This window comes from Lontra canadensis, unplaced genomic scaffold (assembly GCF_010015895.1).
Source record: "Lontra canadensis isolate GAN:19392208 unplaced genomic scaffold, GSC_riverotter_1.0 scaffold75, whole genome shotgun sequence".
NCBI lineage: Eukaryota > Metazoa > Chordata > Mammalia > Carnivora > Mustelidae > Lontra > Lontra canadensis.
The window spans coordinates 1,327,231-1,441,096 of record NW_022631069.1 but is presented as its reverse complement, the minus strand read 5'-3'; the positions used below and the strand labels follow the sequence as shown (position 1 = coordinate 1,441,096).

The 113,866-nt window shown below is 41.0% G+C and overlaps 1 protein-coding gene across 2 annotated transcripts; it reads right to left on the bottom strand.

The window, feature by feature from the left end:
• Window positions 1-17,166: 17,166 nt before the first annotated feature.
• Window positions 17,167-111,571, bottom strand: WARS2 (tryptophanyl tRNA synthetase 2, mitochondrial). Of its 2 annotated transcripts, none has more exons than XM_032881313.1 (6): window positions 111,422-111,570; window positions 60,443-60,700; window positions 36,367-36,447; window positions 33,125-33,210; window positions 20,417-20,535; window positions 17,167-17,846 (listed from the first exon to the last, which is right to left on the bottom strand). In XM_032881313.1, exons 1-6 carry the CDS (start codon window positions 111,509-111,511, stop codon window positions 17,398-17,400), a joined length of 1,083 nt encoding a protein of 360 aa, XP_032737204.1. In that variant the 5' UTR covers window positions 111,512-111,570; the 3' UTR covers window positions 17,167-17,397. The 2 variants fall into 2 exon arrangements, with proteins under 2 accessions (XP_032737204.1, XP_032737205.1); XM_032881314.1 differs by lacking the exon at window positions 17,167-17,846 and adding an exon at window positions 18,719-19,663 and having other exon boundaries at window positions 111,422-111,571.
• Between the last annotated feature and the right edge of the window lie 2,295 nt (window positions 111,572-113,866).

Genomic DNA, 113,866 nt, shown 5'->3' with positions numbered 1-113,866 from the left:
TGCCTCAGGCAGGGATTTGGGGGGAGGGGGCTGCTCGGGGAAAACTGGAAAGCAAAAAGGGACAGACACAAAAATTCCCCTATATTCTGGGCACACAATTCTTTGTTACATATATGTTACATATGCATATACAAGCTTATTTAGTTTAAAAATTGCCTTGGAAAGAATAAATATACATGAGTTCATTCATTCACTCAACAAATAATCATTGAATGTCTACCACGTGTAGGGCATTTTACTAAGCTCTCCTTTGTAAAAATGTGTGTGTGTGTGTGTGTGTGTCTGAGTACAAATTCATCCATGATTTGACTTCATGGAAGGTTTGTGGGACTTTCAGCTCTGAACAATCAGAGCAATGGAGCTCGGACTTCAAGATACACTCACACTTTGGGTCATTGCCAGAGGTGGTAACGAGTCTGCTGGCGCCCTAGGAGTTCACACTTTTCCTCCTGTGCCTCTGTGGAAGTGGGGGAGGGACAGCCTTGAGCTCCAACTTCCAGTCCGACTACCTTTGGGGGAAATGCTGAGAAGCAGAGTGTGCTAAATCCCTTTTAAATAATGCTTTCCATTCCTAAAGCCTGTTCCCCTTCCAGGAGCAGTCTAAGGAGGTTGGGAATCATAAAGTTTGCAATGAAAGAATTTCTTTTCACTGCATATGCCGGGGGAGGGGGGGAGAAGAGACTGGTTTAGGGCAATTTCCATAGGTGCACACTTCAATATCACCCTCTCACACACAAACACATGTGCACACAAATACACACATTGTAACAGTACTACACAATGTCATTTGCACAGTGTAATCCACCAACAGAAAAAGCAGAAGGGAAGAAGAGTTTTTCCTACTTTCCAAATTCAGAAATTCTACAAATAAGTTCAAAATATCACTTAGTGTTTGTTTGTTTGTTTGTTTATTGCAACCATTTTCATGCATCTTTACTAACTTATCTGCTTTATCAGTGTGTGACTTTTTCTGGATGTGAAGCAACAAATGAGACAGTGGCCTGTGGCTTCCTGCCATAGTTGGTTAAAATCCGATCTGAACTCTCTAGTATTGAATGCTCAGACCCTCTGAGACTTATCAGAGCTAGTAGAATAAGGCTCAGCAGGCTTGCCCTAGGTATTTGCATGTACAAGCATATTCCTGGGTAGTGACTTCGAATTCTACAATCTAGGCCAAGCAAAGAGGTACTAATATGGGCATTCCGTCTGGAAGTGACACCCTCCTTTGTTTTTGGTCAACTAAGGTAGGGTGTGACAAAAGAGTAGGGAGGAAGGTAAAACGTCCCCAAAGATAGAAAAGCCAACCACAAAATGCCAATGAATATATTGCCGCTGGAGGGACGGGGGCAAAGGCGGGGGAGTGGGGCGGGTTGAAAGTCACCCGAACTCGTCCAGATGTGGCTGCATTCAAGCACATCCTACGCCAACGGCCGAGGCGGGTACAATTCTCTCAACGCGAAGGCAGTGACGAGAGGGCACTGCGAACGGGAGCCTTTCCTTTTACAGATTCAGAGGAAGTGTAAACTGCACGCGACCTCCCTAATTGTCCATTCGCCTTAGCTGTATCTAGTGAAGCAGACAACAGAGAAAAATCATTCAGCTATAACAAGCTGCAAACATTTTCACTTTCACCTTAAACAAGTGAAGCAAACGGCTTTTCCTTTTCTGAACATCGCTCTTATTTCTGCAACTAGTTTTTGGAAATAGAGCCTCGGACTTAAACGCGCCCGATCACTTTCACTGCACCTGTGCAGGTGAGAGACGCTCACACCCCTGTGGCGTTGGATCGCTAAATTACAAGGCCAGGCGGCCACCACCCAGGGGTGGGCGCGCGCTTCCCTTCCCGGCCAGGATTCAGTAGCAGCGCCCAAAGTGTTGCGGGCCAGTGGGAGAGGCAGCGAGACTGCTTGAGGACCCCAACCGCCCACCGGTGCTGGAAAAGGGAGTCCGGCCGCCGACCGTTCTAGCGCAGGAAGCGGGCGGTGCCAAACGCATCCTTCGCAGCTCTGCGCTTTCCAGTCGTCGCAGACAGAGTAGAGGCTTCTAGGTCAGGCTCTGGGTCCACGCCCTGCGAAGCGCAGGAGCTCCTTGGGCGACTCCGGCACGTCCGCAATATTCAGACGGAGACCGGGCTGCTACGCCTGCCTTTGTCCCAGGCGGGAAGCGCGGTGCGGAACTCGGGTGGGGCCTCAAGAGGCAAAAAAGGAAAAAGCTGGGGGAGCCGGGAGCAGCGCGGCCGAACGCCTGGCCAGGCTCTAGAAAGCCAGCTCTGCCTCCAAATACGCCTCTCGGACCCGGGTTCCGCGGATTTCACACCCACAGGGACACCGAAGAGCCTTCGACCCGGGCTCCCCCGTGTCCCTTACCCCCTCGCAAGGTTTCCGAGCGGGGCTCATTCCCACGCAACCCACCGCGGCAATTCCCCCACGTGGGCGGGCCGCAAGGGCGGCTGCGGCAGCCAGCGAGGGGGCACAAAGGCCCCCTCGCCTTATTTCTAAGGGCTCGAGATGAAGAAGGACTGAGGCGCCTTGTTCACCCTAACCCAGATATGCCTCTTCCAGGTCTTCTGGAGGCACGGGGTTGGGGGCAGTGTGTGTGGGGGGAGAGTTGTCTTGAAATTTTTTTTTCTTTTCTTTTTTCTTTTCTTTTCTTTTCTTTTCTTTTCTTTTGTTTCTCTTTCTTTCTTTCTTTCTTTCTTTCTTTCTTTCTTTCTTTCTTTCTTTCAGATTTTGCAAAAGCTAAGGCCTCGCCCTCCTTTCCACTAAGGGCTTGCCCCTCTGGGCATAACTTCCGGAGAAATGGGTCCGCGCGGCGAGTTCCGTGGAGACTGCGGGCGGTGCCCGAGGCTCGGATCGCCCACCTCGCGCAGCGCAAACCGGCGTGTGGTCCTGGGCCCGAGGAGGCCTCCAGCTCCAGGTTAAAGCCGAGGCCAAGTCCTCCAGGAAGCTTCCGCTCTTCCTGACTTTTGCGGGTGCCCCCTTCCTCTGCGTGCTCGCCGGGCCTGTGCGGGAAGGTAAAGCCTTGAGGAAGCCCTCCCTCGTAAACCCAGGCTCCCCGCCGCTGTTTTGTGGAGCGTGGCTCTGGCTTTGTTTCGGACGTGGGGCTCTTAGGTTTGTCTCTACACTCTCATGGCTCGCACGCCCGACTGCGCTGGCGCTCAGCCGCTTCCCGGGCTGCACCAGCACATGCATGCCGAGGGCCAGAACCGTCTAGGCCCCGCGCCCCCGCCGGCCGCCCGGCGGAGACTGCAACCCACTTCCCTTGCCCCGACTTTAGCCTCTAGCGCAGGAAGGTCTTAGGAGCTCTTGATTCTAAGACACCATCCCCGTCAAAACAGCACGCGGGACTCGGACCTTCTGGAGGCCCGACTGCCAAGGATGCAGCTAGTGAGCGTGTCCCCGGCTGGCCATGGGGGGAGGCGGGCGGCCCCAGCCAGCCCCGCGCCCGCTGTGGATGCTCAGGCTCAGGCCGGCAAGTTCCTCCGGAGCCGACTAGGGACGGCCCTAGCTTGTGAGCGAGGGCTTGAGGCGGCAGCTAGATAGGGGCAGGCCTGGCTGCTGCCGCCGCCGGAGTGTTCACGTTGGTCAGGCAGCGCCCGGCGGGGTCTATACCCACCTCCGCCCTTTGCCAACTAGTCCCCGCGCGGTCGTGGGCGGCAGCCAGGGCGTCTCGGAACCCGCGGGGTAGGGTAGGGAGGCGGGGACGTGTGTGTGTGGGTGTGTGGGTGTGTGTGTGCGCGCGCCCCCCCGGGTCGGGGGTCTCCGTAAAGTCCCGGAATCTCGGGAATCCCGGGCCTCTGGCTCTTGCCATACGCGCCGAGGTCGTTAGTATCCCAGGACCCGCTGTCTGCGGCCCCCACCCTGCTGCCTCCTCAGCTTCCAAGGCTTTTCATTTCAAAGACCCAAAGGAAACTGACTGTTCCCAACCGTCTGGTGCTATCGCCTCCCTCCTGATCGAGAAGGGCGTGAGGCTTAGTTCCTGAGGTCCTTCCCCTTTGCCCCCCCCCCTTTTTTTTTTCACTCCTCAACCTCCGATAAAGAAACTGAGCCCATCGAGAGAGAGAGAAAAAAAAAAAAGGTAGTGCAGTCCTGGCGAGAATGAGGCGGTAGAAACTTAACAGTCACAAGACTGCCCCCAGGTGATAGTTTACAGCAATAACTTTTCTGGGTAACTTCAGGTCGCTTTATCCCTCTTTTGAGCTAATGTCATCTGTGGTAGAAAAGTTATTGAATCCAAACGTTTACGTTAATCCCCCAAGAAAAGGAGAAATGGCCTTGAGAAACCTCCTTTCCACAGACGCTGAGAAATTGTTCAATTTGTCTTTCTAGCCTCACTACCTGAACATTTGATAACTTCACCTTCAAAATCAAACACTCTCCTCCCCAAGGGGCAGACCTGCTCCCACCCATCCCCTTTTCTTCTTCCCCTTCTTCGTTGCTTCCTCCTTCTGAAACAATAGCGCGGGCTGCTGGAGTCAGTCTGATGATATAATCCTTAAGGCATTCACGGGCAGACCAAGGGCCAAGCTATCAAAGGGTTCAGCTTCTTCTTTTTTTTAGGCTGTTTACTATTCAGGAAATTTGGTAATTATTTTTTTTTCTCCATGTAGTGGTATTACCGTCTTCCTTTTGATATTAGATCCTCTATGGGCCCCTAGCTTCATGCTGTAGAGAAAGGAGAAAGATGAAGGGGCTGAATTCTGCAGCAGAATGTAATTTTCCTTTATGTCATCATTGCTGCTAAAGAACAGCTGAGGGCTTCCAAAAGAACAGGAACCCCCAGAGCAGGCAAAGTCCTCATGTTTCTAAGAGCAGAAGGGGATTGCCAATTTCATTGTTTCTTTTACACCGCAAACTGGGTTTTTTTGTACTTCGCTCCACCAAAGTATTTTCAGTACTTCTATAGTAGGATTGAAAGGGCTCATCAGGAGGAGCAAGGGAAGATAATAACCAAATCGTATTTATGATTTTTAAATTTATTTATGAGAGAGAGAGAACACGCACGCTAGAGACAGCATAAGCAGAGGGAGCTGCAGAGGTAGAGGGAGAAGCAGGCTTTCTGCAGGGCAGAGAGCCAGGAAGCAGGGGCTCAATCCCAGCCCCACCCCCATCACAACCTGAGCCAAAGGCAGACACTCAACCAATTGAGTCACCCAAGCACCCCAATAACCACATTTTTAAAAATCATTTGATTAGAATACTTCACAGTGAATCATTTTTAGAGGGTTTTATTGATCAGTATTAATATCCTGGATACGTTATCATGTTTACCTAAGTTTTCTCTGTGCCCAGCATAGTACCTTGCTAATAATAGAAGGCATTCAATAAATATTTGTTGAGTGAGTGGACAGACTGAGAAGTATAAAACAAAGGTGCACAAAACGGATTAGATATTTAACTACGTTCAGTTAAAAACTCCTCCAAGACACATTTCATGAGTAAGTTTGTCATCTGAACCAAAACTAGTTTTGCCAGATTGTGAAGGACTGACCATGTTTAACGGGTTTACTTTTTTTTTTTGGTCTGCCAGACTGTTACATACTGGGATGGGAGACTCAAAGTTACTACTTTGATTATATAAAACATCTTACATCTTGCTGGCAAATTGATCAGTTATCTTAGAATAAGGTGAAGGAGGAAGACCCAATTATTTAAGGTGTTAAAAGCTAAGAGAAATGTAGTGTTCAGACATCCCTTTGGACAGTGCCAGGTATCCTGAGGGACAGTATCTCAGTATACAGTAGTCCAGGGGTATGGAAGTTTCTCTTTGGATTTCTCCATTAATCAGGTCAGATCTCCTCCTGCCCAAATTCTCTCCAGAACCATTATCTCCTCCCTTATCTTCCCACATTAGGTTATGAAACATACAAAAGGGGATAAGTTAAGCTGAAGATGACTCTTTCGTGTTATTTCCTCCACTCCCCCAGCCACAGGTTTGTTTTTTGTTTTTGTTTGTTTGTTTGTTTTTGAGCTGCTCCATTATAAGCTGTGAGGACTGGCTAACTCAGTGGGTTTGTGTGGGTACTGATGAGGTCATCCCAAAGGTTCCATCCACTGGGGCATTAGTTGATTTGGTCCTATTTCAAGTATGTCCTTGATAACCTTTTCTGTAAGTGTGTGTTATTTGGCAAAAGGGAACTGGGAAAGAGCCATGCTTAATATATCCTCAAGGAAGGTTCTATTTTTGGAAAAGGTGTGCCAATCAATTGGATTTTCCCAAGGAAGCCAACTTACCACATAGGCTTATGTGCTGTGTCAGACTATGTAATATAAAAAGACATAAAGCTCACTTTCAAGGAGCTTTCTGTTTTCCACTTCTTTGTATTTTTCATTTAAAGTTTCCCCATGGTGGGATGTCTGGATGCCTCAGTTGGTTAAGCATCTGTCTTCAGCTCAGGTTGTAATCCCAGCATCCTGGGATCAAGTCCAGGACTCCTTGCTCAGCCAGGAGCCTGCTTCTCCCTCTGCCTGCCACTCTCCCTGTTCGTGCTCTCTCTCTTTCTGTCAAATAAGTAAATAAAATCTTAAAAAAAAAAAAAAATTTCCCCATGACAAACATAAACACTCAAGGTCAAGTTGTTGGTCGTTCTTTGTGACTTTCCAAACAGAAAGGCTTTCTGCTTTCTTAATGAGCCTTTCTTTAATACCCTGTACCTAGATGAAGAGCATAAGGCACAGACATTTGAATACTGGCCTTCCTGATAAGGAATAGCTCCTCCCTTGACTCCTCACTGTGTTTCTGCCTTGGCATGTTCAAAAGTCTCAAATATCTGAATTGGATGTCGACTAAATTTGAAAGTGAACAGTGTTGAGTTTGATCCTAACTCCACCAAATCAGAAGATTTTCTATCTCAGCCACACATCCTGCCTGTTACAATGGTGAATAGCAACTGTCACTAAGGCAGGGCTCTTTCCTTTGATCAGTTCCATTTTTTTTTTTTTAAAGGGATTAAAGGATGGAAAGATGACTAGAAAGCAATGGGGCTGATATATACACATTTTTAAACACCGGAATTTATTTATTCAAATTGGAGTTGTCCTTCAAAGAAGATATCCTGGGATTCTCTATCTTATTCAAATGACTGTTCAAAACATTTTTGGAATGCCTCTTCTGGAAACGTCCCTGTGATGGAACCAACGCAGTGCCCCAGAGCAACCGTGGGTCCGTCCCACCTACACCCAGGGGCTCCAGAACAAAGCAGCCCTGGAAAATGAGAGTAGAGTCCTAGGGAGGGTGTCCCTGGCTGGAGAGTCCCAGATATTTAGCTGCCAGGCCTCTCTCCTTCCCAACCCCTCTAAACAAAATAAACGCAACAATAAAACCTAGTGCTTTGGACTAAGAATCAGACTACAGGGCCGAACAGTGAAATCATAAAAGTCTGCCAATGCTTTAACTGATGAGGAATCATCTATAGGTTAAGAAATAGCAACCCAATGGCCAGACGCATGTTTCTCAAGCCCTCCGCACCCTGTCGTCTTCCAAAGGGCAGACCAGGAGAAAACTACCTTGCTGATTACCCGTGGTCACTACCCAGCCCAAGCCTGCTACCAGGGGGTGCTGGAAATGTGGGGGACCTCGTGCTCCAGCCTATACATAGTACTGGCAACTGGAGGTGGAGGACGTGTCCCCTTTATTCCTCATTGTTACTTCCAGATCCCTCATTCCTCCCTAAATCCCCTGGCTTGGGAACCTGGGCCATCAGCCTACAGCCTCCCAAGACCACTCCCCTTCATTTATTTTAGTTTTTCTTCCTGGCCCTTTCTCACTGTCTCCAGTACCTTTCTGGGCAACGTTTTTGTGGTTGCACATTGAAGTAAATGATCTTTACAATACCCTTAGCTTCTCTGATCTTCTCTTCTCCTGAGATCATCCTTTCCACCCTATATATAGAATCCTTCCTCAGGCCATCCCTCACACTTTATTATCAGTACCAAGAATTACCTGCTCATGAGCTGGGATTCTCAGACTGACATCTCCTTCAATTCTTGGACACCCCTGGGGTCTTCAATCAACTGATCTTGCTATCTTTTTACTGTTTGCACACCCCTCACAGCCTCACCTCCCCCCTCACCTGGTTTGGATGCCATGGCCCATTGTTAAACCCACTTAGAGCCTTTGCCACTTTGACCTTTTGTTGCAGTTACCTAGCAAAGCCCAGGTCTAGGTTAAATCTGACTCTTAACTATAGGGAACAAACTGAGGGTTGCTGGAAGGGAGTGGTGGGGGAATAGGGGGACGGACATTAAGGAGGGCACTTGAAGTGATGAACACTGAGTGTTTTATGCAACTCATGAATCACTGAATTCTACCTGTGAAACTAATAATACAGTATATTAATTAAATTGCATTTAAATACAAATTTTTAAAAGAAAATCCAACTTTTCCTGCACATTGCCTACACTCATACAGTACAATGCAGCCAGAACAAAATCGGCTGCCTTGACTGCCCTCATAAAGTCATGTTCCCTAGCCTCAATGCCGTCTGCTGCTTCCATTTAATTTCCCTGGTACTTTCCTTTTCCTCTTCCCCATGACCGTCCCTTTCTCCTCAAACATCCAAGGTGTCCTTCCTTGTCTTAATTCTCTGCCGTGGACCTTGATCTCTATTTCACTAGGAAAATTAAGACAATGAAGAGATTTTTGACCACTTGCTTTTCTACCACGCATAAAAATGCACCTGCATCTCTGTCCATCAATTCTTCCTCCTCTCCTGTGCTCTCCCACCTAACTCCAGCCTGTTCACAGGTGCGTGGATCCCATCCCTTCAGCAATTGTTCCCTCTCTCTCCTGCATCACCACATTTTCTTTCTCTGCAAGATCATTCTCATGTGCATACAAACATGCAATTATTTGTCCCCCCCGCCCCCCATTCCATATCACTATCCTCCTGTCCCATTTCACTGCTTCTCTTTCCAGCATTATTCCTGCAAGGGTTGTCAAGGTCACTGTCTCTCATTTCCCTTTTCCCATTTCTTCTTAAACATATTCAACTTTTGACCCCTCCATCCACCCAAACTGCTTTGATCAGGGTCACCCCCACGTTGCTAAACCCAGTGGTCCTTTTCAGCCTGCACTTCACTTGACACAGATTAGCCCTTTTCTGGAAAACAGCTTTTTCATTTGTCTTCCAGGGTAACGGTCTCTTCTGGTTTTTCTTCTGTCTTATTGGCCTTTCTTTCTTAGGCTCCTTGCTGCATATTTTCTCATTTCCTTCTACCTTGAAATAGGATCAGTCCTTGGACCTCCTCTTTTCTCTGTCCACACTCATACATGCAGATTTCTTCAAGACTCCTGGCTTTAAATGCTGTCTCTATCTTGATGACTTTCAAATTAATATCTCTAGCCTGGACCTCTCCCTGACCTCTAATTTTAAATATCCAATTGCCCGCTAAACATCTCCACATGTCAAAACCAAACTCATGATCTTTCCAAATTTACTTCCCCTACAGTCTTTCCCATTTCAGTAAACAGCTACTCCATGCTTCTAACTTCTTAGGTCAGAAACCTTGAAAATATTCTTGACTCCTTTTTTTTCTCTCAGATATCACAACCAATCTATCAGCAAACCCTGTTAGCTCTCCTTTCACAAATATATCCCAAATTTGACATCTTACCACTTCCAACACTATGATCCTACTCCAAGGCTTCCCTCTTATATGGATGATTAAAATAATCCCCTAACTAGTCTTCCCATATCCACATCTGACCCTTATAATCTATTTCCCAATACAATGGCCAGCATGAAACTTTTCTTTTTTTTTTTTTAAGATTTTATTTATTTATTTGACACAGAGAGACAGAGGGATCACAAGTAGGCAGAGAGGCAGGCAGAGAGAGAGAGAGGAGGAAGCAGGCTTCCTGCTAAGCAGAAAGCCCGATGCAGGGCTCGATCCCAGGACCCTGGGAACATGACCTGAGCCGAAGGCAGAGGCTTTAACCCACTGAGCCACTCAGGCACCCCCAGCATGAACCTTTTCTAACTTGAGCCTACAATGGCCTTCCAGTTCCATTGCTCTAAATTAAAAGCCAATATCCTACAATAGCCTGGAAGGCCTTGGTTGTACTAGAGTTCCATCTTCATCTCCTACTCCCCTTTTCCTTCACCCGTCTCTACCTACAATGGTTTCCTTGTTACAAGTCAAGCACATTCCTGCTTTTGCCTTTGATAGCCTCTCTGGACTGTGGTCTCTTCCCAGATTTTACCTTGCCATCTTCCTCACCTCATTCAGTTTTCTGCTTAAATTTAACCTCAGCAACACCATCCTTTATAAGCCTATTGAAAGCAAGCACTCTGTACGAGTTGGGAAGGGCTGGCATAACAAGAAGTCACTGACTGTTGAATAAGTCCTAGAGCAAGATGTCAGTCTGTTTGGTTTCTTCTGAGGCCTCTCTCCTTGGCCTGTGGATGGCCACCTTCTCGTTATGTCCTCACACGGTCCTTTCTCTGTGCAGGAGCACCTCTGATGTCTTTCTAGGTGTCTTAATCTGTTTTTATCAAGACACCAGTCAGATCACACTAGGGCCCACTCTAGCAACCTCATTTTAACTTAATTACACTTTTAATGGCCTGGTCTCCCAATAGAGGCATGTTCCCAGGGTGCTGGGGGTTAGAGCATCAATATATGCATTTTTGGGAGTAGGGAGGTCACAAGTCAGTTCCATAGCACACTCTAATCCCATTTTCTTTTTATTTCTACATCACTCATCACCTTATGCCTAACCATTTACTTTCCTTGCTCATTTATTGTCTGTCTCTCTCCACTACAATATCAATTCAAAAAGGGTAGGGTTTTTTGTCTGTTTTGTTCACCAATGTTTCCTTGGTGTCTAGAGCAGTGCCTGGCACATAAATAAGTGCTGAATAAATATTTGTGAGGTTATTTAATGAATTTACACAATTATCTGTCCTGTGAAGCCATTTGAATCTTCGGCGCCCTCAAAGGCACTTACAAACAAGTACACATACAATAAATGCATAGTAATTTATGGTGCAAATTTCAAGTGCAATAAATAGGTTAATTAGTGCCAAAGTACACAGGGAATACTTAAGTGTAAAATGGGGCAACTATTCCTATGCTCTGTATGTGTTCATGAAGATATAACATGGTTATATTTTGCCAAATATCTCTCCATGTGTTAAATTAGGAAAAGATTCGAAAGTCATAAGAAAGACAGAGATTTCTGGGGCCCCATGAGCTCTCTCATGGAAGGTTCTTGAAGATTGACAGGAGTTAACCTGCCTGCAACACCCAGGGGCCTGTTAGGCCTGGTCAGCCAACATAAGCAGATCACAATGATGTAATTCTTGTAACATGAATCCTTGCTGGGGTACAGTGGTGGGGCCGGCTGGAGTCTCACAGAGGGGTCCCTCTCTAGCCTGCCCACAGAGTTCAATTTGCTCCCGATAAAAATGCAATAAAAAGCTCACTTGCCTCTAGACTGTTGAATGCTTTTGATTCCGAATTATTTGGAATAGGAATCCTGACTGACAGTATTTTGGGGAAGAAGATGGATGAAACATCCTTAAAGGGAAAAAGAGGGAAAGAAGGAAATAAACTGGTTGTATCTTATCAAGCTGGATGGTAGTTTCAAGACCCTGAAAGATTTTAGAAACACAGAAGCCAGGGCTAAAGTGATTTCTAGCAGCAAATGACTTTGCTCCTAACAGTGGGTGGGGAAATTAAACCCTTTCTTCAAAAGTTGTCCAGAGCTTTCAGCAACACTAAGTGCTACCTCTTCATTATCACAGAGTCTAGAATCCTAAGTATGGCAGTTTGGGGATATACTAGTATTTATTTATTTTTTTAAAGATTTTATTTATTTGCTATAGAAAGAGCACAAGTGAAAGGCAGAGAAAAAGGGAGAAGCAGACTCTAAGCTGGGAGTCTGGGAGCCCGATGCGGGGCTCAATCCCAGGACCCCAGGATCATGACCTGAGCTGGAGGCAGACACTTAACCCCGACTGAGCCACCCAGGCGCCCCTAACACTTATTTTATATGTTACTACTCTCTAAAGTGTTTAGCATTAGAACAGTTTGCTATATTTTGTAATAATATTTTGTGTAGCTTTTGGATTTTCTACTGATTTCAGTGATCTTAACCATCTCTTGTTAAGAAGAATAATGGCAAACTGATTTTAATCTGAAATAAATTTTTTTTGCATCCATTGTTTCCTTTGTTTCCTCTACCTTTATTGGCCATTAATCTGAAGGGTGTACAGGTTTTATACAAAACACACTGAGTCCAGGACTCTTTATTCTTGGGCATTCTCTTTTCTAGCCCATCACTGATGCCACATTGGTCTAGTCCTGTCCAGCCTAGAATTCCGAACACTGAAGATCATGATGAAAAGGGTAGCAACAGCAAAGACGGCACTTACCTTTTATGATGCCAACATCAGATACTTTCAGAATAATTGGAACATTCCTAACTTGTGCTTAATGTAATTTTATGACTTTCTCACTCTTTCTCACGCTCAACTGTTTTTATTTCTAGACAATATAATCCTTTACAGGGTAATAAGTACTGTACTTTTACTACCCATGGTATAAAATAACTCTTTCTGCTTATTTGTCTTTCTTGGCTTCAGAAGATCTCATCAATTCTAATCCTCATGATTCAATCTCTGCTTACCCTATTACAAATGTAGCTTTAGTTATTTTCCCACTTTCGGATTTGCGTCGACCTGCATGACATAAACTTTTAGGCTGTTTATAAACAATCACATTTGTAAACATCTAAGCTAAATTATTTTGAGTTAATCTGATGAAGAAAGAGGAGCAGACAGGAAAATAGCAGACCGTCAAGGCAATAATTATGTTTTTATGACTGATCATCTATTTGTACCTTTTTATCTCAAATGTCAATTCCTTGACAGAGGCCAGTTTTTATTCTTTTTTGGTCCTCCAGTACAGTGGTTCTCAAGCGTTAACAGGCATCCAGGTCACCGGAAGGGCTTGTTAAAACCAACTGCTGAGCCCCACCCGGAGCTTCTCATTCAGTAGGTACTCTAACAAAGAGATCCCCGGAAAAAGTGGCTTAAATACAATAAAAGTTTATTTTTCACATAACAGTCCAGAGTTAGGGAGGATAATCCAGGGCAATAAGACAGCCTGCTTATTGAGTTCAGGGATGCAGGCTGAGGAGCTGATTCCCCCCATCTTTCTCTTGTGGCTTCTATCCATGGGCCCAATGGGCTGTTCCAGTAAAGGTGTGCGCATGTGGGAGCAACTTCCTTTAAAAGAGATGTGTCTTGGAAATTGTGCACGTCACTTTTGCCCATATCCCATTGGCTAGAACAAATCCACAGAACCATTGCTTGCTGAAGGGCAGGCTGCAACTGTGGTCCTTACCTGGCACTCCATTCTCTGCTAAAACTAAAGGAGAGGATTCCATCCCTAAGAAGGAAGGAGAGACGAGATACTGGGGCATGGTGAGGAGTCTCTGCCACAAAACCTGATGGAAAATCCCCATATCAGGTGATGAAAATCTGAACCACACTAGACTGTGCTGTGTGAGCAAATGAAGAACTTTTGGGGAATAATTGCAGGAGCATTGAAGGAAGAAGCACAGGTAGGAAGAAGGGAGGCAGGGAGGGCGAAATGAGGGCTGAGGTCACGGGACACACAGGAGAGGCTCACAATCTAGACTGGTCAAGAAGGGGCAGGCCGTTCCCTTGGGCACACTGGTTAAGTGGTATCAATGGGTTCCTAACTCGGAGATAATAGAGAGTAACGACCAATGTATGACCTTACAAAAGTGGCTGAATCTTTACTTTACTTACTTTACTTTACTTACTTAAAAGAGCAGCACTAATCATTCCTATCTTATAGCCTGATAGAAATATGAAGTGAGATATTGCATATAAATACACAGAATGCCACGGCTAGAGCAAGTGCAGACTAGTACATGCTAGCTCTTATTACTCCAGTATGGTTTGGGGAACTCTATGGTCTGTCGTTCTCAACTATTCCTTTCACTATCCTCATGAACTCTCCAGCTGAGAGTTCTCTCTCTGGAGAGTTCTGACCTGTATGTGTTTGACCTACTATAAGCAAAATCAGCAAGCTGAATGCCTTCACATGGCAGTGTCCAACGGACATTTCTGTGATGATGGAAATATTCTCTAGTCACGCTGTCCAACATGTTGGTCATTAGTCCCTGAGGCTAGTGAGCACGTACAGACCACTCCCATGCCTCGGTCTCCTTCTTAGTAATACGAGACTGGTACCAGGAGTGGGTTCTGAGAATTAAACAAGAGAATACATATAAAGCAGTGGCTCTCAAAGTTCATTCTGATTAGAATCACCTGGAAGGTTGTTGAAACACAGATTGCTGGGTTGATCCCCACATTTCTGATTCAGTAGGTCTGGGGGGAGAGCCAGGGAATTTGCCCGGTCATGGTAATACCACAGGGCAGGGAACCACATGTGGAAAACAGCGTTCTAACATTCTAAGACATTTGGTAGGGTGCCTGATTCATGTGACAACTGAACAGTGTTATTTTGTGTGTGGAGATCAGCATCTTTAAGATTTCTGAAAAACAAGCAACCCACACTTTAACAGAAACCTCTAGCCCATTTTCAGACACTATTTCGAGACATGTTTATGAGGTTCCTACATAGCACAAGATACTCCCACGTGTTCCAAGTGATGGTCTGTCAGAGTGGGTTTGAAATAGGGTTTGTCAGCCTGTAGAGCTAAAGAACACCGAGTAACCTGGCCATGGTTACTGCCATGTGAAATATCTTTCACCGTTTCAACTCTCCACAAAACATATGGAAAATGACAATAAAAATCACCTTTTGAGGTGGGCCACAAGTTCGATGTCTCTCTGATTCTTCCTCTCAATGAAAAGATTGTGCTGAGGCCTGTAGGTAAGTGGCACAGAGGGAAAAGACATCTAGGTTCTCATCTTGGCTCATTTACCAACTTCCTGAGGTCACTGGCAAGTCTCTCAGTCATGACTGTGGATTTTGGACCTGAGGAGCCCTCAGGTCACTTGCAAAGAAAACCAGAGCAGGATGGTCACAAGCCCACCTTCACTGTGAGGGCTTTGCTCCTTGAAAGTCATCTTAATCCCCTAGTTTTTCTCCTCAGAGATTCTTTCCATGGTACCTTTAGTTCTGTGGATGAAAGGTGTGACAAGCAGATTAAAAAAAAAATACACAAACAATTGGTTTGATAGGTCCATCTTTAATTTTGTCATTTTCCAGTATTCACACTTTGGTTCCTTTTAGAGGCAGGGGAGGAAAGAGCCCTGGAGGAACTATGCCCAAAGAGGCTCTAGGACTATAAATATCACATTCCAAGGAAAGATCCCGAAAAGGATTTTGGACCTGGGGTGGGTTCTGGGATGCAGTGTTTTGTGTACTTATATCAGTTCTGATTAAAGGACTACTCTACTTCCTTTCCTTAAGGAACGTGAACAAAAATTCTTTGTGGGGCACCTGGGTGGCTCAGTCGGTTAAGCTTCAGATTCTTGATTTTTAGCTCAGGTCATAATCTCAGGGTCATGGGATCGAGCCCTGTGTCAGGTTCTGCACTCAGAAGGGAGCCTGCTTGAGATTCTCTCCTTCTTCCTCTCCTTCTGACCCTCCCCCTGTGCTTTCTCTCTCCCCTCCCCCAAATAAATAAATAAATAAATAAACCTTTGAACAAATTCTTTGCCCAACATTCTAGTCCCTTATGATCGTGGTACCCACTGACAAAAAAACTTACAGGCAATTTCCTCTACAAAATCAAGCTTGCTAACAGGTCCTGCTGTGGTAAGTCAGGATTGTTATTTCCATATTCAGAAAGTGCAGAGAAGCTAGGTTCTAGAGTGACTCATTATTACTCAAAGAGGCTGAGGTAGAGGGGAGGTGAGAAGCTTCCACTCATCGGGAAAATCTGAAATGTCAGGCCTCATTATTATGGTGGTCTGGTGGTCTGGCAGTATACTTCGAAGTGTCTCTGCCTTGAGAAGATTAGGAGACAGAACTTGGGATCTGCTTTGGGGATTCCGAGAAGCAAATGCGACCAAGGTTGGCTGAATCCAGATTTAAAGCAGGTGGCTATTGGTTGAATTACCGATATGAACCGTGTCTATAGTTCAGGTCTTATATGTCAAGTATTCACGTTCAAAATAAGAATGTTTGGAGTCCCATAGATTTTGCTCTTTATGGTTCTGTGCTAATGGGAAAAACAGCAGTCTTTAAGGAGTGAAGGTTTTAATCTCGGACTTGCTTCTTACTGAGTGATAGATACTGCACAAGGTAATGTATTCTCTGGGCCTCGATTTCCTGGGGGTAAAATGCCAATCCCCCAGTACATTTCCCAGGGGGCTGGTGATGTTGAACTGGGAGCGAAGGCAAAGAAGTACTTAACTACGAACAGGATCCTGGAACCTGGGTTCTTGTAAATCAATCAAGCTGAAATCATGGAACCTTCTCAGAAGGTAGTATCATGGGGCTCCTGGGTGGCTCAGTGGGTTAAAGCCTCTGCCTTTGGCTCAGGTCATGATCCCAGGGTCTTGGGATCAAGCCCCGCATGGGGCTCTCTGCTCAGCAGGGGGCCTGCTTCCTCCTCTCTCTCCTCTTGCCTCTCTGCCTACTTGTGCTCTCTCTGTCAAATAAATAAATAAATAAAATCTTAAAAAAAAAAAAAAAGAAGATAGTATCATGTATTTCTGAATTAAACAAAACAAAACTATACTTACTGGGACAGTCATTGTGGTTTCATCAGGGACAAGTTAAGCAACTGAAATACATTTAGACAGGTACTACCTCAGTGACAAATGAACTATAATAATCAATTTATTTTTATAAGGTCTCAACACAAATGGGTCCAAATGACATCCCGAGGATTATAAGTCTAAGAATCTAAGTACTACTTTTTAAAAGGGTCGGGACAGAGGGGCACCTGGTCGGCTCAGTCAGTGGAGCGTGAGACTCTTGATCTCCAGGTGGTGAGTTTGAGCCCCACGTTGGGTGTAGAGATTACTTCAAAACAAAACAAAATGAAAACGTTTGAAAGGGCTGGGACACATAAAGTAAGCAACCCTAATAGTAGGTACTCCAGAGAGAGAGACAAATGATATCTTTATTTGCCAAATTACACCTCAATCACATTCGTGTACCTAAACTCAGGGTAAGGCGTGTGCCTCAAATAATTCAGGATTCAGAGTCAGGCCTTCTTTCTTTCTTTCTTGGCCACAGCATTTGCTGACGGGATTTAGAATGCCGCTCTATTGGAAAGTTACAAATTCTTATTGATCATATGAAGCCAATAATCCTGTGTACCAGAACTGAATGTCTCCAAGCCATCATTTTTCATTTGGGAGGAAAGCTGCCTTTATTAATTAGGAGTGCACAGGCCACAAGACATAACAGCCTTTCTGCCATGTGGGGAAGCTTCCTATAGAAACCCCACCAATTTCTTCACCTTTTGGCACACGGGGTGGGCTAGTTCTTTGGCTTTGGCAGACCCCATCTGTAAAACCTTCTCTAAGTGGCCCCGGTCTGTCTTCAGTTTCTCAATCTCCGTCTTGATGGGAGCAAACCGCTGAATCACGGCGTCGGCTACCAGCAGCTTGTAGCGAGCCGTGTCCAGGCCTGCACCCTGCTGGACCGCTTCCTCTATGGGGAGGCCGGCCACCGCTGCGTGAATGGCCACCAGGTTGGAGACCCCGGCTCGGCGGGTTGGCTCGTAGGTCACCTCCGACGTGAAGTCTGTCATAGCCTTGCGGAATTTCTGCACGATCTCCTCGGGGCTGTCTGTTATCCTGACCGTGGCCAGTTTATCAGGGTCTGATTTGGACATTTTGACAGAAGGATCACGGAGGGATTTTACCTTCTTCATGGATGCTAGAGAACAACGCACAGACATACACCGACACCAAAGCCAGAAGACAAGAACAGGATCAGAAAAACATCACACCAGGAATGTCAGTGTCTAGATCTTAGAAAGTGCCAAGGGGACGAAAGGGCTTTATGGTATTATTATTTTTATTATAAACGAGTACGGCTGACACACCATGTTACTCCAATCTCCGTGTGCAACACTGATTTGACAAATTTATACATTATGCTATGTTCACCATACATGTAGCTGCTGTCCATCACCTACAATGCTACCACCCTGACTGTATTCCTTATGCTGTGGCTTGTATGTGCCTTTTATTCCCATAACTTACTCATTCGTAACTGGAAGCCTGTACTTTCCTCTCCCCTTCACCCATTTTGTCTTAGCCCCTCTCTTCCCCTCTGGCAACTATCAGTTTGCTCTCTATATTTACAGGTCTGATTCTGCTTTTTATGTTTATTTATTCTCTCTCTTTTCTTTTAAGATTCCACTCATGAATGAGATATGATATTTGTCTTTCTCAGTCTGACTCACCTCACTTAGCATGATACCCTCTAGGTCCACCCGTGTTGCCTCAGATGGCACAACCTCATCTTTTTTTATGGTTGAGCATATATGATTGAGCATGTGTCTAAATACCACAGCTCCCTTATCCATCACCTGATGATGGATATTTACGTTGCTTCTGTATCTTGGCTATTGTAAATCATGCTGCAATAAACACAGGGATGTACATATCTTTTCGAGTTAGTGTTTTCACAGCCAGTAGTGGAATTACCCGATCATAGGGTATTTCTATTTCTAATTTTTTGAAGACTCTCCATGCTGTTTTCCACAGTGGCTGCACCAGTCTGCATTCCCACCAACAGTGCACGAGGGTTCCTCTTTCTCCACATCCCCCCCAACACTTATGATTTCTTGTCATATGACCTTATTATTTTTATCTGATTATAAAAATAGCAAATACCCATGTGAAAAATTCAAGCCATTTATATAAGCATGAAAATAAAGATCACCTGAAACATGTAATAAAACTGTTAACATTTGGTTGATCATATTTTCATGCATCTTTTAATGCATCCATACACATACAATGTTTAATCTTAGACAAATGAAATCATTCTGCGTGTTAGCCGTGCATACCTTTCTAAAAAGTCTGGTCTATGTCTTTCCTCTCCTTCTCTCTTTTCCCTCTCTGCTCATCCCTGTTAGCTAATTACCCTCTGCCTAGAACACTGCCCTTCCTGCCCCCAACAAATTTTAACAATCTATGGAAATCCTTTCATTTCTTTACCACAGTTATATAAGTGTATACCAACACACACACACACACACACACACACACACACGTGAGTTGGTTATTCCTCTGATAGAATCAAGATGTTAAGCTGTGCTTTACAAACCAGTGTTATTAATAATTGCCTGTTTTGTGGCTATTGCAGAAACATCCAAGTTGAAATAGGTAAAATAATAATAGGCAAGAACATTAAACTACTACTTATTGCTAAAAGAAGCTTGATTTCAATGCATGGTAGGCCCATTTTTTGTTTGTGTGAATTACTGGAATAGCTTAGAAATTTATACCTGCCTTATGCTTCTGAACTCATATACTAGGCCCATGTTATACTCCTATAAAATGTTGTCAGTTTAATAAAGATGGACAGCGCTTAGGCTCAATGATCTCTGCCCCTGCCACAAATCTACATCCCCACCAAAATGTTGATAGAGAAGCACAGCTTCTTTCCTCCAGAACCTTCCACACTTGTGTAGTCTCCCAGCTGCTGGTGAGGCTTCAGATCCCATGGGGGGATTATACCTCCTATCAGTGTTGGGCATTTAAGAAAAGAGGGTGTGAGAATGATCAACTCCTTCTTGTTTTATCAAGCTGGCGATTCAGCAGTTCTCCTTCTTATGGCTTTGTTTTCTTGTGACTAGGGAAGGCAAGGTCCAATGGCTTTGGAATCAGATCTTTGCCATTAACTTGATATGTGACTTGGATGCAAAATTAGCCTTGCCAAGCCTTAGTTTCTCCATCCATAAAATAGGGAAGAATATATGTATATATTATATATAATTCATTATAAAGTATCGCATAGGTTACTATATTAATATTTAATATAATATTAATACATTAATTTATTAATATATATTCAATATAACATAATTTACTAAAGAAATATAATTGGTAAATTATATAATGCTTTACAATGAAAATGATTATTTTTCATTTTTAGTCTTTCCCATATATACTTTTCAATATAAAGTATTATATAATTTACCAATATACACACATATACATACATGTGTGTGTTACATAATTTAATGAATTTGATTATTTTTTATTTTTAGTCTTTCCCATACTTTTCAAACTCTTTTGGCTATTTTATTCAATAATGTAATGAGGTCTGCCTGTCCCACAGGACAGAGAAAGATGGGGATCCTTGTTCCAAATCCTGAAGCCAGTCCACAAGAAAGCCAAGTTTAGTCCCAAGGAAATTCCAAGCCCCAGTCCATTATCCAATCCCGTCTTGGAAACCCAGCCTTATTTAACAGTGCTGTGTTTGTTACTTACTCAGAATGGACCTGGGCACCGGGAAGAACTCGCCATACTTCTTGTTAAACTCTCGTGCTAGACCCTGCACAAGCTCCATGTGCTGGACTTGATCCTCCCCGACAGGAACGTGTGTGGACCTTTAATAAAAGACAGACAGAAAAGCTCAGCAAGGCTCCTGCTTATACTGAAGTGATCTTGCAAGCAGCTGCATTTCCTGTGCCTATTTCGCTGTTGGTGTTCAACAAATGTTCACCAACTACAGAGGGAATGTTGAGACCCAAGTCTTTATCTATGTATCGGACAAATGCCAAAGAGACATTTGTCTACTCTAGTTCTTTTTCTTCCATAGCAGAAGAATACAGCCATCAACACCGTGTGACAGGATCTTGCTGGGAGGGAGGAATGGTATCTCAAAGGGCATATGCTCGAAGCATAATTGTATTTTAAAACCACTCCTCATTCCCTCACCCAGTCAGCACACATTATCTGAGCTTCGACCAGATGCTTTTTACTTCAGCGCTTGTGCTCACACTTGAAAGCCACTCCGCCCCACCCTGCAAATCAAAGATGGCAGAAAGCTCTTCAGGCAAGAGTTTTTCCTCCCTGTCATATGGGGAGTAACAAGATCTTTCTGGAAGAGCCTCCTTCGTTTTCTAGTAAATTGCAATCACAGTACAATTAATATGCCACAGGGAGCTTAAATGAACATATTTATCAGTACAGTATAGAGAGATCTCAAAAACAACGTTGAACGAAAAAAAATATCAAGTTGTAGGAGACATGTAGAGTACACTGACACATAAATCTTAAAAGTACATAGGAAAACACATTGTTTACAGCTGCATGTGTAAGTATAATAACATTCTGGAAGCTCCTCCCCAAATCCATGATTGTAGCCACCTCCAGAGAAGGAGGGAGGAAAATGATTCTGGGAAAAAGAACAAAGGAGACCTGAATTTTATCCCATAATATTTTATTAAAAAATAAAGATGCGAGCCAAAAATATTAGAATATAGGAGTTCGTTTACCATTATTTTAATCTCATATATAAAATTTGTAGTGTTGGATCTTGATGAGGTACATCACACAAGGGAAGAATTAACTATTTCAGAGAAGTCTTGATGTGGAAAACTTTCTCCTGAAGTATTACTAGGGAGAGACAGGAGATTTTAAGTCTTTTATTTAAGACTTAAGATTTAAGTCTTTAATGCTTGGCTGTGGAGTTTACACTTGATTATAAGTTTATACTTGCTAATAAAAAGAGAATAAGTTGCTATCACTTCTTGATCAAAAGAGTTTAATGTTCCTCCTGTGAAAACAGCTGCCTGAAAGTCAACTTGAATATTTACATGATAATGGTACATTTTGAGTGGAAAATAACAGCTTTTCAAAACAGCTTCAGAAAAGGAAAATTATTCTCCATTGTTATGGAGAGGAAAACCTCTTATACCTGGTTAAGGAGTGGCTCTCAAAAAACTGGCAGAGATCTTCTTATTTCCCTTGTGAATTATTGTCCACAGGCTACTGGTCCGCTTAATAAAGCTGTCTAGCATCCAAACTAGCTTCTTTAATATAGTAAAACACTGGAGAGCATTTTGAAAAATTTGAAACATCCCTCATTATTTTGCAATTATTTTTCTTTTTGCAAATTACTTTCCAGTCTTTTTCTTGTCTATGTGGATGTATAATTTTACATAACTGCAGTATAATATGCATACTATCTTTTATGTTAACGTAATAGATATTTCCCATGTTTCTAGGTGGTCTTCATTAACAGAATTTTTTAATAGCTGCATAAGAACATTCTTGTACTATAGTTACAGAACCATAAGGAATTTATATGATTTCATAGCAGGTTCTTTTGAATATTCACATGGGGGAAATTTTGATTCAAGTTTATATATTTACCTTAATATTATTTGTATTCAATTTGATTCAAAATTATCTTTTATAATAATCCAGAAGTCCTGGGGAGACAAATCTGGTGAATATATATTCAGTACTTTCTGGTCAAAAGCAAGTTATGATTGTTAGTTAATGAAACTAATATTTGTTTGTGTCATAAAATAGTTCTGTGTATATTTCCTAAGAAATGCTGATAAATGTTCTGAAGTTTAGAATAAGCAATAGGTTTGAAAGCAACTCCTTGACACTTCTCTTGTATGGAAGTAACACATTTTACTTATTAAAGAAAACCTCTGAACATTAGTTATGTTTTCATATAGCCCCTCAAATACTCATGTAGTTGGGCTGTATGTGTGCATGTGTGTGTGTGAGAGAGAGAGAGAGTGCGAGAGATTCAGTATAGCACTCATTTAAGAGCACAGGCTTTGGGGATAGGCCAGTTTCAAATCCTGACTCTGACACTCATTTTGTGTTACTCTGGATAAATCATACAATTTCTATCATAGTCAACTTTCTTACTGTAAAATGGGAATAATAATATTTACCCCATACTGTTGTTGTGGAGATAAACTGAGACAAGGCATGTATGGTGCTTAGCACAGTGTCTAAAATCTCATAACCCTTCAAATCACAGTAGCTAGGTAGGGAACAGAATTCTAAAATGGTATATTGTATTTCAGAAAGGTGTTCAAGGGGCACCTGAGTAGCTCAGTTGATTAAGCGCCCCCCCACCCCGCCTTTTTTAAAGATTTATTTGAGAGAGAGAGAAGGTGTGCGCATGGGGGTGGGGCAGAAGGTGAGAATCTTTCAGCACACTCTGAGCACAGAGCCCAAGGCAGGGCTTGATCTCACAACCCAACCCCTGAGATTACAACCTGAGCTAAAACCAAGAGTGGAGGCCTAACTGACAGCCACCTAGGTGCCCCAAGCACCCGACACTTGATCTCAGCTTGGGTCTTGATCTCAGGTTCCTGAGTTCAGGCCCCACACTGGGCTCCGTGCTGGGCATGGAGCCTACTTTAAAAAAAAAAAAAAAAAGGTGCTCAAGATGCATCGTCTGTACAGCTAGAGGTTCATTCATTACGTGACACTGATTTCAACTCCTCTGGCCTGGAATGGTCTAGACTCCGTTAATGAGTGCCAACTCCCTGACTCTGTCTTCGCTTCCTCCAACTCAGGCCCAACCAGGGAAAGTCAAATATACTCCCCAAACTAATCACATAAGAGTCTCCCTTCTAGTTGGCCAGCCTCCAGCCTCCCTGTGGAGGCTCAATTAAAGCATACCCGAATCTTCCTTTTTGCCACCACAAAGCCTCTCCGCTCCCCTGCTTGCCTTCAAGTCTCATGAAATCCAAGGGATGGTGGAGGTTTCCCCTGCTGTAGCAAGCTCTGAATAAATAGCCTCTATTTGTTCTCAGTGGGTGGTCTTTGTTTAAAGATGATCACTACTGGATTTAAACACAGAAAGCACACCTTTGGAATCATTGGAATAGGTAAAAGGAAAGAACGCTCAGTCTGTATAGCAGGAGACAGACAACAAGGAATTAAAAAAAAAATCAATATTTAATGATGTGGAAAAATAGAAGACAAAACAGCAGGATATAAATTTGGGGGAAAATACATATAACCTGCACTCACGCCAAGGAGAAGCCACGGTGGTTAGAGTGGGGACTTGTCGGGCAGTTCTGGGGTCAGATTCCATCCTGACCTGCTGCATGTGCCCGGACAGGTTACTTGACCTCTTGACTCTTGTGTTTTTACTTTAAAACAACTCCCTACTCCTGGAGTTGTGTGAAGAGAGAATATAATGATGCACGCAAAACTTGTAGCCTAGAGCCTTGTACATGGAAGGCAAAGAAGAGATATTAGCTTAAAAAATTGATTTGAAGGAAATGCACTAAGATGTTCACAAGATCAGAAATAGTAGCAGTGATTTTTAATTATTTTCTTGTTGAACATACGTAAGAACATTTAAACTACATTAGAACATTGAAATAAACTGTTGACTCTCTCTCTCTCTGCAAGACTATAAAGACAGCGAAATCATGTATCCTGGATAGCTTACAGGTCAAACATCTGAGGCAGGGAGTTAGGTCTGTTGGAGACACTTCCTCTGGTCTACTAGAATGTTCCTCCCATAGCTCCAACACCTTGGTTCCTTTATTTCGGGTCTAAGCTTAAATATCACCTCCTCAGAGAAGTGTTCCCTAAGCATACTCTCCACAGTTGATTTCTCCCTCTAATTCTTTCCTTTTTCCCCCCACCAAGAAATCTCTACCCCCAATGCGGGGCTTGAACTCATAACCCCAAGATCAAGAGTCACATGCTCTTCTGAATGAGCCAGCCAGGCACCCCCTCCTTTTATTCTTTTCCACATATCCCATTTCTTTTCTTTCTAGTATTATTCCTAATTGAATTATTTTATTTCATGTTTATTTAATTGTATGTTGTTTTCTCACCTGCTAAAAAAATAAGTTTTTTTGAGAGCTTGTCTGTTTTGTTCTTAATTTCTAATCCCCACTTGAGCTGCCCAGAGCTCAAGAAATATTTATTGAATAAGTAATCATTTCTTGACCTTTAGGCTAAAATCAAGTATAAATATTTATTGAATAAGGGAATGATCTCAAGAAGAGGGCACTATGACCGAGATAGTTTTATAGCAATAGAAAAATGACAGTGAAATCAGTTCATCATCAGTTTAGAGGATCAGAGCCTGGACCCAGGAGTCAGACTACATGAGTTTATACCACAGCCCCACCAGCTACGGGATAAGCCATCATAGCCCCACCTTCCTACTTTTCTTAGCCTCTGTCTGGAGTTGGGGGTCATGATGATGCTTACTTCAAAGGACTGTTTCAAGGTTTAAATGAGATAACTAAGCACAGTACTTGACAGTAGAGCTCAATAAACACTAGCTATTGATTAGAATATATATTCATTAATATCTGACCTGATGAAGGACAAAACAGTGAAAGACTGATCCTATTAGGGCCCTCACTGTGAGGTCCATTGTGACTTTTTTCAAACCAGGATCATTTGGATTTCTTGATTGGTGATTTATACCACAAACATAAATACTAACGTATAATCTCAGGGATAGTCACAGATCTCAGCAGCAATCCTGACACAGATAGAAAACATATTTGACCTATCTGATTAGGCAATCCCCAAATATGAACGGCATGTTATAGGGAATCTGAGAACCCCTTTAATTTAAAGAAAACAGAGACAGATAATGAATGGAAAGGAAAAAGCATAGGGGCACCTGGATGGCTCAGTCGGCTAAGTGTCTGACTGTGGCTTCGGTTATGATCTCAGGGTCCTGGGATCGAGCCCGGCCATCAGGCTCCCTGTTTAGTGGGGAGTCTGTTTGTTCCTCTCCCTCTCCCTCTTCCCCTCCCCCTGCTTGCACTCATTCTCCCTCTCTCTCTCTCAAATAAATAAATATAATCTAAAAAAAGGAAGGAAGGAAGGAAGGAAGGAGAAAGCAAGAAAGAAAGCAAGCAAGCAAGAAAGAAAGAAAGAAAGAAAGAAAGAAAGAAAGAAAAAGAAAGAAAGAAAGGAAGAGGAAAGCAAGCAAGCAAGCACGCAAGGAAGAAAGAAGGAAGGAAGGCAAAGCATAGGGACCATGACAATAGATCAGGAAGTGGTTTCTCTCCTTCTGAGGACATATATGAATTTAGGAATTTCAACATAACGATCTTTAGGGCATTGTCCGTTGCTCTCTTCCACACAGCCTGGATCAGAAGAAGGTCCCTGGCTTCATCAGTGGTAAAACCAACAATGTTCCTTTTTATGTTTCCCTCAGTGCCCACAAGCCCACATGCGCTCCTCTCTGAGGTACAGGCACACAACCCCATCTTTCTAAGCCTCCCTACTTTGACTGGACTCTGCTAGTCCCGCCTTGTGATTCTAGTGAGGCTGACGTGCAGAGGTCACTTTGACTCCCCCAAACCAAATTAGCCAACAGGGCAGGTTAAAAAGCAATTACAGTAGCCCATAGGAAATCACAATGGACTGCAGCTAACACAGAAAAAACAATTACCATAATCAATACACTTTAGGCACATCAAAATGAATATTTCCACATGTCAAAATGGTTCCAGATCCACAAAGCAACCAAACTAAACAGAAAACACATTTAGTTTTCATAATGACTCTACATGCATCTTTGCTTTCTGTGAGATCCTTGCCTCTTTTCTTACAATTCTGTGAGGTTTTGCCTTTTTTTAAAAAAAAAAGGAGATTAAAAAATTTTAATCTTTTTCACCTGGTCCTATTGCTCGCCTTGGCTTCTTCATCTGATTTTAGTTTGTTTGTTTCTAGCCTTTCTTCCCTCTGCTCCTGCTGCTCTTTTCACCTCCTAAAATTTATCTTGGCCCCTACTTCTCATCCACTGAGTTTACACTTTACATGAATTCAGCCTGTCTTTGATTCCACTCACTTATGGGGCTTATTCTCTTCACATTTTCAACCTCTCTCCTCCTCGTCTTCCTTTCACTTCAAATAATTTAGAACTGCTCTTTTAAAATTTATACCCTACATAATGATATCCATAGTAATGCCTTCTCTTTCCCCCAGTTTTTCTTTTCTTCCCTTTTCCTTTCTTCCTCTTTCTTTTCTTTCTTTTTCTTTTTCGTTTCTTACCTTTTTTTCTTTTCTTTTCATTCTTTTTTTTTCTTATCCTGACTGTGCTTCTTTCTTAGACCCAACAGAAAACAAAAGCCTTTCATAATTTTGATTGTTATAACTTCTGTCACATAATAACACATGTGGTCTTCTTCCTTGGTGACTAACTCCTTTTTTTCTTCTGCTTATTTCCTTGTTGTATTCATGTTGACTTGGGATCTACCTCACCCTCCCATAGAATTGGTGTCCAGATGAATAATCATTGCCTACATATATCTGCTCACAGAGAGTGGGTCTCTTATTCATTCATTCATTCTTTCATTCATTCCTATTTTGGCTGTGTTTGTGAGTTTTCAGTGCTGCTGCCTTTAACCGGCCTGGGTTGGGTGGAGTTTGGTGCTATTTTTCCTTTTGTGAAGGATGAACTCACCATCACGGGCTGCTTATTGAATATGCCTAATGACTCTCTAATTTAGGAATTATTTCCTGAACACCTGTGATGTGCATGGCCTGTGCTAGGTCCTGTGAGAGATATAGTGAAGGTTTGTACCCTCTAGGGAGTTACAGACTCCAGGAGTAGAGAAAACACCACACGAAGCTATAAATTCTTCTGGCTAGTCCTCTTTCGGTGTGATCTCCATGAATGGCAACAGCATCAATCCAACTACACAAGTCAGAATGGTGGGGTCACCTGAGATCTCCTTCTCATACCCATCCAATCCATTATGAAACTCTACCCATTTTACCTCCTGCATTAGCTTACTGGCTTCATCTTCACTGACACCATCATGACCCAAACAGACTAGTGAAAGAGCCTCTAGACGGCCCCAGGTGCTCTTGTCCTGCTGCAAGTCATTCTCTGTATTTCAATCAGTTCCGTGTTAAACATATAAATCAGATCATCTCACTCCGTCCCGAAAATCACAAAGCACTTCCCATTGCTTCCAGGATTGGGTCATCCGTGGACATCTCAGCACCACCCTCTTCCCTCTATGCTATTTGTCGATTTCCAGGGGCTCGCAGCCTGGAAACTTCTGGTTTCTGGTTTATCGTAGGTTCTCACCCTAGAGCTGGAAAGTGACGGAGAAAAAGGCTCGCAGCCTGGAAACTTCTGGCTTCTGGTTTACCGTAGGTTCTCACTCTAGAGCTTGAAAGTGATGGAGAAAGAGAAGACAGTCCTGCTTGGCATTTGCGGGTGAGTATGTGGACGGTGGCAGACAGCTACAATGAGGTTTGGACAGCAGCTTTCAGGATCTCACAAAAATTTGGGACAGACCAGCCTCACAGAGAAAGGGTATAATTCAAGAACCAGAAGTCCCTCAAGCAGTTTTAGAAACAGATTATCTCGATTGTCCTCGATGGCATTCTCAGACATTATGGTCAATTCATCTCTTCTCTGGAATTAGCAAGTGTGAAGCTTGCCAACCAGCCGTCATCCTCTCTACGCTCTGATTTTGGTTGGCTTTGGTTCTGTTTACTCACAGCTCCTGAGGCCTCTGTTTGCTCATTTTCCTACGTCATGTCAGCTTTTGCTTTCACTCTCTTCTTACCCCCTTCCCATGGTTCTCCGATTGTGTTCTCGGAGAAGAGACACTGGTTAGCCCAGGCGATCGATCTCATGTCTGTTTGAGCAGACTTAGTAGCACTTCTCTCAAACTTCATTTCTTTATCTATAAAATGGGGATGATATCACTTACCTGTCTTGCAGAGCCGCTCTGAGAATCTGAATAGTTAGCGTGTGTGTAGCGCCTGACCACTATGCCCACCTCTGTTAATTCCTTCCTTCCCTTCGCTCAAGTCCATGCAGAGAGCTTTTCTCTGGATAAGCAGCACTGCGGGTACTTAACATGTATTTACTACATGTCAATAAAAACTGTGTGTGTGTGTAGAGAGAGAGAGGAAGGGAGACAGAAGCATTTTCTTAATATATACCCAGTTACTTGAAATTGGATATTCAGAAAAAGAATGCAGATGCAAAATAAAAACTTGGAGCAAATGCCATTGTTCGGTATCTTGCCCCTCTTCAAATATCTGCTATTTTATTATATTCTCAAGCCTAAGACGGTCTCAGCTTTCCATTCCTGGGTCTCATACCAAGTTCTACCAAAACAATGGAATAAATCTCTCATATGCTTATCTGGAAGGCTCTCCTTTCATTCCCTTCCCTTGTGTTTATTCTCTGGCCCACCATGTCCCACTTACTCCAGTGCTGTTATTGACAAAAGCAAACACAAAATCTACACACGCTTTGCATCAGCATTTGGTAAAGAGGCTACAATAGAGGTTGACTGGAGGGAGAAAATACAAATGTTTTTTGAATCCGTCTAACTTGCTTGTTCGTTATACTTACAATGTAAATATTCATAGACATTCTGGTTATGACCTGTTTCCAAATCCAGAACTATCTGAAACAAAAACCAAACAAAAAATACCCCAAGTGCTTGAGCTGTGCTGTAGGGAAAACAATGGCACAGGTTAAAAATCGGACCTGGGTTTGAGTCCTGTCTCTGCTACTTAATACAAAGCAGTTAGGCATTTCTAAGCCTGGGAGGCGAAGCATAATGAAACAGATAAGAAATGTACGTTAGCAGCATTAATGCTGCAGAAACCAGAACTGATTTTATGGTACTTGTCTGCATACTTTGGAGGGGTCCAAGGGACACACATGCCCAAGAAATGTGGGACACGTGTGTGTAGCAACGGTCCCCATGGGGACAGTCTGAAGGAGGAAGGCAGGAGAAAGGAGCCCAAAGGACCAGAGCCTACAAGCAGAGAATGTGCAGACAGAGGCTGGAGGTCCGGCCAGAGACCAGATAGGAGGCAAATGTAGGGCTGTTTCTCTTAAGAAAAGGATCATGCCGTTGTCTATTCCACGCCCAGGATCTAATTATGGCATTGCAGGTAGATGGTTGCTAAGCTAAGGTAGGAGGCAGTCGTCTTGAACGTAGGTAATTACCTGGTTTTAATACTTTAAATAAATTTCTCTGCTTAATGAATTATATATAAAACATCAGAAACCTGATGGGGATACATAACAATCTGCTACCATAGCTTCCTTTTAGAAAAGAGGAAAAAGAAAGGTATTACATGGCATTCTTAGTGTATATGCTAACTACCAAACGGATCAGTAAGAGTTAAAGAAAGAATATGTATAGTATAGGAATTTCTTTGCTTCCCAGGAGTTGGCGGGGGGGGGGGGGGAGGGGGTCGGGGGGGGGGGGGGTGAAGGAGGGGGGAAGTTACCTGGGGGCAACTTATCCTTGGAAGCATTAACTAACTATGAGAAATAATTATCCAAAATTTCTTTCTGTAAAAGAAGACCCTCACAACCTCAGGCCTGGCTTGAAAACAGTGATCAGGAGCTACTCTTGCCAGGTGTCAGCCTCTTACAATATTGCTTGTACTCTTGAAACATTTGTACTGAGCATATGGTAGGTGATACCAATTCATACATCCTTTGCTCAATAACCCCTTAAGCTATGTCTCATTGGCTCCTAACTTTAAAGATGAAAGCAATGGTAGGATGTTATCATTCTGCTAATTGTAGTTTGGGCAATGAGCAAAAAATCAACTCATCATCACTTTAGTATATATGACCTTGTATCGTCCTTGTTGCTTATGTGATGATCTTGCCCCAGATTATAACTACTGGTTCCTTAAGGAAGGTCAGCATAGGCCTCAGGAGACCATAACCAGGCCCAGATGCTCCACTGCCCATTGACTGGCTGTGCAGCTTTGTGTAAAGTGCTTACCCTCCCTGGGCTGTGTTTGTAAAGCTAGGGAATTGCAGGACAGGACCGGTAAAAGTCCCCCTGACTCTGTGCTCCATGGTATCACAAAGGGGACAATCACTCTTGCTCAAGTTTACTCTCTTTCACAGCCCTGAGCTTAGAGGACTCTCACAGGACAGCTCTTGAACTGTTAAGGAAATCACCTGTGCTCATGGGCTTCCGTCTTCTGGTGCTGACAAACCTCAGCCTTTGCTTCTATAAAGAAGTCCCCCAAGGGTGCCTGGGTGGCTCAGTTGGTTAAGCAACTGCCTTTGGCTCAGGTCATGATCCTGGAGTCCTGGGATCGAGTCCCACATTGGACTCCCAGCTCCGCAGAGAGTCTGCTTCTCCCTCTGACCTTCTCCCTTTTCATGCTCTCTCTCATGATCTCTCTCTTTCTCAAATAAGTAAATTAAAAAAAAAAAAATTCTGCAGGACACCTGGGTGGTTCAGTCAGTTAGGCCTCCCACTCTTGATTTTGGCTCAGGTCATGATCTCAGGGTTAGGAGATTGAGCCCAGCTTCAGGTTCCACACTGGGTGTGGAGCCTGCTTAAGATTCTCTCTCTTCCGGGGCACCTGGGTGGCTCAGTGGGTTAAGCCTCTGCTTTTGGCTCAGGTCGTGGTCTCAGGGTCCTGGGATTGAGCCCCATATTGGGCTCTCTGCTCAGCAGGAAGCCTGCTTCCCCCTCTCTCTGCCCGCCTCTCTGCCTACTTGTGATCTCTCTCTCTGTCAAATAAATAAATAAAATCTTAAAAAAAAAAAAAAAGATTCTCTCTCTTCCTCTCCCTCTGCCCCTGCCTCCACCCACTCTTTCTTAAAAAAAAAAAAAAAAAAAAAAAAAAAAGTCTCTCCTGAAAGTGAAATTTGACATAAGACTATGATCGTTAGAGACAATCATCACCAGGCATGACCAAGTGACAGCTCCCAGTCACAGCACTGCCTGGCCCATATTTCATTTTAATCTTTGACTAATTCTGTGCAACTATAATTAATATTCCCATTTACAGGTGAGAAAACACACTATTTTGCTGGGAAATGTATTAGACCTTTATTAGACTTCCATTTGCTACTCCTGGAGAAAAAGATTTCCCTAGATTTATCCTAGTAAATCCTAGATTTCCCAGGATAAGTCAAAAGTTACTTACTAAAAGTAATAAATGCCGCTAGGAATCCAACATTCAAATTAATACAACAACACACAATCCTCATGTATGTTTTGAGCAGAATTAAAGATAGCCTGCATGTATTAAAGGACGTTCCTGATTTGTGAAGCTAAGCAGTTGTTCTTCTGGTTGCTTCCATCATACTGGCACAAGGGATCTGGGGTCGTACTATGAGGTATAGATACTGTCATCTCCATGCTATTGTCGTATTTACATGCAAAGAATTCTAGTTTTCCTAGGGAAGAATCACTTTCGCAGGGTTAAGGCTTCAGGGAAAAACAGATTGACAGAGTTTCTCCTTTTCCTCATAAGTGAGGCTTGACTATGTGTGCATGCCTACTGGGAAGCTTTATCTCTAGAAGGCTAACTGGGGGGCAAGGGAGGTGATGTGGGGATGGCAGGAAAGGACTGGGAAAGGGATAGGGTCAGAAGTACAGATAGGGCAGGCTTCAGCATCCTCTGGTTGTAGGGTCTGAGACCTGTAGAGGGACAGCATTGGCTGACTAGAGGGATTATGGGTCCAGGAAAAGTAGGGCACCCTAGCGTGTTGAAAAAATTGCTCTCAACAGCTGATCAAATACAGTAGCCATCAGATCCAGGTGGCTATTTCCATTTAAATTATTAAAATTAAGTAAAACTTAAAATTCTGTTCTTCTGCCAACATGTCCTGTGGCTAGCAGCTAAGGCCTTGGAAAGCACAGATCATTTCCATAATTGCAGGCAAGTTCTATTACACAGCATTGCTTTAGAATCTAGATTGTTTGAGAGAGCAATGCTTAAAACTCTTGAAGCTTTATTATTACCAGGGAAGTCTATACTGCAGAGTAGTTACGAGCACCGCAACCCTCTACCCAAACTTTCTACACTCAGATCCTGGGCCCAAGCTCTGCTAGCTCCATGACTTTGGGCGAGTGACTAACCACTTCGTACCTTCATTTCCTCATCTGTAAAATGGGGATGATTGTTGTGCAACTTTCCCAAGGTGGTTGTGAAGATTAACAGGGTGAATGTCTGCTAGGCACTTGTAATAGTTTCCAACACATAGTAAGTGCTGTGTAAGTGTGAGCCCTTCATGTTACTAGTTTCACAGTAAAACAGCCTTCTGTCATTTTGTACCTTTTACTGGGTAATAGACACAAACTGATTCACACAATCCTTTGTATAGCTCCATTCCCTGTGAGCCAAATCTTTTGGGGATGGGCTTGAACACTCTCTCGTCAGTATGCATAAGACCCAGGGGTACACTCTGCTCCTTACTTGTACAACAGGATGTCAGCAGCCTGGAGCACTGGGTATGTGAGCAGGCCTACGGTCCCGCCATGCTTCTGTGTGGCAACCTTCGCCTAGGTGGTGAAAAGAGAGGAAGGAAAGAAATCAGCTGTGAATCTAATGATACCGCTATGTTAAGCAATCTTTAAAGCTACTGTACTACCATTATATCTCAGTTCCTTCTAGCAACACAGAAAGCCATGTGACTGCAGGGTTCCTGCTGCAGGCTGAGGCAGGAATAAGGGAAATCCGCTTCACCACTGCCCCCGGAAGGGGTCCCACAGTGCCCCTATTTCTGGTGCATTTAATTAAAGCCCGGGGAGAAGAGTCTCTAGGTTCCAAATCATAGAAACTCCATTATTAATTAATTTGACAAGTTAACATCGAAAGCCATATTGTTATATCCGTGGAAACCTCCTGGGAAGTCCCCCACTGTGCTACTGACAAAAATGTCATGGCACCCCAAAATCACACTTAAAAAAACACCAAAATACCAACAGTCATGGGATTTAAAAAATGAAATGAAGAGAAATTTTAATTGAAACAATTCTGAATCGGTCTTGATATTCCCTCACTCAGGTACAAACTTAACTCTTCTGGTTACTTCTAGTATTTTCCAGCTTACAGCAACGAATGCTATAGGTCACTCAAAGGAAATTTGAAAGTTTGAACCCAGAATTCCTTCAGTACATCTTTTTATTGCAATGTCCATGATAAAGCCCAGTTTGCAATCTTGAGATAAAGATAATAAAAGTTTAGTTTGGCCATGAGCAAATGGGAAAAGAACCCAATTTTTAAAAAGTGCTACTGCATTAAATTTATAGTCTTTTTAAATTAGAATACTTTTATATTAGAATACTTGAAATTACAAAGGAAGGGGGTTGATGTGGAGAGCATTAATATTTATTGAGTGCCTATTATGTGCCCCAGATGCCTCCCATATCTGTGTTACCCCCTGTGGAATCCTGCAAATAACCATGACCTTGGTAGCCCAGATCCTACCTTTCTAGTCTACTATTTCCCTCCAATCAAAACCAAGCTCTTAGATCCTCTTACAGTATCGAGACCCCTCCTTCTGTTCACTTTTCACACTTCCTGATTGCTTGTGCAATTGTCTCTGCCCAAAGAGACCACAAGCCTCATGAAAGTGGCTACTTCTGTCTGTCCTGTTGACTGCTATACCTCCAGCCCTAGTGTGGTATGAGACTTGCAGAAGGCATCGCCAATATTTGCTAATGAAGGGATGATCAGAGAAGGCAGTTACATGCTCTAGGATAAGATTGGCATTTGAAATCCATTTTTTAAATTAATTTATTTTTTTAAATAAACATATAATGTATTTTTATCCCCAGGGGTACAAGTCTGTGAATCGCCAGGTTTACACACATCACAGCACTCACCATAGCACATACCCTCCCCAATGTCCATAACCCCACCCCCCTCTCCCAAGCCCCCTCCCCCCGGCAACCCTCAGTTTGTTTTGTGAGATTAAGAGTCACTTATTGAAATCCATGTTTTTACCCACAAATAAAATATCACAGTGGGCACCTAGGTGGCTCAGTCAGTTGAGGGACCCACTCCTGGTTCTGGCTCAGGTCATGATCTCAGGATATGAGATGGAGCCTTACTTTGCCTCTGGGCTCAGCAGGGAGTCTGCTTCTCTCTCTCTCTCTCTCTCTCTTCTCCCCCTTTCTCTCTGCCCCTCCCCCTGTTCATGCTCTGTCTCTCTAAAAAAATAATAAATAATTTGAAAAAAAAAAAAAAAAAGAAATCACAGGCTGGTGGAAAGGCTTCCTGAGAATATAGGTTTCCCCTGCTACCTAAAACTTCTCATTACACCACTTTGCTTTTCCAAAAGACTGACATTAGTGCCTGCTTTCAGTAACTGAAAGAAAACGGAAGAGGATTTTGGCCTTTATGAAATGGTACTTGCTTCATGGCTCTATTCCATTTCGGCTTATGAAAGGTTTCCTAGAGATGCTCAAGTTTTGGACAGTGGGGGGAAACCTGAGTTCGTGCATTCTCTAGTCACGTGTTATCAGCAGGTCCTCAGACATGATTTTAAAGTGGGAGCAATTCCCATTGAACTAGTATTCAGTTCTTCTGAAAAGGATTTGGGTATTCAACTTAGAGTATTTTGAGAAAATGAGAATGTCTTGGCTGAAACCAAAATACGGTATAGAGCATGACAGCATTTTGTTTGTAATCCCTGGCAGGTAATGACTCTGCAGCTTTACCCCTTAACCTCTTATTTCGGCACAGTCACTTTAAAACTCTGTTTCTCTCTGCGATGGATCTGGAAGCTTCTGAACCAGCTTTTGAAGAAACCAACGGCCCTGAAAATATGCTGGAGAGAAGTTTGAAACAAATTCAGTGTTGACGCACTTGGGGGCTACCTACCCTCAGGTTATCCAATTGCAAAAATAAATGGAAATGAAGTACTATGAATTATCCAATTTATCTTTCTCAGTTGAACTTCCTAGAAAAAGTACAGCCTGAATTTTTCTGTGGTTTTGAACTGTTGCCTGGACTCAACTTGTTTAAATGTTAAATAAAATAGGCTGCTCCTTCTCCCCACAGTGAAAACATTTAAGCCTTACTGCCCCCTAATTGCATGGCGATGGCAGGCAGCTTCAGGGTGCAGTAATCCAGAAATTGCGACTGTTTGTTAATTACAATGTGGTAGGTCCAAGGTCATTAGCAAATCTATTCAAAGGTCACTCTGATTTGACCTACACAGATAAAATCAAACAGTTAAAAATGTGGATATTTTTATCCTGTTTTTAAATTGGAATCCTGGGGGCGCCTGGGTGGCTCAGTGGTTAAAGCCTCTGCCTTCGGCTCAGGTCATGATCTCAGGGTCCTGGGATCAAGTCCCACATCGGGCTCTCTGCTCAGCAGGGAGCCTGCCTCCTCCTGTCTCTCTCTGCCTGCCTCTCTGCCTACTTGTGATCTGTCAAATAATAAATAAATAAATAAATAAATAAATAAATTGGAATCCTGGTGAACCCTCTTACTTTGCATTGACTACCCTGAGGCAGAGAAATTAAGATGCTGTTCAGGCTACTGGTGAGTGACAGATCAGGGAGGCCAGTAAACTCAGGATTCCCAGAGCAGAACACAAAAATAAATAGGAGAAGGGAAAACAAAAACAAAAACAAAAACAAAAACCAGTCACAATGGGGACTTTGAATTTCTTTTTGTTTATTAATCAGATCGCTGGCATTTACCTTCCACTGGTGTAAATGCTGTAACCGGGGTAATCTGACCATGCAGGTAAGGATCCAACTTAATTGTGTGTGTTCAGACACCTAAAGAAATAAAACAGGATATTAGCGAAGGCAGTCAATGGTTTCTTACATATAAGGCAAGACTCAACCAACAACAGCTATTGCCTCAAGTGGCTGATATCTCCCCAAATCAAGGTGATTTTAAAAAAATGACAGGCAAAGGGGACTGATTCTATAAGGCATGGGATTTTGGATGCAGAAGAAAATTTTAAAACTAACCAATACAATTACTATTCTAGTACTTAAATCTTCTTCCCAACATCCCTAGCAAGTGGCTGACCAGACTCTGCTTCCATCTCCTCAGGGAAGGGGTCTCATTTTGTCCTGAAGCATCTATTCCAGCTTTAAAAAGCCAAGGTAGGGGTGCCTGGGTGGCTCAGTCAGTTAAGTGTCTGCCTTCATCTCAGGTCGCGATACCAGGGTCCTGGGATGGAGCCCCACATAGGGCTCCCTGCTCAGTGGGAAGTCTGTCTCTCCCTCTCCCACTCCTCCTGTTTGTATTCCCTCTCTTGCTGTGTCTCTCTCTGTCAAATAAATAAAATATTTTTTTAAAGTGTAAAAAAAAAAAAAGCCAAGGTTATTAACACACGCACACGTGCGCACATACACACACACATTCAAGTCCTCTCTAAATAATTTCTAAATATATGAAAGCCACTCTAATAGCTCACATGTAAATAGTAGAGAAAGGTACTGGCCTTAAAATTAATGACTAAATCTTCTAGACCTGCAGTAATTTCCAATTTAGGTTTCACTTTATCATCCTATAGAGTGTTTTGTTTTGTTTTGTTTTTCAGTTCCTATTTCTTCTCTCCCTTCTTTTTTCTTTTCTTTCTTTCTTCCCCATCCCCCCTTCTCTTCTTCCTCTGCTTCCTCCTCCTCCTCTTTCTTCCTCTTCTTTTTAAAAGGAGATCTAGTCAACAAGGAAATACAACCTTTTCTCAATCTGTTTTAACCAAATTTAATCAAGCAACCAAATCTGGCAACAGAGAGGATGATTCTTGGGTCCAGGCCAGGTTCGAACTGATGACCTAGAACTTAAGGCCTATGTATCTCATTTCTGGACTCTGGGGATCCCGAGCCCATCATCCATCGTGGCGTTTTTGTGTGTGTGTCCATATGATTTCCTTAAAACGCAGAGACTGTTGCCAACTCTGAAAAGTGGCCCCAAATGTGTTCTTTGTGGGTTTTGCAAAGGGAACATAAAGGAACGGAGGCGAGTCAGCCCAGGCCTATTTTACTAGCAAGGAATCACCATCTGGTGTAGGATAGTTTCTCATTTTTGGACTCGAGTTGCGGAGAGGGAAGAGTTGTTTTTCACATGTTTGACAAGGAATTGCTTTTAAAGTTTTGCAAGTTGCTGGACTGACTCTGTCATCTTTCTTCCAAGAGGCATTTGGGTTTCATTGAGAGCAGCATTGTCCATACAAATTGCTAACTGCTGCTGTAAACAAACAGCTATCAGACCAAAACAGTTACCCTGGATGGAAGCAAGAGGATTATAGTTGCTTCCAATCATCAAGCAAAACACATTTCCACTAGAACTAATAAAACAAGAGTTGTTTTTTTGGCATGAAAAAAGCAGGAGAAAAATTTTTCTCTTCTTTACTGAATTAGGAAAAGGAATGAAAATATAGAAAATAACCACGCATACGCAGAAAGAGACAAAATGGCTCCTTCCCTTCAACTCCGGCTTACATGCTCAGTTTCGGTGAAATGCAAGAAACTACCGTCATGTCTTCATGAAATCAAGTATCTTCCTTGGAGTAGCTTTTTATTTGAACATAGAGAACGATACTTATTTAATATTCTGCAGAGATCTTCTTGGTATTTCCAAATAAGGGGGCATAAAACTAATCCAAATTATTCTTATGCAGAGAAAGATAGGTAAAAAGGCAAAGATAACTTTCATAATTTATTGTTAATAATTATAAAAGAAGGGATAGTATACTTCAGGATTTGGCTCTCGTAATTTATCCATATTCATGACAACTGTTTGGAAAGGTTCAGATTTCTATCTGGGGAAAAGTGAAAATGGTATCTAAATATAGTTAAACTGACTAAATGTTGCAAAACAAACGAAATAACCATAGGATCTGTTTTAGCCACAGGGGGGACAAAAAAAGCATGGAACATAGAAGGTGGCTTGTTGACCACCCACAAACAAGTCAGCAGTGACTGAAGATTCTGACTCCCTAACTATACCAAGTAAAGACATACACAACCTTCAGCTGTAGGCAGCTTTGCCTGGTCAGTTCACTGCAGTAAAGCAGTCTGGAACCGTGCTCAATAAATATTTGCTGAATGTATGGACAATGTCAATGGCAGCAGGAAGAAAGGTAAGGACCAAAAAGAATCCATTTGATTTAGCAACAGACATAAAAAAAAAAAAAGGTTTTATTTATTTATTAGAGAGAGAGGGAGCTTGAATGGGGTGGAGGGTGGTGGGGCGGGGAGGGGCAGAGAGAGAGGGAGAAGCAGTCTCCCAGCTGAGCAGGGAGCATGACTCAGGACTTGATTCCAAGACCCCAGGATCACAACCTGAGATGAAGGCAGATGCTTAACCGACTTGAGCCACCCAGGTGCTCTTAGAACAGACTTGTTGGTGATCCAGGCAAAGCGGTTTCAGGGGAGTGACTGGGAGAGAAGCTAAATTATAGGGGGTGGACTGAAGTGTGACAGGATGTGAAGACTGATACACAAGAAGTACAGCAGAGCATTTCAGAGCTCTGCCTTTGGAATGAGGCTGTCTGGATCTGAATACTAATTTTGCCATCTATGAGCTGGGTGACTCTGTGTAAGTGACTGCGTTGTGCCTCAGTTTTCTCACTTATAAAATGAGGTTAACAATAGTATCCACCTGGCAGTGCTTAGAATGGTACCTAGCCCACAGCAAGCAATCAATAAATGGTGGTTATTATTATAGATAACTTTTAGAAAACTTCTGTTTTAACTTTCTATTTTGAGATAATTGTAGATTCATGTATAGCTGTAAGAAATAATACAGTGCAACCCAATATACCTTCACCCAATTTCCCCCAATGGCAAGATCTTGCATAAAAACTATACTATAATATCACAACTAGGAAATTGAATTGGATACAATCCATCTGCCCCAGTTAGATTTCACCAGTGTTACATGCACTCATTGTGTGGGTGTTCCATGCGATTTTATCACATACGTAAGGTATTTTTTTTTTTTCCAGGAAGGAGAGAGATGGGAATAACTAGTAGGGGTTAGAGAATAAAAAAATCTTATTTTGCTTTTTAAGGTGGGATAGACCTACTTTCTATAAGATGTCTTCCACTGAAGCAGGGGGAGGGGAAATAAATACAAACAAGGATTTATCTTATGAGACAGGAGTGGAGAGCAGAAGTTAGAGAACTTCATATCTAATAGGCTCTGCTATCTCTGAAAATAGAGCAGATGGGTGAATAGAAACAAATAGGATGAGAAATATACTCAATGGAATTGATGGGTTTGATAGGACAGAAGAAAAAATCTTCTGGAATTGAGTTATGTAAGGCTTGATGTTTGGTGGATGCTTTTGTGAATGAAAGAGGACAGTTGAGTAATATTCCATTGTATATACGGTGACTAACACAACATAATAAAAAAAATAGAGTTTAAGACTTAAAAAAAAAAGAAAGAGGACAGTTGTTCAAAATATACACTCTTGGGAAAGCACTGCTGTTCTTTAAGGGAGACGAAAATGTTCTGCATAAATCATAGGTTTTTAAAAAAAAATTTGCAGGAAAAAAATTAATTCAGTTGGTTGCATTTGATTTCCTTGAGTAAATCAAATGGGATCCAAAAAGTACTAACATAAAGCAAAAAATATTGATATATTAAATTACCACAAATTTAATAACTTCTCTTTATCAAACACCATCATTAAAGAGGAAAAAGGCAAGTCACAGAGTGGAAGGAGATATCTGTAAACCCATACAGAATATATTGGTACACAGAATACATAAAGAATTCCTACAAACTGGGGCACCTGGGTGGCTCAGTCGGTTAAGGGTCTGATTCAGCTCAGGTCATCATCTCAGGGTCCTGAGATTGAGCCCGGCATTTAGCCCCACATAGAGCTGCTCATCAGGCTCCGTGCTCAGTGGGGAGTCTGCTTGTCCTTCTCCTTCTCCCCTCAGCTCATGCTCTCTCTCTCTCTCTCTCACAAATAAAATCTTTTTTTTTTTTAATTTTATTTATTTATTTAACAGAGAGAGAAAGATCACAAGTTGGCAGAGAGGGAGGAAGAGAGAGAGGGGGAAGCAGGCTCCCTGCTGAGCAGAGAGCCCCATGCGGGGCTTGATCCAATGACCCTGAGATCACAACCTGAGCCGAAAGCAGAGGCTTAACCCACTGAGCCACCCAGGTGCCCATCTCATAAATAAAATCTTTAAGGAAAAAAAAAAGAATTCTTACAAATTTATTAGAAAAAAAAGCAGATAACACTATGAAAATGGGCCAAATGCATTAAATTCAAATTAAAGTCATAATGTGATACCATAAATACTTGGTAGAATGATTAAAATGAAAAATAATACCAAGGGTGGCAAGGATATTGAGTAAACGTAATACTTATACACTACTGCGAGATGTAAATTGGTATACCAACGTTGAAAACTGACTGTATCCACAAACATTTAACATTCATTTAACAAATGTCCCAGGTGTTTCATTTCTAGGTATATATCTAACAAAAACATGCACATATACACAAAGATATATGTGCAAGAATTCATTGTAACAACTCCAAATTGTAAGCAATCCAAATGTCCACCCAAGTAGAAGAGCTAAATTGTGGCCTATTCAATCAATGGAAAACTAGAGCAATGAGGATAAATTTCATAAACATAATGTTGAGTGAAAGAAGCCAGACACAAAAAAAGTATATACTAAATAATTAAAATTAGACTAAGTTTAAAAACAGGTTATCTTGGGGGAAGGGGTAGTTAGTGACTGGAAGGGGGCATGAAGAACATTCTGGGTACAAGTTCACAGTGTGTTCAATTTGCGAAAATAGAATAAAAGGCTAGTAAATCTAACTACATTTGGTCTCAAATTAAAAAAAAAATTTTTTTTTTTTTTGGTGTTTAAAACAACTGGAGGGCCCTCTGGAATGGCAGAGTAACAAGCTCTGAAAATCGACTCCTCCATAAGAGCAACGAGAAAAATAGCAAAAATTGTCAAAGGCAGTTTTTACAGAACTCTGGGAAATTAACGAAAGGCCTGCCATAATGTGAAAAGTACTTCTTTAAGAAAAATATTGGAATCTCAGAAGCAACAGCCTTTTGTGGCATTTTAACTCACCGTCTTCCCAGCATCCTTGCTCATGCCTGGGGTAGCTGTGTAAAGCAGCCTAGCAGTCCACTGGAAAGGGAAGGCTGGGTTTGGAGCTTCTCAAAAAGACCGTTCTCATCCGCAGAGAACTGTCACTACTCGAGCTGACAGCTCAGTAGAAAAAACCCATTTGCGGAGTGTGTTGTTAACGGACCTCACTTAGAGCACACTCGGTGGAAAAAACCCTATCCACAGGACATTTTCCAGAAGTAATCAGCAGCAGTGATTTTATATTGCAGCTGCCTGAGGTGTTGATACCAGGAGGAGAAGGTCAGGGGCTAGTCAAAAACTTAAAGGAAAAAACTGGGAAATGATATGCCCATTGGGTGCTTTGGAAAAACCGGACATATTCATGGGCCATCGAAGAGGACACATACATGTCTGGGGCTATGCATGTGGCCAGGAGAGACCTGAGAAGACCCTAATCTTTCACCTCTGGTTCACCTTGAGGCCCTGTATAAACGTCTCAGCAAAGGGTCAAAAATATAGGATTGAGGGGCACATGATGGCTCAGAGGGGTTAAGTGTCTGCCTTCGGCTCAAGTCATGATCTCAGGGTCCTGGAATCGAGCCCCACATTGGGCTCTCTGCTCAGCAGGGAGTCTGCTTCTTCCTCTCCCTCTGCCCCTCCTCCCTGCTTGTAATCTCTCTTTCTCAAATAAATAAATAAAATGTAACAAAAATTTTTTTAAAAAGTATAGGATCAAGGCATTTAGAAAAGTCTGAACACTAAGCTAACCCAACAGACTGCAGCAGCCAGACACGACAAGCGAAGACACTTTATATAATTTCTGCAGGAAAGTCACTAACCAATCAGCAATGACAAAAAAGAACCCTAAGTGTGTGTGGGGTTTCACTAGTGAATTCCAACAAACATTTAAAAAATAGATACCAATTTCTCATAATCTCTTCCAGAAAATTAAAAAAAAAAAAAAAAAGGATGGTATGCTTCCCTACTTAACCCAAGAGGCCAGTATTACCTTGATAACAAAGCCAGGCAAAGGCATGTCAACAAAAGACAGCTACAGACCAATAAATCCTTAACAAAATACTAATAAACCAAATGCATCAACATATATAAAGAATTATATTCAGCATGATCAAATGGGATTTATTCCAGAAATGCAAGCTTGGTTTAACAGCCAAGAATCAGTCAGTGTAATAGTACAGTAGTCTAACAATGCATTATTGATATAAGGATAGAATATGTAGATCAACAGAATGGAACTGAGAGTCCAGAAATAAATCCATCCATCTACAGTCAATCCATTTTCTTTCTCTTTTTTTGAAGATTTTATTTACTTATTTGAGAGAGAGAGAGAGAGACAGAGATAGCGACAGAGAGCACAAGCAGGGAGAGGGAGAAGCAAACTCCCCGCTGAGCAGGGAGCCAGATGTGGGACTCGATCTCAGGATCCTGGTATCATGAGCCAAGCCGAAGGCAGATGCATAACTGACTGAGCCATCCAGGTGCCCCCAGTCAATCCATTTTCAGCAAGGGTGCCAAGACAGTTCAATGGGGGAAGGGTCAATCTTTCAACAAATGGTGGTGAGATAAGTGAAAATCTACATGCACATATTTACATGTAGAAGGATGATGTTGGACCAGATCCCAACCTCTCACCATTTATAAAAAGTAACTCAAAATGGGTCACAGACATAAATGTATAAACTATATTATAGTATATTATAGTATAGTATAAACTATAAAATGCTTAGAAAAAAACATAGGAGTAAATCTCCATGACCTTGGGTTAAGCAACAGTTTGTTAAATATGGCACCAAAAGTACAAGCAACAAAAGAAAAAAAAATTAACAGATTGGACCATCAAAATGAAAAAATTTTTTTATGTTTCAAAGGGCATCATCAAGAAAGTGAAAGTCATTTCACAAAATGGAGAAGATACTTGCAAATTGTACAGCTCATGAAGGAACTGTATCCTGAATATTAAAAAACCCTTTTTTAAAAAAAAAATTTCATTTATTTATCAGATAGAGAGAGAGCATGAACAGGGGAAGTGGCAGGCAGAAGGAGAAGTAGGCTCCCCGCTGAGCAAGGAGCTGGATGCAGGACTCAATCCCTGGGCAAAGACCTGGGCTGAAGGCAGACACTTAACTGACAGGGCCATCCAGACGCCCCTAAAAAAAAAAAAAAAAAAAACCTTTTATAACTCAACAATTAAAGAGAGGGCACGTATTGCATGGAGCACTGGGTGTGGTGCATAAACAATGAATCTTGGAACACTGAAAAAAAAATTAAATTTAAAAAAATCGAGTGCTCATGTGAAAATAACATAAAAAGCTGAACGATTCTGGGTGTTATGTGTAATAAATGTTCAATAAATATTTTAATGAATTTCACTGAGAAAAAAATAAATTAAAAAAAGGAGGGAAAGAAAGCCAATTAAAATGAGCAAAGGATTTGAAAAGACATTTCTCCAAAGAAGATATACAAATAACCAATAAGCCTATGAAAAGATGCTCAACATCATTAGTCATTAGGAAAATATAAATCAAAACCACATTGAGATCCCATTTCACACTCACCCGAATAGCTAAAATAAAAAAAGACAGACAATAACGAGGTTTGGGAAGGGAACGGAGAACTTGGAATTCCTATACGCTGGTGGTGGAACCCTCATACAAAACAGTTTAACTTTCAAAACACTTTAACAGTCCTTCAAAATGATAAATACAGAGTTACCATAGACCTACAATTTCACTCCCGGTGTATACCAAGATAACTGAAAACATACAAAAAACGTTACACAGATGTTCATGGCAGCATTATTCATGATAGCTAAAATCGGAAATAACCCAAATGTCCATTGACTGATGAACAAATGAACAAAATGTGGTCTTATACATACAACAATAAAAACAAATGAAATACTGATAATGCTAAAACATGGATAAACACTGAACACGTTATGGAAAATGAAAGAAGCCAATCACAAAAGAACACACGCTATATGATTCCATCTGTATGAAGTGTTCAGAAAAGGCAAATCCACAGGGGACAAAGTAGATCAGTGCCTGCCAGGGAGTGGGTAGAGAAGGCAAAGACCACAGGGTTTGTTTCCGGAGTGACGAAAAGTATTCTAAAATTGATTTTGGTGAAAGATGCACCACTCTGTGAATATACTAAAAGCCAGTAAATTTACAATCTAGGTGAGTGAATTGTATGATATATCTCAATAAACAGTTTCAATAATTATCCCAGTGCAGTTCATCAGAACTATGCTTTGAGACATCAGCAATTAATTATTTGGTGGCAATAAAGGTAACATCGTTTCAGGAATCTGGATTTTCTGATCTTTAGCATGATCTCTATTTTCCTCCACGTGCAAATTACTGGTCCTCAAGGCAAAGTCGACTCCCCATCCTTTCAAATCGGTTAGTGGGGAGAATGGCTTAGCGTCAATAAAGAAAGATAAAGACAGCAGAGCTGCCACGGCGATGAGACTCCCCTCTCATAAGCCCATTCCTGTCAGGTTTTCACCTCTACCACTCCATGGCAACTGGGCACCACTGCCAGCAAGGGTAGTGGCTAGGATAAAGCATTAATATTATATTCGTGTCAGTCAACATATTAATATTGTCTTAATACTGCAGACACCCAGGTTTTTGTCCTTGATTTCTTACTGCTATTCTTTTCTCCACTCACTCGTTTTGCACTTTCATCTCCTATCATGGCTTTAGATACAATCACAGTTTTAAATACACTCTATATTACTGATGTCTTTCAAATTTATAACCCCGGCCAGACCTCTTTGCTCAACTCCAGACTCATATATCCAATGATCTATTGAGCATCTTTACGTAGATACCTAGTGGACACCTCAAACTTAACACACCGAAAATTGAATTCCCACTCCTCCACTCTGAACCTGCTCTGTCCATGCTTGTCATCTCTGTTGGTGGCAACTCCATCCTTGCAGTTACTTAGGCAAAAACCTTGAAGACATTCTCATGTCTCTTTTTCTCTCACACTCCACATCGAATCCAGCTGCAAATCTTGCTAGTTCTACCTTCAAAAGATATTCAGAATTGCGCTGGCCCAGGCACCATCAACCCTGAGCTAGGTCACTGTAATAACTTGCTAACTGGGTTCCTTGCTTACACTGACTTTTCATACAGTTTATTCTCAACCTAGCAGCAGAAGTGATCCTTTAAATACGTAGATCATGTGACTTCTCTGGTCAAAACCCTGCACTTCTTACCTCCTCTGAGTAAAAGCCGAAGACTTTACAACCGCCTTTCCGACCAGGCACAATCATCTCCTCCCATCCAACCCTGTAATATTCCAATAGTCCAACCCTCCCTCCTTGCTCCCTCTCCTCCAGCCATGCTGGCCTCCTTGTGTGCCCTCAACACACTAGACATGTTCTCACCTTAGGGCCTTTGCACTGGCTCTTTCTGTGATTGGGATTCTCCTCCCCCGGATATCCACATGGTTAACTCCTTCACCTTGTCTTTGCTCAAATACCATCTTAGTAAGGGGCTTTACCCAGACCACATTGTTTAAACTAAGAATCTGTTTCCCTCAATGGCACTCCTAATATCCTTTAATTTTTTTCTCTGTATTACCTATCACCATATGTTTGGCTAATTTATTATAGTTATTATTTATACTGTGTTACCCCAACAGAATGTAAGTATCACGATGGCAAAGATTTTTGTCTCTTTTCTTCACTGATACAATGTGAGTACCTAGCAGAATATCCAAGACACAGTAAATGCCCAATAAATATTTGTTAAATGAATGCATGAATGAAATTAAAGATTTATTAATAGGGAAATGTTTAAAGTTTTTAGAAAAGTTTAAAGAAATGTTTAAAGTATTTAAAGTGTGGCATATTTATATAATAGCATACTACACAACACATAAAAGAAATGAGCTAGATTTACATGAGATCACAAAAACACACTGCTGTATAAAAAAAGAAAACTGCTAAAAGGTACTCCAATATGGCATCACTTATGTAATTTTCTTTAAACCACAGATATGAAAATATTATATGTTGTTCATGAGATTATATGTGTAAAAAGGTATCATAAATTGGCTAGACTGATATACACCAAATCCACAATTTTGGTTGCCTGGGGAGGGAGAAAAGAGACATAGGGAGGAGGGGTACAAGGAGTGGGCACAGGGAGTAGGGGAAGGATTAAAGGGGCCTTTTCCTTCTTAATTATTTTTTATTATAATTATTTTAATATAAGAAACTCAAGCAAATATGACAAAATGTTAACAATATTCACCCCTGCTGTTGGAAACATGAATGTTTATTATATCATTCTCTGTATTTTGCTGCACTTAACATTTTTTCTCAAAAATATCTAATTAACAAAAAGAGTATGGAATATCATGATTCCCAAAGCTATCGCTGCTAGATATCAATCAAACCCACTCAAGCAATTAGCTGGTTCAGTAAATACTGGATCAAATATCTAAGATACCTTCAGTGTCCCTTACAACTTCACTATTTCCCATATAAACATTATCTTCCCTGGAATCAGGTCCTATAAATTTTGGTTAAAACACTTGGGAGACTACGCAGACTCACAAGTTCCCATTTATCATATCCTCTTGAAACGAGTGATTTCATGCTCAGTTATTTTTACTGGACTCTTATCATCCCCATGGCAAATCCCCTTAACGGAACCTTGTTTGGGATCTGCTCTTAATTAAAAGAATTATGTTATAAATAATAAGCTCTCTTCTACTAACAGTATTTATGCTTGCAATGAATATCTCTGTGTACATATTTGGATTTTCTATACTTCTTCTTAGTCTAATACTTCTAAAGCTAAATAAATAGCTTTTATCAGCCTGCTGTTGAGTTAAAAGTCACACCCATCTAAATTCTATTGCTTATTGTGTATGCATGTGTATGTGTACGTATGCTTTTAAAAACTCTATTGCATTATATTAGTTAGCTATTTCTAAACTATGCTGAGTAACAAATAACCCCAAATATAAATGGCTTACAGTAATGGTTTCTTTCTCATACACATTCTATATTGGTAGCTGTAGGCTGGCTACAACTCTGCTTTATACACCTTCTCATTCCAAGACCCAAACCGAAGGAGTTCTCCCTCCCAGAACATGCAATTCCTGAGCTAGAGGAAAAGAGCAGCAGTTAGAACAAACACGGAATTGCTTTTAAACATTCTTCTGAGGCATTGTGTACAAAACGCCCTCTCACTTTCCACTGGCTAAATCAAGTCATAGGGACAAGCCCAACATCAGTGGGATATGAAGAGACACTTCTCCCATAGGATGCCCTCATAGTCGCATGGCAATGGATGAGGACACGTAATCCTCATATGTGGGGGTTAGCAAATTACTGCTCACAGGCCAAATGTGGCGTGTGGATTGATTTCATTCAGCCCATGTTTTTTACATTTTTATTATTTTATTTTATTGATTTATTAACATATAATGTATTATTTGTTTCTGTTTTTTACATTTTTAAAGGGTAGTCAAATAAAAGAGAGAGATGGAAAGAAGGAAAAGGCAAAAGAGGCATTAGAGGAGAAGAGGGGGTAGTCATAGAGACTGAATGTGGTCTGCAAAGCCTAAAATATTTACTCTCTATGCCTTTCCACAAAAGGGTGGCTGATCCCTGTTCTTACAGGAAATGAACATGGATAATTAAAATAATCACAGTCTACTAGAAGCAACTCCCAAAACTAGCAACCTTGAGAAAGGAGAAGAGAGCTACTCTGTACAGAATTTGATGGCAGACAGTTTTTGTTTTTGTTTTTTTAAGATCTTATTTATTTATTTGACAGACAGAGATCACAAGTAGGCAGAGAGGCAGGCAGAGAGGGGGGGGAAGCAGGCTCTCCACTGAGCAGGGAGCCCGATGCGGGGCTCGATCCCAGGACCCTGAGATCATGAACTGAGCCAAAGGCAGAGGCTTACCGCACTGAGCCACCCAGGCACCCCTCACCTCAAATTATTTTAAAAAATAGGTTGGAGGTAAAGCTGGTCAGAGGTAAAAAGGAAAGCTCTGGGTTCAGATATGTTAAAGTTGAGAGAAAGAGATGTCTAGAAGGTAGCTAGGAGTGCAAGTCTAGAATTAAGAGAAAGGTCGGGGCTAGTGACAAAGGTCAGGAAAGTAAATGGCTGAAACTTATGGAAGGTGCTAAGACTTCAGGAAGGTGGGATACATAGAGAGATTTTTATCTCAGGACAGAAGTTCTGAGGAACTAAAGAAGAGGAGTCAATAAAGGAAATAAATGAACTCTCAGAGAAGTAGAAGAAAAATGCATTACTGCTGTATCACTGGAGTCAAGAGAAAATCCTAACAGGAAGAAGCAGTCAATATATAAATGATAAGAGAAATGAAGAAGTTTAAGAATTAAGAAGAGACTAAGTCCAGGTTAAGAGGTCACATGGCTCTTCCTTAAAAACACAAGCACTTAGTTGTATTCTTAATCCTGTGATAGAACACAAAGAAGTAGAAAAAAATGTTTGTAGGGGCTCCTGGCTGGCTCAGTCCTTGGAACCTGCACCTCTTGATCTCGAGGTTGTTAAGTTCAAGTCACACAGTGGGTGTACAAATTACTTAAAAATAAAATCTTAAAAAAAGAAAATACATTTGTAAAAGATGGCTCTCCCTAGGTTTTTTTTTTTTGTTTTGATTTGGATAAATAATGTTTAGACAAGGAAAGACATCAATTTCAAAACAAACAAAAATAATGAAAATCTTACATTATAAGATGGTTTTCATATTCTTATTTAAGCTCTTTTTAGTTCTTGACTAAAATTTCTTGATATTCTTGGCAGTTAAAGTCCCTTCAATCTAATTCAATCTAATTCAAAGCACTCTCCTAAGTAAATTGCTCTCTCTCATATTTTCCTTGGAGTGGGGTCAATAGTTGCAACACTTGGTTTCACAGTGCTTCTGGCTGGTTTAAAATCTGTAATATTTGGGGGCACCTGGATGGCTTAGTCAGTTAAGCATCTGCCTTCAGCTCAGGTCGATCTCAGGGTCCTGGGATCGAGCCCTGCATTGGGCTCCCTGCTCAGCAGAGAGTCTGCTTCTCCCTCTGCCCTTCCTCATGCTCTCTCGCTCTCTCTGTCTCAAATAAATAAAATCTTAAAAAAAACAACAACTAAATTTTAGTAAGGCTATAAAGCAGCCCAAACTCTCATACATTGCTGGTAAGAGTATAAAATGACAGTTTCTTACAAAATAAAACATATACTTACCAAATGACCCAATAATTCCAGTCCTAGGTATTTACCCATGAGAAATTAAGACATTGTCTACAAAATGACTTGTACACAAATGTTCATAGTATTTCAGCTATAATAGCCTGAATAACCCCAAACATCCATCAACTGGTGAGTAGATAAACAATTATAGAATATTCAGCCACTGGAATACTATTCAACAATAAAAAAGGAGTTTGTAACAACACAAAGGAGTCTCAGAAGTATTATGTTGATAGAAGCCAAGCACGGAAGAGTTCATATTATATAATTCTATTTATATGATATCCTAGAACAGGCAGAACAAGTCCATAATAACAGAAAACAGATCAGTGGTCTCCAGGAGCAGGGGTGAGGGATTGACTGCAAAGGGGCATGAGGGAAATTTTGGGGGACATTGAAATGTTCTCTGTCTTGATAGGTGTGATGGTTACACATGTGTGTAGATTTGTCAAAACTCAATGGACTGAGCAGCTAAAATATGTCCATCTTACTGTGTGTAAATTATGCCTTATCAAAGTTGATGTAATGTTTTAAAAAAATTTTAAGTAACTAAGCACTTAGGATGTTGTTATTATCAAGTAGCTAAAATACTATGAACATTTGTGTATAAGTCATTTTGTAGACAATGTCTCAATTTCTCATGGGTAAATACCTAGGACTGGAATTATTGGGTCATTTGGTAAGTATATGTTTTATTTTGTAAGAAACTGTCATTTTATATTCTTGCCAACAATGTATGAGAGTTTGAGCTGCTTTATAGCCTTACTAAAATTTAGTATTGCCAGTATTTTTAATTTTAGTCATTCAACTAGGTGAAATGGTTTATCCCTTTGATTTTATTTTGCATTTCTCTGATGACCATGATGTTGAACTTTTCATGCGCTTACTTCTTCATTTGTGAAATGTCTGTTCAAATATAGTGACCAATTACAAAATTAGGCTGTCTTATTATATTATTGAGATAAGAGTTCTGTATATATTTGGACACAAAGCTTTGTCAGATGTATGTGTTACACATATTTTCCCTTTATGGCTCACCTTTTCATTTTCTTAATGGGGTCTTTTAAAGAATAGAAGCTTTGTCTTTTCATGAAGTCAAATGTATCATTTTCTTTGAAGTTAAATGATTTTTGTGTACTTTCTAAGAAATCTTTGCCTACCCTCAAAGTCTGGAAGATTTTCCCCTTGAATTCCTCTAGAAGTTTTATAGTTTTCACTTTCACATTTAGATCCATGGTAGTTTTCAGTTGATTTGTGCGAATGGTGTGAGTTAAGAGCCAAGGTTCATTCCCTACCCCCGACATAGAGATCCAGTTGGATACCTAACACCATTCGCTGAAAAGACTATCCTTTCCCCCACTGAAATGGTTTGACACTCCTGTTGAAAACATTTGGCTTCTGGATGTGGGTATACTTCTGGATTCCCTATTCCTTCCCGTTGATCTATTAGTCTATTCTTATATCAAGACCACACTCACGTGATTACCGTAGCTTGGCATTAAGTCTTGAAGAAAGGTGGTTTAAGTCCTCCAACTGTGTTTTCTTTTTCAGTATTGTTTTGGGTACAGTATTGTTCAGTATTGTTTTCTTTTTCAAAATTCTTTTGGGTATTCTACTTACTCTCTGTATTGCCATATGCATTTCAGATCCAATTTATCAGCGTCTACAACATTGTAATTGGATTATAATGAATTTATGGATCAAACTGGACAGAACTGACATATTAATAATGTTGAATCTCCTATGCTAGAACAAGCCTTCCACCTATGGTAATAGCTGAGTAGCTCTGTATTAATCTGCTAGGGCTGCCATAACAAGACACCACAGATTGGGTGGCTTACACGACAGAAATTTATTGTCTCACAACTTTGGAGGCTAGAAGTCAAGCTCAGGGCATCGGGGGGTCAGGTTCTGGTGATAACTCTTTCCCTGGTGTGCAGACAACTGCCTGTCCACAAAAAATTGGAGAAAAAACATCTAAATATTCTTTGTAGGGAAAATGGATAAATTGTGATAGGGCCAGACAATGGGATACTATAGAGCAGTCAAAATGAACAACTTTCAGCAAAGTAATGCTGAACACAAAAATATAGATGCAGGAAGTTATGTGTATGATAACACTTATATAAAGTTTTAAAACATGCAAAATGAATAATATGGACCATTACAGCCAAATCCTATGCAATAAAAATACAAACATACACATTGGCAGGGTGCCTGGTAGTTCAGTTGGTTAAATATTAGACTTCGGCTCAGGTCATGATCTCAGGGTCCTGGGATGGAGTCCCACGTAAGGCTCTGCGCTCAGCAGGGAGTCCGCTAGTCCCTCTGCCCCTCCACACATAGCCCGTGCTGTTTCAAACTCTCTCTCACAAATAAATAAATAAAATCTTTAAAAAAAATAAACACATACATTGGAATGATAAGTGTCAAATTCAATATAGTGGTTACCTCTGGGGAGGCAGAAAGTAGAATGGGATTAGAGAGAACCAAACAGAAAGTGTCTACTACACTCGCAAAACTTTATTTCCTTTTTAAAAATTAACATATAATGTATTATTTGTTTCAGGAGCACAGGTCTGTGAACCAAAGTAACGAAGTATGAAGCAAGTAAGCCCAAAGGTTAGTATTTCAAAAAGCAACTGTTCATCTTTTCCTGCTTTTCTGAATATCAAAACTATTTCTTAAGAAGGTCCCCCAAAACCTTCAACAATTACCTTTTCAGAAAATATTTTATTATTGAGTACGAAGGTGGGTGCTGTCATTAATTTGACCTCCACTTTCTAATTCCACTCCACCCTTAAATCTTCACGGTATCAAGAAGCCTGGGTGGCTCAGTTGGTTAAGCGTCTGCCTTCAGTTCAGGTCAAGATCCCAGGGTCCTGGGATCGAGACCCACATCAGGTTCCCTGCTCAGCGGGGAGCCTGCTTCTGCCTCTGCCTGTCCCTGCCCCTGCGTGTGCTTGCTCTCTACCCACCACCCGTGTCAAATAAATAAATAAAATCTTTTTTTTAAAAAAAGAAGCGCCTGGGGTGGGAGCAGTATTGTTTATAGTGGGGTAGGGAGAGGGCAAGAGTGAAGGGTACTATTTACCAGTATTATATGTCACATTATTTAAATATCCATCTTAGAGATATTAGAACAGGGGTTCAGAGAACTTGCCCAGTGTGTGACAACAAGAAGAAGTCACAGATTCAGGCCAACTATATAGGGTTGCAAAACCTGTGCTTCTTTCGCTCTTGCTATGATAATAAAACCGAACTCTTCTTGAAAGTATTAGGACAAGACTTCATCCTGTGGTCCAGGATGGAGGCAGCAAAACTACTCTAACTTGGTCATCAAGTCACACTATAGATCTAGGCAAGGAAAGTGGTGGAAACTTCTAGTGGATACTTCCTAGAGAAAGAAATACATGAGAAGTCTGGTTGTATAATGATTTTCCTAACTTCTCTTCATTATTTCTACCAGGGGCCATTCAGATCCTTTGTCTCTCCCGAGAAACTTTGGAGGAAATGCCAATTTTACAAATTGATTCTCCAAGTCCATTAATCCATGAGGACATTTGTTTGCTTCCTTTCTTTTCTTCAAAAATTTTTAAATTTATTTTTTAAGTAATCTCTATACCCAATGTGGGGCTCGAACCCACAAACCTGAGATCAAGTGTTCCATGCTCTACTGACTGAGCCAGCCAGGAGCGCCTTCTTCCTTCCTATTATGAGTTGTACATTGCACCTGTTGTTGAAAGCCTAAAGACTTTGAGAGTCCAACAAATATAAATCTGTACTCAAAGAAGCTTCCAAAATTACCGGGATAAGTGAAAACATGATACTGTCGGTCCAAGTTTCTGTGTTGCTGGTCTCACACCTCTGAGATAAGGGACGTGGGTCATGTACAACTTTTGTTTCTGTACTGTGAGCCAGGATTCATGCAAAAACTTGCTTACTATTTATTATTATCCATTATTATTATTTTATTATTATTGATTAAAGTTTCCTGGAAAACAAAACATAACTCTAATTAGAGAATGAAGCCACCTTCCCAGGCTGAGGATTCCGTTCTCCTCCTTCAGCTCTTCCATGGACAGTTCTGGATGCCCTGTAATATGGCGTCTGCTGGTCAAAACTGTCCTTTTCTCCCAGACTTGGCATAAAGCCAGCACCCAAAGCTACTAACTCCAGCTTTTATCTTCCATCTGCACGGTGATTAGTTTGCAAGGAAAGTAACAACTAAAAATGTGTAGATGTGCACCTCAGAGACAGCTGTGGGAATCAGATGGGATGTGCACTCAGGCCTGCTGGAAATAAAAGACCATTGACTTTGGCATTGGGATGGAAACCTCTGCCAAACACACACACAGGCAGGCTCTCTCTCTCTCTCTCTCTTTCTCAATAATCCTCTCTCTCTCTCTCTCTTTCTCTCTCTCTCTCACACACACACACACACATACACACACACACGCACCTTTCAGAGGAGAGGCTCTGTAAAAATTCCCCACATATGGCAAACATATTTTAGGGGAAGCACCATGACTAGAGGCCAGTGGGAGAGAAAGAAAAAGAAAATAATGAGAAAAATCTTCAATAAGTCTAAATTGTTTCAGTCAGACTGCTGAGAAAGAATGCAAAGGATTGGAGATGAAAATTATTGGTAAAATAAGCATTATAACATAGCTAAATTCTTTCCCTACTTCAAATGGTTGCTAGAACTTACTCTCTTGCACAACAATAGCACCTGGGGGGAACTAGTCTTCATATTTAACTCCAAGTACTTTGCTGAACACAACGGATATACATGAAAAGAGAACACTATACAATATAAAAATTTTTTTTTCTCTAACTCACAATTTCAAAAATTTTTAATTTTACTTGTAAATAACTGTGTGTGGGGCAGGGAATGCAGAGATATCTCATTTTATCTGACATTGGCTCACAACACTTTGAGTATCATTGTTTTCTGACTTCCTATCCTCTTGGTTACATTTTTTTAAAAAGATTTTATTTATTTATTTGACAGAGAGAGAGACAGCAAGAGAGAGAACACAAGCAGAGGGAGTGGGAGAGGGAGAAGCAGGCTTCCCGCCAAGCAGGGAGTCTGATGGGGGACTCTATCCCAGGACCCGGGGATCATGACCTGAGCTGAAGGCAGAAGCCTAATGACTGAGCCACCCAGACACCCCTCTTGGTTACATATTTAATGATCATTAAATGCTAACATGCATAACAAAACTCCCAATAGAGAAGAACTAACAAAAAACCATGTTAAAATGTAGACAACTGATCTCTGACTTACCCACTTTATAAGTTAAGAACTGATTTATCATATTTTTCTCAAAATAAAAGCAGAACCACCCCCAACTCTTGCTTTAAAGAGTTATTAGCAAAAGTTAGTCAGATTATCTGAACAAAAATAACCTGAGGATTAAAAAGTGGTGGAGTGGAAACAACACTGGCCTGTTGTTCTCAGGGGCATCATTTTTTTTTTTCATTATAAAATTTTAATTCTAGTATAGTTATATTAGTTTCAGGTGTACAACAGAGTGATTAAACACCTCCATACAATATCCAGTACTCATCATGACAAGTCCCCTCCTTAACCCCATCACCCATTTCACCCAACCCCCACAGCCCTCCCCTTTGGTAACCATCAGTGTGTTCTTTATAGTTAAGAGTCTATTTCTTAGTTTGTCTCTCTCTCTCTCTTTTTTTACTTTGCTCATTTGTTTTGTTTCTTAAATCCCACAGGAGGAAGGCATATGCTATTTGTCTTTCAATGACTTATTTCACTTGGCTTTATAATCTCTAGATCCATCCATGTTGTTGCAAGTGGCAAGATTTCATTCTTTTTTATGGCTGAGTAATATTCCATCCACTCCACCCCCCCCACGCCCGCCTCTTTCTCTCAGGGGCCTCATTTTTGAAGGGCTTTCTAGAAATTGAGCTTAGATTTTTACCCTGAGGGTAAGGAGAGAGGTGCTGAGGTATCTGAGGTGGAAAGATGTGCATGACTACAATGTGGGGAATGGACTGCTGCCAGGAGAGCCTGAGGCAGGAGTGAAGGGGAGAAAAATTGTCCAGGCAAGAAATAATGAGGATCTTAGGGTTGGCTCTGGCTCTTCACTGCCTCTCTGCTGTCAGTTACTGAGGCAAAGGCCTGGTGGGAGGCAGCATAGTGTTCTCTCCTAGGAGAACACCTTCTAAAAATGGTGTTTTAGGGAGAAGAAAAAAAAAAAAAGAGTCCTGGATTTGTCCCCTGGATGACCTCAGGTTAAATTAAGAAGATATATTTGTTAAGCATTTACTAAGTGCCTGGCACCATTCAGAGATGGTTTTAAGGACATTTTTATAATTTACTCAATCTTTTCATACCTCAATTTATTCATCTGTGAAAGAACAGTAATGCCTAACTCATGTGTTCTTTCGAGGATTAAAAGTGAGTTCATATACATGAAAAGGCTTTTTAGATCTTCCACATTTAAAAATGTCAGTTTTCTAATAACCACACCTTCTCACTTTTTTTTTTCTAAATCTGACAATGCTCTGAGTATTTTCTTTCCAGCCCCCATTTAGTAGAGACTCCACATACTGATCAAGACAGTTGTTAACTACTGCATGGTAAGACACAAAACATGAAAGCCATGAGAATTCTTTCCTACTAGAGCACTGCACAGATGGGGTCAGCCATCTAGAATAATCACTGTTTCAGGGACACTAGCTTATCCGATTACACTCCTACCTGAGAACAGTTCTAAGAAGTTAATTCAGTACCTGCCTTCAAAATACAGCATGAGGAAGACCTTCTCAGTATCCTCCCGGAACAACTAGAAGCTTCACGGATGCTCTGAAGAAAATGATGTCCGGGCATTCTATGGGCCGTAGGCTAGCAGAGTTTCTATTCAAACCCCATCAAAAATGGGGATGACCAACTACGTGAATGGTAGTTTATAGCCACTAACCATCAGCCGATACACATGAGCACAAAGAGAAAGCAACAACAAAAAAATAAGGGTTATTTTTATGTTCAAAAGTGCTAATTTTATAGTAAATTTAAAAAGTCGATTAACATATCAAAGGCATGGAAAAGAGTGGGAGTATGAAAATCTAAGTTTTTTTTTTTTTTTTTTTAAGATTTTACTTATTTATTCGAGGGAGAGAGAGAGAGAGGAAGAAGCTCCCTGTTCAGCAGGGAGTCCAATGTGCAGCTCAATCCCAGGACCCTGGGATCATGACCTGAGCTGAAGGCAGAAGCTTAACTGGCTGAGCCACCCGGGTGCCTCCTAAAAAAATCTAAGTTTTTAATTCTTTTCAAATGCAGGATTAACTTTATGGGAAATAAAAATAAAACTTGAGCAACAAACAAAAAGATAGGGAAAAAAATGTGATGTGTGTACCTTCACTGGATCATTTAAACAAGCCAAATATAAAAGACATTTTGGGATAATCAGCATAACTTGAATACGAACTGGGTATGAGATGATCATATGGAATTATCATTAGCTTTGTTAGGTGTGATGACCGTATTGTGGTTATGTAAGAACATTTCCTCAGTTTATAGAGAGATACACTGAAATTTTGGAGACTGAAATCCCATGATGTATGTTATCTGCCTTAAAATACTTAAACCACAACCCGGGCACCTAGGTGGTACAGACAGTTAAGCATCCAACTCAGTTTTGACCCAGAGTCATGATCTCAGGATTGTGAGATTGACCCCCACGATGAACAGCCCCCTCAAGCCCTGCATTGGGCTCCACGCTCAGCACAGAGTCTGCTTAAGAGTTTCTCTCCCTTGCCCTCTGCCCCCACTCTCATATGCACACTCTTTCTCTTTCAAATAAATAAATAAATCTTAAAAAAAAATACTTCAGCAACAACAAAGAACAACATCGATGAGACAAATCACAAAATGCTAGCAAGTGATGGGGGTACAGTATACTATTCTCCCTACTCATCCATACATTTTTAAGTATTAAGGAACGAAAACGCGATAAAATATCCAGTCCATCCACTGAGTTGTTTTAAGGTTGGTTGCCTGAGTTAAAGCAGAAAATGGTCCAGACCAAATATGTCTTGAGGTCAGAAAGGCACCTGCGGAAGTCTTTTGTCCTGTCTTTGTGGGACAAAGTGGAGACTGTGGGCAGATGAGTGCTTCGCTCACGTTTTCCTGGCAGGCTACCCAAACTCCCTGGAGGGAGTTGCAGTCCAGGAAGGGAGCAGGGGACCTGTGAGATCATGTGGAGGAGGCCTGAGGCCACCAAGGAAAACAGGCAACACCAGTGACCTGCCCTTGATGATCTAGACCTACAACCACTACAGGAATCAAGGAGCTCATTACATAATATAAAAAAATCAAAAGGAAGGGACTTCCATGATCCCTCACGTATGAGGGAATTCTTACAGTCTCCCACACTGTGGGCAATGCTTTCCATTGCTGTTTTGAACAACAAAGTACAAATTATTGCCAATTTTAGAAGCTTGCAGAGGTCACTGCCAAAAACCCTTTATAAAGAAGGGGAAAAATTATAATGTGGTGATCATTCCTGGGGGTATGAGCTCAAAGTGCAAGCACTGGATGTGGTTGAAAATGAGCCTTTAATTTTAAACGTCACTTAACAAAGCAGTCTGGCAACTGGTTGCTTTGTGGAGATGTAGACATTTTCGCCTTCTAGAAGGATGGAAATAGGCACTGGGAATATGATTTTTAGAAATGGTATCACAGAAGGATCAAAAGGGAGCTTGTGTCAAAAACAGCTTCGATGAAGTGAAGTGGTATCCAGTAACTTTACAAAGTGGTTCTAATGATGATCAGCGTTATAATGTTGGAGACAGACTTGAAGCGTGTGAATAAACATTGTTTCATGAAATAGGACAGGCACATTCCTTTCAAACAGATGGCAAGAGTACTCCTGAGGTGGGACAACCAGCTTGAAGAAGTCCTACGAGGTAAGGACCTATAGGGTAAGGCTAGTATGGAACAAGTATCTCTGAGTATATGATGAGCAGCCCTGTGGAAGACAGAGTCGATTTACTTTGTATTTTTAGAGAACAGAAGTCAAATGAATGGATGGAAGTTACAGGGAGACAGGTATCAGCTCAACAGAAGCAAGTATATTTATGTATTTAAGGCAATTAGATCAGTCCAAGATTGAATTTGAAAAGTTATATGCAAGTAAAGGCTCTCTGACCAACTGTGAGTAAGGAAATGGAGGTAAATTGCCTTTATGGACATTTTAATGGTCAGATTCTATTATTTTATCATATTATTTCCAAACTAGAAACACACTTTAAGTTGATAAATATATTTATTTTTGAAGATATTCATTTCTCCCATATTTTTTTAAAGGATCACTCTCTGGTAATCATTACACTAAGTTCTGTGGGTGATGAAACATACATAAAAATGAAGATTGTCGGGGCACCTGGGTGGCTCAGTGGGTTAAAGCCTCTGCTTTCGGCTCAGGTCATGATCTCGGGGTCCTGGGATTAAGCCCCTCATCGGGCTCTCTGCTCAGCAGGAGGCCTGTTTCTCTTCCTCTCTCTCTCTCTCTCTCTCTGCCTGCCTCTCTGCCTACTTGTGATCTCTGTCTGCCAAATAAATAAATAAAATCTTTAAAAAAAATGACAATTGTCAGAAGTTTATGATCAAGGCAGGAGATACACACATGAATAACCCATACCACGCATGCATACATGTTAACATGTAGCCAACTTGTGTAACATACTGTTCCTGGGCTGTGGCTTTGTCACAAGGTTCAAGAGGGTATGTAATGAGGGCATGATCCAGTTAAATTTTTCATCTTGGCTATGGAGTCTCTTAAGTTCCCTGTCTCTGGTCTAGGCTATCTGCCCATCCAAGAGTAACTGATTCATCCATAGTGACGATATCAGTCAAATATTTTGGCTTTGTTTTGAAGCCTTTCTTGGCTTGGACTCAAGAGACTGGACAGTGTCTTCCAATTTCCCAGCTAGTTCTCTCAAGTCTTCTCAAAAGCTATTATACAAAGAAGGAACAATGGGAATGATCCAATAGGTCTTCCATATGCAATACAGAGTAAAGCAACAATGAAAGTACGCAAAACCACTAGTTGCTAAATTCTATCCTGGATCCTGAGGAGATTAGTCAACAGTATGAATTCAGCAATTTGGATGCAACCCAGTAGAGAAAAACAATATCAGATTTGTAAGTACTAAAGAGATACAACATTTTGGTATATGAAGCAAGAACAGTGGAGGAAAAGGTAAAACATACTTTTGCCCTATGATGACATTTAAAGATGTGAATATAGGGTGAATATTAAAATGAACTCACGGCATTTGATGAGGTCACTCTTGAACAATTTTCAAAGACTCACAAACAGGAGCTATATAAACTTTCATTCAAAGTTTTCCTCACATAATTTGATAATACAAGTTTTCTTGGTTCTAATCTGAGAAGCTGACCTGAGATTGTTGGAAAAGGATGCTCTTCTCTGGGTTTATGCCACAGGCAAGAAGAACAGCTGTCATGTCCAAGATGCTCTGCCGGAGGACGGCCGGGTCCTGGGGGACGGTGATGGAGTGTAGGTCAACGATGCTGTAGAGCACCGAGCTGTACTCTTCCTGCAAACTCACCCAGGTCTCAATGGCTCCCAGGTAATTGCCGAGGTGGGGGATTCCTGTAGGCTGAATGCCTGAGAATACTCGCTTCACAGCATCTTTCTGGAAGAGAGGAAAACAAGCATTTGCTTTCAAGGCAGACTCCATGAATCCCATGGCCATGTTACCATAGCAACGATGACTAGTTCTACTTTTTACAACTGCAATCTGACAGTCATCCTTATGCATTTATTTTGCGCCCATGCAAAGCTCTGTATCAGGTGCTACTAGGGACGGAAAAGGATATTTAAAATGTGGTTGGATTTTTCGTTGTTGTTGTTATGTCCAGTTAGCCAGCATATTGTACATCATTAGTTTTGATGTAGTGTTCAACGATTCATTAGTTGAGTATAACACCCAGTGCTCATCACAACACATGCCTTCCTTAATACCTATCACCCGGTTATCCCATCCCCCCACGCTCCTCCCTTCTGTAATCCTCAGTTTGGTTCCTGGAGTCCAGAGTCTCTCATGGTCTGTCTCCCTCTCTGAGTTCTGGATTTTTTTTTTTTTTTCACTCAGAAACGTATAAATAAAAGGCACATGAGAAAGTCTGTAACCCCAAGCAATGCAATCTAACTGGAGATAGAGGATAGGTTTACAAAGAGATACGTAACAGTACAGCATGGCAACATGATCAAAATCAGTTCGCTGACATAAATAGCGGGGTGCAGAAGGCATTCCCAAGAGGAAAAGATGACTGTGGATCTGGGGGTCACTGACAAAGACTTCAGACACAGAATCAAATTTCACTGGAGATTAAAGGGGCTTGAGGGTTTTACATGTGATTTCACTCATTTTGTAGTTAAGGTAAGGAAGTCAACAGCATTAGAGATGAAGGCTACTGCTATGTACTTAATTCAGTTTTCTTTAGAAATCATTGCTGATATTACAACTTAGTGTGCAGGCTCTTGGGCTAGAAATTAGAAAACCTACACACTATTTCTAATATTGCTTCTTGATCAAGTTACTGAACTTTTTTGTGCTTCAGTTTCCTTTTGCTTTTGTTAAATCATTCTTTCACTTCTTCAAAGGGAGTTTTTAATTCTGTATGCTTTTTTAAAATCATAAAACCATTTTGTTAAGGCATGTTTTCCTACTGGTTTGTACTTTCTCTTTTTTTTTTTTTAACCAATTTTTTTTTTTTTAAAGATTTTTTTTTTTATTTATTTATTTGACAGACAGAGATCACAAGTAGGCAGAGAGGCAGGCAGAGAGAGAGGAGGAAGCAGGCTCCCCGCTGAGCAGAAAGCCCGATGCGGGGCTCGATCCCAGGACCCCGAGACCATGACCCGAGCCGAAGGCAGAGGCTTTAACCGACTGAGCCACCCAGGCACCCCTGGTTTGTACTTTCTAATATTGAAGTTATAGTCAGAAAATGAGAAGGAAAAAGGAATACAGGATGAAAAAAATGTTAATTTTCTCTTGAATCATTTTGCATCCTGTAGTGAAACATGAAAAATGAATATATATCAGTAAATGTGCTATCATTTAGAGGTTCTGAAGGAATAAAATAAATCATCATTTTTAACAATAGCAACAAAATATTAATAATGGCAGCCATAATTTGCTGACAACTATGTTGTGGCCATTTATGCTCAGGGCTTGCTATACATCAATGTGTTTAGTCGTTGCAATACGCAAAATGGCAGGCATTTTATTGCCTCCGATTTACAGATGAGATAACTGAGGCTTGCCAATCTTTAGAGATTGTCCATGGTCACACACTAGTAAGGGGTGAAGTTGGGATATCAGGCCAGGTATCACTTACTTCAAAGCCCATGTATGTTCTTTCCACTAACTACTATCCAGTAAGGCTTTATGGCATTTGTTGTATTAATTTTGCAACTTTCCTATACACCTGCCAATTTCCAAAAAAATAACTTAAGGAGGGGGAAAAAAAGAACATTTTTATACATGTATCTTTGTGTTCTGTGCGCCAACTTTCTCTAGTGCAGATACCTAATTGCTGGGTCCTAAGGTATGCATTATGTATCTTCAAGTGTACTACAGTGAGCTAAACCCCTCCCAAGTAGGTAACATTTTGCAATTTCTACCATCAGTGTCATTGTTCCTCATCCATATCAACACTGCCAGTATTTTTATTTTGAGCTAATATGGTGGATACAAGGTAGAACCTCATGAGGGTTTAATTGCATTTCTTGGATTATTAAAGAAGTTGAGAACTCTTAGGGTTACTGACCATTTTTATTCCCTCTTCTGTGGAAAAGTCTACTGAAGTTATTTTGCCTGTTTTTCTCAGATTGGATTGTCTTTTTACTAATTTGGGTGTTTTTATATATCCCGGATACTAATATTTTATCAATTATATGTACAGCCAATATAGTCTCTCATTGCATAGCTATTTGTCTTCTTTTTTCTTTTTTTAAAGATTTTCTTTATTTATTTGACAGACAGAGATCACAAGTAGGCAGAGGCAGGCAATGAGAGAGAGGGAAGCAGGCTCCTTGCTGAGCAGAGAGCCCAGTATGGGGCTTGATCCCAGGACCCTGAGATCATGACCTGAGCTGAAGGCAGAGGCTTAACCCACTGAGCCACCCAGGCGCCCCACTATTTGTCTTCTTTATGTTATCTTTTGATGAAGAGATATTCTTAATTTTACCAAATATATAATTTTTGACTACAGACTTTTATGGCATACAAGAAATCTTTCAATACATTGAGGTCATGAAGACAAGAGTGTTTATACATACATACATATATAAAGCATATGTATATGTATGTGTGAGTATGCTTTAAAGTTTTATCTTTTACATTTAAGTCTGTATCCATTTGGAGTTTTTTGCATATGGTGTAAGGTATGCATCCAATTCCTTTTCTTCCTTTCCCCCCATATGGAGCTGTCGATTGTTCCAGTACCACTTATGGAAAAGGTTGGCTTTGACCATTATGCTGAAATGTCACTTCTGTCATAAATCAAGCATCTCTTTATGCTTGTGTCTGTATCTTGTGTTTCTATTCTTTCCCATCAGTCTGTGTGTCTATCTCTGATCAGTACCACAGTGTCTTTTTAGTAAGTCTTGGGATGTAGTGGAGCATGTCTTTTTACTTTTGTCTTCAAGAATTAGCTTAACCATGGGATGCCTGGTTGGCTCATTTGGTTGAGTTGCTGCCATAGGCTCAGGTCATGATCCTGAGGTCCTGGGATCGAGTAATGCATCGGGCTCCCTGCTCAGCAGGGAGCCTGCTTCTCTCTCTGACTCTGCCTGCCACTCTGCCTGCTTGTGCTTGCTCTTTCCCTCTCTCTCTGACAAATAAATAAATAAACAAAATCTTAAAAAAAAAAAAAAAGGGAATTAGCTTACCCATCCTTGGCTCTTTATACTTCCCTATACATTTTTTTTTAAGATTTTACTTATTTATTTATTTGTCAGAGAGAGAGAGGGAGAGCACAAGCAGAGGGAGTGGCAGGCAGAGAGAGAGGGAGAAGTAGGGTCCCTGCTGAGCAGGGAGCCCGATGAGGGGCTCAATCCCAAGAACCTGGGATCATGACCTGAGCTGAAGGCAGACACTTAACTGACTGAGCCACTCAGGCATCCCTTCCCTATGTGTTTTAGAATCACCTTATCAAGTTCCAAGAGGAAAAAAAAGGACAAAAAACTGTTAGGGTTTTTGACTGAGATTGCATTGACTCTATAGACTGCTTTGGGTGTTTTTATAATATTTGGACCCCCAGTCCAGGAAACCATATAGCATATGAGGATCTAGAGTAAAGCATGGGGACTATAGTTGATAATACTGTATTGTATAAGTAGAATTTGCTAAGACAGTAGAACTTAAATATTCTCACCAAAATAACTAAATGAAGATAAACAGGTGTATTAATTATGCAGGGGGAGGAAACCCTTTCATAAGCCATATGTATATCAAAATCACTGGGATGTACACTTTAAATATCTCACAATTTCCTTTTTTCTTTTTTAATTTAAATCCAATTGATTAACATATATTATTGGTTTCAGACATAGAGGTCAGTAATTCATCAGTCTTATATAATACCCAGTGCTCATTACATCACGTGCCCTCCTTAATGTCCATCACTCTGTTACCCCATCCTCCCACCCCGCTCTACCCTTTAGCAACACTGTTTCCTATGATTAATAGTCTCTTATGGTTTATCTCCCTCTCTGATTTCCTCTTGTTTTATTTTCTTCTCCCTTCCCCTATGATCCTCTGCTTTGCTTCTTAAATTCCACGTATGAGTGAGATCATTTAATAAAAGCCACTAAAACAAATGAAATCTTGCAGAGCACCTGGGTCGCTCGGTCCGTTAAGCATCTGCCTTTGGTTCAGGTCATGATCCCAGGGTCCTGGGATGGAGCCCTGTATTAGGCTCTTTGCTCAGTGGGGAGCCTGCTTCTCCCTCTCCCTCTGCCTCCCTCTCTCTGTCTCTCATGAATAAATAATCTTTAAAAAAAATGAAATCATGAGAAAATATGGACGCTGAGAAACAAACTGGGAGTGGGGATGAGGGGATGGGTTAGCACGGTGGTGGGTATTAAGGAGGGCATGTATTGCATGGAGCACTGGGTGTTATCCACAAACAATGAATCATGCAACAATACATCAAAAACTAATGAGGTACTGTATGGTGAGTAACATAACATAATTTAAAAAAGCAACAAAAAAAGAAATCTTGCCATTTGCAATGATGTAGATGGAACTAGAGGATATTATGCTAAGCAAAATAAGTCTATCTTACAATTTCCTTTGTCAATTATACCTCAATATAATTGAGATATAGAAAAAAAAAGAAAGGGAACATAATAAAAAGTATGTATTCCTAACACTAGCTTTTAAAGGCTAATCTTCTTTAGATATGTGTGGGCCAAGGCTATTTAAGTTTTGCCCTTCCCCTTCCCCAAGAATTCTAAATCCTACAAATACAGCCTGTTTCCCCCCATATCTGCTTATTTTCCTCTCTACTTCTGAGATGACAGCTGTAAGATAAAATGCTACATTCTACTGACGCATCATTATTATACTCAATCCAAGCACTCAGGAGACCTGAAAGATATGTGGCTCCAAGGATATGAAAAATATATTTTAAGGAACTGAGAACAAATATAATCTTACCACTGAAAAACCACATGCACGTGTGCGCACTCACTCACACACACACACACACACACACACACACACGGCCTTGAGATGACTAATATAACTAATTCCCCAAATCATAATTTAGAAATATTTTTGTAGAAAACAGTTTGAGGTTCTGAAGTGAAGCTGGGGGTCAGGGATGAGAGAGAAAGAGAGAGAAAGGATAGAATAAGCACATATCAGTGAGGCTTCCTTGGGACCTCAATCAGCCCTGGGTTCCTGATATGGGAATTAAGCAAAGGAGCTTTCAGTGAGGTAAAAAAAATGATTAATGGGCTTTAGGGACTGATTGATGAAGAGAGAAAGCAAAGCAGAAAAACAAGCTCTGAACTTAATAAATGGAAGAGGAAAAAGTATATACCATCCAGAAATACTTGACTTAGGATGAAGAGGAGCTATTTATGCTAATGTAAAGGGTTATGAAGAGTAGGAATATGAAGCTGGAAAAAAAAAAAAGACTACAGATATTTGCACATACATTCCTCCATGGTCAAACTGAGGAATTATTCCCCAGGAGAAACCAAAAAAACCTAATTCTTGAGAAAACTAAAAGAGAAAAGCACGACATAGGACGGAGTGTGGGGAAAAAAAGAACTGTAACCACTGGGAACGGCCTAGACATGATCTAATATATCTTTTCCACTCTCCAGTTTCTGTGATTCTATACATCCACGCGGAGGGAATGATGTTATCAAGAAATAAGAGCGACCAGAAATGTTTTGTTCAATTTTCAAGGGCTATTAAAAAAAATACAGCCCCTCAACGAGAGCTGGATTCCTGGTCTTAAAAATATACAGCGAGTATCCTGCTCTTCGGCGGTGAGTTTATGTTCCCATCTGGTCCCCCGGCAGGAGTCAGCAGGCAGCCTGCCGGCATGGCAGGGGGGCTCTGCCCGGTGCCGTGAAATCACTGGGCTGGAATGTGGAGTTTGGGTGGTGGGAGGACGGGGTTCTGTGTTCAAAAGCGCTAGCGCTGGAAAAGAATGAAAATGAGAGGTGCGTGGGCTTCCCAGGGGACAGGAGGCAAGCCACAAAGAAAACAGCTACAGGAGGAGCCCACTGGCCCTCACTCATGGGGACGTCTGGAGTGTCAGCCTACAGTCCCATCACAGTGCGGTGGATTTAAAAAAAAAAAAAAAAAAAAGGAGCATTTTATAAAACGGGGCCCCGGGTTGTACTTCAGGCGCTACTTCCTGAACAAATGCCACTTCGGTCAATATATTCATTGGCTCGTTTTGTAACAGAAACAGCATTACCTAGGGGCGACATCAGCCCCGGGGATTTGATCAATTCCAGAAGAGAGGGTGGGGGTTCAAATCAAAGGGAGAACATGCTTAGCAATCTGACAACCAACTAGCTAACACCAGTCCTGTCTTAAGGTAGGAAGCAGATCCAAAATTCACAATTACCTTCCTTTTAATTACTGCACCCAAAAGCAAGTGAAAAATTGGAAGCTGCTAATTCTAGCATGAGATGGTTTTCGTGATTAGATAGAAAGAGCTTCTGCTTTTAATTTCAAGTGAATAAAATACATCAAAAGGAGGCTGCCTACTAGCTTTGAAACACTTTCAGCTTGGGTATGGTGTCAGGAACCAAAGGTTTCAAGTACAAATTTCAAGACTCTTATTACCAAGCCTGCCTGTAACCAGATGTAACACCAACTGGGCACTCAGCTCACCTGTTGTAACTACAGTCAAAAGTGCCCAAAGCCTTGGCTGAACAACCACTGTGTCTAATTGGTTCCATAAAGGGCATGTTCTCACAGAGTACGATTAAAAAAAAAAAAAAAAAGAAAGAGAAAGAAAAGAAACACAAAACAAAACAAAACAAAAACCCTAAAAACCAAAAACCAACATTATTAACTAATTGGGCTGAAAATCTCTTTCTGTAATTCTATGTATTCTGCTTTTATTTTATTTTATTTTATTTTTTGGCTATTTATTCTTCTAGTTGTATATAAATAAAGATACATCTTCAGATTCTCACTCCTTAGCTCTCTGTCAGTGTTTCCCAATTCTATCATGTCTGTCACCCTACTATTTCGATCCTAGGCTCCTTCAGCGTCTCAAAGTTTGATGTTGCCGCTGTTGATGTTGTTTTGAAAGTGCCTTTCCTAGCAGTTAGTGATTTAAGAGCTGAAACAGACTCAGCATAAAAAAGACTCAGCCCTGGCTGGGAGGAGCCAGGTGCTTTCTCTAAAGCTTTCTTTGGCCACCGCTCAGCATTGTTCCGCCACAAGTCAGCAATTTTCTTCCAGAAAGTAAGGAGAGCTCTGGGTTCTGGGGAGAAAATGCTGACTCAGCACCAAGAAAAATGGGTTCATTTCTGCTTAGAAATGAAACCAGATGCTCAGACCTGGGAATCGGTAAATATTAATTCAATATAAGAGGAAGTAGGTCTTCTATCTCCCCCCACAAGAGGCAATATGTAAGCTGATAATTAAAACTGAAGGGAAAAAATATTTTAAAGAGAAAAAAATTACGAAGAAGTGACGAGCCCAGTCACCTGTGAGCCCCTTAAGGGCACAGATGAAAAACACTATTGTTAGGCTGTGCAAAAGTTGAAAAGGGATAAACCTGACTTTTAAAAAGTTGCCTGCAGACTTATTTAAGCCTCTTCCATATTTCAGGAGCTGTGTCTATTTGTTCTGTGGGCTCTGTGTGGTCCTCCGACCCTGTCATGGAAGGAAGGCTCATGCACGTGTATTTCTTTCTTGTCATGGACTGTGGCAGTCAGAAACACTCCGGCCTAACCTTCTAGGGAAGGACACTGCTCGGGGAAATCACAGGCAGGGGCCAGCCCCAGAGCTGAGCTCTTGCTGCTAACTCCAGCTTGCTCCCTTCCTCCACACTAGGCTGCGGCCCCTTTAGAATTTGCTCTCCAGGTTGGCCTGGCCTGTAAGTGCCCTCAGCCCACCAACACCTCCCCTCCCCCGACAGTCTTCTCAGAAGGTCAAAGCACATCCCAGAGACTGTTTACCAAAAGGCCAAGGATACACAGCTGGCAGTACAGCTAGGACCAGAATCCAGAACCTCAGAGCTCTGCTACAGACCACAGAATGCTCTTCCCCAGGTTTGGACACTGACCATGTTCTTTTCTTCTGTAGCTATTTCCTTTATAACTCAGCATCTCCCTGGGCTTATATTCTCCAGGTCTTCTTTGTTTTTTTTTTTTTTTTTCCTACATGTTAAATGGCAACTCAACAAATGTCTCCCCATCAGACAGAGATAATAAAATATAAAGTCTGGGGACTTCGGCTTGCAGGAAAGATTGCCTTGTCACCTCAGGGCAGCTAAGCTATATTTAAATGCAAAGGTTATACGTAGGTTCTGCATAAACTGGCCAGTCCCTTAAGTTTTTATTGGAAAGGTGATTAAAAATAAATAAAATATTATCTGAAGATGATAGATAATTCTAACACAATGTGATATGTGGTAGGAAATATTTTAAATTCCTAATGATAACACCACTTACTAAACCAAATCAGCAAGGGGAAAAAAAAAAAAACCCAAAGCAGTGAGCGTCAAATTTTTGACATAAACAACAACAAAAAAAATTTTTTTGACATAAACATCCTAACCACTACCACATACTGTATTTTTATGTTGAATGGAGCAAGAAACCCAGGCAAGAGGTCAAGAAGTACTAAACTTTTAAAAGTGTAAAGAATAATCTGAAATGCTTATGAAAAGATCAGTTTTCCCTCATAAGAAAATGCAAATGTTGATTTTAAAGTATGAGATCATCCTGGGGAGAGATGAGTTTCTCATTACCTCTTGTGCCCAACTCAAGGCTTACTTCCTAAGTGCTGTCACTGGTCACCCAGCCACATCAGTGCCTGCCTGATGTCCCATCTGCAGCTGATTGTCTAATCTTTTTGCTCTCAATGGAGAGATCTAGCTACCCACACCAGAGTCCTCAGACTGTTAGGAAATGTGTGAGGACTAGATAACAGTGATTTTAAAGGCTTTCTTTTTTATTTATGTACCCTTATCCAAATGTAATATTCTTTTTTGAAAAGATTTTATTTACTTATGTGTATGTGTGGAAGACAGAGAGAGAGAGAGAGTATGGGGGGGCGAAGGTCAGAGGGAGAAGCAGACTCCACACCCCCACCCCCAGCAGGGAGCCTGATGTGGGACTCAATCCCAGGACCCTGGGATCATGACCTGAGCTGAAGGCAGGTGCTTAACCCACTGAGCCAGCCAGGTACCCCTCAAATGGACTATTCTCCCTAGATGTGCCCATCATGTAAAGCAGCCCAAAGAAAAGCTGTGCAAGGTGGGTGACTAACAGGAGGGCGGGGAGTGCGACCCTGTCTGCTCTTCCGCCCTCACCCCAGCCAGTCTCTGAGGGGGCTTCCCAGAGCACAGCTTTGAATACCACTGGATTCAAGACATTTTCTAAGTATTAACATTTTGTTGAAAATAAGAGGCTGTCTTCCTCAGGGTAGTGGGAAACATTCAGGAGAAGAAAGTTCTTTTAAAAAGAAGGTCTGAGGGCGCCTGGGTGGCTCAGTTGGTTAAGCGACTGCCTTCAGCTCAGGTCGTGATCCTGGAGTCCCAGGATGGAGTCCCGCATCAGGCTCCCAGCTCCATGGGGAGTCTGTTTCTCCCTCTGACCCTCCCCCTTCTCATGCTCTCTCTCTCTCTCATTTTCTCTCTCTCAAATAAATAAATGAAATCTTCAAAAAAATAAATAAAAAGAAGGTCTGAGATAACGACGCAGTTTTCTCCTTTCTTCTTCTCAGTTAAGGCTTAAACTTTGTGTGGCTAGGAATGCCTTTCCCAGTCATCCTCCATCATCCTATGTGAGGAGCTGACCTTGTTACTTGCCAGAGCTCATTCCCAGTGTTCATTCAAGACTGTTCCCAATGCCTTCGCCCCCTTCTCTGCTGGGCAAATCCCCTGGGTCTTCAAGGTCTAACAATCTCTCCCTGATTCTAAACCTCTTAAACATATCTTCTCTTCTCCCTCTCTCTCTCTCTCCCTCTCTCTCTCACACACACTGAGTCAGTCCCCCTACCTGCCTCCCCCACTCTCTTCCTTTCCCTCTCTCCTCCTGCCCCCTTCCATTCTCTGTCTCCCCTCATCCCCAGGGCAGAACAGATCCCTCCTTCATTCATTCATTCTTCATTATTGCACATATCACACTGGCAATTTGGTAAATATTTTCTTATTTGCTTAGAAAATATTTTCTCACCTAGAATATGAGCTGCTCTGGGGCAGGGGCTGCCTTTTTCATCTTTATATGCCCATATACAGCAGTGCCAAGTACATTGTGAGCACCTAATAAATGTTAGTGGAATGAATGACAAGTCTTCCCCACCCAACTTTGGCTCCAAAATGTAAAGGGCAAAATAACTATAAACAAAATGAACCAAATGTTCCAGTTTTAGTTAGTTCCTAAACAAGTTACGTTCTAAGAGTTCGTTTGAAAATTGGTTTTCTGAAACTCAGAAAACTCAATTCTTCAAATGCTGGTTAAGTTTCTGGAAGGCAGTCCACTGAAGCCTCATTGAGCCCACAGTGTCCCTGACATTTCAACTCTACGTAAACACCATTCATAAAATTGTTTCTGTGGGAAAGTGAAATCTGAGTCCCACTTAGCGACACCAAAACCCTACCCAGTGGTGTGACCGATTTTTATGTACAAGGGGCTTAAGACGGGTGATCTGGAATAAGGGGGAGGTTGTATTTGCATAAGGAGTAGACTTTAAAGATTAGATTGCATGACGACTTGGAGGTGGGGCAGGATGCTAAGGCTTGCTCAAGCATCCATTTCCTCAGGTGGATATTGACAGCGTGGGCTGCCCTTGATACAGGTGCCCTGGCCACTGCTGGGAAAGAGTAGAGCAGAGGGAAGGTGGAAGGAAGGACTGGAGCAGATGTTGTTACCATGTGTTCCCCAGTACTGGTAACATCATCAGAATAGGGAACTTGTCATAAATGCAAACCCACCATAAATGGGTCCCCACCCAGACCTCCTAACTCAGAAATGCTAAGAGTAGGCTTATCCCAGAAGAAAGAAGAGTTACATGATCTGGGCTTCGATAGCCTTCCAAGCAATTCTGGTGATCATTTCAGTTTGAGAGGGATTTGGGGGCACCAATATCAAGTTTTAAAATTCACTACAACTGCATAAAATGAAGTATAGATGAAAACGCTATGCTTGAGGGGTGGGAGGAAGAAGAGAAAGAAGATACCTTCTCAGACAACAATTCCCAATCTTGGCCTCACAGTCATCACCAGGGAGCTTTAGAAAATACTGATGCCTGGTCCCATCCTCCGAGATTTGCACTCAATCAGCTTAGAATTTGGCGTGAGCACTGGGAGTTTTAAAAGCTCCCCAGGTGATTCTACTGTGTGGCCAAGATTGAAAAAAACACTGTTCAGAGCCAGCGACTACATAATTAGTCTCTAAAGCTGCCAACCTGCTGGGAAACACACACATACACACACACACACACACACACACACACAGACTGTAAAAATGTTAAAAGTAAGTTCATTTGCTTATAATTTACATTTCAAGGTAATAAAACCCCTGAGATGGTTACATATTAATTCATGGTCAGAGGCCATTTGGGCATCAGGCAGTCCTGATCTCACATTTTGTAGCCAGGAAGCCTCGCAAAGCATGACAGTGTGGTTAGAGCCTCTATGTTGGTGAGAAAAGACTCCTGTAACAAGTAAGTGCACCATCTTTGATGCCTAGGTAGAACGACTTGGCAATGTCCGGGTCCATAAACCCACATGGCTTAGAGATTCAGGAAATATAGGCAACCTGGACTTCACGGAGAAAATAATACCACTAAGAAGGTGTTGACATGGGGCGCCTGGGTGGCTCAGTGGGTTAAGCCGCTGCCTTCGGCTCGGGTCATGATCTCAGGGTCCTGGAATCAAGTCCCGAGTCGGGCTCTCTGCTCAGCAGGGAGCCTACTTCCCTCTCTCTCTGCCTGCCTCTCTGTCTACTTGTGATCTCTGTCAAATAAATAAATAAAATATTTTAAAAAAAAAGGTGTTGACATCAGATTTGTAATGGATAGGAGACAAAATGATCTCTGCCTAGGATGCTCTTTTCTACCCATTCTCCTGCTGGGAAAACTCTGACTCCTTCTGATCCCTATGAGAGAGCCTGAACTCAACACTCAAGCACTTGGTAGGTCTTACGGTGACTCAGCTGACCTAAACCTGGACAAGACACAGGTGGTGTTGGCTATATGAAGTGGAAATGCCAGAAATTCTTAGACCCAGCGCAGGAACTAACTCCATGACTAACTCAGTGTTCTGAATCTTTGAGAGAGATAGAGTGTGAATTTCTTACAAGGTATCACACTACCAATAGAGAATAAAAAGTGTCTAAAGTTATTTCTCTGGCATAAAGATTGTCCCTTCCAAAAAAGAACCTCTTTGGCTATCCTGACAGCTACCAAGAGAAAGAAATCTCACTTTCCAGTCACCCATGGGACCCTTTCTCTTCATCCAACCTATGGATTCACGGAATTCCCTGGGTTGTTTTAAACACATTTGCTTCTGTCTACCCATAGAGTTATCTTAACTTGAGAATAAGTTAGAAAAACGACGAGGTCAAGCAGTAAAATAGGACTACAATGACTTGTTTGGTTATTAACCATGGTAACAAGCAGGCTGGCACCGCATTGCCCAGGGTTCAAGTCCTAGCCCTACTACTTATATGGCCTTGAGTGTCTATAAAATGGGTGATTGGGGGAGGGGACTATGGTATGTTTATTAGTGTAAAGTGTTTAGTGCCCCGCTTGTACTAAGCTCTCCGTAAGTTTTCTGGCCATTTACGGAGGTCAACATTTTAAGTGTTTATATATTTTGACCCAACCATTCAATGAATAGAAATCTGCCCTAAAGAAATACTTAGACATGACCCTAAGGATATCTGGCATTCCCTCCATGATTTAATAATGAATGAGCCACAAGCAACTACATGTCCATCAGTTGGAGGAACAGTAAGTAAGTCACAGTTGTATTTTTATGAAGTGGAATCCTGTGGAAGAGATAAGAATGTAAGAACTGGGAGTCGCACAGAGTGGGTGAAGGGCCCAACTCTGGTGCCAGACACTGAGTTCAAGACCAGCTCTGCAGTGCACTTGGGTGTTTCCTTGTACAAGTCTCAGAACCATCCCAGCGGTAAAACGGGAATAATAATAGCAGCCCCCTGGCAGTGAGAGAATGATGCCTAGCCCACCAGGGTTCTATATAAACGTTTGTTAAGTAGATGAATTCTGACAAGGAAGATGAATCCCTATTTAAAATAGCGGTTGTGACCCCAGGTGATGGGTGTAATGACCTCTTTTTTGATACTTCTGCATTGTTTAACTTTTGAAGGGCAAGAACGGTTTCTGCAGCCAAGTTTTCAAGAGTTTTTGTGCATACAGCCTGATGATATTAATCAACACGTAATTCTTTTTTTTTTAATTTTATTTTTTATAAACATATTTTTTTCCCCAGGGGTACAGGTCTGTGAATCGCCAGGCTTACACACTTCACAGCACTCACCATAGCACATACCCTCCCCAATGTCCATAACCCCACCCCCCCTCTCCCAATCCCCCTCCCCCCAGCAACCCTCAGTTTGTTTTAACACGTAATTCTAAGAGGCCTGTCCTAACAGGAATGAATGTCCATTAATACCATTCTCGTTTTACATGATGGGAAATGAGGACGTAAATAAAGTCAAGTGATGTATGAAGCTCACACATGAGTTATTTTTAAGATGTAACTGGATGGAAACAATGTAGTCGAACAGAAAGGGCGGGAGTTTGCAGGGTGGGGCAGTGCCAGGTTCAAATCCTCCCGCGACTCCTGTGATTTGCAACCATTATTTAATCTCTCTGACCCTCAGTTTTATTATTTAAACAATGATAATTAATGGCTAACGTTTATTCAGGGCTTATAATGTGCAAAGTACTACAGCAAGAGCTGTGGGTGTATTATCTCATTTAATCCTCACAGAATGCCCTATGAGCTAGATAATCATCTATTTTACAGATGAAGAAACTGAGGCACAATGGGGTTCAGTGAATGGGGGATAGCCAGTGAGTAGTGGACTTGAATCTCCCTCATTCAACCTCAGCTGTATATACTCAGAGGGAGACTCTGAAAATACAGTGAGGCAGCCAAGAAACTATTTGCTTTTACCCCTCTGATCCAATATACGATGCTACCTTTAGATGTATGGCCCCAAATCTGCTTGAATTTAGGCTTTCAAGAACTTCTGAGGGGATGTGCGACTCTCTTCTGCACTGTTCCCTGTATAAAGAGAACTACCCTATGTACTCCCTGTTTTCATTCAGAAGTGGTGGCCCGTACCAGGGCAGGTGACAGGGACAGTGGTTCTTATTCATCTGGGCAACAGCTTCCATGCTAATTCTAAACACAGGTGGTGAGAGAGACAGCCAACAGGAAGAGGTTAGGAATCACTGCTGACATGTGCAACTGGGAAGATTGATGGTTTCCCTCCCTCTTTTTCCCCACTGTGTCGGCCTGGGGGCAGAGATGCAGGAGCTGGCGAGCCGGGACAGTAATATACACAGCGCAACGTCGACCTCGCCGCAGCGCTGATTAATGAGACTGAAATGACACAGAAAACAGGCGGCGCTTCGCAGACAGAATTCACAGGCCTTTCTTTCTTTAAAGATTTCAACAAAAGCAGTTCCCAGAAACCGCCGGGTTTGAACTGGAATACCCCGTGGCTAGAGCAAGGCAAGGGGGTTACATTCGGTGGAATGCTGGAGCAAAGGGTGGGAGCATGAGGGGAAGTTGGTGAGGAAGGAAATTGGCTTGTGATCGGGTGGGGACAAACCGTTCACCAATGCCTCTCCTCTTTCCGCTTGGCTGAAAAATGCCACAGAGTTCCAGGCAGGAGAGTCATTTACCTTCCCGACTTAAGGGAAAGAGGACAACAGGAGTATACGCTATCACAAAGAATTTCACCCTGTTCAAAGCGCTCTTCCTTCGTAGGAGCGGGGAGACTGGATCATTGATTTTTCCCTATCTTTTGCTACAGTTGCATACTGCATACATTAAAACAGGGTTTTCAAAAAGAAAGTAGATTGATTTTAACCCATTTAAAAGACTGGTTTTTTAATGAATATTATTCGAGTACTTATTACAACTATCTGTAGGACATATCCATTTGGATTTCCCACCCGCAGCTCTCCCAGCTTAGTATTATATGCAAAATCAAATGTACTGACTCACAACCTTCCAGTCAAATTCCCTACCCGACCCCCCACTCCCTGTCCCAAACCTGCTGTGTTTCTGTATCTCAGTCCCGGCTAATGGGCTAATGACACAACCTACTACTCAGCCTCCCAATCTCAAGAGTCACCCCCCTTTCCTTCCCTTTGCTCCCCAGATTCTGTGGGTTAAAATCCTGGCTGCTCCCACTACTAGGCAGGTGATCTTTGACAAGAAGTTGGGCCTCATCACCATCATCTGAAACCAAAATTTTAATAGTACTACTTCATAGGATTATTGCAAGAATTAAATAAATTGGTACATAAAAAGTGCTTAGAATGGTACCTGACACATAGAAAATGCTCAATAAATATTCACCTGTGATTGATCTTAAATGCTCTCAGCACACACAAAAAATTATAATTAATGTGAGGTGACAGATGTCTTAACTAACCTATTTTTTTAAAAAGATTTTATTTACGTATTTGACAGAGAGAGAGACAGTGAGAATGGGAACACAAGCAGGGGGAGTGGGAGAGAGAGAAGCAAGCTTCCTGATGAGCAAGAGGCCTGATGCAGGGCTCGATCCCAGGATCCTGGGATCATGAACTGAGCCGAAGGCAGATGCTTAACAACTGAGCCACCCAGGTACCCTTACCTAACCTTGTGGTTATCTTTTCCCAGTGTATACATCTATCAAATCATCATGTTGTACACCTTCAACTTATACAATGTTATATGTCAATTAATAGTTTAATAAACCTGGAAAAAGTTAGCTACTATTAAAGGGTCAGTGGACAAAAGGACGAAACCGATACAAAGCGAAGGTCAAGCAAAGCTTTATTTCACGCCAAGCATCGAGAACCAAACCGACTGGCCGGGGCCACCTCTTACAGAGAAGGCGACCCCCTCCCTGCCTTACAGACTAACTTTTATAGAGCAAAGGCCATGTGGTTGAGCCTGGCCACACACAGGTGGCCAACGAGATTGTAACACACAGAGAAAGCTGCACAGTCATGCTAGGTCACACACGGGTGGCCAACTGAATTATAATTCACCCTATAGTGGCTATTTGAACTAGCCTATCACTTTGGTCAGAATTGGCACCCAAAAGTAGCCCCAAAGGCGGGGCCCACATTCTTTGGTAGTCAGGGAGATAGTATGTGCGCTTTACTGATTGGATGTCTCCACCTGGCCTGACTCATCCTTGCATTTTGGGCTCTGTTATCTCTCCCTGACCTGACATGTCCTAGTATATGGGCTCTTTTATCAGGGGCTGGTCGGCCATATTTTACCAGTTTCCCAGACCCGTTTCTAAGTGAGTTCCTCTGGGGGGCAGGGTCAATCTAAGTTCACTGCATAAACAACAAAATGGCTGTTCTACCAAGGTGGGGCCGCTCAGGCTAAGTAGGCCCTTACATTATTATTATCATCATCCAATCAGTTACTAAGTCATCAGGATGTTACCCAATACAATTTTACTTCCCCAACTCCATCAATGTGGTCTAAACCCCACTCATCTCATCTGTTCAGTAGCTTTGATCTGACCACTTGAAATATCTTCTTGAAATAGCGAAACTCCACTGGTTTTTCCTTTCCTACGGGGTCAAATCCAAACACCTGAATTTGGTGTAAAAAATCCTTCATAAGTGGACTTCACACACATGTAAATTACATCAACATGATAGAGGCACATATCTCCACGAATGAGCCTTAATCAAGCATGTGAAAAAATCCTATGAGAAATTTTGGTTTAATGTTTAAATTTAACATTTTATGACATGTTATTTTTCACTAATTATCCTGGCACTAGAAGCCAATATCACATTCAACTGAAACTACAAGAATAATCTTTGGTATTTATAATTTAAAGCCCAAAATGAAAAAAAAAAAAAAAGTGACAATTGACATTATTCTAGATAAGATTAAATGTATAGTATTTCCATTGCTTGGTGTCATGGGTTAAATATATCTCCCTAAAACTCATGTCCACCTGACCTTCAGAATGTGACCTTATTTGGAAATGGATGTTTTCAGATATAGTCAATAAAGAAGAAGTCACACTGGATTAGAGTAGGCCCTAAATCCTATGATTGATGTCCTTATAAGAAGAGGAGAGAAACGGGGAAAAGCCTATGTGACATGGGAGACAGAGACTGGAGGGATGTAGCTACAAGTCAAGGAATCCCAAGGACTGCAGGGAGCCCCTGGAAGCTGGAAGAGTCAAGGAAGGATCCTTCCTAGACCTTCAGAAGGAGGGTGGCCCTACAGACACCTTGATTTCACACCAGAGCTGTGAGAGAATGAATTTCTGTTGAACTGAGCCGGTGAGTCTTTCAGGATCTGTAATCAGCGGGGTGGGGGGGTGGGGACAGGACAGGGACGACAAGGCAGAGTAGAACACAGCTTTTACCATTGGCTATTGAGATGGATCAGACCCCAGCAACCCGTGTGCAGGGAGTGGTGCTGAGATGCAGGACACATTTTTGCATGGATCACGACAAACAAATGGATGAAGTTGCCCTTACTCTGTTCTGGAAAAACCGAAGTTCTAGGATCATACTTGCATTGATTTTGTACAATTATTGTGCATGGTTGGCTCTGCTCCATTTATTTCTTACAGTTGAACAGTAGCTCTGAAACCTTCACCACTCTGTAATCACTCCAAAAAGGCAAATTTAAACTTAGCACATACTATTTTCCTTGGTAAAAATATGGTGTACCGTTTATCTGATTAAGGAGCATGACATGCGCTATTGAGCTGCTATGATCTGCTGTTCTCCACTGCAAGACTTTTTTATCCCCCTTTGAAACCTGAAGAGATTGGTTTTTGGTGTAATTACCCTAGCCCAAATGGTTCTGAGATACAGATTTTCTTAGATCATAAGCAATGAACTATTACTTTTACTTTCAAGGACAAAGTGAACACATCCATGATTTCTCTTTGAAGCTGTTTAGAAAAAAATTCTTAAAATGCTTTGAATGGAATAAATAAATATGGAGAAAAAGAGGGAAATTTTCACATTTGGATGTCAGTGTCAGCCAATCATTAATTCACTATCCCTCTTTATGATTGAAAGATTGTTATGATAATCTCTGGAAGCCCTTGATGACAGCCCATAATGGGAGAGAACAAATAGTCCAACATATTTTTGACATCCCACATGGCTTCCTGAATGTCCCAGCTTTCAGCCTCTTAAAGAAGTTTTTATTTTTGAAAGATTTCATTAAGTAATCTCTGTACCTAATGTGGGGCTCAAACTCACAACCCCAACACCCAGAGTCACATGCTCCCCTGACTGAGCCAGCCAGGTGCCCCCTCTCTTAAACAAGGTTTGAAAAAATTGGCAATCTGTATGTAGATGCAAGGGTGTGGGGTCAAAGATGTGTCGGTACTGGGGGCATTTCAGAGTTCTCATTCCTCCACTCACCAATAAACCTTAGACTTTCACATAATCAAGTACTTAGCTCCTCCTCTAAAACTCTGCCACCATATTTAATTTTCTACTCATGTTTAGTGGCTCAATCATGGTTCTGATTTGCATTTACTCTTTGCTTGTGTGTGTATAAAATAACTCTCCATTCCTTAGTCAGTTGTCTCCTGATGCCTATTAAATTCAAGAATATTTCTTTAATCAAGATAGCCTTTCCTTTCCTGATTGTTTATACAAATTGATGACATTGTTTTCAATCTGTTATTAAATTGTCTCATCATGTGTTATTGCATAAGCTGAAGAAACATGTATCTCATTTATACAATAATGCAGTTAACTGCAACAAAATGCGGTTTTGTTTCCAAGTCCTATGATTTCATTTGGAATTTGTGCATTCTTAAGGTAATCAAGTTGTAAATGTATAAACCAAAATAATTATTCTCTTTTATATTTTAACTTCATTTCCAGCAACTCCAAAAACCTGCCTTTATTCACCAACAAGTATTGCTCAAGTCTCTTTTGCTGTGAACACTGTTCTCCAATAAACTTTTAACTCTTCTTTTTATATATTTTTATGTATTTTTACATACTGTATATTTTTATATGGGTATATTTTACTTTTGTAAATATGCTTTGAGTCAAAATGATAGTTTTCAACAGCTTCACCACAAAATCAGTACTCATGCTCAAACTGTAATGATTTGAAATGCAATTTACTTCTGAGTGTTTGGGACTCCTCTCCCCTCTCCAATTGGGAATTTTTTCTGTTGGACATAGTTCCCCTCTATGACCAAATTCTCCTGGGTAAAATAATCAGTGTAAACAATAGACTATTACTCTAATTTTCAATAATTTCAATCATATGATTTGAAAGTATACTTTGAAGTGTACTTTTTTTCTCATCTATTTACATAATCAATTACTGTATGCTGAGGAATTATTCATGATAAAATATTTGGTACCAATGAGTAACATGACTGCTTGCCAAAACTGGTAAACTCTGACATTTTTGTGAAGAATAACACTGACTTTTGCTTTGATATTACCATCAAAAAATCATAGTTACTGAGAAAGTAACTGCAAATATTTATGCCTGAACCATCAAATAGGGAAGAAGAGTGAGAAATGTATGTACCAAGAGGAACGGGGAGCTGTTTTGTGTAGACAGGAAGAAGCACCCCCTTACTCCCCGTAAAGATGATGCTGTTGCAATGTCATTGACTGCTTTACACAAAAGGGATTTTGTTTCTTTTCAATCTGGATGAGAATTGAAAAAGAGAAAAACAGTGTTGCAGAAAAAACTGCCCAGTCACCTCTCAGATGATTTATGTAACAAACTCAAGGGATTTTTGCAAGTTCTCTCTTGTTTCCAGCAATTTTACCTTTTTTGGTGGCCCCCACCCCACCAGCCCTCTGAGTTGGTGAGACCCAGGTCTACTTAATCAGCTTTATCCTTCCACCGTTCCATTCGATGAGCTGCAGACTCCTCTCTGTGCCCTGGAGAAGCCCTACTCTTTCTAGAGATGCTAAGCCTTTGCACTTCTGTTCTCTCTGCCTGCTGTGCCTTCCTCCACCTGACACATTTCAATTTCTCTTTTAAGACCCAGTTCAGATATCACTACATTTGTGAAGTGTTCTCCACCTTTCCAAGGCCAAGGCAAGTTACTCGCCCACTATAAGCGCTTATAATTTTCTGGTCTCCCTTGGTTGTAGCTCATGGTTGTATGTAATTTGCTTTTCCTACACGTTTACTCCCCTTGCCAGACAGTGAAATCCTCCAGGGCAAGAAGCATGTTTTTATACCCAGCAGCAACAGAGTGGTGGTTCAGTACACGCATTTGAATGAAGTAGAAGTGAACCCTGACTATATGAAGCTTATAGAAGGCAGGAGTCGAAAGTCTGGCATTAAGTTCCACTGCACTCAGTAGCAGCAGGGAGAGGACAATGAGAGGACCATCGCAACAGTTCTCCAAATTCTTACCATACTTCAGTTTTGGTTGAATCTATAATGAAATACTCTTAGGATAAGATGTGCTGAAAATATTGTTCAACTCTCCTTAGAATGCAGGTGATCTTATCTTCAGGTTTAGAGGGGATTTTATGTGATAATGTCCTGATATTTTATTTTAACAATGCACCACTGAAGAAGATTCCCAAGTAGCCAGAGAGCTCAGAGTATAAATCCAGTTGGGTTTCTGAGTAGATATGCCTTAGGTCCTTAGGTTGAGTGTGTCCACCCTACAACCCAGCACAACCTCCCCTTTTCTGGAAGAGGAGCAGTGCGTGCCCCCTACCAGGCACCCAGAAGAACATCTATCTGGCAGGGGCAGAAACACAGCAGAACACTGCCGGATCAGGGATGTTTTAGGTTGACTTAAGGGACAAGATTCATAAGAAAAACAAGTAGAAATATGTTTATGTTTTTTTTTTAAATCTGAATCTTTCAAAAGGATAAGTTAAGAATCTCAAAATCAATATCAGATGTTGTGTGACGACTTCCCCATGACAAACAACCTCTTAAAATATTTTGAAACCGAGTTCCTCGGCCACTCAGCGGCTGCAGCAATGGCTCAAGGGACGAGGCCTTCCTCTGTATCAGTTCCTAACCAGCAAGAGCAACAGGGAGAAAAATGCTTTGGTCTGACCAGTGTCCCCAGTAAAAATGAAAAGAAAAAAAAAAAAAAACAGCCAACGCCTGAAGTGAACTGGTAAGGTGAGGGGAAATACAGACTTTGGAATCAGGATCATTTCAACAACCCTTTGTTAGACAATAATCACTTCAGAGTGTTAGTTTACCGATTTAAAACCAAAACAAGCAGGCCTGGGTGGCTCAGTGGGTTAAACCTCTGCATCCGGCTCAGGTCATGATCTCAGGGTCCTGGGATCAAGCCCCACATCGGGCTCTCTGCTCAGTGGGGAGCCTGCTCCCCCCCTCTCTCTTCCTGCCTGTTTCTCTGCCTACTTGTGATCTCTATCAAATAAATAAATAAAATCTTTAAAAATAAATAATAAATAAATAAAATAAAACTGAAAGAAGACCACGCTATTTTTGTTTTTGTTTTGTTTTTTTTTAAATAAAGGATAACCAAAAACTTTTTCCAGTGAATGAGTTGCAATTTACTAGCCTCATCTTAAGGAGACGTCCTCTGCATACTACAGATGTTCAATATAGAATTATTGGGTGAGTTAGAGTTTCATCATGTTTCCTTTTTATCTCACAGAAAAATAGAAGAGTGGAAGTCTTGTTTTTCAAGCAGTCTCTGTCCTCCTTTCTCTTCGAAGTCTTTTACAAAAGAAAAGGCATATGCCATTGAATCTGGAATCTTGAGGTTCACTTAACAATCTGATACAGGATTCCTAACACAGGTTCCCAAGCCTCTCCAACACACACACTAGTATTGAGTTTTAAACAGGGATATCTGAACTCTCTCAAAGTTACTGGAACATTCAGATGAGAATGCAAAAGCAGGAAGATGCAGGTTCCTCGGGGGGCTGCAAATACAGCATTTCTGAACTTGAGCCAGATTCCAGAACCAAAAGCAGCAGAATAATGTGTGCTAGGTGTAACAACTCTCCCTTTCAGCCATTGCCAAAGCAAAATACCACTGTTAACCCTCATCCTGCAGAAAACCAACACACAAAATTCAGGGTGTATAAAAGGGGTACCATTTATTTAATTCAGTCCTGTTTCCAAACTGTAGACTATTAGGTAGGCTTTGTTTAATGATGTTTAATGATTATATTTAATTTCCCCTAGGGATTAGGGATCAAGTGTATTTTAATTCAATAAAATAACTTTCAATAAGCACATACTACATATCAGACCATCGATCCATCCATCCATCCATTCAAATATTTATTGAGCACTAATCACGCACCAAACATTGTGCTAAGCAGTGGGGATACAAGAGTAATAAAACACAGTCTCTGCCCTTGAAAACTCTACAGCCCAATGAGGACTGTGCCAAACCCAGCTAATGCACTGATCCTTCTTCCTTAGAATGAATTTTATTTTTTTTTTAATTTTTTTTTAAAGATTTTATTTATTTATTTGACAGACAGAGATCACAAGTAGGCAGAGAGGCAGGCAGAGAGAGAGAGAGAGGGAAGCAGGCTCTCCGCTGAGCAGAGAGCCCGATGCGGAGCTCGATCCCAGGACCCTGAGATCACGCCCTGAGCCGAAGGCAGAGGCTTTAACCCACTGAGCCACCCAGGCGCCCCGTTAGAGTGAATTTTAAATCTCCAGTCCATGTAAGCCCTCAGGAGTTTCCCTTTTATCAGATGATCTCAGTTCTTGCTTTACTGAGTTTGGAATGTAATATATCTTCTCTACTCTGTATCTCCAAATATTTCCATGTAGATAGCCATCTTCTCTCTTCTTTTGTTTTGAAGGGAAATATCCGTCTGAGACTAGCCCTTTCCCACAGCGCTGATTCTGTCCTTTCTCGTGTTCTGCAGACTATTTCTCCATCAAGTTTTCTTTTTCTGTTTTCCACTTTTAACCTTTACACAGTCTTTCCTACTCTGTAGAAATAGAAAGAGGCCTACCCCTACCTGGAGTTATTTCTCCCTTTATTCTACTCTTCCGAAATACTGCTATGAGAACTCTATTCTCTCCACCACCACTTTTACTTCCCATAATCTACCCTCTCTTTAACTTCCCCCATAATCTGTGTTCTCTAAAACTTCTCTAAACCCAGTAATGGTCCCCTAATCCTTTAATCCAATGACATTTTCAGTCTTGTTGCTCTTCAAGGATCTCTTTGAATCTATCAACTGACACTGTTAATCATCATCCTTTCAAACACCTTCCTTTGGTTTTCATGAAACTGCATTGCCTTGTTTGTTATTTTAGCCTCTTGTTTCTCCAATTTTTTCCCTGTTTTTCCTGATTTTCTATTCTCACTCACCCCATAGCAGCAGTTTTCAACCTCTTGGCTGCTATGACAAGTAATGTTCACTGAAAGGGGAACCTCCTTTCCTCCCCTGTTCTCAATTTCCACCTGGATCAAAGAACTACTTGTTGAACTGATTAACTTCAAGGACCACAACTGGGCCGGGTTTGTTTCTAGACGAATCTTGCCATTTCTCCCTTCCCTCCAAGACTATCTCAGAGCCAGGCCTGGTTCTCTAGACTCTCTCGCCTTCATTCAGGAGAAGATGTCCAACTCTGGCACCCTACCTCAGGCAGCTGGTAACTCACATCCCCATGTTCGGGTCAGGGTTTAGGGCAAGAGTCTTGGTCTAATCAAGTTTACCAGAACAATACATTGGGGTATCAGGCCTATGCTGAGTTGATAATAAAATAGTATTTTGGGGCACCTGGGTGGCTCAGTGGGTTGGGCCTCTGCCTTTGGCTCAGGTCATAATCTCAGGGTCCTAGAATAGAGCCCCACATCGGGCTCTCTGCTCAGCGGGGAGCCTGCTTCCTCCTCTCTCTCTGTCTCTTTGCCAACTTGTGATCTCTGTCTGTCAAATAAATAAATAAAATCTTAAAAAAAAATAAAAATAAAAATAAAAATAAAATAGTATTTTAATTCTCATATGCCACTGTCTTTGGTATCTATCTATCCATCCATCCATCCTATCTATCTCCATTGGAATCTCCTAGAGATGGAAACCTGAAGTTTGAAGAAAAACTGATGCACTCCTGGACCTCAGACCATAATGTCGTCTTTTATTCCTCCTTGTCACATTATTATATTTTTAAACAGTCAAATCACATAGAGATATATAAAGAAGGAAGTTAAAAAAATTCTTTCCTTCTTCATGTTACACCCAACTAAAGGAATCATCATTAAGACTCTGGGGTATATACACACATAGCTTTATCAAAAAATGTGAAAAATTTTACATATGTAGGGTACATTTTTTAAGCAAAATTGGGATCATATAACATATTACTCTAACTTTGCTTTTATTGCCACTTCACAATATGCCATAGTCAATGTAAGTATCTGTAACAAATTCCTTTTAATATTTTAATACTTATAATATTAGTATCCTTTCCCCTTCACAATTATATTTTTATAACCTTTCTGCTGGTGTCCTTGTGTCTACTCTCTTCTTGAAAATCACGGGACTTAGGAATATTAAAAATCATTAAGTCAAACAGCAACATTTTTTAAAAGACTTTATTCATCCATTTGACAGAGAGAGAGAGGGAGAGAGAGCACAAGCAGGGGGAGCAACAGGCAGAGGGAGAGGAAGAAGCAGGTTTCCCACTGAACAATGAGCCCAGATGTGGGGCTTGATCTCAGGACCCTGGGATCATGACCGGAGCTGAAGGCAGATGCTTAACTGACTGAGCCACCCAGGTACGCTGGTGAAGCATTTTTCTGATGTATTGTTGGATTCTGTTTGCTAGTATTTTGTTGAGGATTTTGCATCTATGTTCATCAGAGATATTGACATGCCATCCTCTTTTTTGTAGTGTCTTTATCTGGTTTTGGTATCAAGGTAATGGCCTCATAGAATGAATTTGGAAGCTTTCCTTCCTCTTCTATTTTTTGGAATGGTTTGAGAATAATAGGTATTAAGTCTTCTTTAAATATTTGATAGAATTCACTGTGAAGCCACCAGGTTCTGGACTTTCATTTGTTGGGAGTTTTTGGATACTGATTCAATTTCATTACTGGTCATAGGTCTGTTCCAGTTTTCTATTTCTTCCTGATTCAAATTTGGGAGGTTACTGGTTTCTAAGAATTATTCTAGGTTGTCCAGTTCATTGACATATAGATTTCTATTTCTGTAGTGTTAGTTTTCACTCCTCTTTCATTTCTGATTTTTATTTGAGTCCTCTCTCTCTCCGCCCTCTCTCACTTTTTTTGGATAAGTCTGGTTTAAGATTTATTAATTTTATTGATCTTTTCAAAGAATCAGCTCCTGGTTTCATTGTTATGTTCTACTGGTATTTTAGTTTCTATTTCACTCATTTCTGCTCTAAGCTTTATTATTTCCTTCCTTCTACTGGTTTGGGGCTTTGTTTGTTCTTGTTTTACTAGCTCCTTTAAGTATAAGGTTAGGTAGTTTACTTGAGATTTTTCTTGCTTCTTAAGGTAGGCCTGTCTTACTATAAAAATCAATATACAGAAATCTGATGCATTTCTATATACTAACAATGAAACAGCAGAAAGAGAAGCCAAGAAAAAAAAGTCCCATTTACAATGGCACCAAAAATAATAAAACACCTAGGAATAAACTGAACCAAGGTGAAAGACCTGTACTCTGAAAACTATAAAACACTGATGGAAGAAATTCAAGATGGCACAAACAAATGGGAAGTTCACATTCCATGTGAATAGTTTGGGAGAACAAAGATTGTTCAAAGGTCTGTATTACCCAAAGCAATCCATACATTTAATGCAATCCCTATCAAAATACCAACAGCATTTCTCACAGAACTATAACAAACAATCTTAAAATTTGTATGGAATCACAAAGGACACTGAATAGCCAAAGCAATCCTGAGAAAGAAAAAACAAAACTGGAGGTATCACAATCCTAGATTTCAAGATACACTACAAACATATAGTAATCAAAAGAGTATGGTACTGGCACAAAAATAGACACAAAGATCAATGGAACAGAACAGAGAGCCCAGAAATAAACCTACGATTATATGGTTAATCTTTGACAAAGGCAAGAATATGCAATGGGAAAAAGACAGTCTTTTCAGCAGATGGTTTTTGGAAAACTGGACAGCAACATGCAAAAGAATGAAACTGGACCACTTTTGTACAACCCATACACAAAAATCAACTCAAAATGGATTGAACACCTAAATGTGACACCTGAAGCCATAAAAATCCTAGAAGAGAACACAAGACAGTAATTTCTCTGTCATCAGCGATAGCAACATTTTTCCAGATAGGTCTCTTGAGGCAAGGGAAACAAAAGCGAAAACAAACTATTAAGACTACATTAAAATTAAGGGCTTCTGCACAATTAAGGAAACAATCAACAAAACAAAAAGACAACCTACTGAATAGAAGAAGATATTTGCAAATGACATATTTGATAAAGAGTTAGTACCCAAAATATTTATGGAACTTCTACAAGTCAACACCAAAACCCCCGAAAAATCTAACTAGAAATGAGCAGAAGACATGAACAGACATTTCTCCAGAGAAGAAATACAGATTGCCAATGGATACATGAGAAGATGCTTGACATCATTAATCATCAGGGAAATGCAAATCAAAGCCATAAGACCTGTCAAAATGGCTAAAATCAAAAACGCCAGAAACAGTAAGGGTTGGTGAGGATGTGGAGAAAAAGGAAACCTCTTCCACTGTCAGTGGGAATGTAAACTGGTGCAGCCACTGGAAAACCTGGAGGTTCCTCAAGAGTTAAAAATAGAGTTACCATACAATCCAATAAACCTACTACTGGCTATTTACCCAAAAAATAAAAAATTAATTCAAAAAGGTGGAGCACCTGTGTGGCTCAGTTGTTAAGCATCTGCCTTTGCTCAGGTCATGATCCCAGGGTCCGGGGATCAAGCCCCGCATTAGGCTCCCTGCTCAGCAGAAAGCCTGCTTCTCCCTTACCCACTCCCCCTACTTGTATTCCCTCTCTCGCTATCTTTCCTGTGTCAAATAAATAAATAAAATCTTTAAAAAAAAAAAAAAAGATGTGCAAGCCTCTGTTTATTGGAGCATTATTTACAATAGCCAAACTATGTAAGCAGCCCAAGTGTTGGTCAGTAGATGAATGGATGAAGAAGATATGGTCTATATTAATATATATAATGGAATATTATTCAGCATTCAAAAGGAATGAAATCTTGCCACTTGCAACATGGATGGAGCTTGAGTATAATGCTAAGCAAAATAAGTCAAAGACAAATGCCATATAATTTCAGTCATATGTAGAATTTAAGAAATAAAACAAATAAACAAAGGAAAAAAGACACAGACCAAAAAAACAAAACACCCAGACTCTTAACTATAGAGAACAAACTGGTGGTTACCAGAGGGGAGGTGGGTGGGGAAATGGGTGCAATAGGTGAAGGGGATTATCATGATGAGCACGGAGTAATGTACAGAATTGCTGAATTACTATATTGTACACCTGAAGCTAATATAATTGTATGTTATCTATACTGGAATTTTAAAAATTACTTAAGAAAAAGGAAGGACGGGGGCACCTGGGTGGCTCAGTGGGTTAAGCCTCTGCCTTTGGCTCAGGTCATGATCTCAGGGTCTGGGATCGAGATCTGCATCAGGCTCTCTGCTCGGTGGGGAGTCTGCTTCCTCCTCTCTCTCTGCTGCCTCTCTGCCTACTTGTGATCTCTCTCTCTCTGTCAAATAAATAAATAAAATCTTTAAAAAAAAAAAAGAAAGAAAGAAAGAAAAAGGAAGGAGGGGCACCTGGGTGGCTCAGTGGGTTAAGTGTCTGCCTTCAGCTCAGGTCATTATCCCAGGGTCCTGGGATTGAGCCCACTGTTGGGTTCCCTGCTCAGTGGGGAGTCTGCTGTCCCTCTCCCTCTGCTTCTCACCCCTGCTCATGCTCTCCCTTTTGCTCTGTTCTTTCCCTCTGAAATAAGTAAATACATAAGATCTTAAAAAAAAAAAAAAAAAAAAAGGAATGGGGCACCTGGATGGCTCAGTCAGTTAAGTGGCTGCCTTTGGCTCAGGTCATGATCCCAGGATCCTGGGATTGAATCCCGCATTGGGTTCCTTTCTCTGCGGAAGCCTGTTTCTCTCTCTGCCTCTGCCTGCCTCTCTACCTACTTGTGATCTCTCTCTCTCTCTCTTTCTGATAAATAAATAAATAAATAAATAAATCTTTAAAAAGATTAAAAATTTAAAAAAAAAAAGGAAGGAGTGACATGATCAGATTCTCATTTATAAAGGATTACTCTGGCCTCTGGATCAAGAAGGGATAGAAGGTGGTCAAGAAGGGAAGCAGGGAAATCTCAGGAGGCACAGAGGTAAGCAGTGAGGGTAAGCAATAAGGGTATTGGCATGCAAATGGGAGAGATGTGGACAGATTGGACAAATATCTGGAAAGGAATTTCAGTAAGACTTGCTGATGGAATGGGTGTATGGTTGAAGAAAAGGGTTGTCCTGGTAGCTGGGGCCATTTTTTTTGGTATTGTTTTGGACAAGTCAAGTTTAAGATCCTTACTTGTCTTCTCCGTGCATATGCTAATTGGGTGGATGGGTACAAATGTGAGGCACAGGGGAGAGCTGGAACTGTAACTCTGGGAATCAGGAGCATATGCATGGAATCAGAAGGCACAACACTGTACAAGCTCACTCAGAAAGAGTGTGGTGAACTCAGGAAGTAGCTCAGGGGCCTCAAACACACAGAGGTCAGGGACAAGCGTAAGAGGACCCGGGATATGTGACTAACAAGGTACATCCAAGGAGACAGTAGTAAAATCAGGAGTGTGTGTCCTGAAAGCCAACACATAAAGTAAGTGTTTCATAAAGAAAGGAGAAATTCAGCTGTGTCAAATGCTACTGACTGGTCAAGCAAAAGGATTACTAAATACCGACCACTGATTTGGCAAGGTTACTGAAGACTTCAACAAGAACAATTAGATCAGGGAGGTAGACTAGACACCACCTTGTACTAGGCTGTTTGGGGAGGTCGAGACAGCAAGTACTGACAATTTGGGGGGAAGGTCTATCATGAAAGGGAGCAGAGGAGTGGGGCAGTGGTTAAAGGGAGTTACCAGGTCAAGACATGTGCTTTTAAATGGAAAATATCAGAGCATTTTGTATGGTAACAGGATGTATCCAGAGGGGGAAACATTTATGACACAGGAGATGAGAGAGAGAATATAGAAACACGTGAGTAGAGTGAACCAGGGCCCAGATGGACTGAGGAGCTGGAACACAATTTCCACTGTGACGTGAGACAACAGAAAACATGGGCATAGATGGCAAAACAAAAATAGGGAGTGTGTGTTTTGTTCTGTTTTCTTTATGAAGTAGGAAGTGAGAACCTTATGGGTTTGCCAGGAGGCAGGGTAAGGCTCGGGAGTAGAAATAACACAGACCCTCAGACAGTCTGCCCTTCAGAAAGGCCAACTAGTTTACTAGAGAAACACAGTTACCAGGCAATAATAAGTGCCTGTTTGAAGACTTTGGCCAGGAATGTAAAGGTGAAGCGAGTAGCCCACTATGTAATATTCTGCAGCCATGTTGGCTGCTTGGGGATAAGTGAGAAGAAAGTGAAGAGTAGGCTGGGTTTCGCTGAGCACACGCAGCAGAGGGAGAGACTGCAAAGGAACTGAGAATATTTGCCAAGGAGCGATTTATGATGACCGTGGAGTGGAGTGGCGGATGGCGAGAAAGGAGTCAAGTCCATGGGTTGGGGAACACGCTGGGGTTGGAACACGTTGGCGTGTGAGTGCCCGACGAAGCGAGCTGGGGGTCAGCAGGTGGGTTTTGGAGAGTGGGGCGCTTCAAATGTGAGGTTCTGCAACTATGCAACTGCCAGTGAGGATGAGATCTAGAGTTGAAGCCATGACTGTGAGCAGCACACTGACTTAAGCTAACTAAAGTCAAAGGGACTAGTGAGCAGGAACAAGCCAGATAGGATGTTGCCACTGCCCCTGCATATTGGGTGGGGAGAAGGGGGTTATCCCTCTACCCCTTCCTCTTTTAGCCTCACCTCTATAAGATTCAAAGCTCAGGCAGGTGAGTCCTACCTAGTGCTGGAGCTTGGGTCCTGTGCCTTTTCTTACTCAATCTAGAAATGGAGGAACCCCTCCTCGGGCTTCCTTGGTGATGGAAGTGGTCCTGCCTTCCACTGAGCTCACAGAGGGAATTCTCTAAAACTAAGAAGGGGTCTGGAGAGATAATGGCAGTGAAAGAAAAAAAAAAAAACAGTTTTTTTTTTTGTTGTTTTGTTTTTTTAAGAACAAAAGATAGAAGATAAATTTGTTGCTGTTGTTTTTTAATTGTGTAAGTTTGTGAAGGACTGAACTGCAGAGGAGACAGCCAGGCACTGTTCTAGATACTGGTGAGATGAAGGTGAAGGAACAGGTCAAAACCCTGCTCTCTGGGAGCTCATCTTCTAGCAGGGGATCTTTGTCCCTCCCAACGCCCGTTGCTGTAGTCTTTCCTGCCGGCTAACCCCTCAATTCTTCCCGTAGAACTCACACTCTTTTCACCTACAATAAATAATAAAGGGCTTAAAATGTTAAATAATTGGTTGAGGTAAAAAGAACCAAATCTATTTATACTAAAATAGATCCAATAATACCAACAGCTGTGGTAAATATAAATTAAGCACCCTGCCATGCCAGGCTCTTCCCAATCCTTCCTTGACTGTCACAACACATCTAGAACATGGACACTGTTACTAGTCGCACTTCCATGCATAGGTGACCAAGGCATTGAGGTGTTAAGTCACTTGGGGAGGAGACGGCAGGGCCTGGAAGTCTGGCTCTGATAATGACTTTGTACCACAGCCTTTCCTCTGTTGTTTCCACTTTGTGTGGTTAAGTCGGGGAGGGGATCTGAAAGCAGGAAAACCCTACAGGACAGGCAAGCCACTGAGTGCAGAAAGGGAGACGCTAGCCTAAAAGTGGCCAGGGAGATAGAAGCCATGAGTATATGCCCAGAGCTCAGAGGGATAAGGTTGTCTGCCAAGAATCAGCAACCTTGTTTTGCCTGATTTATGGTTTGGAGGAGATTTATTTTCTTTCTTTCTTTTTCTTTCTTTCTTTCTTTCTTTTCTTTTCTTTCTTTCTTTCTTTCTTAATAGCAGATTTTTTCTTTCTTTCTTCTTCCTTCCTTCCTTCCTTTATTTCTTTTGAGAGAGCGTAAGAGTGGGGATTGGGGAGGAAGCAGAGGGAGAAAGAGAGAGAGAGAAACTTAGGCAGGCTCCACACCCAGCTGCGTGAGCTCGACGCAAGGCTTGATCTCACAACCCCGAGATCACAACCTAAGCCATAATCAAGAGAAGAATGCTTAACCTGCTTAGCCACCCAGGTACCCCTTGTTTGTTTTTCTTAATTTAGAAGAACTACTTGCTATTCTCAGTATCAGGAGATCTGAAGGGAAAAACAGAAGAACAGGAAGATTCTGAAAGGAGGGTCCCTGAATGATAAGACTGGAGTGCAGACAGTTTGTACAGTTTGGAGCAGAATACATAATAACTTTGGATCTACTGGATAACCTGAACAAGGTACAAAACCAGAGTGCTGCTTGTCCATGATGCCCCTTCAGTAAGCGGGCTGGACCCCAGCAAGGGCTTCCCCAGCTGTCAGCGTGGGAGACTTGGGAGCTGCGCTAGTCTTTAGGGTGCAGCGTGGGGACCATTCCTGTCCACGAGGAAAAGTCATGTCTGTGGTTAGGGTTTTACAGCTCTTCCTGCCCTCCCTTCCCAGCGTAAGAGACAGAATGGCAGTTGTCCTACCATTCTTCCCTATTGCACAAGCTATAAATTCATCCCTAAGTACATCCTGCAAAGATTCAAACCAAAGCTTGCTTCATCGGGGCTTAGAGTTAGATGGCCTCCAGCTACCTTAAAACACAGCCATATGCTCCTTGATATTACAGGTCCTATTATGCAAGGCTCCTCCCCAATCCCAGAGGAGACCAAACGACATGCCATTGCTTGCTGTTGCTTCCCATTCACATTTTTAAATAACAGAATAAAAAGAAAAAAAATCCAGCCACAATTGGCTCCAGTTGGTGTGAATAATGAGATGTGGTTGTCAGATTCCTGGAAAGCCGCCAGTATGGTCATTAGCTGGCCGATAGTGGGCCCACTTAGAAAGAGGATAAGGAGTACAACGTTAAATGAGATCAATTTTAAGGAGGCGTGAAGTTTGGCGTTTGGGTGTGGGATGAAACAATCTATGAATTAAAACCCTCCTTTCATGAAGTGCCCTCCCTAAGAAAAGGGGGATAGACTGGGATGAGATGGGGCTTCCTCAAACCGAGCTTTGCCCAATTAAAATCTGGTCCGTTTTTAAAGTCTCTGATGGAAGAATCCTAGCTTTGACAAGTTGGCAGTAATCCTTGTGATCTATTTTACTGGGATATATATTGTCACTGCAAAACTCAAACATTCTACAAAACTGGAGAGCAGACCCGGCCTGTGATCATTAGACAGACTGGACCAAGTGCCTCAAGCCTTTGATGCCCCTGACATATTATTTTCTGGATGGTGTCCAGCAACCCAATGCAGAATAGCTTTTTCTCTACTGTATCCAGATGGCAAATGGAAGAGATCAAATTCAACAGTTTCAGAGTTAACCTTAATGGATGTGAAAGGCTGGATTCTCTACTAGCTGTTCGGAGATCTATGATACCCCCCCCCAAAAAAAAGCCTTTGAACAAAGAGACAAATAATTGGCTTTTTTTCTCTCTCTCTTCAAAACTAAACCATGGATGTGGTAATCTGGTTCAAATTCATCTTCTGGTTGAAAAGGACAGCCAAATATCTGATCAGTTCTAATCATTGACACTCTCATGACACTTTCTGTGAAGTTCAGATAAGTGTTGTTCTTAATCTTGCGGACATTTTTCTGCCCTTCAAGCAGATATTTTCAATCTTGCTCTATTTCCTTCAAAACTTTAATAAAATATATCTATTCCTAAATGTATAAGCAGCAGCTTCTTAGAGTAAGATTCTCATCCCCCACTAAAGACTGAATTGCAGAACTGGCTAGCGTGAGCCTTACATGTTGGTTACTGCATACATTAGAAGTTCACTTATAAAGCCATTCATACAGAAAGGAATAAGGTATGAAGGTCAACCTCACTCTCCAGACAAGAGGCTTTATATATTGAAGTACCACAAACACTTCATTAGAAACCATTGCACATAAAAACCCAATGGCATAGATCATAAGACCAGCTTTGTAACTGGTTAGAGGCAGAGAAGGCAATGAGGAAGAAGGCTCACTATTTGAAAGAAAGGAAGTCTACCTTTTGTGAGTTTAGGAGTTTTTAACCACGGTTTATGGGCTTCTGAAATTGCACACAAAGTTTTGAGAGTTTATGGACATATTTTTCTTGGTAGAAGGTCCACATTTTAATCAAAGGAAATAGTGACCTCCCCCACAAAAAGTATAAGAACTCTGAGGACAAGACTTAATAGAAACAGGATGAGGAATATTAACATATCTAAAGAAAGACTATGTCCCCTGGAGGGTAGAAGCTTAGAAAAGCAGCTCTGTTGGGAAAACCTTGGCCCTGTGTTTTAAAGAGCTGTCCGAGGGAAATGGTGCTGTGAAAGAGAAGAAGAATATGTTGCTCAGGGACCAGGTATGTCCCATAATGGAGATGACTTGATTACACTAGCCAATAAGGTGATCTAATGAACTCTCCTTGTTTTGATTCCCCACCCATCAAGCTACCTTATTTAATAATCTGGTTTTCTAATTAAATTTGCCTGCAAGTAGAGACTATGGTAATCAGTAAACAAAAGGGACTGGTACTCTCTCATTCTAAATTCATAGATGATATGTGGTGTGCATGGGGGTATGTTCATGGACTTGAGTGTGTGTGTGCACATGTCTATTGTGCATTGGTCTATGAAATATTTTCCTCATTTGGCTTGTGGGCAGTCACCTTTTTCTACTTTTCCTTCCACGCATCTGGCTACTACTATCTTGGTTGGTTCTTCTCATTATTCTAATCTCTTAATGTTACAATGCCCACAGGCTTAGTACTTGGAACTTTTCTCTTCTCCTTCTACAAACACTAGGTAAGTGATCACAACCAGTCTTAGAGCTTTAAGCGCCCAGTCTCTGTACCAAAATCTCACATACTTTCAGCCCCATCTAGACCTGACCCTTGAGCTTCGGTCTCATGAATCTTAACTGCTTACCTGACATCTCCACTTCGATGTTTCCTAGGCATCTAAATTCCACATATCTAAAACTGAACTCCTCATCTGCACCCCTAAGATTTGTTCTACTTACAGTCTTTACCATTTTAGTAAGTGGCAAATTCATTTTCCACTTGCTCTAGCCAAAAGCCTTGAAATTGGTCTTGACTCTCTTCTGGCTTTCTCCTACATCTAATCAGAAAATTTTACTGGCTTTACCTTCTTCAAAATAAATATCCAGAATCTGACCACTTCTCATGAAACCATTTGTACCACTTACCCAAGTTCGAGCCATCACTGTCTCTTGCTTGGATCTTGGATCTAGCCTCCTAACTGGTCTCCTTGCTTCTATCCTTGCTTCTCTGCATTCTATTTTTAACTTAGCAGTGAGAGTAAGCTTTAAAACCTTCATAAGATCATAACATTCCTCTAAACCATGTCCTCCAGTGGCTTTCCAACTCAACCCATGTAAAAGACAATCATCACAATTGCTTCTGAGGTTCTACATAATTGAATCCCCACTTCCACCTATTAGCCATCTGACTTCATGTCCTTCTACTATTTTGGGCAGCTAATTCAACCCAAGGTTAGAACCCTCGCTCCCTCTCCTTTTTGGCTATGTGCATTTTGTTGCTCCTGTGACAAGTTACTTAACATCTATTTTATAGATTCTCATCTGTTAGCACCAGCACAGGGTTTATACAGGATTGTTATGAGAACTACATAACTTAATATTTGCAAAGTATTTAGAGAAGTATCCAACACATACTAAGTACTCTATAATATTTGCTAAGTGAAGGAAATGCTCACTTTTCTTCAGCCACATCAGCTTCCTTGCTGGTCTCCAAACATGCCAGAATAGTCCGTTTTCATTCTTGTTTGCTCCACCTGGCATGCTCTCGCCCCAGATATGTACTTCGTACATGCTCTTACCACCTTTGAGTCTTTCCTCAAATGTCACCCTTTTGGAAGCCTTCACTGACCACCTAATCTCAAACTGTACTTACCATCTCCTATCTCTGCTTTATTTTTTTCTTCCATATCACTTTTTATCACCTAACACATTATATATTTTAATTACTTATTATTTGTTTCTGCCTCTGAAATGTAAGATTTTTGTCTATGTTCTCCAATGGTCTGTCTCCAACACCTTGCACATTTTAAGTGTTCAATATTTGTTGAATACATCAATACAAATAAAATATTCATGACCTTATTACTCCCATGAATTAGAGATGAGGACACAGTTCACCAGGTGACAAATCCAAATAATATTCCACTGAACAGTCTTTTAATAGTTCAGGAGACATTGGGCATAAATGGACCAAAATGTCTTACATGGCTACAAAAATCAGAGATTAACTGTTTATACATATTCAGCCCTTTGCTGTTACGCTCCCACCTCTTGAATACTCTCCTCCATCAACTAAAGGCTTAGGAAGCTGGCTCTCTTTCTTCCCTAACTTCCATCATCCAAGAGAGTTCAAGGATCAGGTACAGTATCCATGCAATACACAAGATTCGATACATTCATTTGGTCTCTTCAGCTTTAAGCACCTATTCCCACAGTTAGCTACTAGACCTTGTCATCACCTATGACTCCTCCCTTTTTGAAATCATAAATGTCAATATTCCACTCAGTCTGAAATCTTCTACCTTTCAACTCTTCATGCTTTTATTTCTACTATACCTGCTCCCAAAGCTCATTTAGGAATCAGAGCCTCTGATTTGCCTATTTTTTTTCCTGGTGTAGCGGTCTCTATTTGTCCTCTCCTCTTCCCTACCCAGCCTGGCTCCAAGGTCAATCATTTGGACTCTGGTCTCTTTGTAACCCTAAATGCTCTTGGCATTAAGTCTCAGTAGCCACATAAAAGGCCAACCCTGGATCAAGGCTAGAAAGCTCGTTCTTCACTTATACACCTTGTTGGCCAAGCACTTTTGGTGAAAAATCTCAAAGCAATGCAGAATTTACCTATTAAATTTAATCTATGGTTTCTTATCTCATTTAGGCTCTCAACTCTCAACACTGCTTATTGAATCCTTTTTCTAAACTCATATAGCCCTTACAATATGCCTCGTACTGTTCTAGACACTTATAATAACTCATTTAATCCTCACAGTGGTTCTATGAGGTAGATACTATTATTTTCTCTGTTTTACCGATGAAGAGATTAAGGCACAGAAAGGTTAATACTTGCCAAGCACATAATGCTGTTAGGGACTTAAGTGGTGGAGCTTATTAGCTCTGAACCCTAGCAGTCTGACCACAGAATTCAAAATTTTAGCTTATAAGATGAAGAAAATGACACAGAGAGGTTCAGTAACTTGCCCATGGACATCTAGTTATCAAGTATAAGAACTTGGATTTGAACCCAGTCAGACTTTAGAGCTCATACACTAAACCACTAACCTATCTCATCTCCTCAGCTAAGCCTTCAGAGAATTATACCCCACAAGTTTTGAAGTCCCTGATTTCCCACCCTACTCCCAGAAAACTGATCTAGACACACAGTCAACTTTCCTCCAGTCTCGGGGTTGATCTGTCTCTCCTAGTGTGTTTAATCATTTACTCTGGATTGCATTTCTTATTTCTTTCTATCTCTTTCCTGTATCTTCAACCTCTCCCTTTTCACTGGCTCCTATAATCATGCTCAAGTCATTTCCATCTTAAAAGGCCCTACCACCAAAAACTTTGTTTGGTCAGACAATTCTTTATAGCTCTCTTCCCCCTCTCTGACACTTCCTTCTCACTCAGGATCCACAAGACAACAATCCCTACTTCCTTACTTCTTGTCTCACTGAAATTAATCTTTGGCACCAATAACTCTTCAGAAGCTGTACTTGATTATATCTTTAGTGACATAGCAATTGTACATGCCAGTGAATAATTTTTTAAACCTTTTTTTTAAGATTTTATTTATTTATTTGACAGAGATCACAAGTAGGCAGAGAGGCCAGCAGAGAGAGAGGAAGAAGCAGGCTCCCTGCTGAGCAGAGAGCCCAATGCGGGGCTCCATCCCAGGACCCTGAGATCATGACCTGAGCCGAAGGCAGAGGCTTTAACCCACTGAGCCACCCAGGCGCCCAACCAGTGAATAATTTTTAGTCGTTATTGGACCATACCACTATCTTGCTCTTTATTGCATCTTTGAAATCTTCTACCTCCTTGAAATCCCTAGATCCACACTCACACTCCAGCAACTCTTCTCCTATCTCTGTTCAGATTCATCAACTCTAGGCTCTCTCCTAGAGTTTGAGCCTAGAGAGGGTTAAAAACCCTTGATTTTTAAAAGTTAGTGTTCCCACTTTACATGCTTTTCTTGATGATTTCACTAAAGAAGACACAAATTTAAGTGCTATTCATCTGGCAGTAATCCTAACAGCAGTCATGGCTTTGTTACTCCTTTTTGAAGATCCACTCCTTTTTCTCTCCCCATCCCTCCTAACATGTGGTCCAGATGGAAGCTGGATGACCCTATCTCCAATTCTAAAGGTGGGTATTTGGCCTTCAAGAAGACAGATATCATGGGAGTCTGACTCCCAAGTCTCCTATTTAGACGTTAAACTAAGACTAGAGCATACCTTGTGTCTCTAGTTGAGTCATAGACATGTTAATATATTCCCAATCAAAATTAAGGACACATGTCTGCTAAAGAATTTTTCTTCAATTTTAGAATGTGAAAAACAAAGTGGGAGATGTCATATGGATGCTGAAACACTGGAATTTGCAAGACATTTTAAAAGATTTGTGGGTATAACCGGTCCCTGATTTAACAAGATGTCTGGCCACTGTAGTCACAGACTTTATCTGGAAGATGCTGCAGTCCAATCCCTTTTAACAGACATGACAGTCTGTGACAGTTCTATGATTATGCTGGGTTGATTTAAGGTTTTAGTAAACATGTCAAGGATAAATTGGTAACAAATATATCAATAAAACTTTCCTTATCAACTACTAAAATACTACTGGCCACTTTAAAAAGAAGAGAATATAAGCTCTTTGTATTATAGATTTAAATTCTGCTTGAATCACACTGCTCTACTCTTACTATGGTGCAAAGAAAAATAAACAGCATTAAACTGTAAGCTTACCAATGACTTCACTGTCTATATAATATAACAGGGCAGTGGGACCTAGGACTATTTATCTATGAAGGGCATACCCAGACCAATAGAGCAAAGGTACTAGGCATAGTTTGACAGGTTGCTTTAAAGGGACTTAAGATGGACAATTAAGAAAAGAAGGTTATGTTGATATAATAAATGAGCTTTTTATTTCCTTCATGAGTTACATGAACTCTTGATTTATAATATTAGAAAACACAACATCAGTTGTTGTATTAATAATACAGGGCATTTATTGAACCAGACAGTATTCTGAGGCAAAACTATGCTCCAAATAAAAGGTTCTCATCTTAATCCTGTGTGTGTGTATACTTTTCTATATACAGAGGTAGCAAAATTTAAAATGATATACATGGCAAACTGCAGTATAATAAGCTATGTCTGTGAAAATAAATTTAGAGCTAGAGGAGCAATAAAAGTCGGTTATAGCAACAAGTTGGAAATGACAGCAGCCTTCTTGGAAAATCACTGAAATAAAATTGGTATTATCTTCCAATCACTTATAAATATCTGGATACTTAGGGCAATAATAAGATCATTTATGAACTGCAGCAAACACTGAACATCTTCTAAAATTAGATACATAGAAATATACATAAAATTGTATGGTTTAAATTCAACAATATGCTAAATGCCAATGGTATGTCCTTTCTCTCATCTGACCTCCTTGGCTTTACTTTTCACTGAATTCATTCAGTCAAATACTTATTGAGCTCTTTCTTTTTTTTTTTTTTTTAAAGATTTTATTTATTTATTTGAGAGCAAGACAGTGAGAGAGAGCATGAGCGAGGAGAAGGTCAGAGGGAGAAGCAGACTCCCCATGGAGCTGGGAGCCCGATGTGGGACTCGATCCCGGGACTCCAGGATCACGACCTGAGCTGAAGGCAGTCGTCCAACCAACTGAGCCACCCAGGCGTCCCTATTGAGCTCTTTCTGTTAGAGGAATTATTACACCAAAGATTTAAGTAATAACTCATTTTCTCACACATATAATTATCATAGCCAAGGCTCAACAGGAAGAATCCTTCCCTCCCCAGCTTTTATGACTGGTGGAGGTCTCCATGAACTTACTTCTGGTAAGATCTGCCTGCTGAGTAGCAGCCTAAGGCTGCACCTGTGGAATCCTGGTATTAATTATAAGCCATTTCCTGCTGGAGTGTTCATAAAAGGTCTAAGTAAAAAAAGAGCACACTCTCCATCTGTCCTAAAGCAAATGCCTATAAACAGAGACAGAATATAAGGAAGGATGTGTTAATTTCTATAAGGAAAGTACAAAGTCCTATAAAACTCCAAAATGGGAGCAACCATTTTCAACTTCAGAACAAAGTTTCCTGGAACCAATATAGAAGTTCTGTTTTTGTTGTTGTTGTAAATTCCAGTTATTAACATACAGGGTAATATTAGTTTCAGATGTATAATATAGTGATTCAACACTTCCATACATCACCTGGTGCTCATCATGACAAGTGCCTCCCTTAATCCCCACCACCTATTTTATTTTTTTAAAGGTTTATTTATTTATTTGACAGATAGAGATGACAAGTAGGCAGAGAGGCAGGCAGAGAGAGAGAGGAGGAAGCAGGCTCCCCGCAGAGCAGAGAGCCCGATGCGGGGCTCGATCCCAGGACCCTGGGATCATGACCTGAGCCGAAGGCAGAGGCTTAACCCACTGAGCCACCCAGGCACCCCCCCACCACCTATTTTATTCAATCCTCCCCAACCCCCACTCCCATTAACCATCAGTTTGTTCTCTATAGTTAAGAGTCAGTTTCTTAGTTTGCCTTTGTCTCTCTTTTTCCCTTTGCTCATTTGTTTTGTTTCTTAAATTCCACGTAGGAGTGAAATCATATCTTTGTCTTTCTCTGACTGACTTATTTTGCTTAGCATGTTACACTCTAGCTCCATCCATGTCATAGCATTCTTTTTGGTGGTTGAGTAATATTCCATATCATATATCTATTTTATATATGTATGTTTGTGTGTGTGTGTGTGTGTGTATACATATACATATATCACCTCTTCTTTATCCATTCATCATTTGGTGGACACAGGCTATTTCCAGAATTTGGCTACTGGAGATAATGCTACTATAAACATCAAGGTGCATGTACCCCTTTGAATTACTGTTTTTGTATTCTTTGGGTAAATACCTAGTAGTGCAATTGCTGGTTGTAGGGTAGTTCTACTTTTAACCTTTTGAGGCACTTCCATACTGTTTTCCAGAGTGGCTGCACCAGTTTGCATTCCCACCAACAGTATGAGCGTTCCCCTTTCTCTATATCCTCACCAGCACTTGTTTTTTTGCATTGTTGATTTGGACCATTCTGACAGGTATCAGATTTGATTTGTATTTCCTTGGTGATCAGTGACATTGAGTATCTTTTCATGTGTTTGTTGGCCATCTATATGTATTCTTTGGAAAAATGTCTATTCATGTCTTCTGCCCGCTTTTTAATTGGATTATTTTGGGGATGTTGAGTTCAATAAGTTTTTTATATATTTGGATACTAACTCTTTAACAGAAATGCCATCAAAATATCTTCTATTTGAAGATTGCCTTTTATTTTTGTTGACTGTTTCCTTTGATGTGCAGAACCTTTTTATCTTGATGAAGCCCCAATAGTTTATTTTTGCTTTTGTTTCCCTTGCCTCAGGAGACACATCTAGAAAAAGTTGCTATAGTCAATGTCAAAAAGGTTACTGCCTGTGTTCTCTAGGATTTTTATGGTTTCAGGTCTCACATTTAGCTCTTTAATTCATTTTGAATGTATTTTTGTGTATGGTGTAAGAAAGTGGTCCAGTTTCTTTCTCTTTCTTTCTTTCTTTCTTTCTTTCTCTTTCTTTCTTTCTTTCTTTTTTTTTTTTTTTTTTACATGCTGCTGTCCAGTTTTCCCAGTACCATTTATTGAAGAAACTATCTTTTTTCCTTTGGATTATTCTCTCTTGCTTTGTCAAAGACTGACCATATAGTTGTGGATTCATTTCTGGGTTTTCTATTCTGTTCCATTGATCTATGTGTCTATTTTTGTGCCAGTACCATATGTTTTGATTGGTATAGTTTTGTAATATAACTTGAAGTCTGGAATTGTGTATTTCTGTTTCATTTTTTTAAAATGGTGGAATATAGACAAATAAGAATGGGAAGAAAGGCCTTTCCATGAAGAGACAGTGGCATTAACAAAGAAATAAAAGGGAAGAGCTCTGTGCAAACTTAGAAATTCTATGAACACCAAGACAAAGGATCCATGTAAGACAGCAATGGCCTAGAGAAGTGTTTTGGATCTAGACTGCGGAAAGTCTTGTATGTGGAGCTCTAAGGGGACTAAATTTCATTAGAGGCCCCCAAAGGTTGCTGAGCAAGGGGAAAAACCATAATTAGAATGCTGCTTTAAGCGGATTAATCTGGTGAGAATGACTTTGGGGATGGGGAATGGAAGGGTAGGCAAGTATGGTGATGGGGGAATCAAAGGATTATTAAGATTGATAAGGGTAGAGGAGAGAAAGTTCACTGAGTAGAGCTATATGTTATTGAAGAAATAGTCATCATCCAGCATAAACGACCCACTAGGTTCTATGCACTGGCAAAAAGACTTTTGCGAAGAGCCATATATATATGGCAGGAACTCGAATCCACATATTCCTATAAGGCATTATTATGAGTACCTTACAGACGAGAAAACTAAAATTTAGTGAGATTAGATAATTTTCTTGGCATCACAGAATTGGTACAACCAGGCCTAACTGATCTCAAGAGTCACGTACCTTCTGCTTTATTGTACTTCCTCTTGGGAAGGGGCCAGTAAACTTTAAAATGACAAGTATAATGTTCATGTGATTGCTTATTCTCTAGACACTTGCTTCTCTAGGTTACTGAGTTTCACAGCTTGGTGGCGTGGGGGTGGCTGGAAAGTTGCCAGCCATTGGAGAAGCCAAAGTTGCCTGCCCGGAGAGAAGGATCTTCCTTCACAACCAAGATGGCCAGGTAACTAGTATCCCATGGAGGGCCAACCTGGCTCTCTCCCCAGAACTGGCAAGAGCTTCCACATAGTCTGGTCCTTAACATCTCCCTTGGGACTCCACCTTCATGCCGCACACTTAGCCTCTGCTTAAGAGAACTCTTCTCTCTTCCAGCAAATTTATGGAATGGCTGCTTAGCTCATTCTCCCCATGGGAGGACAGGAATCCAAATCAGGGATTTGGGTAAACAGCTCCATATCCCTTTTCCATTACATTCTCCTGCTTCCTGAAAGGGGCCCAAGGTAACATAGTGAGTAAAGTGTGGGCCTGAACGACTATAAAGTAGTATGGCCCATGCAGTCTTTGTTCATGGGGAGTATTAGAAAAAGGTTAGGAGGAGTCTTTTATTTGGCATGTAAAATAAATTCTGTTCAATGTCGCTCATTTTAAAGCCTCAACGGCATCCTAATTGATGTACTAACGAGAAACAATTCACTTTAATTCATTCGCTGAATTAGAGACCCCTTTAAAAGATCCTTGGAATAAGGATTCCTTAGCATAACATTTTTACTTATCACTTGCAGAAATGGCCCACACCACTAATTACTTTCATCTCTCCCGTCTTCCCACTTTGCATCTCTCCTACTTTTGAAGAAAGTACTCTTGCCATAAATCCCAACTAGACCCTAGATAGTGGTCCCTTGGTCATCCATCAGCTTCAGCACTCACCACCTCCCCTCTGCAGGGCTGTGCACAGGATGACCTTTTAGCTATAGACTGTGTGTAAACAGAGCTTCCTACATGCACCTTGGGACTCATGTGTTTAAAGCCCTGATTTTATACACAGAAATTTTAGTGGCAGTAGCCAAATAGAGACATGGAGATAAATTCACAAGACAGCTTTGCTCCTTCTTCATAATTCACTGAGACAAACAAGAGTGTAGGAGCAGTGACAACAAAGGATGATTTATAATTTCTGCTCTCTATGTCACCATGGCAAGATATATAAGTGGCTTTCATGAAACTGATTTAAAAGTTGCAAGGCAGTTATCAGAATGTTACCATGGGTAATTTGTTTCAAAATTTAATGGCATTTTATTACAGTTAGGGTACAGACTTTGGAATCAGGCTACCAGGGTTTGTATCTTGGCTCTAACGTTTGCTAGCTATGTGACCTTGGGTGAGTCATTTAACCTCTTACTATTCTCATCGACAAAATGGGGTTCATATGAGCACAAACCTCCCTGGGTTGTGAGGATTAAATAAGCTAATGGATGTCAAGTGCTTAAAACCATGCTTGGTACATGGTAAACATAAATGTGTGCTAGTATCACCACTTCCGTCACTATTGTTTACATGGTGTTTGTCAGAATGCTAAATGATTTCAGTACAAATGTGAAAATAACATCCATTTAACCAAAACCTTAAAGAACACCGATATTGATTTAGATCCATCGTTATTACAACTGTTTAAGAAAAAAATTAGAAGATGAGAATGTAATCAGTGAGTCAAAACTTTAGGTGACTAAATAGTGAAACTTGGTATGCTGCACTAAAGATTAAAAGAATATGTGAAGCATTTTGGAGACTACGAAGTGTTAAATTAGGATATTATAGAAGATAAGAGATTCCACTTGAAAATTTTTTGCAAGGTGAGATTTGTTATTTTATTTTAAGCTTTCACATACCCTTAATGAAAAATCTACAACTATCATCCTAAAAACCTGGGATAAGAAGCAATAGAACCAAAGTCATTCATTCAGAACTCTAACCACAGTGGACTTGCCTGGCCCTATATTGAGTCCCAGCCAGAGCATCAGGGCAGGAATGCGAAGGAGAGACTGACAGCCCTGCCCGCTGGCTGCTGTCCTAGCCTAGAGGGCAAGGGATTGAGAAGCAGAAGCTGTGAGAATCTGCATCGGTTAGAAATCAGGGTGGCTTAACTCTGCCTTTTATTTTATTTTTTTTAAGATTTTATTTATTTATTTGATAGAAAGAGACACAGAGAGAGGGAACACAAGCAGGGGGAGTGGGAGAGGGAGAAGCAGGGTCCCTGCTGAGCAGAGAGCTCGATGTGGGGCTTGATCCCTGGACGGGGAGATCATGACCTGAGCTGAAGGCAGACGCCCAATGACTGAGCCACCCAGGCGCCCTTAACTCTGCCTTTTAGGAGACAAAGCGGGCAGTCGAAAGGCAGTTCCTTGACCAACCAGAAGTACGTTCAATAGATGCCAGGATGACTGTGCACCATTAAAAAAGAAAGCTGGAGATGAATTTTGATAAATGGCTAGACGCCCAACAGAACTCAGATGTCAGGGTGGTGTGAAAACCTTGACATGATCTTGACTCATCCAGTAAGCAGGGACGTTAAGAGAAAGTGTTATGCCTCCTATTGGGAATAAAAGATACGGTATTGCTAAGAAATGATATATAGAGAAAACTGTAAATGCTCGGACAGTTAAATTAAGTCAAGCTGGAGTCCATGTAGCACCTCTGTGCCTATAAATTATCTCTCTGCATCCAGTGTCTCACACTAGCAGAGCAGTGGCCGCCCTCCATGAGTGAATGGCTCCTGTGGAAATTCAAAAAGAAGTCTTAGGCCTCATGTTGCAGTCTCTAAAAGGGAAATTCCTGAACCTGAATGGTAGCAGTAGAATGGAATCAAGAGCAGAGCTGGATAACCGTTCCTTATGAGGAGGCTAGAGGCCGGGTTAGTTATAATAATGACTGAGGGAATCCAGGAACCATCTTTGTGTCCAATGATCAGCATATACACAGAGGTAAGCTGGGTTTAGAAAGAAGGAAGGAAGGAAGGAGAGAAAGAAGGAAAGAAGAAAAATCAACTACTATTATCTTTAGTGCCTGTGCAGTTTAAAATAAATAGAACATATGTTGCATTTTATTGATAAAATACACACATATCAAAGTGAATACTCTCAAACTACTTATTTTCTGGGCAGCTCCTAGAACATAATTCATCCATCATATGTGGTCCTCTGCCAACAAACTTACTTGGATATGTTAGGAAGCTGAAGTATTTTTCAAATGTCATTATAAGAAATTTAAGATTGTGTGGCCTCATCTCCCAGGTCTTTGTTTATGTGTGGGGGGAGGAGATGGTTTGGGGAGTGGAGGTAGTGAGGTCAAGGAAGCAGGGCTCTAGCTACTCCTCTACTCCCGAAATCAGAAAAACTCTGCTTTTATGTTTTATCTAACAGGAATTGATACAAAATCTTATTTGGTAAGAGAAGACAACTGGACCGGTGGAAAAAGCACAGATGAGGCTGAATTTGAATCCCGGTGCTGCCATTTACTAGCTCTGACCTAGGAAAGTTATCCAATCTTTCCGAGCCTTAGTTTCCTCTTCTATAAAATAGGTACAATATTATTTGCCCAAGATAAAGCACATAGCACAGGGACTTAGCACATAGAAAGTGCTAGCTACATGTCCATTCCTTTTCTGAAGGACAGGATTTTGTATGGATATAGGCTTAAATATATATATTTGGGTAAGTCTCTGCAGACAGTTCTTCTGTAACCTACAGCCATGCAAAAGACTGAGAAAGATCTCAGGGAGCAGCCTTTACTCTCTTTAGCATTTCCTGGCTGCGGATGCCAAGAACAGTTACTACCAAAAATCCTCAGCATCTACTTACTATTCCTCTTCTCTGTTTTCATCAGTTAGTTTCCACTATATACTCAAATATACTTTTAAAAATTATTTCTAATAAGCTAAGTCAGTTAGCAAGGAAAACCAATCTAAAAAGGTTTCTCTCTCTCTCTCTCACTCTCTGTCTCTCTCTCAAATAAATAAATTTTTTAAAAAATCTTTAAAAAATAAAGGGGCACCTGGGTGGCTAAGTTGGTTAGGCGACTGCCTTCAGCTCAGGTCATGATCCTGGAGTTCTGCTCTGCAGGGAGTCTGTTTCTCCCTCTGACCCTCCCCCTTCTCATGCTCTCCCTCTCTCTCTCACTCTCTGACTCTCTCTCAAATAAATAAATTAAAAAAAAAATCTTTAAAAAGGATTTTAAGCGAATGGACTCCTAGGCAGATTAAGCTTAAAAGGGCCATTTGAGTGGGTCCATGCAAGACCATTTAAGAAAAGCACAGAGATGAAATAGCCCCATCAAACCAGCTCAGTTATTGTCTTGCAAAATGATGTCTATAGAAGCTCCTTAGAGCTATTCATGCTGCTTAGCTCTTGTTGCAAGCTGGATGAACAAAACAGAGCAGAGACAAGCTAAGGGAAAAGTCACTGGGAAAGCTACCCCATTTTAATGTCATTAAGATCACAGAAACCTACCAACAAATATTAATTGCAAAACAGGGAAGGAAATCCCAATAGTAAATTTTACCATCCTAATTCCACAATTAATCAGCGTTGTGATTTTAGTCAAGTTACTTAACTAAAGTCAGTTTCCTCATGATTTAAAATAACGTGTTAATACCTGCCTTAAAGCCTTGTTATGAACAGTTTCTTTTTGGTGGTATTCTTGCCAAAAATCCATAACCTAATCATGAGAAAACATCAAACTAGTAAATAATTAACCAATCCTCTTCAAAAGTGCCAAGGTCATGAAAGAGTGAGGAAGTGCCATAAATTGGAGGAGACATGCCAGCTAAATGCAACATGGGATCCTGGATTTGATCCCAGACCAGGACCTGTAAGAGACTAGTGGAAAAACTGGTGAAATTTGAAATGTGTCTTTAGCTAGTATTGTACCAAACTTATTTCTTGGCTTTGATCATTGTATTATGATTACGTAAAAGGAAGCTTGGTGAAGGAGGTAAATTTTGCTAATTTTGCAACTTGATAAATCTGAAATCATTTTAAAAGAAAAAAAGTTGAAAAAGGAGGAATTGTTTGAAAAGCCTAGTCATGAGAACTGAATACAAGAACAATAATTTAATACATTGCCTTTTTTTTCTTTTTCTTTTTTTTTGCAGGCATAATTGCTTCATCTAATGGCTAAACTTGGTAGCCATTAACATTGGGAATGGTCACACCCTGCTTAGGACAGCTAAGAGTGAGGCTTGTTGTTCAACTGCAGCAAAATGTGGACATTTACACTGAATGACTACAAATATTCTTGCAAAAGTCTACTATCCATCAATATTTCACTCTTGGTACAACATCATCATAAGTTAGGGCTTCAAGAAGTGTGGATTCTGTGTTTGGCCAATGATGACAGGCTTAAATTTACCTAATGCCATCACTATTTAAAAGTAGCCTGTCAAATCTTCATTCCTCTGACTCTGTGACTACTCTCATCTTGTCAAACGTCAACAGTTTTTTGTGAGGTCACACCTGGCAAAATAAACAGCTTTCACATAAACTGTAGACAACTCACAATGAGTATGGCTTGAAACACTGTTATTCCCAGATTTTATTTTTTATTTGAAACTTGAGTCTATCTCTAGCTTTCAGGGGCAAAAGCCTGCCTTTGAGGTAACTAAAGGTCCTCAAAGCCAACCTTATTACTCAAGATTTTGTTTTTTAAAGAAAACAACCTAGGAATCAAAATGCTTTATCAGTCATAGTTTCCAACACAGCGTTGCCTTGGCTCACTCACTTTGGCCTCTTACCTCAGGGAGTGACTAGGTAACCAAACTAGTAACCCGCAACTTGGCTATTTCTTAGTTTCTAATAGAATCATCCATATGATAAAAATGTATTTTCTATTAGACTATTCTCTTGCAAAATAATTTTTGTTTTCTACAAAGGTTATGAGATATCGTAAAAATGTCCAATACATCTGGTTTAAGAATCTAATTCTTCCTTCACATATTTCTGCATCTGTTCCCAAAAATCGCTTTGACTTCAAAGGAAGCTTTTCAAGAGAAAAAGAAGATACATACAGGAAAAGTGGCCATAAATTTCTATTCCTTTTCTAAGGCCATTTTAATAATAGCACTGTGGGACAAGTATCTATTTAGGTTTTTAGAGATCTAAAATATCACAGATGATATTAATGACTATGCATTTATATGGAGATTTACGCTTTAACACTTTATTCTGAGTCTAAAAGTGATATATCTTCAATTTTGAACATGTGGAAAATATAGAAAGCCTAAAGAAAATTTAAGTGACTTTTAATCCACTATTTAGGAAGACCAAAGCAAAACAAAAAAGTTAAGACTGGTTGTTTCCTTCCATATATTTTTGTGTGTGTGTGCATATATTTAATAAATATTTATTTACAAACAATATTATAATTACACTATGAAAACAATTTTGTATCTTTTCTCAGTTGGTTTTTCAAAAGACTACATTAGCTTTTCAAACCATCATAGTTAATGACTGAAAATCACATGTAGACTTATACTTTAAAAAAGAAATGCTCTTGCTTACAATTAATTCCTAGTCTACTCAACGATAAATTAAAGGTTTGGAAACACTGATCTGTTCTGGAAATTCTGCATTTTGAAACTATCTAGACTAGTAGTTGATTAACCTTAAGATAACCATATTCATTAATTCCACTGAAACAATACCAGAGGTTTAAGAACTTTTATCATTTATAATAACTTAGTGCCCTAAAACTCCCTGGGTAATCATTAGTGGGCTCTAGCTTATTTTCCTTTTCTCTCTGATTTTCTATTTCTCATGACATCCTCACCTCTTCGGTTTGGAAAGAGGAAGTTGGATCTAAGGTTTAGTTACTTTGGTACCACAGGTTTTAATATGCTATTAGTTAGCTTTTATAAAATAGTAATCAACCAATTCTGGCTCTGCAGAATCAAACCCTCAAACTTCAAAGAGAGGAGTACTGAATGGATTTATCTAATTTTGAATCAATTCTTACCTAACAGTGCTGCCTGAAATGTAAAATAACACTTAAGTAGCTGTTTCGTTGACAAAGAGCTCTCTGGTATTTCCTTTATCCTTAAACGAATCTGGTGAGGCCCATCTCAACGAGGAAAACTTAACTACAGAACATTAAGTAATTTATGAGATGACCGGAAAAACAAGTTAAACTCAAATCTTGGTTTTCATAATTCATCACGTTGCCTTCCTTTGGCTTCATAATCATGGAGCCACAGATTTTCCAAAGCTTGAAGGAACATTAATGGGTCAGTCAGTCCCACCCTTCCTCCACCCATTTTATTAAAGAAAATAAATCCGGGGAGATTGACTTGTCCTGCCACAAGTCCTAGCGAGTGGCAGACAAATCTCTTGAACTTCGATTTCCTAATTTCAAGTCTAGTGCTCTTTTCCAATACACCAGTTCCCACACAAAATCCACATACCTATGCATTTTGACCACGAATATGCGAGGATGCCAAGAAATCATCTGATAACCACTGAATCTCAATTTTCTTCGCAGGTCCCTGAAGATATGTCCCAAGAGATGTACAACAGAGTGCCTACCACCAAGATCGTACTTGTAAGACATTTAGTAAATGTCTGAATGAATGAGGAAGTATCTGAATGAGTGAAAGGTGACTATATATATATATATCCTCCTCCCCCATGAGGGTAAAATTGGAAATACTGACGGGGTGGGTTGAAGCGGGTGTTCCATGCTTTCAGCACGACAGGGTAACGAAACTTTGGCAACTAATAATTCCCTTACAGAGCCTGCTCCATGCAGGTCTGCCTTGGGGAATGAGGAACCCGAGGGGAAGACGCATGGACACGTGACACTGATATGCCGCCCTGCCAGAACGAAGATGTCAAGTGGCCGCTCCGACTTAAATCGCCCAGTTCCTAACAAGACCTCCTCTAATTTCTCCGCTGGACCCTCAGTAAGAAGGGTGAAATAGTAATGGGACCGTGAGGAGGCGGGCAGCTGGGGAAAGACCCGCCCTCGGGTCTGAGAACTTCACAGAGGACTAGGCTTCCCGCGTTGCCCGGCAACAGCGGGACCGGGAAAGAGGCGTAGGCCAAGCGGGCAAGCGGACGCGCGCTCCTCCCCTCCACGGCGGGTGACGTCATCGCGCATCCCTGCGACGTCGCCGCGTTCCAAGTAGGAAGGCAGTCTTAGGAGAGTGGATCTTAGGAGAAAAGCGGCTCGGTATTCTCCAGAGGAAACGCGGGGAGAGAAACCAGTGGAGGGAAGGGAGACAAGAAGGACCTAGCCGAATGGGAAGCTGGCGGGAGAAAGGCCAGCTATGGTTACCTGGGGAGTCTGAGCAGCTTCGGGTCCTTTATGAAATGCCCGGATGCAGCTCCAGCACCCACGCGCCTTCCACATTGAGCGCATCGCCATTTTGAGAGGGGAGGAGCCGTAGTGACTTGAGTGACGTCTGCCCAGAGAGCCAGTCCCAGAGTTGCAGCTGTTTCGCTTGCTGCGTAAGCGCCCCTGTCTTCCGGGCGTACCTCTGTGCAGCGGCGTGCTGGAGTCCGGTCTTTGCCCAGCAGGTGGGGATAGGAACGGGGTGGGGCTTGGCTTTTTAGTGTTTGCCCTGGAGACCTGGTCTTTGTGCAGGCCTCCTGGTGGGAGAATGTCTTCTGGGGATTTTAGTAGCAGCGTTTCAGATTGAAAGTCATATAAATTGCCTTTGGGCTTCTAGCCATGCAGAGGCAGCTTTTAAGAAGTGTCTCTACGAATGTGGCCTACCCAGTCCGGTTCTAATGCACCTCTAGTGCATTAAGTGGTCCTGTGAGGCTTATGTGGCCTCATTGATGCATTCAGTCTACAAACCTTTGTTAAACCCTACCATCTGCTGGCTACTGAAGGTGCAAAACGCCTATCTTATATGGCCTAGTGCGTAGCAGGCCAATAAACGACGCACTGTTTCAAGTGTTATAGAAGCAAACCCCAAGACTGGGGAAGAGGGATAGTTAAAATTGTGGCGCTTAAGCCTGGTCCAGGGAGGGCTTCAGAAGGTGATACCTGATGGAAGAAATTGTTTGCATTTTGGGTTAAATTATGAGAAGAATCCATACTGTATTCCTGCCTCTGCTCATGCCCTCAAAAAGCTCCCAGACAGAAAAGAACCTATCAATAAACATATAACAAGAAGAGATTAGTCAGAATTCCTTTATGTGTTTTCTTACATTTATCTATTGAACAAATAACTGAAAATTACCACATTTCCACAGGGAGAGGTACAAGATAAATGGAGTAAGGATGCCCATACTCTTAAAGCAACTGAAATCTTAACAGGTTAAGACAAAGTTTGTGAATTAAAACCATACATTAAGATCTCTTAAGAGTGGTACGAAGTACTGGTGAAATTTAAGGCCAATTGGTGTAGTGTAGAAATAAGCAGGGAAGGAATTGGAATGATAAAGGCCAAAAAAACAAAAACCCTAAGAAAATCAAGTGTTATTCTTAAACAAATCAGTTGAGTTTGGTTTTGTCTCATAAATTTTGAGATGTGTGCCGTAGTTCCAAATGTGATGACTATTAAATAGGTCAGGAGGCCAGGAGAGAGAGCCAAACTATAAAACGGATGGTAATTTAAAAGTATGGAACTCTTTGAGACCACCAGGTAGAATCTGTGGAATAGAAGTGCTCAGATGATGGAAATTAGAAGTAAGTAGTCAAAAGATACTTAACTTAAAACCCCAAAAATGTGGTCGTTACTGAAACTGAGCTAAGAGGCTTGCCAGCGAAAGTGATGATTGATTATTATAAAGATGCACAGTATCCCTTGTAAACATTCAGTTTTATAAATGCCTAAGCATTAAAATACCGTTTTTTACAGATATGTTATTAATTAAATTAAATGACCCTAGGAATTAGTAAGGTTAGACTTCTGACATGTTCAGCCATCTGGATTAGAAGATAAAACCTAGCAATAAAAGGAGGGTAACAACAGAAAGCTGTCACAGGCCTGCCCACTTTATTTCCTCGAGCAGTAATTTCAGTCTTTTATCTACAAAAACTCACGTGACTGATAATATTTCCATGGAAGATACTTCCAAGGCATACTCCCATTGAAGAGGGTATATCTGAACACAAGTGGAACAACTTCAATATCTATTTTTTTAAGTACCTAAAACTTAGAGTAATAAATAAACTAAGCTTAGAGTAATAAATTGTTTCCCATCACAGTAGTTACTTGATGACTCTTGAGTGTCACTCAGCCAGCCAGGTTGCTCCTTGAACAAGGACTATGCTTTGTATTTTTTACATTTCTCCCGGCACCTAGTATAATACTTTGCACAGAGCAGGCACATATTTTAAATCTAAATTTTACTTCGACAAAGTATGTAACTAATTTTCAGAGGTTGGTATGTTTTTAATGGCCGGGAGGGAATGCTGACAGCAGAAAAGACACTAGTTTTAATTTAAAGCAAAGCTAGTTTCGTCTACTTTTGTACTCTTACAACGGCATTTTGAAACCTTTTGGCATTGGGAAAGTAGCATGAAAAAGCTCAACATTGTGTAAGGTCACCATTTTCTGCTCCTCTAAGAAGTGCACTACAGTCAACATATTTTAATGAGAATTTTAAATTTTAGTGAGTCTCAAAGTATCTAATTTTGTTTCTCCAATTTAATTCTAAGTGTCAGGTTGGTATTAGATGCTGATCAAAGTTAATCCTGAATCTTCAGGAAAATTATTATTCAGTGTAGCTTTTAATGAAAAATTGTATAATATGCTTTTGAAATGTT

What these genes read in the sequence shown, in the direction of transcription:
- WARS2 (XM_032881313.1), bottom strand. Translation starts at nt 111,511, where the DNA reads ATGGCGATGCGCTCAATGTGGAAGGCGCGTGGGTGCTGGAGCTGCATC. An exon ending in AGCATTTACACCAGTGGAAG is followed by an intron (nt 33,211 to 36,366) that starts GTAAATGCCAGC and finishes TTCACCACCTAG; the next exon opens with GCGAAGGTTGCCACACAGAA. An exon ending in GGTGCCCAGGTCCATTCTGA is followed by an intron (nt 17,847 to 20,416) that starts GTAAGTAACAAA and finishes GTTGTTCTCTAG; the next exon opens with CATCCATGAAGAAGGTAAAA.